Genomic DNA, 106968 nt, shown 5'->3' with positions numbered 1-106968 from the left:
AATTCTTAAATAACTTATATTATATTTTATTAAGGAAAAATCGGCCCGGTTCAAAATCCGGTTTTGAACGGGACCGAACTTAACCGAAAATTGATATTTCTCGACCCGAATACAGACCGATTGTCTTCGATCCGATCCTTTTTTCAGTCCGGACCAATTTTTCCACACCCCTAACTATACAAGCTAATTATTCTACATCAACAACCTGATAAGTCTCTCTATAAGTTTCATACATCATTTTCTTCACATGTTGCTTCCTGAGCTAAAAAAAAAAAAAATATCTTGCTTATTTAAGTTGAATTATATTTTACTGATTTGAGAAACTATAAGATCAGATAATCACTCCCTCCCTCCTCTCTCTCAAACCCTAGCCTCCCTTGTTGATTTATGAAGGAGTTTCCCTCGGTCTTTATCGGTGGAAAGCATCTATCTTTGTTTTTTGTTGCTTTTTCTTCTGTTTTGTTGTTTGTTTTTAGCTTTACAATAACGCTTCCTCCTTTGTGAGAATCTTTTCTCCTTCGAAAGATAGAGTTTTTCATCTCCTCCCTTTGAGGGAGACTTTTTCTTGTTTTTTCAATTGTCCAGGATCGCATATCTAATGGATTACTGTGAAATCGGTTCATTGGCAAAATTTGTCGAATGCAATCAGCTGAATCAGATGAAAACCACCATCACAACTATAACAAATCGTTATATTGTCCCTAGCTTCGAAAAAACTATATATTCAGCGATATGTGCGAGAGATGTCTCACATTGAAAGATCTATTTAACGACTGTAGTTTCAATTTATGCATTTATTAGATTCAAATTTCTTTTGTAATTCTCGTGTGACTTTTATTAATTAATTAGTTTTACTACAAAAAAATAAAGCAAAAATAAACAGAGAATCAGTGTCACAAAATTTAACTTAGCCTGCTAGAAGTTATGATAATAAATCAAGTGAAGTATTTTCAGAATTTGTATTCGTGGCTTAAAACTGAGCCCAATTCTGCAAAGAAGATAAGCCTTGTTTAGTTGTTTCATATGAGGATAATATACGTAGTATGACATTATGACCCAAGCCGAGAGGAATGAAAAACCGAACTGACCCATTCTTAATGGTAGCCTAATAGAGTATGACAAACATTCCAAGTTTCCAGTTATCCTTTTACAAAAGAACCTAGGTTCTTTAAAAAAAAATAAAAAAAAATCTTGCTAGGTTCTAAAGAAGAATAGTATTTTAGACTACTTCATTTACAAAAGTGCCATAATTATCCTTAATTTCCACTTTTCCCCAAAATATGATTTATGTACTCGGGTGCACTGTGTAAAATATTCACTGTGCAATGTTCATTTACTATATGTTCTTTATATTTAAAGAACATATAGTAAATGAACTTATAGTTTAAATCCAAAGAATATATATTAAAATATTTCATTTGTTTGCGTATATTGAAATCAATCTTCATGTTCATTAGGTGCTCAATAGAAAGAGATCGGGAGTCTTCATGTTTCCATCTATTATTCCTTTTATTTCCTAATAGAAAGAGATTGGGAGTGTGGGTGAAGAGGGGGAAAATCGAGAAGGATGAAGAAATTTGAAAGGGCTTGATATTGTACAAACTTTTACATAAAACGGTCTTACAAAAAAGACTACCTGGTTGTCATATAAGTTAAGCACGGGAACTAATTAGTTAAACACTAAAATTATTTAGTTAAACACTAGATTTAGTTAGTTAAGCACTAAAACTAATTAGTTAAACAATGAAATTAATTAGTTAAGCAATCGAAGTGGTCTTTCCGGTAAGGCTGACATTACACAAAAATTGCCGTTGGTATTGTGTTTAAGTTTTCATCCTCAAAATAGAACATTAGTATTGTACTATTGTTTGGGTGTTCATTTAAGTCGCCTCACCTAAAAGCCCACTAGCATATTACGCTATTGCTTACTAATAAAGGGATTAGATCTTTTGCATGGCCCAAGGCCCAACTGCATTCGTCAACAAACATTATAAGTATTTTCTCAAGGTATGTTCATTTATTACTTTTACACACACTAAATCTAGTAAGATCTATATTACTCATTATCACTTAGGCATCAGATGAACTACTTTTGGATCCACCCTGAGACCAGTTAACGTATCTTAGTGTGTAGTTACATTTGAGCCCAATAACAATCAAGCCAGGTCTTCCTCATCCGAGTCTAAAATCAGTTCTTAATTCTTGTTCTCAATATACGTTAGGTTCTCATTGAAACTTGGTCGTATACGTTCTCTACTCTATTTAATGAAACAAATTATAATCACAATTCTAACAACATAAAAATCATAATAATAAATTCATAAAAAGAAAACATAAGGTTACTGTAGAAACTCAAATCAATTTGAGAGAATTTAGAGGAAATCAACTGATTCCTATATTGTATTATGAGCTCACACTGTGCTTAGAGCTGATCATCAGCTTATATACAATACAAATATACAACGCAATTATACAATGTAATTGTGCCACATCAGCTAAAATTGTAACTGAATTGTAACCACTTTCTAACCAACTGATAACTTAAAATAATAATAAAAATAGAATAAGGAAGTATTTCCTATAGTTACTTTAAGAAAAAGGGTTACATGGATCTACTTATCAAATATGCGTAGCTCAAATTAAAATATTGAAATCACATTCAAAGAGTCACACTCCACATCCCATTTCGTTAGGACTTTACTAGTAAAAAAGGGCCCACAAGAGGGAGCCAATCAAAGGTCATAATGATGGGCCATAAGCACAGGTTGAGGTTGGTCATTAAAAACTTCATGAACCAACTGGTAGCTAGGCATCCATTACGATGTTTTTTTCCCCACATATCACGCATTAATTGGTAGTAGTTTTATGTCAAAAACCATCACCACCTTTCATTCGGTTAACGTGGATGTTAAATAGTTTAGTTGATTAAAATCGTGAGATATAATACTTATAATTTAGAGTTGAATCTCATTTATATTACATGATTTTTATGACTGTCTAAAAAAACAATTTTCATGTTAGATGATTGTCTACTATTTAATCACCTTAAATCACCTTGTTGTATACGATGATAATCGTAAATTAAATACAAAAACTAATGTTAATGGATATACCCTCTAAACTTAATAGCAACAAACGAAAAATGCTCTTGGAGCTTTTGGTTTTGATTCGTGTTTGTTTTTCTTTCTTGTCAAAAAAAAGGAAAAAAAAAGAAAAAAGAAAAACGAAAAACGTACCCTCTAAATTCATTCTTTGTAAATTTATGCCATGCATTCTTTCTCTAATCTCCTGTTTTGATGACTACACAAACAATTTAAACAATATCCCCTCACAATTATGTAATATTTCATTTTTTTTGGGACTATAAATTAAGGTATCCACTGTCAATAGTATTAATAACACTCTCACCTTGCGTGCTCCGATTAAGGTAGAAGGCTGATCAATGATTTTTTTCATTCTCAAAAATTGTGGTTCGAACTCCAAAAATGAGCTACCACTATACCAATTAACTTGGTTCATTAAGTAATATTTCATATTTGTCAAGTAATGTGTTATAACGGAAGCAAGAAAGATTATAAATAAAGTAAAATAAAGAACACATATATGTAACGTGATTTACTACCAATGTGTTAGCTACGGCCACAAACGGAGGAAAAGAAAGTTTATTGATCTTGAAGAGTACAAATTATTGAATTCAATTAGGTATATGACCTATAGAGTTTATATAGTACTCTCTATATAAATGCGGAAAACCCCATAAAATAGGCTCAAAACAGACAATCGTAGTGTACAATAACAGATATCGCAAGGGGGTTTGATCGATTCAAGACATATTCTAACATAATAGTTGATCATCAATCAATCTGACAAACTAGTTTATTGTACTTAAAAAAAAACATTTGGCGAACCATTAGTTATCCATATGTGACATTATTCAATTATTTCAGAGTTTTATATTTCGAGTCCATTTTAGACCTGATCAACATGAGCCCGGTCCAAAAAGTTACGGGTTTGAGTAGAATTTTTAGGCCCGATTTCCGACGCCGACCCAAAATTTTAACTTTTTTTTATAGACTTTGGACAATGTAAAACTACACTTTTAGTTAGTATAAATTTGGCCCGACTCGAAAATGGCCCAAAAAGTCCAATATTTTAAGCCTGAAATATTGGATTTGGGCACAAACATTCGGCCAAAATATTGGCCCGGACCGACCTAATAGGCCGATTTTATGTCTCGACCCGACCCAACCCAACCCAACCCAAATCTGGCCCGCATTTTGATCAAGTCTAGTCCATTTATGCAAGAAGGAATAAATGTCGTCCAAAGGGAAAGGAGTTTGCGCAACCCCAAAGTTGTAATAACCCAAAATATACTCATGTCACATTCTTACGTTTCAAGTTTTCAAACCTAAGAAAGAAAGAAAAAGGGTTAGAATGTTAGATGCCATATTGTCCCAATGTCTCTTTCACATTTTTGGTACACCAAAGTTCATTCTTTTCTTCTTTATCTCTTCCTTTTCTTATTGCCAAAGCCTTCCGCCGTCCCAAACAATCCAACATCATTATTTATATCACAATCAAAATTACACACAACTCCTAACCAAAAATTACAACATTATCATTGTTCCTTTTTCATTTTTCCCATTACATTATTCAAATCAAAGGTATTACTATTCCTAAATTACTTTACTATTTTACTAATCATCTGCTGTCACTTTTTTCCTGTTTCTTAGTCCATAAAGTTTCAATCTTTCATTTGTTTTTATTATTATTACTGGCTTTTTTTTGTTCTTTTCTGAAGAATTTTGGAAGTTACTTTCAATTTTTTTCCTAGGAAGATTTTATGAGTTTATTTATTTATTTTGGAATGATATTGGGTTGGAGGTGAATTCCAGAACTGGTAAGAATCTAGCTTGAATTGTTCATTTCAGGAAATTCTTTCCACAATGTGAAAACAACCAACTTCTTTGGGTTTGGGTTCTCATTTTGATTTGTCTTCTTCTTTCATTTCTTGCCTTTGTAGGGTTGATCATCTAAACCCAGCCCGAGTTTGAGCGGGTTTGGGCTAAGCCAACTACCCGGGTGAAAGCCTGCCCCATGAACACCTCTACCCTTTTGTTCATTTTATGTTATTTGATAATTGGAATTCCACATTTATAATTTTATATGGTGACATAATGGAGGATGAAAATACAAGCTAGAAAATTTCATTATTGTTACTGACAGTGTAGGAATTAAGGAATTGTCATACCACATTGATCATCATGTCAGAAAATTGACTTGTGTCAGTTGTTTCAGTGACAATGCAGCATTTTCTGACCTTTATTCCTCCCTTTTTTCTAGGAACAATTTTCAATTCCTATAATCTGGGAATTATCCTGTTTTAATTTCTGTGCAGAATGTCCCAACAATGGATGAAGTTTCTAATATTGATGGGTGTCCTGATGAAAACAGAAGGCTTATATGTTGGAATCACAAAACTCAGAAGTGCTGTTGCTAGAGGTGCTGGTAAGTAACAGTACATGATACAAGTTATTGTTGGCAGAATTAGTGTTGGCTATTATCTGAAAAAACTTATTTTGTCTGAAATAGAAGTATTTGTGTGTAAAAATGTCTGAAATAAACTTATTTGGGGGTAAATGTCTGGAAAAAACTTATTTTTTCTGAACTTAACTAATGTTTGTGTCACATGTAACATTATGCAGTTTGTTTGGATGGTAGTCCTCCTGCATACCATCTACATAGAGGACATGGAACTGGGATTAATAACTGGTTGGTTCATATTGAGGTTAGTCCTATTAACATTATCAGTTGGAATAAATTATTAAAGACTACAAGTAGGAACACCTAATTTGAAGCTTTTAGTTCTTCATACTTAGTTAATCAGTCTTGGTTTTGCTTAATCAGGGAGGAGGTTGGTGCAACAATGTCACAACTTGCCTCGAACGCAAGTACACTCATCTAGGTTCATCCTGGAAAATGGACAAACAGCTTGCCTTTTCAGGGATTTTGGGCAATAATCCAATGTTCAATCCAGGTTTCACCAATTCTCATATGATGGATTATTCTCCATACTTGGAGTTAAGCTTAAACTCACTTCACATTGTTGATTTTAATTACAGATTTCTATAACTGGAATAGAGTGAAAATTCGATACTGTGATGGTGCTTCATTCACAGGAAACATGGAAGCTGTTGATACTGTAAACAATCACCTAATATGATTTATATCCTTAGTTTTTGCTTTCATTTATGTGTATTTGTTAGTAACATTTTACCTTTTTTTTTAATTCCTTTTGATGTTAGATTACTAAGCTTCATTTCCGGGGAGCTAGAATTTGGCATGCTGTGATTGAGGATTTGTTGTTGAAGGGAATGAGGAAAGCTAAAAATGTATGTATGGTTAAGCAGTTAAGCCTAACTAACACCCCCTGTTCCTTGCTTTTTTTACATTACATTATGTGTGTTTTGGCCTGTTTTTGTTGTGATTGCTGAAAAGTTGCTGCAATTAGGCAATTCTTTCTGGGTGTTCAGCTGGTGGATTGACTTCCATTTTACATTGTGATAGCTTTCGAGCTCTTCTCCCTATCGGTACTAAGGTTAAGTGCCTCTCAGATGCTGGCTATTTCATCAATGTGTAAGTGTAATAACTTCTTTTAGCTCCGTTCTATTCGACTTATTTTGACTGAACTTAATTTATCTTAAAAAAACTTATTTTGTCTGAAATAAACTTATTTGTGTGTGAAAATGTTTGAAAAAACTTATTTTGTCTGAAATAAGTCATAATAAGTCGAACAAATTTTATTTTATTTTATTTTATTTTATTTTATTTTTTATGTCCTGCCTTCTGGTTGTTTTCCCTGACATGCACCATGCTTATTATTGTAACAGAAAAGATGTATCTGGAGCATCACATGTCGCTTCATATTTCAATCAAATAGTCAAATTACATGTAATACTACTTTCTTGATTCATTTACTAAGCTTATTCCCATCACATAATGTTTATATTTCTTCCTTTTTTCTTCTGATTCTCTGCATATATGAGCAGGGTTCAGCAAGGAGTTTACCTGCATCATGCACCAGAAATCTAAGACCTGATTTGGTATGTTCAGGTTGTTGGTTTTCTCAACAGTCACCAACTCATGATCTTCTTCAGTCTTTTTAATGCATGAAAATGATGTTTTCAGTGCTTCTTCCCACAATACATGGCAAAAAAAATCAGGACACCACTCTTTATACTGAATGCAGCATATGATTCATGGCAGGTTAGCTAACATCTTTCTCTTATAAGGAACTCAAAACTGCCTACAAAAAATGTCAGACACTGTTGTTATATCAATCTTGTACTTGCTTGTTCTCTTTGAATACTGCGAACCTTAACCTGTAAACACACAGTAATCAACATAATAATTGCCTGGCAGTGTTGCCTATGTACTTAGAAGCCGCGAGATTAAGGTGTCTGGTTTGACTGGCATATAACATCAGTAGATAACTTATCTACTAGGTGGTGTTTTATTCACCTGATTTTCACTTATTTTTCCTAAACTTATATGAACTTACCAAAACTTATTTTAGTTATAAATTGTACTTGGTCAACCCTTATTTTTCCTGAACTTAATTTTTTTTTTGAGGAGAAGACGGGGCTCGGGGAGCTTATTATTAATAGCACAAAAAATTATACATTGTCAAGATCTGCCAAAGTAGATATACCTTGGGGGAAAGAGTCCAAGAAAATTTGCTCAACCCCATTAACAGGAACTAATCTAGCTACTAACAACATTTCCTTATCTGAACTTATCTTATCTGAACTTATCTGAACTTATTTTCCGTGAAATAAGTGGAAATAAGGTAAACAGAACAGAGCCCTAGATATTACATAAAGTATTTGGTTGTAATTTGCATAGGGGTGTCTTTAGTATTGATCTTGGCCCCTTTGTATTCAGATGAAGAACATTCTGGCACCAGCTGCAGCCGATCCTCGTGGCGTCTGGTCTGACTGCAAGATTGACATAAAGAATTGCTCAACCAATCAGCTTACTGTCATGCAAGGTTCACAGAATCCATCATCAATATGCCTCAAACTTCTCTTCTGTTGATTAAATCAAAGATCATACATTTATATACCTGTACAAATGTACAATCTTCTGACATTTCCTTTTTTTCCTTCAGATTTTAGGTCAGAGTTTTTAACTGCATTGAGTAAACTGGGAAAATCACCATCTAGAGGATTGTTCATAAACTCTTGTTATGCACATTGCCAAACTGAAACGCAGGAAACATGGTTTAGTCATGACTCCCCAAGTTTACACAAAACGGTATGAATCCAATACTTTTCTTTCAAACAACACTATATTTATTTACCTGATCATCTATAGCCCAGCCCGATACGAAAAGGCATGGGTTTGGGCAACTTCAAATACAAATTTCAGACCAAAGCCCGAACCCCGCCCGAAAACCCCTTTTCGGGTCTGCACCAAAATTTATGGGCTTGGGCACGAGTTTTTGTATTAAAGCCCGTCCTGACCCGTTATAACCTCACTTATACTTATATCTTATACGGAGTATGTCAATAATGGTATGCAGAGAATAGCAAAGGCAGTTGGAGACTGGTTTTACAAACAGCACCATATTTATTTATTTCTGATCATCTATAGCCCGGCCTTCCAGCCCGACTAAAAAAGTATGGGTTTGGGCAACCTCAACTACACATTTTTCAGACCAAAGCCCTAACCAGGCCCGAAAAAACCCGCACCAAATTTATGGGTTTGGACATGAATTTTTGTGTTAAAGCCCGACCCGACCCTATTTTGATCACCTCACTTATATAGTTATATTTATATATTTATATGTCAATAATGGTATGCAGAGAATAGCAAAGGCAGTTGGAGACTGGTTTTATGACAGGAGACGGCTTCAGATGATAGACTGTGCATACCCTTGTGACACAAGTTGCCATAATCGCATTTTCGAGCCACAAGAACCACATCATCATCACCATCATCATAAAGTATAGTTCTTTTTCCTCAGACTAAAAACACATTTGATGATCAATATTATTTGCTAGATGGTAAAGCATTGGATCAAGATACATAGGAATTCATTTCTTCCATTGATATGGAAAATCATACAGATTTATGGAGTAGTATAGGTACAAAGAAATGGTAACTAAGCATTGGATCAAGATTTGTAGGAACAACCATGTGTTCAATTATTGGAAAACCATAGTATACACACATAGAAAGATTTTTTTTTTTTTGCCAATAAATTTACTGGCACTTGTTTTTAGTTTTTACATATCTCTTGAATGAGATAAAATGTAGTAACTGACCCAAGTATTATACTTGATCATTCATTATATACAAATATACACAAAAGAAATGGTACTTTTAATATATTCCCTACGTCTTGGAAAACGTGATAAACTTTTTCTCGACGTCCTAAAATAGTATAAAGTATATGTTTGACGTACGTGCTAGATCGAGTTGTTACCTTAAGCTTTGAGTTGAAGTTTGACATCGAATATGGACAGGGCGGAGGTGGAAGACGATGGGGAAATATGCTGTTACAGAAACTGCTTATTGTTCTTTGTTTATTTGGCTATGTAACCACTTGTTATTAGATGACATTTTTTTAACTAGGTTCAATTTTTGGAGAAATTGAGTCAAATCCAATTTTGATCGGTACTTTGGCTTGGATTGGACTGGATTGGATTGTTATTTATCACTTTTTTATCCATGGCGCGATGAAATTCAATTAGATTTATACATTTTTCATGTAATCCAAAGGACCAAATGTATACTATAAGTATATGAATGATAGCTTAAATATACTATTACAAGACAGATTCATTTATTATTAACTTAATTAAGTTGCCTAAACCTAACTGAAACCCAAATAATGGGATCAGAATACATTTGGTTGACTTGATACAATGATACATAAAAATGGACATGTTTATTCATACAAGACTTTTGATGAAATATGTCAGTGTTTTGAATAGCTTCTTGATCCATGGAGTTGAATCCAAAAGAAGAGAAAATTGTATTTGTACTTGGTATATTATTCGAACACACGGTTGTGACAAGTTTTGTCACAAGGGTATTGACAATCGATCTTCTGAAATGGTTTCCGGTCATAGAACCAGTCTCCCACTGCCTTTGAAATAGTCTGCAAGAATCCAATGTAACATACAAAAGGCTTGAGATCAATGTTATTGTGAAGTAATGTAATGTAACTAAGACTTAATTTAGTCATGTTGTCTAAAATTAGTTGTCACGTTGTTATAACATCTCGTAAGGATATAACATCACTTTACGCACATACCAATTAATAATAGTTGTTTTATATCTATTTATCTTTCCATCCTTTACTTAAGCTAGGTCATAAACCTCTATTGAAATGCTCAGTTATGAAAGACCCAACAAACCTGAGCTCTGATACCATGTCAAAGGACCAACTCAACCAAAACCTTAAGCTAATAGTCGAAGCCCTAAGATTATTTTTATACTCTATCAGTTAAAAAATTTAATTTTTTTTCCGACCAAGCTATTAGTTTTAGATGAAGAGATTATACGAAATAGAAGAGTCTCATACCGTGTCGTCTAGCAGGGGAGAATCATTCCTTAACCATGTCTCCTGGGTTCCTGATTGACAATGGCTGTAGCAAGAGTTGATGTACCACCCTCTAGAGGCCGAGTTCCCGAGGGATGATAACGCTGCTAGGAAGTCTTGCCTAAAGCCTGAAACATTGTACAAATTCCAATGGATGAATGCATGGTTGTCAACTAATAATCATTAATAGTATCATAGTCATTAGTTAATGATTTTGTTAGATAATAAAGGGTTTATTAGCCTAATCTACTAATTTCTCTTCATCTTTTGAGTTTATTTGAATTACCATGCATTGTTTGGAGCTGAGTTGAAGAACACTTGAGTATATCAGCCTTGCAGTCGCGCCATGTTCCATGACGATCAGCAACACCCGGTGCCAAAGTATTCTTTATCTGCATCAGTAAAAACATCATGAATTCTATGAATTTAGCTTACTTTTTAACCTTCAAAAGTAAAAACTCTGAGTTATCATGAATTGTTGAATCAAATTAAACTTAGCTAGCCCTTATCTGTACTTATTCCTCTTGAAATTTACTCTCTTTTATGCATGTTAGTTTAGCCTTTTTCTTAAGAAATAAAGTGCATAAGATGCTTTCTATTTCTACATTCTAGCACATTTCCTGCAATTAGTTTAGCAGGAAAGTTCACAATTACAGTAAATGTCTTTAAGAGATGATCAATCAAACAGATTTTTTTGCTGAGATTTGATCTTATAATCTGACTTTGCACAATTAGGCTGTTACTAGAAAGGTAAACGAGCGAACCTGCCATGCGTCATAGGCTGCATTCAGTAGAAACAACGGTGTTTGGATTCCCCTTGCAGCATACTCAGGGAAGAAACACTGCAAAATTGTTGCCCTTTTCTCAGTAATACTGAAGCTAATAACTTGACAGGAAAAATAAAAAAGAACAGAAAAATCTATTTGAGACCTTTTCTTAGTAATACTGAAGTTAATAATAACTTGACAGGAAAAATAAAAAGAACAGAAAAATCCATCACACTTACGAGTTTAGGATCGAATTTTGAGGTGCAGGATGGAGGCAAGTTTTTAGCAGATCCCTAACATAGACAAGAAAAATTAAGGATTTTGTCAAAAACAAAAATGTGATAATAAAAAATTTCAGGTTAATCTGTCGTAGTTATAAAATTAGGATGGAATGTTACATGTACAGTGACAACATCAGCAAATTATAGCCAGAAAAATTAAGGGTTTTGTCAATAACAAAAATGAAATACAAAAATTTCAGGTTAATCTGTCTTAGTTATAAAATTTAGGATGAAAAGATTACATGTGTAGTAACAACATCAGCAAATACTTCTTGGGTATGTGATGCTCCAGAAACATCTTTGCTGTAAAAACATGAGTTTATTTTAGTTAACTTCAGAATATATTTCAGAAAACAGAATTGAAATTGTTAAAAGAAATTGAAATTGTTAAAGAAACTTACGCGTTAATGAAGAAACCGGCATCAGAGAAACATTTCACGTTGGCATCAGAAGGTAGCCAAGCTCGGAAGTTATCACATTGCAGTATAGCACCCAGCCCACCAGCTGAACACCCCCCAAAAATTGCCTGCAATTAGTAGTTTTTTTAGTTTAATTTGCTTCTAATCATAATAGAAAAATGTCAAAATCATAGCAGCTAATCATAATAGAAAAATGTCAAAAGTATTAGCAACTAATCATAATAGAAAAATGTCAAAATCTTAGGAAAAATTCATACATTTTTCGCGTTCTTCATTCCTTTAGCTAACAAATCATCCACAATTGCCTTCAAAAGTCTAGCTCCTCTGTAGTATACTTTAGCTTTCTGCTCATTTTAGCATCAAATTATTCACATAAGATTGTTATAAAACACTTTAAAAAGACAATTTTAGAGTTAGTTTTAGAATTTACTTACTGGATCAACAGCTTCAACATCTCCAGTGTAAGATGATCCATCACAGTATCTAACTTTAATTCGATTCCAATTGTAGAAGTCTAGCAACCACATTAAACACATTACAAAATCATTATTATTTAACCACATAGTAATTGAAGTGGTAACAAAGTAATTATACAATCTATATGAGTACTAATAGGAAGTTAAATATAGTTACCAGGACTGTACTTAGCCTGATTGCTGAGTATTCCTGAGAAAGTGTATTGTGTTGTCATTAGCTTAGATGAGCCCAAACGGGTTTTAGTACGCGCAAAGCAAGTTGTTGCATTGTTGCACCATGCTCCTCCCTAGACAAAACCCGAAACCAAAACCACAAGAGAAATCATGACCGAACTCACGTTATCAAGCTAAGTAAAAACCAAACGTCTTGTTAATCACATTGTGCTTTATACGAAGTATCACAATACTTTACACTAAATGAAATATACATATATATATATATATAGGAGTAGTTATGTGTTACACACTGACACGACATAAGGTTGCGTGCATCTGATCTCCTGTATTATAAAAAAAAAGTGTATGTACATACCTCCATATGAATCAACCAGTTATTAACACCAGCACCAGATCCCTTGTCAAAATGGTAAGCTGGTGGACTCCCATCCAAGCAGACTGCATAAATAAATTACAATATTTATCTTTATGTTCAGAATTTCAGAAAATCTTTCCTAATACGATTCTTATACGAACGAGGTATTGACCTAGTAGTAAAGACTGCTGGCTTGTAGGTTGTAGCTGTGTGTACGGTAGGTCTCAGGTTCGAATCCCTCTATTCCTATTTATAATTTAGACTGTCTTTTTGGCTCATTTGCACGAGAGGTGACCAAAATTCGGGCCGAGTTGGGCTTTGACATAAAAATAATGCCCAAACCCATAAATTTGGTGCGGGCTTTACCAGCCAAAATGGGCTTCGGGCCAGACTCGGGTTTTGGTCTGAAAAGGCATATTTTAGGGTGCCCAAACCCGCACTTTTTCGGTCGGGCCAACGGGTCGGGCTATAGTTGGTCTAATTTGCACCAAACAAAACAAAAATTCTTTCCTAATCCATATTATAATAGTACAGTAACACCACATGACAATGTCACCCTAACAGTCTCATACATTCCCCTTATATAGTTATATACTTATATAGTTGATCAACAATCCAAAGGTAACACCACATCAGCAATGTTACTGTAACAGTAAGTCAATAACATAAAAGAGTGAAATACAGTAATTACTTACCACCTCCTTTAGCAACAGCATCTTGAACAAAGGTTATTGGAACTTGAAAACCATTGACTCCCAACAACATTAGAACACAAACTACAAACTGAAACCACATTGAATAACACATCATCCTGTTTCACAACAATAACATAATTAAACACAATTATCAATAATAATTTAACTAAAAATGAAATAAAAATTAAGCTGGTTTTGGGCTTACAATTAAATCAAAATATAGTTTTTTTTTTTTTCTAATATCAGAAAATAAATACTTATATGAAGAGAAAGCTACTGAATTAAGTGGAGTAAGATAAATTGGTCTTAAAGAAGAAAAAGGTACCTGAAATGAGGATTGCTTAATGGAGCTATTTGAGCTTGCTGGAGTTTTTAGTACTCACTATAAAAGGAAGCTGCTTGGAATAAAATAAAATTGAAAAATGAAAAAGAAAAAAGAAAAAAGAAAAAAGAAAAAAGAAAAAAGGAAAAAGGAAAAAAAAAGAGAGAATTCCTTTACATAAAGTTAAAGACTTCAAAGTAGCTATTGGTTTTCAGCTGAGAAAACAGGAACCAAACATGGTGTAAAAATATTGTGTTTTTTGGGAAAAAGTCAACTATTTACTAGTTTTTTAATACAACAACAAAGCCTTAGTCCCAAAATGATTTGGGGTCGGCTAACATGAATCGTCGTAGGAGATCGTCATTGTCACCAATCAAACCAGAAAAGAGCATGAAGTAAAAAAGAAAAAAACAAAGAAGAGAAAGTAAAATTAATGAAAGTAGGATAAGAGAATATATATATATATATATATTGTAAGAGATAATAAAAATAAGTAAAATTTAAAATAAATGAATAAGTAAAATAAGTGCATTTCAAAATAGCATGTTACTAGTTTTTTAATAATTTTTTAAAATTTTTATTTTGTCCAAAGAGTATGTTACAATAAATAACAATGGAAGACATTTGTCCTAAGAGTATTTTTCAGATTAACTTTATACTAAACTCGAATACATTTATTTGCATTTGTTTTTCAATATATTTTTTTTTAAAAAAAATTATGGGAAAATATTTGCAGTGTACTCCGTGACTAGCAACAAATAATTAATTTATTACCCCTAATTCAAGCATGTCATATATGTAATTATGTAAACTAATAGTTGTTCTTGGCATGGAGTGCTTTCTCATCAATAATTTGACAAATTACTGAGTACTAATTACTCATTGCCGTTGGTTGTTTATTATATACGTTTTTTGGTGTAGTGAGAGCTACAAAAGGCAGGCGACAAATAGGGTATACACGAGATTATTCGATTTCATGTCTTGGGTACCACCTTTTAAGATTTTACTAACTAAGGTATTTGACAGTTGACATACACTACTTATTTATGTGAATCTTGATAATATTTAAAACGTTTTACCTAAAAAGTTAGGCATTTCTTGTTAAAAATGAACAAATTAGGCATGTAATAGAACCACCTAAAAAGTTAGGCATTTCTTGTTAAAAATAAATAAATTAGGCATGTATTATAGAAACGTAATGTATAACATTAAAATCTCGTATTCAAACTTGGTGTTTAATATGCATAAATCACCTCGTCAGATTAATACCATGGTGTTGGATCAACAAGTTTGGAAAAATCATTGTACTTAAGAGATTACCACGTATTCAACTGTATCATGAACAAATTGTCTCTCGATTACAATGATTAAATAAATCTTAATTAATTATAGACAATCTAATTACTTGCATTATACGAGGTTAATTGTGATTTTGTTGATAGTGATACTTGTAACCGTAATTACACGTTATGATGTTACGTTGAACCGTAAACTAAGTTGGATGATATTATCATGGATGAAAACAAAAGGATGCCATCCCGCAATTAAGGGTGTGATTCACATCCACTTTAATTCAATTTTGGTATTTCATGCCTCTTTCTCTACGTACTTGGCAATTTTGACAAGGATATGTAGCTAATAATTAAGAAATTAGGTGTATCGTGTATGTGAATAATCGACTTTTAAGTGTTTTGTCAACTTTTAGTAGGGACTTGTTATACCTTTCACTCGTTGTTACTGTTAGAGTTCATACGTGTTCCAATGAAATTTGTATTGTCAAAAGGTCTTGCATGCACAAGGTGTACAATAAATTTATTGTACACCAACATAACTTTTACCCGGTTTTCTCTAACTTTTACCCAATTTTCTCTAACTTTTATATTATTAAAAAATAAGTTGATCGATAAACATTTTAAAGGGTTAAATGATAAATTTTATGCATTATTATTGATTTTGAAGAAATATTTTTTATTAAAATAAAAAAATTTATTAGTAAAAAATAGATAACTTTATATATATAAGGGTAACTCTTAAGCATTTTACGTTAACTTTAACTTCGGTGCACAATATTTATCGTACAACCCATGTAAATAAAAGGTCTTGCGCGCACAAGGTGTACAATAAATTTATTGTACACCAAGATAACTTTTATGTAGTTTTTTTGTAACTTTAACCTACTTTATTGTAACTTTTATATTATAAAAATAAAAAATTGATAGATAAACATTTTAAATGGTTAAATGTTTAATTTATACACTATTAGTGATTTTGAATAAATAATTTTTATTCAAATGAAAAAATTAATCACTAAAAAATAGATAACTTTTACATATATAAATGTAACTTTTAATCATTTTGAGTCGACTTTTACTCTGGTGTATAATATTTATTGTACACCACTTATAAATAAGAATTTGTGCAATTTCTTTGCTCGAATCCATTTCTTACCATAATTTTGATTATATTGTAATTTGTAGTACACAAACCATCTTTATAATTTTCCCGTCACGATTTACAACCGTTAAACTATATGCTTATTAGTTATTACTACTAAACATTTTTAGTTCTCTAAATAAGGAAAACAAGGGCACGAGATGAGCACATGGGATGGGACGAAGTTAGGATAATGTAGAGTTTAGATGTTGTTGCACAAACATGTGATGGTTGTGACATTTACGCGTTTGGTACTACCGACACTTATTATGACAATCAGTGCAAAATCTAGTCGACCACTGACCAGTACTTCATGCTGCCTTAGATCTCTGTTTATTTCCCACCCATTTTATCCGTGTTGCATTTAACTTGTCAACCACTAATACTTTTTTCTTACCAATTGTCGGTTGGTTCAGTGGTGATTGGGGCTGAACTTGGTAGGGAGAACTCGTGTTCGATCCCCCGCAACAACAATTGGGAGGGGACTGGAACCTATCCACCCAGAACTCGCCCCGAATCCGGATTAGCTCTAAGGGTGAACCGGGTGTTAACACCAAAAACTAATACTTCTTTCTTCATAATGAGGCTTTTGCACTGCATAATAGGTCACATGTTCGAATTTTACTTTCAAAAGTTCTTGCATGCACAACATAACTTTTACCCATATTTCTCTAACTTTACCCAATTTTCTCTAAATTATATATTATTAAAAAAAGTTAATAAATAAATGGTCAAATGATAAGTTTTATACATTATTAGTTTTTTTGAAGAAATATTTTTTATTAAAATAAAAAATTTTATCTGTAAAAAATAGATAACTTTACATCGATAAGAGTAACTTTTAATCATTTTGCGTTAACTTTAACTTCGGTGTACAATATTTATCGTACACCCCATGTAAATAAGAATTTGTGTTTTACTTTTTCTTAATGTATAATTTATAATGCCCTTGTTAAAGATGGATGTAGTCCTTATCCTGCTTCGGGATGAACTTAACTCCGTGCTCTTGCCGTCCCGTGTCGTGCTCTTTTTTCTCGTGCTGGACCTAAGTCACCTAACCATGCCTCGAGCTTGCCCATCCCAGTGCCATTTTTAGCCCTCGTGGCTATGATAACATTGATGCAACTATTTACTAGCTATAAAATCACATTCATAGGTGACTTTTGAGAGGGGCGATTTTCTTATGAGATAATTTGTACATATGACAATTAAATCCGGATGGAGGCAGTAAATTACATGTCCATACTTTCCTTTTAAGGAAATTTTATTCAAGGATCCATTTTGTCAAAAAATAAATTATTGTATCATCTGGCAATAATATACCTCAATGAAAAATAGAATCAGGTTGCATACGACTTGAAGGTGAAAACAGGATGTAATCTAAAGTACCTGTAAAACCAGGGGTGCAGTTTGTGAATGCAGGTTCTCCTCTTGGGCAGGGTCAGGCCGGGTCCACGGGTCGTGGCCTGAACAGATCTGGTCCCATGCAAAGCCACCCTGTTTTCCGGGCCGAAAGTTTCAAAATATGGCCCAGGCCCTGCCCGGGCCCACAGACCTCGTGCTTTACCGTGCTTTTTCAAAAAAAAATGCGGCCCAAGCCCGGCCACAACTTCTACCTCGTGTCGGGCCATACTTTTTTCGTGTCGGGTCAGACCTTGGACCGACCCGACCAACATCCATCTTTAAGATAAATCGGATATATGACAACTCAATCCGTATACAGGCAGTAAAGTACATGCCAAATGGGCTGCACACCGGTCCAACACTGGACTGGAACTGGAATCAAGAAATTTTTTGGACTAAAGACTGGACCGAAATAAATTCCGGTCTGGACTGGACCTGTATTTTCCGGTTCGGTCCAGGTTTAGACTGGATTCGACTGAAATAATTGAATATGCCTCTCAAACAATTTTCAAGGTTATTTATTTCCAAAAAAAATATAGTTATAAACTACTATTGTGTAAGGACTTGAAATTCTGCACCAATGGGAAGGTGATCGCTCGGATGCTGGTAATTCGGGAGCCCGCCAGCCACGGAGGGTGAATCTTCACCAGGAAGTTCTAGGAAGCTTACAGGTCGTATGCAATCTGAGGGCGAAAACAGGATGTAATCTAACGTACCTGTGAAACCAGGTGTGCAGTTTGTGAATGCCGGTTCTCCTCTTGTGCAGGCGTAGACACTGCTCAATCGGATAGGCGGCAACTCATCAGGACATTCAACTGTAGATTCTGATGCAGAATTGCCTGAGATAAGGTAATTGTACACCTGAAACAGACACAAAAAGGAGTTAACTTTTAGGTCTTAACCCGAAATGCAGTGGTTTACTCCCTCCGTCCCTAAAAGATTGCCCCGGATTCCTTTTATGGGTGTCCCTTTAAGTTTGCCCCATACATGATAAACTTTTCCACTTGTTTTCTCTATATCTCTCTCCTTATGGGCCCACTTTACCAAACCATGTGCACATTTCACACCCAAATCTTAATAAAGTGAATTTTAGCTATGGGGCAATCTTTTAGGGACGGAGGATTGTATCCCAAACTTTTTGTTACAAATATATACGCTTTAAAGTTTAAATTATAAAAAGAAAATTGGGAAAATGGGAAAACTAGTTTCATCATGATCCTCGAGTCTACACTCTTCAAAATTGTGTAATTGACTATATAGTGCAAAATAAATACTACGACTCTACGAGTCATTTTCTTTTACTCCTAGCCCTTTGAGAGGGTGTTTGGTTCGCAAACTGGTATGGGGTTAGAATCATGAATGATATCAAGTGGTATGAGTTTAGAACTTGATTGTTAATACATATGGAACTTGATTGTTAATACATATGAGTTTTTTTTCTTTCTTTTTGTTTGATACCTGGAGTAAAGGTATGACCATATCCACCTCCCCCCTAGGTTTTCAAACCTCATACCTTGGGGGTTTGAACCTTTGAGGTATGGGTTTAAAACTCTTAAACTTTCCAAGCAAACACATGGGTATGGTCTAAACCCATACCTCATACCTAGAATCCGCAAACCAAACACTCCCTGAATGATTTATGTACATATCACCCATCATGTAATCTTGACTGTTTCATACTGAGAGAACAAATTATATACATGTTGGGTTAAAGTTGGAGTATGAAAAGGGAGATGGTGCAGATTTGCTTAATATGCTGATATTGCTGAATACTTCAGAGATTATAATCCACCAATATTACGGAAATATCACAGCACTAGAGCGGATGCTGAGGAATTTTATTTAAAAAAACAAATAAAAACTCTAATTCAACAATGCAAAAGTAGAAAAGATAATAAATCCTACCTGATCTCCCGGGGTAGAGTTGAAGTCTCCAGTTACAACAACCGAAGGAATAACTTCAAATTTTTCTGAAACTAGAGTTTTGAATTGATCTAAACGAGACAGTAGATATTTAGCTTGAGCCAGCTTAACATCAGCCCATTTTGGATCCCTGAAATAGATGACAGGAATTCAATAACAATCAAAGGTTTTTCTTTTTCTTGAAGAGGCAAAGTAATCAAAATAATTAGTGTGAAAAATGACCCAACATACCAATATATATGTGTATTAGCAATAATAATAAGATGTTGAGACAGACTCTTTAGTCTAAATGCAGCCATAATTCCAACACAATCGCGTTTCAGTCTGACACGAGGATCATTAGGGTCTCCACGGTCATTTTCAGTACTTTTCTCTGCCAAACCTGAAAATCCAAGAAACAAACATTCAGACCTAAGTATATAAACCATGAGTGAAGTATTGATTCACTTATTTGATGTGCACATATATTAGTAATCGACTGAACCTAATGAAAACTAAAGCTAAGAAATAAAAAGAAAATTCCACGTCTTCATTTCTCTCCTTTCACTTATACTACAGAGTAATACAGGTCTCGAAATCATTTGGGTGAGAAATCACATTAACAGCTCTCTTCACGTCTCATTTCTTCGGTACTTCCTTATATCACCTTATTCCTCTAACCTTTCTTGTTTCATTGCCCCTATTTCCATCAGAGATCACTCTTGCTCTTCCGAACCCATACACTAGATTGGAGAGGGATCTAATTGTCAAGCAAAAGGTTGGAACTTGTTCTTGACACTGTAGACAGTGCAGCACTGTGGCGATCACAATGGCAGCGACTACATTAAACTAAAGATGGCTGTGGGCTGGGCCGAGGTCTGACCCGACCCGGCACGAAAAAGTCCGGGCAAGCACGGGTACTGAAAAAGCACGGCCCGGCACAAGCACGAAGTCGTGGGTGGTGGGCCGGGCCTAGGCCGCATTTTTTCGGAAAAAGCTGACAAGGCACGGCATGACTCGACCCGGCACGACAAAGCAGGCTAAATTAAGTAAAATTAGGCTTAGGCACGACAGCCCGTGGACACGGGCCCTGTTTTGAACTTTTCGACCAGACCTAATGCAGCGTGGGTTACGGCCCGTTTAGACCCGAAGCCTGGCCCGGCCGACGACCATCTTTACATTAAACACAATGCTGGGATTTAGTTATATCTGGTTACAAGATGGACAAAGGTGGTACAGCAAGGAACGCAAAAGCTACCAAAGCTTTTGTTTCATTATAAATTTCCATATCAGCAAACCAGCAAAGCAGAATTGAAGTGACAACTAAGTTCCATTTGCTTTCAAACTATCTTACCCGATCTGATTGTACTTTTTACGCAGTCTAATAACCCCGCAATGCAGTTGCAGGGAACTAGGGAAGTAACCAGCAAAAGAGTACGAAACTTGAAAGTTAATATAGTTTAAGTATCCAGTCCCTCTACAAATTTTAAGTAGAAACTGATAAATAATAAGAATACCAAGGGAGGAGATCGTATATAGTGAGGGAACCAAAAAAAAGTACCTTCAGTTTCTTCACCGTCCGCATTTCCTACAGCCACGGAGACAGCACTATCCGTCACAGTACTATTTGTTTCACCGTCAATACTTTTCACGAGGTCATTATATTCAATGTTTTCTTGTAAGACCAACTCTGCACTGGAATATGCCAGAAACTTAGTTAAAATAGACAATGAAAAAAGGGCTACACACAAAACAGGCTACCCAAAAAATGAGATTAGAAGTAGGTATGCCAGAACAGATGCAACACTAAGGAAGATCAACTTATGCAACAATTACAAGCACCATAGTATTTGCCATTAGAAGAAAGAGACCAAAATGAAACGTTGTGTAAATGTGATCCACGCCAAGCTGTAATTATCCCTTTAACCAAGATCAGTATTCAGCTTACAAAAAAATTACCAAGTACGTGCATAAATACTCTTTATGATATCTGGTTTTATGAATTAGTAATGGTCATGAAATGTCTAGCAACCACCCCAACAACACTATATAAACATAGCGCAAAAGTGTTTTCAGCAAATTCCACAACTTTTTTTTGTCAATAGCTAGACAACTATACAAGACAGCAAACTCAAGTGATTTCGATATTGGATTTGCACAAAACGAAGTGATCTCAATAAATCGAAAACATATACCACTCAGTTACTCCATGTGATTGGGTATAACTTAAGAAACATTAACATGCCATGTTGCCAATGCTTCAGAAGGGTGACACTCGACAAGGAACTAACAAACTAAAACTTCAAAAGTATCAGAAATCAGAAGAAAAAAAATAGCGTGATCTAAGGTTAGGGAAAAACAAAGGATATAGAAAACATGTACCTGGCCTGCTTGTAAAAGATTCCACAGCCATCACGTTTTTTACCACTTCTTTGGATATAGATGCTTGAGTATCCAAGTTGTCCCATATTGTCTCTATAAAAGCTATCATATTCATCTAACTCCTGATTTGCCCACACCAAAAAAATGTTAACATAAAGAAGAAAAAAGTTGGAACAGTAAAACAGCATCAAATATAACTATATAAGAGATAAAAATATAGAGAATTTATTGCTGCCACAGAGAAGCTAAAGGACCTGTATGCACAGAAAGTCGGCACCAAAACTCCCTAGAACAGTTGAAACAGCTTGGGAACGAGCCTTCCATCTGCCAAAAAAAAGACAAGATCAACCTTCAACCAGACATTACTACTTGGGCTTGGATGGATGTGAGTGTGAGAAATTAGTACTCTCTGCGTTTCGAAATAATAAGGACACTTTGACTTTTGACACTATTCACAAATTTTAATTTGACTATCATCTGTGATTTATGAGTAAGGAAAAATATAGTCGTGTGGAGTCCTGTTTGATTTGTCTCGATATGTACTTTCAGAATATCAACTTTTTATAACCTTTACGAATACAAAATTAGAGATATATGTCCAAACATTTACATTGGCAAGTGTGAATAGACAAACTGTCCCCATTATTTCGAAACGGAGGGAGTATCTGTTGAAGTTAGCTCTTAATACTATACAAGATTTCTCTATCTTTCTTTTCAATTCTCAGTACCTATTTTTTCATTAAATCCATAGCTTTTACTTCTTTCTATCTTTACAACATGCAGCCCTACAGTTTTAGTTTGGCAATCATTAATTTATTATACCTTTTTTTATTCAGCCCTCAATGTTACATCCATTAACCACGGATAACTCCATGATCAATCAGTCCCAAATTCAGTATTGCCACATCCTTATTTCTTTAACTCGTCACAAAGCTTGTAGATTAAGAATTTCTCATCAAATGCCTAGAGAAAATTATTAAGAATTAGAACTTTAAAAATCAGAAGATCATAAACCAAAATCCTCTTTTGAAAGAAAACACATGAGAATACGATAAGAAACATGTTTAAGAAAACAAATCCAGCTTGCTTGACAGAATAATGTTGAGCATCAATCAACACCTAAGTTTAATGGTGACATTAAGAGACATACTCCAACTTTGCACTGTTTTCTCTGCTCTAGCTTGTTACAAATTAGCCCGATTAATCATGAAAAACAAAAGTTATGCACAAACATAGATAAAAATGGCCATGTGAAACAGCATGGAGACACATGAATACCCTAACAGATGCAGGAACTGACAATAAAATAAACAACCAGAAGAAAAAAAAAAACCTGAGGCAAGGTTTTGGGGAGTGTGGGAAATAGGAACTCTTCACAAATACCTACAAAATGAAATCAAATAAAAGTGGAAATTAAAAATACTGTAACTGCTCACTCTTATGGGAGGGTAATTTTGTAAGTTAATATGTTTTACAATCGACATCACACGGAAGACTTCAAACAACTGACTACCACTACAATTATCTGGATTCAGAAAGGCATTGCTTAATAGCATAACTCAAACCTAAAGACATTCCACGAACAAAGGTAAATTCACTATTCACAGCAACAACAATGATAAACAAGAAAGATCCTCACTGTTGCAGGTTTTGCAGGGCCATGAAACACGGGAGTGAAACTGCTCTCTTAAGTTCCACAGGGGGGTTAAAGGAAAAAAAGATTTTGGTGGGATGAAGCAAAAGTAGTAGGCACAAACATCTAAAAGGGAAAAAATAGTAGTAGTTAAAGTACATCCAAGAATTTAGTATTTAACAAAAAAGTTAACACAAATAAGGAAGGTAATGTCAAGCTGAAAGTCTATCAAGAAGAATAATTACATTATTAATTCAAAACATTTGTGTGGGTGATAAAAAAAAATATACGAAGTATATAAGTTGGATATTTGTTAGCACGGTTTCTCTCCTCAAAATCCCGTGGAAAAAGGTGGGTAGTTCAGTTGCTTACTGATGCCCCAGAAGCTCATTTGGAATGCTGTTTGTTGAATTTAGGTCAGAATGTCAGATTTTCTGTAGTCGGACAGGTTCTCTGTCAACTTTTATAAAATGTTCTGCATCTTAATCAATGTGAAGCAATAAACAGTTATTACTAGATCGAATTTCATGAAAGATCCTCTCCGTTGTTACAGGTGTTTACTATTTCCCCTGCGGCCCTGCCTACTTTATGGGAAAGCTTGTCTAAGATATGAAGATTATGTTAAGGTTGATGTTGAACTTTAAAAACCGTAATTACTAGAGCATAACAAAATAACATATGGAGTACTAGTAGTCATCCTGAATGGAACTTCTTACTCATGACCAAATACAAGCATAAGCAGCAAGCAAAATAGCAAACTTCCAATCAGAAAGGAGTCAAATGACAAGACAAGTAGTTTTCTAGTATTTGTCACTCACTAAACCAAATCACATACCTGTGCCAGTATATTATATGAGATAACACTGAATTTGAATGCTGCAATACAACAACAACCAAAAAAAGGCAAGCTGGTCAGCCACAAATCACATACTTAAAATACTTTGACAAAAAAAGGGGGGGGGGGGGGGGGGGTGATAATTGCAACTTCTTGATAAATGCACGAAAAAATTGCCTTCTCACATGTAAGAAGCTGGGCAATAAAAAATTAGTAATAGAAACGTGCCTCGACATTGTTTACCGAATAAATCAGATTGCTTATGAGTTGTGACCAACAAGATTAGTAGTTAGGAATCTAGGGTCAAAATAGAAAACACAAAGAACGGTGCGTGATAGATAATACTATATATGTAGTAGGGAGTACTTATACAGGACAACTAAATAGAATAGCCAATAATTTCTTCAAAAGATCACAACGGCAGAATTCAAATCTTATTATCAACGAAAGATAAGAACTATGTCGTATACAGTTTCTTTATATCTGAGGAGTGAATTTGTTTCTTTCTTATGTTGAATCTTTTTCACGGCTTGAAACCATTCATGGATTAGTGACTTTCTCGTACAAGCAATCAAGATGAGGGAAGTTAAACTGGTTAACAATGTTTTCAACTCATATCATGTTTCTGTATTTTAGTTACATGCTGGAAACATACACGCCATGTCATTAGTTCAGACCACAACACTTACGAATAACACCCTTATATCTTGGACCCGAGGCAAACCTTATTGCTATGATAAAATGAAAAACGGGCATACCTTCAGAGCTACTGATTGACGTTATTTCACTTTGCTCCACAGGAACAAACTTGGGACACAATGGTACCGCTTCCACGGGCATTGTGGCAAAATTAGGAAATCTGAACGAAAATCAACAATTTGAAGATTTTAGTTTCAGATATACATAATAGGATGTTGAATGAGTACTAACAACAACAATGTCTACCATTGTGGAATCTGAACGAAAATCAACAATTTGAAGACTTTAGTTTCAGATATATAATAGGATGTTGAACGAGTATCAACAACATCAACTGCTAAACTACTGCATCAACGATCTAATTGAGGTGTAAATGTGAAATGATTGAGTTAGACATCTAGAGTTCAAAACAACAACTAACAATCATCATTTAATCTACTCCATATTTTCTTAGGGAAGAAAACCGAGTAAAGCTTACAAAAGAAGCTCCAACCTAATCATCCTATGATTCATATCAAGTGCATTACTCCCTCCAGGGCAATCTTTAATGGACGGACGGTTGATTACAAATTAATAAAAATTCAGCAATTCAACTGTAAGCAACACTAATCAAGCTCATTGTTTCAGTGTTCTAATTTATTCATGTCTCTCTTTATCTTTATCAAAACTATTTGATTCAACCAATTAAAAGTCAGGCCAAATTTACCAAAAATCCCAACTGAAGTATATCCTTTTTCAAAATCCAAACTTTAAAAGTTATTAACCTCAACCCATAAAACCAAAGTCAACCCATAACCATTAAACCAAAGTCTATTGCTTGAACGAAAACAATCACTGCAAAATGTACAATAAATAACAATGAAAGAGCAGGAAGAATTAAAAACAAAAAAAACCCAAAACCCAAACCTATAAAACATCTAAGGGTAAGAATTAATTATAACAATCGAATATGAAGAATGCTAAAAATCTGAAATCAAATAGAAAGAGAGAGGGAAAGTTGAGCTACCTTCGAGAAGGGGGGAAGGGTAAGCGAGGAAACAAAGAAAGTGTCCTCAACATGAGTTGATTGATTTCAGTTGAATTTGTAGCTTTTCTGAATTTTAATGAATTGAATTCAAAGTAGCCAGTTTCGCTCTAAAGAGTAAAACCCTCTATTGGGTTTTTGGTAGACACCACAGAGTCCACAGTACCACATTTGTTGAGGAAGATGGAGGCGACATTTTTTTTTTTTTTTGACATATGCAAATTTGCAATAAATAAAAAGTTTACAAAACTAAAATACATAGGTTCTTCTGTTGCTGGCCCTTAAGTGTTGAAGATGGAGGCGACAAATTATCCGTGGACTATCCGGTTAATTGATAGGCAAGCAAAGCAATCAATAGGCATTGTAGTAAATAAATTTCACAAAATATGTTCTCTGAATGATAAATACGGAGTAAACAATGTTTTTAATACTCCATTATAAATAATAAATATTACATGTATTTTCTTAACTTTTTTTATAAAAAAGTATCAATTAAACTGTATAGATGTAACTTTTAGATTGCATAGAGTACATTATTTCATTATAGTTACGATAATGCCATTTTTTTTTTGGTTCTACTACGAGGAGTTCCCACCGCCTTCGGCGAGGTAATCTCCCGTGGGAGTTTGCATGGGTACCTCGATGGGCAGCATCCCTCCCAGTTACGATAATGCCATTTTATTGGCATGTTTCACTAATCAAAGAGATTGTTTATCAACTCTCATGTTTCTGCACATTTTATTCTCTGAAGATTTTTCACATTAAAAAAAATCCTTGCGTTATGTGACGAGAAAAAATATATTTATACAAAGCTAGGATTAGTGTACGATCAATAATAATTTTGCATGCGAAGTAATTGTTTTATTTTTGTGTGAATGGGCCACAAGTGCAATATAAATTACAAATGAGGCGGAGAAATTCGAACTTGTGACATTGTACACAAGCCTTCAATCTTAACCACTAGGTCAAGACCTCATTAGTGCATGTGAAGTAATTGTGTGTTCATATACATATCAGTACGATTTAAAATATTTCCGGAAATAGGAGCAAGAAGATTAATTAGGGTAGGGGTCATCACTCTCATCAATACCTAATCAAAACAACACAGATAAGGTGATTAAGGTCCATTAAAGAAATGGTAGAATGCAAATACAAAAGAATAAACTCTCTTCGTTAATTTGTTAGATAAGGTGATTAAGGTCCATTAAGAAATGGTAGAAAGAATGCAAATACACAAGAATAGGTAGCTCTCTTCATTGATGCTTATTTCAATACTTCTTTATGGAAAATGTTAGTTTCAATAACTAATTATTACAAATATGAAACAACATGAACATGATTTTTTCCACATTTTGGGATTTTATTAACCTCTTCATCTTCTACTTGTAGAACAATGACCCAATTTATTTGCAATGAAAAAAAGGCCCCTTCCTTCTCTGCTCTTGATTCTATGCAATTTCAGAGCTTTCCCGATCGCAAGATAACAAGCATGAGGGCCTCAAGTTTTCAACGAGCTTTCAGTTCATTGCAGAGCAAAACCAGGACTCATAATTTCCCTTTTCTTTTTATAGAAAACTGGGACTTCAATTTTCAACTGATAGTAATCCCTGCCATCTGAGTACATTGATGACAAAATAAAATCAGAACATATTACATCACCATAAAGATTCAGGAGACATGGCAAGTCAGAGATACCAGATATTTCCTCAGTTCTTATTTACATGACACAATTGATTTTGTCACACATATTTAAGGAAAGGTAAAAGAGAAAGTTAAAGGACAAAAGGTGCCCCTTAACAACAATCAGCAACCATGATCACTTTCACCAAATTACTAGAAAAGTGAGGGTAAATATGACAATTCACCATACAAAGCTTTCCCATAATAGAATGAATTGTGTCAACTAAAAAGGAATTTCCCTAATAGGAAATTGGGTCATGTAAATAAGAACGGAAGAAGTATAAGACAGCTTACTTACAATTAGGAAAGTCTTGAGGCAACAGCACTACACGGATTAGCTGGGGCCAGATCCAACCTTCTCTTCCTGTCTATTTAAGAAACACAACGAGTTTGTTGGTTGTATTTGAATGGGATTGAAACCAGAAAAGTTCTCAATGTGGGAATTTTAACAACAAACCTGAACTACACCCCCGCATAATTATCACGAGGGACCATAAACGTTCCAGATAGCACAGTATGTAGTCTCTATCTACCCATCTGCATCCCGATGTCATTGAAATAAGTTGCTTTTATTTCAAATGTACTCTGAAATATGTAAAGAGTCAAGATATCAATATATGATCATTTCGAGAAACCTGCACTGATTCAAGAACCGAGTAAACATAGGGGAGAGAATCAGTGTTAGGGATAGAGAATGGTTTGGGTCCATTCATTATAAATAGTTTCTTGGTTGTTTAGGCTTTGTTGCCTGCGTAGTTTTTGTTCTTTGCTGCTAGCTTGTGGTCCTTCCTAGAAGGTTTGAAAGCTCAGTTTTGAACTAGGTTGTAACTGTTTCAGTTTTGAATATATTAGCAATACTTACTTACCAAAAAAAAAGAAAAAAAGAACCAGTGAACACAAGAATGGGGAAAGCCGAGTCTAGGACTTCATGTTATGCAGTCTTAATCACTTTCTCTGTTCTTATAATGTTCTAATTGCCTGCAACTAATGCAGATGATTGATATATCAAGGCTGTGGTCCTAAATGTCAATCAAACGGGAAGATAACACCTGTGTAACTGTGTTGATTGGAAGATGCGAGATGATGAATCTAGGATGAGTTAACTCTCTCAATGGTGCATTATATGTGTATAACAGAACCAGACGGGAAAATAGATGGCAGAAAGTCTTGGAAAGAAGACACACTTCCAGCCCCAAATGAAAAGAAAGAAAAGGTCATGACAGGGATAATATATACATTTTTAAAAATAGTTTTGGGTAAATTATATGGTTCAGAACAGTTTCGACATAAGCTTTGAAGAGCATTGCAAGGAGAAAGCCCATGACATCAAGGCCCTGATTCCTTAGCAAACAGCAATTACAGTTGAGAAATGGAGAACAATGGTTTAAACACACACTGGAATGTTACGGAAAGAAGCAACAACGCTCTTGACTTCACCAAACTTGGTAGTGAGCAACTAGGATCACTAGATCTAATTTATTACCACAGAAGCATGACATCATGTCAGCTACAAGCCTACAACCTGCAGAGTTGGGCCATGTGACCCGAGCCAACAGTTGTAGAGGTCTGCAAAACTTAATCTACAGAGAAGCATGGTGTCATCATAAAATACAAAGGTAAAGGATCAGGGGAGAAAGTTCAAATGCATGGTTAAAGGATTAGGGTAGAAGTTCTTCAAGTTCAGGCCACGTTTATCTATCTGTGATACTGACACAATAGGAAAAATATAATTCTCACAACTTAATTTCCCTCTTTCCTACAACTATCAAGCCAGATTGTGTCTCTAAGTGTCCTGGGTAATGGTTATAAACTTGTAACAATAGCGAATTAGTGACTAAATCTTGCTTTTATAAACTTATAATATAGCGAATTAGTGACTAAATCTTGCTGAATGAATTCATACATGAAAGTCACTTACTAGGCAGTTCCTTGCACCAACTAAGCAAAAGTAGATTTGTTGAAGTTTGCATCGGTGCTACATAGATTGAGATGACCTGTCCATCGACAAGAAAATCAGATCAACATATACACAATCCTGGTTGGAAAATAAACCAGGCACTGCTTTCTTTGCATAACAGATTGAGGAAATCAGGATCAATGATGACCATCACTTATTTAGTTGCTTTTCATCTCCATGCAATGAATTCTTTAGAGCATTATTGTGTAGTTACAGCTAAACCAACATTGCATGAAGTTAATACATGAAGTTATTAACATTTTACGCCTTTCAAAACACAACTACACGGAAGAAACTTCGCACTTTAATGCCTAAACATAATCTTTTGAAACTTCCAATATCTATATCCATATTATTAATATTTTAAAACAGGGTGTTTTGCATACCAATGCCATGATGCCACGTGTCATCTCTTTGATTTTTTTTCTTTTTTTGTAAAACCATCATTTATATTAATCCTTTCCATTAATCCTTTCCACTTTTCCTACTTAATTAGATGTTCTTTTTCCCTTAAAGTTAATTTTAATTGTTCCACATTCTAATTTCAATTTCATTATACTCCCAATGCATCATTATTTTATTATTTCAAAATTTCAGTATCCTCCGCTATATTACGTTAAATTTTCAAATTAAGAACCGGTGCAGCACGGGAAAAAAACTAGTTTAAATGTAATTAACCATCCCAAAAAGTACAACAACTCTCTACGGCTGTAACTGGCAACAGAATCCCCATGAGATGCTGCTTCCAAAAGTCCATGACAGTTACAGTTAGTCAGTTACCAGTCGCAGCTGCAACTGCAATTTCATTTTTGCTAGTTTTTGATGGCCAAGCACAAGCTTTCCATAACAACGAAAAATACAATAGGTATCAACCACAAATTCGTAATTCACATATCCCGAGAAAGGCCTCAACTCTCAGCCTCCGCCTCCCCAGGAAACCACATTCTTTAATGATTCCAGGGATTACAGATGACAACAAGTCAACAACTACGCCAAAGCCTTAATCCCTATTGGAATCACAGTTAACAATTTGATAAAATAAAATCAGAACCTTCAGTTAGATTTTATCTTCAAGTGTACTCGTTATCCAAGTCCTGACACTTGAAACTACTTGTTATCCAATAAGGACCTAAATTTCCTAACAATAAACCAGCCTCGTTGGCATTCACCTATCTTTCTTATCGTCTACTTGCTACAGCCCAACATTTCTACTAAACATTTATCAATGGCTAACATTTCATGATCATTTCAACCATGGAAACCATTCAACTTTCTTGGCAAAAGGGTCCTCGTGTGAGGACAAAGATGTACGGGTTACCAATGAATGAAAGAGGATGTCTGTTGTTGGACAAAGTCTCATTGTCGGGATTAGACCAATCTTAATGTTCCACCATCTTCAACCTTGCCCAAAAACAATCGTAACTTTCTGTTGCACCCAACATTTATTCTGCTGTCAAAGCCCAGCAACATTCACATTCACCATTTCACCATCCCTCACAAAGCGATCCATTTTCACAAGCTTCTCTTTATCCTTTAGTTCCTACTTTGGGGAGAAGGGGGGGGGGGGGGGGGGTCATTGCCCTCAATGCTTAAGCCTAAAAAACGGAGACAAGGCAAACCCACAATAGAAATAAATTTGCAAAATTAAACAGATTATATTGAAGGGTGTGATGCCAACACTCAGAGGCTCATTATCTTTTTCTCCTACCAATCTATGATACCAAATGTGATAGCAAGTATTAGCTCCTTATATACAGCCCATAAGGGTGTTGCATTATCCTAAAATTAAGTACGACATATTGACATGGTGGAGATGCAAATCCTTACGGCCTAACAAAGCTCCCAAAACACACCTTAGTTGTAAAGTATCACATTTTACACTAACTCTAAGACAAATTGACACTCATTAGACTGTAGAAAAACGGAAGTACCTAATATTGCCTCTGTCTCAATTTACTAGCTCCAATCCTCCAATTTCCTTTGGTGTGTCTCAAAATACTTGCCTGTACATTTTTGGTGAACTTTTTATTCTACCGTTGGGCCCAAAACACTCCCACCATTTTGTATCTCCTGACTTTTTCACTTCTATGAGAAAAACGTGTTACCTCGCTAGGGGGCAAGAAATTTGAGACTGGAGGAGTAAGTCATAAGATGATAAACTTAAGTGTATATGAACCTGATACTTAGTGCGCTATTTACAAGATTAGGATACTGGGGCTGGTCTCTAAAATGCCTTCACTTAACTGAACTATTTCCAGACCAATTTAACCCAAATGCAAAGTATTTTTAAAGTAAATTACTGATATATGATAGGAAACTGTTCTTTGTAGGAAAGATGTTTTCACGTTCAACCAATTACTGTGGTGTTCTTTTATGAAAAAAACTCCAGTAAAAATGTTACAAGAACCAAGGAATCTGATCTTTACTTTTGAAAATGTGAAAACGCATTTCTTATTCATATAATTGGATACAGAAACATAGTAAGCATAAGCATGTTCCGTGTTTTAAAGCCCATGTGAAGAGATAAAAGGCTAGATGAAACAATTTATATAGAGAAAGCTAATGAGAACATTTACCTTAGCGAAGTTCATAAAGCTTCCAGCCTTCACCATAGCCAAGCTCAAACCAGAGAACCACTTTCAAGGTGATGTGGATGGTTTGCAATTATCCCAGCCTAAAACCAACGTCACGGCAAACTCAACATTCGTTTCAATACCACGGTGAGTCAGTGACACGGCTGAGATTAAAATCCCTGGCTCAAACAGGAACACACTATGGCCAATAAGCAATCTACCTGCATGAAAAACAATAAAAAAGGACTATTAATGAATAACCTTTTCGGGAAAGATGCTTTCCAAAGCAACACAGCAACACGCCCGGCTTGGGATAAAGACACAATGGCAGAGGCAAACCATTTAAAAATATCAGGATTCTTCTTGATCATTCTTGGTCTGTAAGTGCCATTGGTTGCGGCAACCCATGGATCAAGGTTGTAAATGTTACATCATTCAAAGGAATTCCTTGTTGCACCATACTATCAGTAACTCCAAATGCTTCTTCCAACCTCCCTTCCTTGCACAAACCACTAGCAATAGCATTATACGTGACATTATCAGGAATAATTCCATCCTGAACCATTTTCTCCAAAAGCTTAGCTGCCTTTTCAGTATCACCCATTTTAGAAAAGCCATCAATGATGATTGTATACGTGATTTTATTCGGAAGTATGCCATTCGAGCACATCTCTTGCAAGATAGCCTCTGCCTTATCCATCTGACCAAGCTTACAGCAACCACCCATCAAGGCAGTATAACAGACAACTTCAGGAGTCAGACCGTCCTTGCTCATTTCTTCAAGAAGACTCCTAGCTTGCTCAACACTACCAGTGTTGGCCAGTCCATCTATAAGACAGGAATATGTGTTATGAGTTGGTTTAATGCCTTTGCCTTTCATGTCATCAAGAAGTTGAAAAGCCTTCATCACATTGTTTGCTCTACAATATGCTGAAATAAGTGGATTATAAACAACTGAGTTTAGCTCCAATTTCTGAGCAAGCAACTCATTGAAAAGATTAACTGCCTCTTCAATCTTTCCACCCTTGCCATACCCATTGATCATAACTGCATAAGTATAAACATTTGAAACCATTCCACTAATCTTGAACTCCTCCCAGAATTTCATGGCTTCATCCATCTTATTGGCATTACACAGTCCATGCAGTAGAGTGTTGTACGTAAGAACGTCTGGTTGAATACCACGCCTTTCCATCTCATTTCTCATACTAAAAGCTTCCTCCAATTTGTCATTTTTACAGCAGCCTGAGATAAGGGTATTGTATGTGATCCTATCCAATTCAAAACCTCTTTTTAGCATCTCCTTGAGAATCCTAGCAGATTCATGCATGATACCTGCTTCACAAAGTCCGTGAATTAAAGCATTTGAAGTCACTATATTTGGTGTAAACCCTTTTTCCACAAGTCTAAACCAAAATTCAACAGCCTGTGTATGTTTACCCTCTTTACAATTCCTAACCATAATTGTGGTGAGCAAGCCATTATTAGGCCTTAAATTTCTAGATAGCATCATCTCAACAATGGACATGACAGAATCCAAAGTGCCGTTCATACTAATATTGCGAATGACAGAATTAAAGGCCCCTATATTTACAGGTAAACCTCTAGAAAGCATCTCCTCCAATAGAGATTGAGCCTGCTCTGCCATATTACACTGGCAAAAGCCACGGAGAAGTGAATGAAACGTGGATGAATTCGGACTAATTCCCCTTGACAACATAGAACCTTTTATTCGCAATGCCTCCTCAACTTTTCCTACTCTACAATACCCATCAATCAATGAATTATAAACAATCTCATTTGCAACTAAACCCTTCTCTGACATTTCTTGTAGTAAAAGATTTGCTTCATCAAACTTCTCAAACTTAACCAAACCATTAATAAGAGCTCCATAGGTTACAACATTAGGCATTGTATCATTCCTTATCATCCTCTCTTTGAATCGAAATGCCTCATCTAAACCACCACACCTGCAAAGTCCATGAATAACATTGTTATAAGTTGCTACATTAGGTGAAATGCCCAACTTCTCCATCTCCATAAACAACTCAATTCCTTCCTTAACCTTCCCACCTTTGAAACAGGAATTGATTGCTGTGCTAAACAAATAAACATCCGGCACAACTCCTCTTCCCATGATTTCAAACGCCTCATAACTCCTTTGAAGCTCACCTGCTTTAACCAGAGAGCTCAAAAGGAAATTACATGTCCTCAACGATGGAAAAGCTCCCCTTTCCGCCATCACCTTCAACACCTCGAAAGCCAAACCATAACCGGCATTCTTAATCTGGGTGCAATAAACATGAAGCAACAAATCAAATGTTCGATTTCCAACCGACTTCTCCAACCCAACATTCAAATCAACCAATGCATTAGCAATCTCAATGTGTCTATCACTAAACTTCTGCTCAAAAACAGTGTGAATTTTTCCATCAATCAAACGGATCAACAATAACCTAGCAGACTCGCTAAAATTGGACCCAACAAGCAAACGAATCAACTCACAATACGATTTAACACTAAAAGAATACCTAAAGGAATCAATCGCAAAATAAAAGAATTGCAACACAGTTTTCGGATTAACCAACGACGACTTAACTTGAGAAAAAACACGATCAAATTGCGAAGGGGATAAAATGGTTAGAATTTCTTTACATTTAGACGAATCCAGAGATGGGTTTGACAAAACAGAGGAAACCCACTTCACATAACTATCATCGACCTTGTGGGGTTGATCTTGCGGTGGTTCAAACGGCGGAGGTGGCGGAGAAACTGAGCGAAGTGGGCGGCGGAATGATGAGAAGAAGAAAGTGGGTTTGATAGTAGAGATTCTTCTTAAATCCATCAGAGAACGCATTTAGAAGACAAAGAAAGTTGGATGATTCAATTTGAATCAATCACAGCTAATTGTTCGCATTAATGTTCAATACTATGTTAAATTCATATTGAAAAATGAAAATGTTTGAGGTGTTTGAAAGAATGAAGATCAATAATGCCACGACTGTGTGATGTTTGAGAGGAGAAGAAAGGAGACACGAACAATGTGGGAGAGGTTGTTAGGTTTTGGGAAGATTTCTGGAACTGGGTTTTCGTTACAGACAAGTCGAGGATTTGCAGAGGGAGAAAGGAGAGAGATGAAGCCCATTGAAAAGCCCAATGCAAAGCCCAATGAAAAGCCCAATTTGTTCAATTCTCTGGCCCCTCTCCTCCTCTTTGGGTAGGGATGTCAACGAGCTGAGCCGATCCGAGTATTTGCCTGTTCGAGCTAGGCTTGATAAGAAATTTCCGAACTCGAGCTCGAGCCGAGCTTAACCGAGCTTTCATTTTTCCTGTTCGAGCTTAGCTCATTTAAGTTTTTCGTTGTTCGAGCTTAGCTCACGAGTAGCTTGTTTAAGTTCAAGCTCGAGCCGAGCCGAGCTATTAGCAAACGAACCTTAACAAACGAACTTTTAACAAACGAGCCTTAATATGCAAGCAAGATAGAATTTAAACAATCATATTAATAAACGAAATATTATTTTTTAAAAATTATAAAACATAAAAACATAACCAAACCCAAATGAAAAGTTAGCATAGCATACTTACTAATACTATGTTATAAATTATAATCTCCTAAAATAAAAATACTCTAAATATCAAAGTCTAACAAAATAATTGCAACTTATATTTACTATAAGTAAAAATTAGTTATATTCTTTTTAGAATCTAATATAAACGAGCTTGAACGAGCTTATAAACGAACACGAAGGAGCAAGGAAATGAACATGAACGAGTTGTTCGCGAGCCTAAACGAGCCGAACACTAGGTTGTTCGAGCTAGTATCATTTATTAAATGAGCTTAAATTTTTTGTTTAAGCTCGTTTATTTATTAATGAACGAGCTTTGACCGAGATTTGACCGAGCTTGTTCACGAGCGTATCGGTTCATTGACATCCTTATCTTTGGGTGCCTGGATTAACAAAGTTTATGGACCTATATTGGCAAATAATTCATGCGTTTCTTAATAGATGAATCATATTGACTTTTTACACTACTTTGTACTTCCTTCAATTTTTAATACTCGCAATGTTTGGACTTTTTACACTATTCACATATTCTATGTTGGTTATTATTGGTGATTTATAAGTAAGATAAAATGTTGTTAGACTCGTCTCAATGTGTAATTTCAAAATATCAATTTTTTGTAATTTTTGCTTAAAGAGAATTAAAGATATTAATGATCAAAGTTGTGCATTGACATGCGTGAAAGTGACAAACGTTGCAAGTATTAAAAATCGGAGGAAGTATATATTTATTAAATTTGACCATGTTTATTACTATATATATGTAAAAATAAATTTAGTATTTTTAATTGTTATTGGGTTAATCTCAATATATATTGTCATAAGATCTAACTTTTATTAATATGTAATTAAAGATATTGATGGTCAAAAAGAGAACTCCTATATAAATATTGTAGAAGTCAAAATGATCTATCTATTGTAAAACTGAGAAGTAGATTTTAGAGTTTATGTGTCATCGACTCATCGGTTAGAGTTTTTACGTAGTACTTTTTTGTTCACCATATTTTGCACTTTGGATTAAATGTTTATGTAAATGTGTTTGGTAGTATTTGTTTTCTTTTGTTAGCTAAGGATAGTAATTTTGGGTACGATGTCTTTTATAAATTTTGCACTAGTATCATTCGCATTAAAAAAAACATTCCTCTCTTCTAATACTCGTCTTAGCAAACACTTCTTTTGGAGGTTTTGGGTAGTCGAACCTGTAAAAGTGGTTCAACACTTTCTTCACCAAACATTGCATATGTTAATCTCCGATGGTGGATTTTTTTACAAAATAGTTTTTCTTTATTATATTAACAATAATTTGAAAAAGAAAATATTTTTTTGTATGCAAAAGAGGGAAAGAAACCCCGACAAAAGTAATTACAACACTAAACGAGGTGTCGTAACACCTTCAAAGTCCTCACGCAGGAGGTTAACTAATGCCCATTTGTATTATAGCTTTGTTTAGCCCATTGCCTTAGCCATATCAATGCCTATAGACACTATCATTAACCCTGCCTTGAAAAAGAAAATGCGATGACATAGGCACATAGATAAAGAAAAAGTCTCTAACGTTAAATTCTAAAATTACGAGTTCAATTCATATATGAACGACAATCATGTTTCTAAGTTATGAACATGAATGCATGACACTGAGATAGAGAAACGCCACATAACACGTCAACTTTCTTAACAAACCTTTTTAATAATTCTCCATATCTCTTGTAGAACATGATATAAATATTGTCTATCATGTCACCTACCATATAAGTATTCTTATTTTTTGTGGAAAATTGAGAATACATTTTAATTTTATACTCCCTCCGTCCCGGAATACTTGACCTGTTTTCCTTATCGGGCCGTCCCTTAATACTTGACCTGTTTCTAAAAATGGAAATATTCTAACAATATTATATTATTTCTCACTCCACCCCTATTAACCCACCTACCCCCTACTCCATACAAAAAATAATTAAAAATTCAACCCCTACTCTCCCCCAACCCCACCCCTTTACACATTTCCCACTAACTACATTAAAATAAAACCCCACTATCAACTACTACCTATTAAATTAAATAAGTCAATTCAAGTCCCTTAAACTCTGTGCCGATCAAACCGGGTCGAGTATTCCGGGACGGAGGGAGTAAATGTGGAATATCGTTGAATGTGTATTGCAAGTACCTTTGCAAGTCCAAATTCCAAATTCCAAATTGGCAAATTCCCTTTCAACAAAAGGTCCTATTTCTCTTTTGTTTTTTTCTCTCTCCCCACCACCACATATAGATCAAATTCACTTCAATGAAGAACAAAGATGAACCAAAGAAATTGACACATCAATTCCCAATTTGTCAAGATCAAACAATTCGACCCCACCTCTAATTAACACCATCAATCACAAAATATCCCCCATACAAATAATAAATACAATGAGACCTCGCAATTCAAAAGACTCCCCTATATCATCATCATCTTCTCCATACTCCTACACTCCCAAAAACCCACCACCACCACCACCACCGCCATCAAAAAAGCGGCGAAAACAACAACAACAACCCCTTTTCAGTCTCATAAAACTAACACTATCACTATCAATGGCGGGTCAATCTCGAAAATGGGTAATTTTAGTTGCGACGATCTGGTTACAAGCTTTTACAGGGACTAACTTTGATTTCTCGGCGTACTCGTCGGAGATGAAGGCGTTGCTGGGTATATCACAGGTGCAGCTCAACTACTTGGCGGTGGCGTCAGATTTGGGGAAAGCGTTTGGTTGGTCTTCTGGATTGGCTTTGATGTATTTGCCATTATGGAGTGTTATGTTCATTGCTTCTTTTATGGGCTTGTTTGGTTATGGTCTTCAATGGTTTGTTCTTCGTGGCCTCTTTTCTCCCCCTTATTTTGTGGTAACTTTTCTTTCTTTCTCTCTCTTCTTTTCTTTTCTTTAGTATAGTCATTGTCCTCATAAATAAATGATATTGATGTTATGTTTTGTTCTTATATTAGAGGCCCAAAATAATGGCAAGTTTTGGTGCACTCACTTGCAAATCTTGGACACATTTTACGAAGGGACCAGTAGAATAATTAAGGAATACTCCCTCCGTTTTTATTTAAGAGATGCACTTGCTGAATACGTGTATTAAGAAGAAGAACTAAATGAAATAAAATAATAAAGCAAGTGGGGTTAGGTGGATATTTTAATATGTAAACAAGTGGGGACCATGTCATTTTGGGAGGTGGCCGGTGGGGTTGGAGGTGGGATGGGTAAATTAGATGTACTCCCTCCGTCCCAGATTAATTGTTACACTTTCCTTTTTCGGCCGTCCCAGATTAGTTGTTACACTTCTAAATTAGGAATGACCCCACAATTATTATATTGTCTCTCTTCCCACTAAATTTCTTTTGGTCCCCACACCCTCTCATTCAATATAAAAAATTACCCCACTAACTTTTATCACATCTACTTTTTCAATAAAATAACAATTGATAACCAAACAACCACTTATCACCTAAAACTTTGTGCAAAGGTAAGTGTAACAACTAATCTGGGACGGAGGGAGTATTATTTAATTAGATGGTGCGGTTGATAAGTTACTAAAAATGATAAGTGTATCTCTTAAATAATACGGTCGGAAAAGACAAGTGTATCTCTTAAATAAATTCGGAGGGAGTATAGTATAATCCGTATAATTTATACAGTTACACACAAATGTTAGGGGTCGTAACAAAATATGCACTATGAAATTTTCTATGCGAGGGGCGGGCCCGCCCAAGTAAATAAGAGGTCCTGTGCCAAATTTGTCAATATTACAACCCAATAATTCTTTGTGTTTTGTCTATTTCACTTAGAGAGTTGTACACTTCTCGTTGTAGTTAGAGTGCTATAAGGCCCATAACTTTATTATACTGTTATTCATAGAAAATGATTGTTTTATTTAATGTTTTCACTCAATTTGGGCCCTTTTGAACTTGGTGGCATTGTTCTGTGTCCCACTGTGGACATGTACGGGGCGGATAATGATAGAGTAACCCTAAGGGTTGGTAACCCTTTACATATTGAATTATGATTGGTTACAAATGCATTGAAACTCACCTTACAATATTTTCTCTCTCCAATTAATTACACTTATATATTATTTTATGTTCTATGTATCTTAAGGGTTGCCAACCCTTAGGGTCAACCAAACATTTTCCGTACGGGGCCGACCCTGAAGCCATATAGAACATCTGCCAATGGGTGCACTGAATGACACGAACACACATCTATAAATAAGTGGGCTCGTAGTCTCGTACATTGTATAGCACATATGATGCACGTATGACGTAGTAATTCCATCGTTCGCATTAACACATAAATAATTAAATACTCGTAAATAAATAAAATGATACTCTTACCATGGTGCGCAACTACGCATAACTATTGACCAAAAATATAGGTAATACGTCGTTGTTGGTTGTTAACTTGTTGTGCAAAACTGTATTGCTAAATTTAATTAGTTAGTTGGATGTTACCTATTTTATGTACAAATAGAAGTAGCTTATTTCTTTCCCTCAAAAAAAAAAAAAAGTAGTTTATTTCTTTAATTAAGAAGTGGGCTTATGGTAAAGTTATACAGTATGTTGGTGGCAAACTTAAAACAAAAGATCTTGCGCGCACAAGGTATATAAGAAATTTATTGTACACCAAGATAATTTTTACCCATTTTTTTTGTAACTTTAACCTAGTTTTGATTAACTTTTATATTAGTAAAAAAAGTTGATAGATAAACATTTTAAAAGGTTAAATAATTAATTTTATACATTATTAGTGATTTTGAACAAATAAGTTTTACTAAAATGAAAAATTTTATCACTAAAAAATAGATAACTTTTACATATATAAGCTTAACTTTTAATCATTTTGAGTTAACTTTTACTCCGGTTTACAATATTAATTGTATAACCCTTATAAATTTTACTCCAGTTTACAATATTTATTGTACAACCCTTATAAATAAGAATTTGTGAACTTAAAACTAATTGCTACCATCTTTAAGGAGTACTTATTGCTAGCAGTTGCCAATTTCAGGCTGTATATCAGGCTGTTTAGAGATTATTGCATGGTTCAGGAATGGAAAGTTAAGTAGTTAACCTATGCTCAAATCTAAAAGGAAATAAAAATATTAAATTTTGGCGGTGGAAGTTAAACTTATCTTTACTGATTTCTTACTCTTTCCTAGCTTATGAGTTGTGACTGAAGGAAAGAAATCAAAAGTTGGATGGGTTATAATTTCTCTAATCTATCTGAAACAAAAAGCTGAAGTTTGGTGAACTTTTCCTTTCCTTTCTTCCCAAAACAAATCAAAAATCATAAAAGATTATGAAAATTACTTTGCTTCTATTTTACTCCACAAGAAGCTCTTATGATCAGGGTTATATTGATTATTGACTAGACCAAAGACAGCTAGTAGTTCTATTACTTATGAAGCATAATGTTAAATGAGATTACTTTACAAGAAGAATGTGTGAGAAATTTAAGCTATTTTACCATCAAGTACCGTGCTTTCATGTTGGATTCAGGGAAGAAATTCGGAACTTCCAAAACTTTGTAACCATATTTTGTGTTAGAAACTTTTCTTGCAATTAGTAGTGAGGTTACACATTCTTTTGCCTCTCATAAAACCATAGAAAATTTTCTCAAAACTTCTGTTGCCATTTTCTTGTTAAAATCTGAACTGACTAGTGGCTATATATCGAACATGAAAGTTTCTAGGAAAGAAACTATAACATGAAAGTGGTACCTTTTCGGCATAACTTGACAAATTAGGTAGTAAATTGCGAACCCATTCCCAATCTCATACAAGCGCGAATTAGGTAACTAGGAAAGAAACTAAGAGTTGCTTAGGTTACAATTTTTCCAATTTTGAAACAAATAAGCTGAAGTTTGGTGAACTTTTCCTTTCTTTGTTTCCCAAAACAAAACAAAAGATTATGAAAAATTACTCTGCTTCTAATCTATACAAGAAGCAGGGTAACATTGATTAGACAGAAGACAGTAGTTCTATAGCATAATGGTACATGAGATATGAGAATACTTTTACAAGATGAATGTGTGAAAACTTTAAGGTAGTTTACCCTCAACTCAAGTGTGCCATACTTTTTTGTTGGATTCAGGTAAGAAAACTGGAATCTCCACAACTTTATTGACCATAAATCTGTCTTATAAAACTTTTCTATGGAACATGAAAGTTTCTACATCATGTTCCTAAATTATTCTTGGTTTTATTTGACAGGTATTTTTCCTATGCTTATTATCTGGGTGCAGCATCTGCTGGTTCAATACTGTTTGTTTTTCTTTGTTTCCCAAAACAAAACAAAGATTATGAACATTACTCTGCTTCTAATCTACATAAAAAGCAGGATAACAATGATTAGACAGAATACAGTAGTTCTATATCATAATGGTACATGACTACATGAGATATGAGAATACTTTAGAAGATGAATGTGTGAAAACTTTAAGGTACTTTACCCTCAAGTGTACCATGCTTTTGTGTTAAATTCAGGCAAGAAAACTGGAATTTCCACAACTTTATTGACCATAAATCTGTCTTATAAAAACATTTCTATGGAACATGAAAGTTTCTACATCATGTTCCTAAACTATTCTTCTTTTTATTTGACAGGTATTTTTCCTATGCTTATTATCTGGGTGCAGCATCTGCTGGTTCAATACTGTATGTTTTGTCCTCTGCATTAAAAACTTCCCAGCAAACCGAGCTCTTGCACTCTCTCTTACAGTCAGTTTCAATGGTGTAAGTGCTGCATTATACACCTTAGCAGCTAACTCAATAAACCCATCTTCAAATCCCCTTTACCTGCTATTAAATGCCCTAATTCCCCTCTTAACTTCATTTGCTGCCTTAATCCCAATCTTAAGACAACCTGAACTTGATCCTCTCCCTTCTGTAGCTGTTCAAAGGGACTCCCTTATTTTCTTTTTCCTTAACTTCTTAGCAGTTTGTACTGGTTTTTACCTCCTTTTCCTTACCTCATCCACAAATGATATGATATCTTCACGTTTTCTCTTTGGTGGGGCGACTTTCCTACTTTTCCTCCCCTTATGCATTCCCGGGATTGTCTATGCTCGAGATTGGTTCAAAGAGGTTCATTCTAACTTCCAAATTGATGGGCCGGGTTTCATTCTTGTTGATCATGATGATTTGGAGCTCCACAAGGAAATGTCCACTCGAGGGGGCGACTATGCTTTAGATGCCATGTCTTTGCTCGGGAATCGGAATGCAAATGGGGATAGATCTACTAAGAGCATCCTTAATGGTAAGCTAATTGTTAAATTTGCTTGTCATGCCAACTAAGATTTTAAGCTAATTTTTACATTCTAGCTAGTTTATGTCACAGCGGCAAGCTAATTTACCAAACTAGCTTGCTGTTAAATTATGTTCACTTTTCAATTACTCCCTCCGTATTTTATTAGGAGTCACATGTTGACTGGTACCCGTATTAAGGAAGGAGAGTTGAATCTAATAAAAATAATAAAGCAAGTGGGGGAGGGAGTAATAAACAAATAGAAAAAGATAATGGAAAAAGTATTTTAATCAAAGTAGAGAGGCAGTTTATTGTATTGGTTGTCCCTAGAGGAAATTAGATGAATTAAATAATTATAAGGTGGGGTAGAAAAGTTACTAAAAATGGAAGTCCTAATGAAAAAGGCGCCGGAAATGGTAAGTGTGACTCCTAAAAAAAATGCAGAAGGAGTAATCATTTAATTTAAACTTTATTTTCATTAAAACTTGCATTCTAATTGGGCAGATTTTTGCTTGGCCAGCTAATTTAATTCTCCAATGGTTAAGCTTGCTATTAAATTAGGTTCACTCCAAAAGTTAAGCTAGTAGCTTGTGACTTTTGCAAATTGCAAACAAGTCCCTAGCTACAACCATTGAAGATGCTCTAATGGCTTCACTGTACTTAATGCAGGCTTCACTGTACTTAATGCAGGCAAAAATGATGTCTGTTGCGGTACAGTGATCAAGAAGGATCAATTAGTGATGCTTGGGGAAGAACATTCAGCTTCAGAACTTGTTTGCAGGGTGGATTTCTGGCTCTATTATATTGCTTATTTTTGTGGAGGAACAATAGGGTTGGTTTATAGTAATAATCTAGGTCAGATTGCTCAGTCACTTGGGCAGAGTTCAAGCACCTCGAGTCTCATAACTCTCTATTCATCTTTCTCCTTCTTTGGCCGCTTACTTTCAGCCACTCCAGATTATATTCGAGCGTGAGTAATTCATCCTTCTGAATGACATATCTTATACTATATCAGCATTCATTTTGGCATCAACTAATTGGTCCTAATACAAAACATGTGATGGTTTAAAGCAAGTTCATCTTGTTTTCACAGCTGAACTTTTGTTGAGTTTGATGGTTTCATTAACTTTGTTTTTTTTATAAATTTATAATGCTCTGATAGTCTAATCTCACACCCCTCCCGACTTTTTACTTTATTTTATTAAGTAAGAGCTAGGCTCTGTTCTTCTGTTCGACTTATTTTAACTATTTTAGACAAAATAAATCAAGATAAGTTCAGATAAGTTCAGTTAAGTTAAGAAAAAATAAGTTTTTTTCAGACATTTTCTTGCACAAATAATTTTATTTCAGATGAAATAAGTTCAGATAAGTTCAGATAAGCTCAGATAAGTTCAGTTAAGCTCAGTTAAGTTCAAATAAGTTCAGATAATATAAGTTCAGACAAAATAAGTCCAATAGAACGGAGCCTAAGTTTTGAGCAAAAGACGTGAGTCCACTCTTAGATTGTTTTCTTTTCATTTCTTTCTTTCTTTTGTATTTTAATGAATATAGTTTTCTCGAAAATGTTTGAAGTTATCTGATGAAACTTCCAACCCAAATTTTGAACAGGAAGTTCTACTTTGCAAGAACAGGTTGGCTAGCAATTGCCCTTATCCCAACCCCAATAGCCTTCTTCTTGCTCACAGGATCAGGAACTGCCCTAACACTCCAAACAGGAACAGCACTAATCGGACTCAGCTCTGGTTTCATATTTGCTGCAGCCGTTTCCATAACATCCGAACTTTTCGGACCTTCAAGTGTAGGTGTCAACCACAATATCCTCATCACAAACATCCCAATTGGTTCCCTAGTTTATGGTTTACTAGCTGCTGTGGTTTATGATTCCCATGCCGGAAACTCAACTCAGAAAATCTCAATGGTTACTGATACTGTTGTTTGTATGGGAAGACACTGCTATTTTTGGACCTTTTTTTGGTGGGGATGCCTGTCAGTTGTAGGGCTCTTTTCTTGTCTGCTCTTGTTCTTGAGAACTAAGCATGCTTATGATCGGTTTGAACGTGACAGAGTTTCTTCTCAACTGGAATAGCTGGAATTAGAGGAGGTTGAAGGTTTGGATATGCTCATTTCTGTACAGAAATAATATTCATGTAACACTTTTTTTTCTTTTTTCCTCCCACTATGATGTTTATGATATGCATCAAGGAACCATAAACTTATATTGACCTCTTACCAAAAAAAAAATTATATTGAGCTACATTTTTGCATATAGAGATTCTAATCTGTATTACTTAATAGTCTTGAAATTCAGGTTCCTGCTATATGATGAATCTGCAAGTCTGATGCAAGGAAATGTAAACTGTAACACGCCGAGTAATGCAGAAAAGGGTTTAACACTATACAGCATGGGTGACTGAGTTCGATCTAAAATTTTTGTCTGTTTGATTCCTGGTTCATGGTATGAAATCTGCATTAAATTTGTAAGTCTACTTAGGTTTCTCTCTAATTCAGTATATTCAGCTTATATCTTGAATATTCACATCTTTGTGTTTCAAATGATAAACTATACGGAGCACTGGTTTTGTTTCTGCTGATATATGATAAGAACAGGTTTTAGACCTGCAAGTTCCCACACTGCAGTAATAGTTTGACATAGACCTGATCAAATTGCGGGCCATGCTGGGTTTGGGCCGGGCCACGTCTTAAAAATTCTACCCATCATGTCGGGCGGGGCCAGGCCAAACTTCAGGCCGAAAATTTATGCCCAAAACCCGCTATTTCGGGCCAAAATACCGGGTTTTGGGCCATTCGGGTTGGGCCAAATTTATAACTAAAAAAATGCAATTTTTAGTTGTCCGAAACCCAACCAAAAATAAAAAGTTTGGGCCGGGCTCATGATGATCATGTCTGGTTTGGCAGTATGTATGACTTCAGTATGAGTTTGATGGAAAATCTGTGCAGAAAAGTGAATAAATTCTCTATTTTTCGATGTTAATCAGTGTCAAATATCGATACACTCGATCTAAAATGCAATTAAATACTGCTTGATGTGAACTGCAGTAAATTTCTACTCGAGCTTAAAAATTCATCAACTCTGGTAAACCAAATAAGTACTCATATGAATTATGTATAGTACCCTACTCTTGAGAAAACTTGTGTTCAAAAAGAAAGAAGGAAAAAAAGACAACTCTTGATCTTTTTACTTTCAAGGATAAATGCAAAATGTTTCATTTTTTACACAAAGAAACAACCTTTCATAAGCTAAGGCCATTTTTTGTGCAGTAAACTTAGAATGTGCATATTCCTTACAAGCCTTCCCTCTTTGAGCCAACCTTCTAGAACCTTCTTTAGCCACTTCTTCCAACGTCTCGACCAACGAGTCCACATTCGGAGCAAACAAAAACCCGAACTCCTCTTCCACCACAATGGTCCCTTTAATGCTCGGAAACCTCGAAGCCATAACGGGGGTCCCACTCATCATAGCCTCCATAAGTGTAAGATCGAGCCCTTGTGGTCTCAAAGTCGGGTTCAGAAAAACATCAACCGCGTTATAAAAGGCTCCTAACTCAGACGGTTTCATGGACCCTAAGACCAAAACTTGGGGGCCCAATTCTCTGTATCGATTCTCCCATGGGCCCGACCCGGCCACAATCAAGTACACATTTGGGTGACCCTTAACAAACTTAGAAAATGCCCTATGAACTAAGGGATGCCCTTTATCCTTAACCAATCTCCCTGCCACACCAATAACCAAACTAGCATTTTTAGGCATACCAATCTTAGATCTAAACTCTTCTCCTAATCTAACTTCTTCCCTAAAATCACCTTCATTAACACCATTAATAATAACATGTACTCTCTTTAATGGTATTTGGTACACATCTCTTAACATCTCACCACAACTATCACTAATTGCAACGTGATGTTGATAATTACGGAAAAATCTTATTTCGTTTAGTACTTTTGGGACCGTTCCTTGAATACTCTGGTTAAAACCGGGTGACATTGGCTCACCCGGTTGCCTGGCTAAATCTTGGTAGATGCTCGACTGTAAGCTCTCTAAAGCTATGCCGTGCCACGTCACCACAAGGTTGGTTAACTGACGCGCTAGCCAATGAGGGAGTGCCACGCTCTCAGTGTGGACCACGTCAAACGGTTCCTGGTCATTTTCTTCAGTGAATTGCTCCCATGCTTTGTTGTACCGCCATTTTCCCGGTTCGCCCTCGTGGCAGTGTATGATTGGATAGACTAGTGATGACGTGGCGGGGCTTGTGATTGGTTGATCGTAAGGGGAGGTGAAGACGTGGATTTTATGACCGCGTTCGGCTAACGCGCTGTGAAGCGTGTATGCGTGACGCTCCATTCCTCCAGGGGCTGACCCGGTGGGCCATTTTCTTGAGAAGACGGCGACTTTGAGTGGTTTTGGCCGATGCTCCGCCGTGAAGGCGAGGTGGTTCCAGGCAAAGGTGGCGGCGCGTAAGTCCCCCGCCCATGGGTTTTTGACGGTGGTGGTGGAGAAAGGTGGGAAACAAAGGGAAGATGGGTTGTTTTGGAGGAGGAAAAGTGCTGGGATTGTGAAAATGACGGTGAAGAAAAGAGTAATACAGAGTTTGTAATTTGAGGTTGATGAAACATTGGATTTCTTGGGTTTGTTGTACATGTTTGAAGCCATTGTTAGAACTAAGTAAAATGGTAGGGAAAATGAATTGAAATTGGGTGCATTTGAATGAAGAAAACTTGAAGAAGTGCAAAAAGGTTTACAAAAACTTATATATATGGTGGTGTATTTCACTTTTTGAATTGTTTTGTCCGAATTTAATTGAATTTAACTGAATTCATTCGAATGTAACTAAATTATCTGAACTTAACTAAACTTATTGAAATTTATTTTTCTGAACTTATTTGAACTTATTCTGCATGAAATAAGTCAAACAGAACATAGCTTAATTTTTTACCAAATAGTTGTAATTTTCAATTAAATAGTTACGGAGTATATTCTACTCACTCCATTCCTTTTTGTTGTTCCCATTTCCTTTTTTGGCATTTCTTTTTGTTGTTCCCCTACTGAATCTTTACTATTTTTGGCCATAGTTTTTTTACCAATTTACCCTAAGATTCCCCACTATTTACCAAAAAACCCTAAGATTCTACCTTTTTTCCACCCTCTTTTTCCCCACCACCCTTATTTAATTAATTTCTCACCCCCCATAACCCCACCCCACTACCGTCACTTTCACTCTCTCTCACCTCTCTGATTTCACTCTCTCTCACCTCCACTCTCTCTCACCTCCGATTTCACTCTCTCTCACCTCACTGATTTCTCTCTCTCTCTTCAACCTCCTTTCATTGCTGAAATTCGACCTTCCTCAAGAACATCAAAGATTGCTGATACCCTCAAGAACATCAAAGATGTTCTTCATTTTCATATTCCTCCTCTCACTTTTCTCCCTCTCCTCCTTCCTCTCTCACTTTTCTCTCTCCTCGTTCAATATCGCCGCCACCACCACCACAACTCCGCCACCGCCACCACCACCCGAAAAAGCTGTAGAATACGTATTATGGTTTTAGATGGTGAAATTCGACCACGAAAACCCTAGATCTAGAGTTTTCATGGTCGAATTTGACCTCTAAATCCTCAAAATCGTGAAATTGAGATCAATTGGGTATTTATTTATTTTTGTATTCACGTTTCAAATTTTTAGGGTTTTTTTTTTTTGCGAACTTATGACGAATTTCTGGGTTGTTTTTTTGGTTGATTTTGGTCGAGTTTTTGGTTAATTTTTTGTCGAATTTTTGGTTGATTTTGGACGAACTTTTTGCCGAAATTTTTGTCGAATTACGGGTTGAATGTTCTCGAATTTTGGTTTGATTTTGGTCGATTTTTTGGGGTTTATTTCGGGTTGATTTTGGTTTCGAATTTTGGTTTGATTTCGAATTTTGGGTTTATTTTTGGGGTTTATTTCGGGTTTATTTTGGTTTGATTTTGTTCTCGAATTTTGGTTTTTGGGGTTTATTTCGGGTTTATTTTGGTTTGATTTTGTTCTCGAATTTTGGTTTTTGGGGTTTATTTCGGGTTTATTTTGGTTTGATTTTATTTCGGGTTTATTTTGGTTTGATTTTGTTCTCGAATTTTGATTTCGGGTTTATTTTGGTTTGATTTTGTTCTCGAATTTTGTTCTCGAATTTTGTTCTCGAATTTTGGTTTGATTTTGTTCTCGAATTTTGGTTTTTGGGGTTTATTTCGGGTTTATTTTGGTTTGATTTTATTTCGGGTTTATTTTGGTTTGATTTTGTTCTCGAATTTTGATTTCGGGTTGATTTTTGGGGTTTATTTCGGGTTTATTTTGGTTTGATTTTGTTCTCGAATTTTGGTTTGATTTCGAATTTTGGTTTGATTTTTGTCGAATTTTGGGGTTTGATTTTGGTCGAATTTTGGTCGAATTTCGGGTTGAATGTTCACGAATTTGTGAGTTATTGAAGTCTAAATTTCTGGGTTTTTGTTGGATTTTCTTATTTTTTGGTTATATTTTAAATCGAATTTTCTGGTTCGATTTAGTGGTTCGATTTAGAGTTGTTCTAATTTTGTTCTTTTTCTGGTTCGATTTTAATCTGATTATTTTGTTAATGAAATATCTCTCATTTATCTTATTTATTTAATATTTTCTCTCTCCTTACTTTATTTTAAATATATAATCTCTTACACACAATCATTATTCTTACACCCAATCATTACTCTTATCCCAATACAAACAAAGATTCAGTTTTCTTAAAAACCCCCCAACATTCTTTATGGGAACAACATAAAGGAATGGAGGGAGTACTACATATTATTTTTATTATAATCTTCGTTTAAATAACTATAGTTTCTAATACTTCCTTCGTTCATGGAAATATCGCATCATGGTTGACTTTTACTCCTCTACCTATTATTTTGACTCATAATATCTCAAATCGTGTGCAAGTAAAAATTATAAAAAATTAATATTTAGAAAATATATATCGATACGCATCTAATATGACCCAACATGACTAAAAATGGCCGAAATCATAGTGTGAATAGTGTAAAAAAACAAATGATGTAATTTTTCCGGAATGGATGAAGTAAAATAGTTATCTTATTTTAATGCTGACATTAACGATTTTATGTGTATGACAGTTTCATATGAGAGCTGGTAAAAAAGGTTAGGCTAAAATGAATAAAGAAGTTGATGTATTGTGCGTCAAGCACGCACGCACTAAGGCAAGTGCAGGATGCTCTTTGTTGGGGGAGTGTTGGACTTTGAACGTGAAGGGTAGTGTCTTTCTCACGTTTCTTTCTTTGTGGGGAATTGCCCAACTTTTCCAAATTAACAAGCAATGATATATTTTGTTAATTCATTTTCCGAAATTTTGGTCAACCTTTTGCACTTTTTTACTCCTTAATGAAATTAATTAATATGATAGATTAATTAATATGATTATAGCTGCCTTCTTCTTGAAAAAGTATTAAATCTGAAGTGTGTTGTCATTCTTCAACTATGTACAAAGATCACTTATGTGGCATTTTCATGATCTGATCTGGCCTGATCTAGTTTAGTCTGAATGTTTTTTATGAGTGTTTTTTATCTTTTATAATTTGGTTTGATCTGTTTTTTCTGGTCTAATTTAATAGGCAATAGGAATAAGGAGAACAAAACATAACCTTATTATAGAAGTACTACGTACTAAAAATTAGGATGAGTAGAAAATATTGCAACTAAAATAGAACAGAAGAAGTCCGTCTTTAAGGTAGGAATATATATATTTAAGGTCAACATTGTGAAACCTCCATTTTCGTCCAACTTTACCAAAACAATTTGTTACCATACAATGAGTGTCCACTTCCAACTATAGCTTTCCATTTGGTTGACTATACCTTTCTATTTTAAGTTTTGCCCAAAGGTTGAAAGAATATATGCAAATAGGCAATGATCATGTCATGTACTTGTATGTTTGTTATGGCATTTGGTAGGTAAGGATATTATTCATTCTAGTGAGGTAAGTGGAATAACTAACTACACTCTCTAGACTATATTTATTGAAGGTGTATTAGCTAGCTAAGGATTAATTAATGTTTTAATAAGGTCGACTAAATCAACCCAAGTTGGTGGGGAATTTAACTTGTGATTTAAAAATTAGAGGGTCGAGCCCCATCAGTAGCATAATGGTTGGAAATGGCTCAAACGTAAACCTGCATAGCTAGGTTAGCTAACCTGCGATAGATGTTGGTTCAGTAGGGTCCTTCTTACCTAATAACAATTTGTATGACTTCATGATTATATTATTACTCGTGCAAAAGAAAAGTGCCCTATGACGTCTCTATTGAAACGACATACATAGTATAATACGAAGTATATCATATCCTATTCTCCTTATATGAACAACAATTTTCGCATGAACGACTAACATATTATTCATCCACACTAATATTAATATTATCACACCCAAAATATGTACATTACATGGCATCATGACATAACTAACATGCCTTTTGGTACACCCCTTCAAACATAAATATCATCCCACTATAATCTACTACTCATATACTCCATAATTGCATTTTAGCAACTTAATTAGCAAATCATTTTTTCCTCATTGGTGCAACAAGTGAAGGTTTACTACAATACCCCCTACCTTTATTACAAACTCCATTATTATTAGCCCTACTTGATTTACCATTAGGTGGTGGCCATAACCCACAAGAAACCGCCATATCCTTGTAAATTTGCAACCCTTCGAGTGTTTGTACAACCACGGGCATCTTGGGCCTGTCTTTCGGGTTTAGACTCACACATTGTCGGGCCAATTGGGCCATTTCTTTAGCCCCTTTCACTGAGTATTGCCCTCCTAATCTTGGGTCAATAATGTACCTTAGTTTTCTGCTGCTAGACAAGTATGGCATTGTCCAATCCACCAAGTGTTGTTCTCCCTTTGGCCTTGACTTTTCCATTGACCGCCTTCCGGTAAGTAGTTCTAGTAATACCACCCCGAAACTATAGACATCGCTCTTTGTTGTCAAGTGTCCTGCATAAAACATATATAAGGTAAGATGAAACATAATCATGTAAGATCTTATTAGATTTGTCTCAATTTGTATTTTCAAAATATTAGCTTTTTATAATTTTTGCTTAAAGAGAATTAAAGATATTAATGATCAAAGGTTTGCATAGGCATGCGTGAAAGTTACTAACGTTGCAAATATTAAAAGTCGGAGGAAGTAATACTTTGTATGTAATACTTTGTGTATATGTTATGACTAGACCTGGTTATTGGAAAGGTTAGTGGCGGATCTTGAACAAGTTTAGGAGGAAGGCCAGTAGAAAAATTAAGCAATATACTATAGACCATGTACCATTATACTCAAATTTTAGGAGGGCCAAAACTAAAAGGGGTAGCCCAATGAGTATATGGTTAAGGTCAAGTTAATATTGCTTTATTGGGCAGACTCTTATTAAACAAAGTCTTTATTGGAAAGAGTAATATAGGGTCAAGCAGTCAAGCTTATAACACAATAATTTTGGAAACTAAAATAGTTATGAACTAAAAAATTATATGTATAGCTTCATATTCACTTATATTAGCATACGACTCATTTTTTTCATTTTTTCTTATTCATTTATCGATCATTTCTCTATTGGGCCACGATCTGCTTTGAGCCGCTCATCACTAATCCGCTTAAAATGATTCTTTCAGCGATCCTTTTCCGACCCGACCCGTCCCGTTCAATAACAAGGTCTAGTTATGACTTATGGACTTATGGTGTTATAGATTACCTGTTGAAACATACTCTGGAGCGGCATAACCATAGGTGCCCATAACCCGAGTAGTAACATGAGTATCGGATCCTTCAGGGCCCATCTTAGCAAGCCCAAAATCAGACAGTTTAGCAGTGAAATCCTAAACCCAAACAAATGAAAAAAAATTAGAGTTTAAACACCTTTTTAACTTAAAATAATGACTTAATTATTATATTAAATTTGAGCCAATACAAATTAGAAAATGTAAAGAAAGGTTAGAAAGATAGAAGAAATTTACAGAGTCAAGCAAGATATTAGAGGTCTTAAAATCGCGGTAAATGACCGGTATTTCAGCTCCATGCAAGAAAGCAAGGCCTTTGGCTGCACCAATTGATATCTTAAGCCTTGTTCCCCATGGCATTGATAATGAAAGCCCTGTCAATGAATTTGTTCACAAGATTAATAACAACAACATGTCACAACAATAGACCTGTTTAACGGGCCGGGTAACCGATGGGCTGGGTTGAGCCGGATTTTTAATGGGCCACAACCCGTTGAACATGTCTACACTAGATCTGATTAAATAGGCAGGCTGGGCGGATACATAAAAATCAGCCCGTATGTCGGGTCGGGTCCAGATTTAGGCCAATTTTTTGTGCCCAAACCTGTTGTTTTGGGCCTAATATGTCGGGCTTCGGACCGGGTCAAATTTATAACTAACAGTGTAGTTTTACGTTGCCCAGCCCCATTAAAATTTTAAAATTTCGTGTCGGGCCAACGGCAGGGCTCATGTCGATTAGGTCTAGTCTACACAGCTTACAACAACCGCGATTCATAATGGAACCCGTGTAAATTAAGCAGGTTAATTTATTGTGAGATATATCCGGGTGACTTTTATTTGGGATGATCAAAATTCGGGCCGGGTTCGAATTTTGGTCTAAAAGTACATATTTTAGGGTGCCCAAAAACCCACACTTTTTGGGCGAGGACATCGGGCCGGGCTATAGTTGAAACATGAGTAGTAACATTTAAGAAGGCGCATGCATGGGTGCTTACTCTTGAAGATATGGTTTTCAAGGCTGCCTCTAGGCATGAATTCATAGACAAGGAGACGTTCTTCATCTTCACAGCAATATCCAATCAACTTTACAAGGTTTTCATGCCTTAGTTGCCCAAGGAATATCACCTCTGACTGCATGTGTCCCACAATATGATTAACAACTTTGTCAATATTAGTACGTCCTTCTTAATTAAACAAACTCAACCACTAATAATTGTTATTAGTGGATAACTATAGAAAAAAATACCTAATCTAACAGACTACCCTATAATTATCAATCATTGACTATCTTCTTTTCTAAAAGATTACCTCATTGTAATTGTTCGGGTCAAACTTTGACCATGATTTTTTTTTTTTTTTTATGCAAAGCAAGGAAATATTAGATAGAAACTAACAATGACCATGAATTCTCACTGGCCTATAAGAAATAATATTCCATAATAAACTACCAAATAAATTGATAATTTTCCATTCAAAAGGTAAAAAGAATATTCAAAATTCATGAAAAAATTGATTTTCTTAACAACTATCATTAGTAACAATGTAACATGACGACGAATGATCTTTGTAACGATTTAATGAACCCATAACTCAAAGGTCAAATAATGTTGACCAAGATAACACAAAGTCAAACCATTTTTTAGAAGAAAAAATACTTGCACTAAAGATTGTGTTATATTAACATGATTTTCACTCATTTTTCTTAAACTTTTCTTATTTGAATTTAATTACCTCAACTCATCAAAACTTTTTTCAGTTATAAATAATATTCAAATATCCTTTATTTTTCCTTAAAATATCTTATCTGAATTTAACTGAAATTATTTGAACTTAATTTGACATAGAACATGACCTAAATTGAGACAAACGTACTTGTATAAAAAGAATTTTAAAAAACTTACTAGCCATTCTCTATGTCCTTGCAACCCTTCAATATCCAAATGTTTAACAGCAACAGCTTGAGATTTTAACCCACACTTAAAATTATCATCAACATAACCTTTATGCACTTTCCCAAACCCACCTGCCCCAAGCAAAAAACTCCTACAAAAATTCTGTGTTATAGCCCTCAACTCACTCAACTCAAAATCAACCAAGCCCGGCCCGAACGACTGGGCCAAGTCCTCATTGATCCGCTGCGACGAGCAGCTACTTAGGTTACTAAGGTGGCCCGAATACGCCAACCGCCGGAACGACGGCAACGGAGCAATGTTCTTCGACATGAGCTCCGACGAAGTTCTTGATTTTCCGGCGAAGTTTATCCCTAGGATTACCGAATCCTCGACCGAGCAACAATTTGTTGTTATAGGTCTCCATTTTTTGGTGGTTGCACCTTTTGCTTCCTTTGTCATTGAAGAAAACCTAAACTCTTAAAAGAGAGAAAGAAAGAAATTATGAGAGAATTTATTGAATGTTGATCAAGTAAGAAAGTTTTGTACTTCATATATTGGTTAGGTTTAAATGGAGCATATATGAGGGTTTGTTATATTATATGAACAAATTTGTTTAATTTTTATTGTTATTAATAAAAAAATTAAAAATATATAAAAAAGGGAGGTGATTTCATATACTTTCTACAACTACTCCAACAACTCTACTAATTTTGCTATTTTTTTTTTATGCAAAATAATGTCAAGAAATATTTGATACTTTAAGTTCATGCAAATGATGCCAAAAGTTGTTTTTGAAAGGATTATGGTTTTATATGGTAAGGTCCAAGATAAAGTTACCTAATCAACTGGAGTGGTTTTGATCACCAACCAATGGGAGTGTTAGAATAATAGGATTATCTTTTGGATGATGTAACTTATGTTGGTTATATTTTGAACAATGATGATCTATATTTATATATAACTACGAGTATATATGTGAACAGAATAAAGTGAAATGATTTTGACACCTGCATTGTGAGATCACGGTTTTCAATGTGAAAAATATTTTTCTAGAAGGGAGCAAGAATTTAATTAGCTTGCATGCATGTGATGATTTGTAACATAGGGGAGAATATAATGATGTATAAATTTAGGTCAAATTATTATTATATGAATTGGTTACGTGAATGGTCATGATTTTCAAACCTTGGTGATGAATAGGGGCTTTGTACTTGTCCGTATAAAATTAATTAAAGGTCAATAATTGGATCTAAACTATAGATATATTATTGCCTTGACAAAGAGGTAAAAAAACAATTAAATAAATGGCATATAATAAACGAAAATGATGGAACACGTAAGTCACTTGTTTGATGGAATGTGAGTTTAATTAGTTTAATTTTCGATTTGTAAATTCAACAGATCTAATTAGACTTCATAATGTGAGTTTAATTAGTTTAATTTTCGATTTGTAAATTCAACAGATCTAATAAAAGAGACGAGGGTTGATCATAGGATCGGTTGATTAACCAGTAAAAGCTTCTAATTATAAAATCTCACCATTTGAAATATTACATAATCATTAGAGAGAACGCCACAATTAATATGAACCATCGAGGAAAAACCTTTATACTCCCTCAGTTCCATATTAATATTCTAATTTGTACTTTTCACGTTTGTCAACGCAACGCACATTTTGTATCATTAATATCTCTGATTATATATTAGCAAAAATTAAAAAAATTTGATAATGTTAAAGTATTCATTTGAGGCGAATCAAACAAGACCCCGCAATGAATATATTTTTTCTTATGTATTGGAACTTGGAAGTAATTTGGAAGATTCTCTTCAATTATGAATAGTGTCAAAATTCTAAATTGAAACATCATTATGAAACAGAGGAAGTACTCCGTACTAAACAACACTTCTCCATATGACTAGCCTGTCATATATCCATAATTCCATATGTACATTTTACGTAAAAAATTTACAAGATAGGAGTAAAGCCTTGAACTTATTACCAACTTAATTATGACAAGATTAGCCATCCAATTACCTAAATAAGGCATAGAAATTAAAATAAGGGAAGAAAGGAATAAGAAAGAAAGAGACAAAGGTTTACGTCATTTTTGTTGAAGATATTTCTCAAGGATAAGATCATTGGTCATGCTTAATCATAGTACAAAATTGTGCTTCCTACTCCACTAATCCACTATATAGGCTCTAATATTACCCTTAATAGGCACCCAAAATTATCTATAATGTCCTAGGTCAACGTTGGCTGGTGGTGTAGAATATAATTGTTGTAATTTTCCCTAATTTGATATGTACTTCTCATTAATTAATCAATATATATATATATATATTGATTAATTATATATATATATATATATATATATATATATATATATATATATATATATATATATATATATATATATATATATATATATATATATATATATATATATATATATATATATATATATATATATATATATATATATATATATATATATAGGAGTATAACTCTGCTTATGAGAATCAATAACATACATATATATATTTACAAAAATATTATCTTTAGGAATATACACTTTATTATATCCCGATATGAAGGAGGGCATACATTCGAATTGGATATAAAGTCAAGGAAATAACGATGGTCGTGGAAGACCTTTAGTGAAAATGTACGTCAACTGATAAGCATAATGAACATATGCATGCATTACTCGAACTTGCCCAAAAGAAACTTTCTCACTTGCAAAATGAATATCCAACTTAATGTACGTGCATTTTTTATTCGTTAATTTTTAAACAAATTGGCTGATAGATACCAGTATTATATTTTACATAATAATACTTGATTATTATATATTGGTAAAAAATTAAGTCGAACTTAGTATATGAATAGTTTCCAAATCAAAATGATGCAAATAAAGAAAAGAACAGAGAGAGTATAACGTTGATTCAAGCAAAACTCAAACAATTAATGGACATTGGTTAAGACTTTTAAGAAGTCATCCCTCGATATTAAAGGAACTAGTATTGAACCCATGATCATGATCATGCACAACCTTTGTTATGTTTTAAAGATTACTTTAAATTTTCTATTCTTCATATGACGATATTTGTATCACGTTTTGTGTTTTGTTAAGAAAACAGTAAAGATAATAATGTAAGTTGGTATTGTAGTTGAAATTAATAAAAAGCATGTAATTCATACCAAAATAATAACTTGTAAGCTAGTTAGCTAGAATTGCAAAATGAAATTCAAGATATGGCTATATAGTATATAGTGTGAAATTAGGAGATTGAAGGGGCATGGCATTTTGTTGTTATAAATAGAAGTGTAGATGGTAATAAAAACAATTGTATAAAAAAAAAATGCGTCTGCCGGGAGTCGAACCCGGGTCTATTGCTTGGAAGGCAATTATCCTAACCGTTGGACTACAGACGCTTTGATGCTTAAAGAAAGAAAAGTGTATTACTTAACTTTTTAAAATACTCAAATTATTATTTTAGGCATGGGCAGGTAATACAAATTAAAGGAACTACGGAGTACTATTGAAAATTTGAAACCATAGCCATACACGACCTTTGTTATGTTTTAAAGGTGGCTAATTTTTCTATTCTTCACATAACAAATGGAATATATATTTGTGTTTCATTTCGTGTTTTAATAAGAAAACAATGAAGATAATAATATAAGTTGGTATTGTAGTTGAAATAAATAAAAAAAAATGTAATTCATACAAAAATAAGGAACAATAATTTATTACTACGCACCTAATTAGAATTGCAAATGAGCAAAAATGATTTCTATTAAGGAGAGAGTGCGAGAGAAAATCATTGAATGGAAAAATGAAATTAAAGATATGACTATATGTAGTGTGAAATTAGAAGATGAAATGGTATGGCATTTTCTTGTTACGAGGTACTAAAAAAATGTCACGGGGTTTTAAATAGAACTGTAGATGGTACTCTGTAATAAAAAAAAATGTCACGGCGTATTAAATAGAGGTGTAGATGGTATTCTCTCTATGTCCCAAAATTATAGTCATGTTTTCTATATTGGGCGTCCCAAATTTATAGTCATGTTTCCTTATCTGGACATTATTTTTTCGCATTTCTAACCACTTTCTCATACACTATATTCCACTTTTTACACTTTCCCATACATTATACTTCGTACTTCGTATTCCACTTTCCTACTTTCCCATACACTTCCCATACATTATATTTCATTTTTCTTTAAACTCATGTTTTTAGTCAAACAAGACTATAATTTTGGGACAGGGGGATTAACAAAAAAACGCCACAGGATATTAAATAGTAATACCTCCGTTTTAAAATGATCTTTACACTTTCCGTTTTAGTCTGTTACATAATGCTCTTTACACTTTGCTTTATTCTATTTTTGGACATAAAAATTTACTATTTTACCCATCTTATCCCACATCATTTACAGCTTTCCACTCACTTTCTATTACTTTATTCATTTTTTTTCTTACATCCACCCACATTTTTACCCATATATCATACTTTTTTCCATATTTTATTATATAAATCCATCTTTTTACACACTTTTACTATTTTTTCTTAATACTTGCAAATAGTAACTGTACAGAACATTTAAAAAAGGAATTAGTAGTGTAGATGGAAATAAAGAAAATGTCACGGGTATTTTTAAAAAGGAGTGTGTAGATGGAAATAAAGAAATGTCACGGGCTATTAAATAGAAGTGTAGATGGTAACAAAAAAAATGCGTCTGCCGGGAGTCGAACCCGGGTCTATTGCTTGGAAGGCAATTATCCTAACCGTTGGACTACAGACGCTTTGATGTTCAAAGAAGCAAGATGTATCTTCCTTCTATATTAAAAAGCCGAGTGATAGTAAAAAAAATTGCGTAATTTCTTTGTTCCAATTTTACCCCTCCATCCTGTTATTTATTACAAACTCTTTGCTAATGCAATTTATTTTTATTTTTATTTTTATTTTGCGTTGATCATGAATCAGGTTAAATGTTTCCCTTATCAATTCCTTAAATATTGTATCATGGTTGACTTTACGTTTTTCAACACATGATTTTGACTCTTAATATCTCGAATTATGTGGAAAATTATAAAATTGGATATTTAGAAAATATATATTGATACTAATCTAATAAAACCGCACATAACTACAATTTTCTTTACGTATTAATAGCAAAAGATGATCAAGTTAATGTCTATTGTGAATGGTGTAACAATCCAAATTGTGCTATATTTAGGAAAAGGGGGAAGTATGATAGTTTATTCGGTGTTAGATAAGAGTTCATACAGGAAAGCTCGTGATGTGGTAATTAATTAAGTATCAGTGTAATAATGTAGGAAGTTCTTATGATAGTTTTGAGGTATTGTTTCTAGCTTGTTGCCTAACTAGAGAAATTAAATGAACTTACAGTCTTGATTATTTAGAAATATCCGACTATGCATGCAATGACAAATCCATAAACTTCATATATGTTATTTACATTTGCTCAAAATAAAATTCAAATAATTATAATACCCACACATGTTATTGAAGCGTGCACTCATAAATTTAGCTTATTATTAGCTATAACTATGTAACTGTAGATTTTAATGTCCTCCTATAAATACTACTCCATCTCTTTCTTTTTAAATGTATCACTTTGACCGTCACACTTGTCATTGCATCATTATGACCATTAATCATCTTTTATTATATTTCCTGTTTCTAAAAATTATAAAAAGTTGTTATGATGAAAATATGCATTGTATTTGTGACTAATCAAACAACATTTTACATAATAACATTTTATTTTTATACATTAGTAAAATATCCAAATCAAAGTTAGTACATAAATACTGTGAATGTTATAGTGATACATTTAAAAAGAAACAGAGAGAATACATATATAATAATTATTTTTGTAAATGTAAATATCTTTATGTAGCTTTTTACAAATATAGGGATATACATTTCTTAACTTGTAAATAAGAATAATAAACTACTTTTAATATAAACAATTAAGAAGCTGTGTCTTTAATGTTATATAACGTACCTTAATTAGTACTCCCTCCGTCCCAAAATACTCGAAACGGTTTGATTTTTTGCAATATTCACATAATTCACTTTGACCCTGTTTTATTTCAAGTATATGAAAACAAATGTTAGTATATAATATATTGTTGGCTTCATCTTAATATATATTTTTAAAATATTAATATTTATAAGTTTTTATAATGTGTGGTTAAAGATATTAGTGGTCAAAGTTGTACATTAGCAAACATGTCCAGTCAAAACGTTGCGAGTATTCCAAGACAGAAAGAGTAAATATGAGTAGTAAAATTATAATTGTACGTCGAGTCAACACGTGCATAGCACGTGCTATGGCCTAGTAGTTATATATGGCACTTAATAACTAAAATTGTACCCCTTAACTTTTGCAAAATACTCAAATTATTATCTTAGGCATGAGTAGGTAATACAAGTTGGTTGCTAATGCTAATGAATGTGATTACACAAAAACTAAAAGTACATACTAATACTAAGGAAGATAACAAAAAGGAGGGTGTGTAGGGAAAAAGCGAGCCAAATGTGAAGTAATAAACGAGGTTAATTAAGTTGTACTAAAAATGAAAGTGTTGCCATTTTTAATGTTCCAACGATAAATGTACTTATCATTCCTCTATTATGCTTGTAGAAAATAAAAAACACTTGTTTATTTCAGAGTACGAAATACATAGTTATGTCAAATGTTAATGTCTAAAGTCTCAATATCATTTCTTATCTGTACTTCGCTTAATTTATAACGAGAAACACAAAACAATCCTTAAACTATATGCCCATCCCTTCATGCCAATATATAGATTACCAAGAAAATGCCATTGGGCAAGTTAATATATGGAGTAATACTCCAAAATAAGCAAACCTCTATAATGTTCCGAATTTCTTAATTATCGTAAAAAAGCATCAACAACAAAAAAATGGAACATACTCCATAGTACTTTAAAAAAATGACTTTCTATTTTTGTTTAATGGTTTTTCCGCATTTTTAAAATTTATATAAGCAAATACCCGTACTTAGAATTACTCCCTTCGTACTTTTTTTAGGAGTCACACTTATTATTTCCGGTCGTATTTTTTTAGTGATCACACTTCTATTTTTTAGTAACTTCTCTACCCCAATTTCTAATTATTTAACATATCTAAATGAGGGAGGGAGTAACTTCCGAGATCTGCCGACGATATGTTGCACAAGTCTCGAACCCATGACCTTTTATAAATCATATAATTTACCACTAATCCAAATCAAATTATAGGCTATCTTTTCATTACAAATAATAACAAATAATAATAATAAAAAAATCTTGAATTTATTTGAAATGGTTATTCTATTTACTATTACCACGGGCCCAAATACTAGTTGAGTGTTTAAACTCTGTCGAGTGTCAAATAATGTACAGCATGTCAATATGTCATCATCAATTTCATCATCCATTAATCGAGTCTCTCTTATGTTGCATTTCCACCTTAATTTCAGAAGATTCGTAAAATAATCCCTCCAAAACGCAGGTAATTTCATCCGTACAGTTCCTCCATCAATTCATTGACTACACCCTTCTCACTCTCATACTCTCAGTTTGATGCATTGAGATCCTGACGTTTTGACCGAGGTACTTTTCATATGCCTTCTTAAATTCAATTCAATTCAGATCATTTCAATTCAATGTCAATTAGTTATAACGATTTTTAGCTATTTTTCGATCTGAATTTTCTGGGTTTTGATTGATTTAATCAAGTAATTCGCAGTCAGTTTTGGGTGTTTTTGATGCAATCATTTTGTGGGTAATTGATAATTTAACTGGAAATGTTTGTTTCCTAATTTAACTTTTGCTTGATCACTTCTATTAGTTCTACATGAATTGTTTATCTATGATTTTACTTGTGGAGATGAATCAAGGTAGAGTTTGCGTGCATTGTACTTTTTTTGGGAGAAATTGATGGTCAAAATTAGCAAACATTGACCCACTTCCAGCCTATATCCAGGTCATAGTGCTATCTCCCACTCTTTGCCCATCTCATATCAGGCAAAGTTCAAAAAAGTTGGAGCAAATTTGAAGCTTAACTCTAGTTTGAACAAATTTAGTTCTAGGTATGAATTCCGGGGTTTGTCCATTAAGTTGCATCTTTTCGATTTTATGTAGAGATTCTCGAAAATTCGGGGTGTTACATGTGCATCTTGCTGTCTCTTTTAACCATCAATGCACTCCAATTGGCAATTGCATCTGAACTAGTCAATGTGTACAATAAATTTGGTGCGTTTGTAGCTTTGTGTTGGTTTTATCAACGTTGCAAGAATCAGGAAGTATTTTTTTTAGAAATTGATGATTGAAATGAACTCTTGGTCAGGCAAAATTTGAAATAGGAATTTCCTTTTGTGGGGAAATGAGGTGATGTTTAACTTGAGGTTTCAGTTCTCCAATAATTTACCAAATATTTGATGCTGGGGACTTGGGGAGTGATGCGAGATGTGGGTATATGATGTGTATTTTTGCAACTAAGTAATTGACTTCTATTTGAAATGTGTCCGCATTAGTTTAGCTCATAAAACATTTGATGAAGTATTAGTTATTAATCTATTATACATTTGAATAGGAAAGATAGTTGCTAATTCTTTCTTTGCCTTCGGGCTATAGTGCTATACTTAGCACTTAGTAAGAGTCAATGCTTAATAGACATTTCTGATATCCTTGAATTCATTTCTGATGTACTGATTGAAGAAAGTGGGCATTTTGTAGTAGGAATGTGGAAGTTGAAGATAGCAGAAGGGGGTAGCCCTTGGCTAAGGACTACAAACAATCATGTCGGTAGACAAATTTGGGAGTTCGACCCAAATCTTGGAACTCCTGAACAAATTAGAGAGGTTGAGGAGGCTCGCGAGAACTTTTGGAAGAACCGTTTTGAACAAAAGCACAGTTCAGATTTACTCATGCGAATGCAGGTACTTGTTCAATTCCGGAGCAAAATTGTAATTTTCTTTTTCTTCTTTATGCTTCTTTGGTGCCTGTTTTCCTTCACCATATACCAATTCTAGTTGTAATTAACTGTTATGTACAATTTCACTGTGCCCTTAAATCGTCAAGCCTCTTTGCGAATAATAAAAATCCAACTCTGGATGTGAGGATAACCTTTGTTTTCCTTCTTTCACCATATTTTATAGCTCTGTGGTCTGTGTTTCTCATTTTACCATCTCTTTCTGTTTCTGTTATGATTTATAGTTTGCCCAGGAAAATTCAAGTAATGTTGTCTTACCTCAAGTGAAAGTAAAAGACGAAGATGAAATAACAGAGGAAACTGTTGCCACCACTCTAAGAAGGGCTCTCAGCTATCAATCCACTATCCAGGCGCATGATGGGCACTGGCCTGGTGATTATGGTGGTCCTATGTTCTTGATGCCTGGTTTGGTAAGAATATTGGTTTTCCTGTTTTATCTATCATGATTGATTGGTGTGCTGTCTATTAAAGTTTTCAGTACCATGTGGTACAGTTTGATGGTTGTTAATTTGAACTTCTAGTGCAGAACTTTTGCAATCTGGCGCTAATAAAATGCTCATTTTGATTTAATGCATCAGGTAATTGCATTGTCAGTAACTGGAGCTCTAAATGCAGTCTTATCAAAAGAGCATCAAAAGGAAATGTGTCGTTACCTCTACAACCATCAGGTGAGGGGACTGCTAGAATTGTTGTTTTTATTTCTTTTTCTTTTTTGTCTTCCTCATTTCCTAGTAATCCTTTTACTGATGAAGTGATGATAATATAGGAATTCGCAAAATAAATCACCTTAAGAGTTACCCAGAATTCCAGAAACAAAATCAATTGCAAATTTGCACTGCATATTTTTCTGTAAAATATTTGATTTTGGTTTTACATTGAAGCTTAGGCTAAGCCCATTTTCCATCATGTTTACTCATCAATTACAAGTGATTTATTTTCATTAATGGAGGTCCATGTGTTCATCTTCTTGTAGAGACATGTGGTATTTTAAATCGTTCATAAATTAATTAGTAAGCTTGAGCGAAAAAGGCTTGGCTCATTGGCTGTCAATTTGAAAACAACATCATAGTCAGGGTCTAGGGGTGGATATTTCTTTACTATTTTCTATTCCCGTTACAGATATCAATATGAATAGGACCCAACTACCCAAGTGCTTTTCCGTTACAAGTGGTAAACCAAATGTTCCTGTAAAAACTACCAGTTTTCTCAAAACCTAGGATAATGAAGCCTTTGTCTGTACAGGTGTACTAATAAATTTTGTAGTGTAATGGCTTCTTTTTGTTGGTTTTTTGGCTGCAGAACAAAGATGGTGGGTGGGGTTTGCACATTGAAGGCCATAGTACCATGTTTGGTACTGTTTTGACATATGTTACCTTAAGGTTGCTTGGTGAAGGAGTGGATGACGGTGATGGAGCAATGGAGAGGGGACGCAAATGGACTTTGGAACATGGAAGTGCTACTGCAATCACATCATGGGGGAAAATGTGGCTTTCAGTTCAGTTCTTAAATCTTCTCTTGTTTCGTCAACAGTAGTTCGAATCTTTATGTGTTCTGTAGATTAACTTTTCTTTACAAACTACAGGTACTTGGGGTGTTCGAATGGGCTGGAAACAATCCAATGCCTCCAGAGACATGGCTTTTACCATATATTCTTCCTGTTCATCCAGGTTCTTACTGTTTCTTAAGATATGGACTCCTCTTCCATATTCTTTTTGAACTTTTTTGGATTGCTGTTTTGTAAGTTGGTGCAAATTATTACTTATTGCTTACTTTTAGATTGATTGGTTTCAGCATTAACATTTACACGAAGTCAACAATATACATTCTCATATTTTGAGATGTCCTTTCTGGTTCTTCTTTGTTTTATCCAATTGATTATTGGTGTTATCTCTTGATTCTCAGGAAGAATGTGGTGTCACTGTCGAATGGTTTATTTGCCTATGTCATACTTATATGGAAAGAGATTTGTGGGTCCTATAACACCAACAGTTTTGTCACTGCGAAGGGAGCTATTTGATGTCCCATATCATGAAATAGATTGGGATCGAGCCCGTAATGAATGTGCAAAGGTAATGAATTGCTGATTATCTTTTTGTGTTATTAGAGCCCAAATATTGACCTATGGGACATGAAGCCTTATGGCGGGTTAACAGGTTGTTCTTCCTGAAGGCTAATGGAAAGTTGTATGCATAAATCAGCACTTGTATTTCATCTCTCTACTGTAGTCTGTACCTGCACTTCTTGTTTTTGGGTAATTGTACGATATCTGTTCGACTTAATATCCGTTGCTTTCATCTGCAGGAAGATTTGTACTATCCCCACCCCTTGGTGCAGGATATACTTTGGGCATCCCTTCACAAAGCTGTTGAACCTATTTTGATGCGATGGCCGGGGAAAAAATTGAGAGAGAAGGCCCTCTCCACTGTCATGGAGCACATACACTATGAAGATGAGAACACTCGATATATATGCATTGGGCCTGTAAACAAGGTTTGAATGGGAACTCTACTTTCCTTTTCTACTACTATTTAATCTAGAGGCCTATAAGGATTATGATTTTATGAATGTGATGATCTGCCGCATTTACAAACAGAAGTAACAAGAATTACAGAAATTACCTTTCTTCCTGTGCTGGTTAGCTGAGTAGGCTAGATAGCAGCCTGTGTGAGATGATCTATGTTATGTATGTTGTTGATTATCTAAACATCAGACCTGGAGTTAGCTGGATGCATCAGCATAGCATGTCTTAGAAAAAGTGGAAACTACTACAACAGCGGTTGAGAATCCCACTTAATTGAGGATTAGGGAAGGCAAGATACCTGCAGCCTTGTTTATTTTATTTTATTGTGGAGACAAATAGAATAGTGACTAAACCTACTATATTTTAATAATGTGAAAGCTGTTGAGATATTATATTGCTCCCGATTATTAATATTCTGTTTACGTTACATTGAAGATGTTGGATGGTTATTTTCATTTGGAGTCTTTCTGGGCATTTGTAGCGAAAATGACTATAGCTTCTGTCATGTCCTTTTGGAGGAGTTGGATTCTGTCACATCCACAGGGACATTATGTGTTGCTTGGATGGGATTTGAGTGTGACTACTGATTAGATTTGCTACTTAAAGATGCATTGGTGGAAGGCTAACATGTGTCATGGCTGTTTTTTCCTCCATTTTTACTTGCTGTGGCCTGTGACCTCATTGATTTTCCTCTGGAGGAAGCCCATTTCACATGGTCAGGTCATAAAGAGGTATTGATAGGTTCTTCTACTATGATGAGTGGGAAGAGCATTTTATGGGACTCTATGAAGTCACTCTCCCTTCACCATTTGTGACCTCTTACCATCCACTTACCCATCCTCTTTCACGGAAGCTGTTAAGAGGCCTTTCAAGTTTATACTCTCGTGGATATAGATAGATAGATGAACTCTCGTGGCTATATATCTCTAGTTTCATGTTGGCAAAGAAGTTTTCCTCTTTAGCAGAAGGTCAAAGAGTAGAATAGAATTGCTCCTTGGAGTCTTGATGGGAAGACGCAAACTCTGTTGGAGGAGGTCAACTTTTGACATGGGGCAAAAATAATTATGTCATTAGTTGGAGTTTGAAGAAGGAGCTGTCATCAGTGTAAGAGACAAGTAAAACTTGATAGAAAAAGGAAGGGGTTTGTTACATTGTTATATTAGGAAAGTATTCAAGGGTCATTTTGGGGAAGTTCTTGTCCTAAGTTCCATTTTTGGAGTCTAGTGCTTGAGTAATAGCCTGATCAGTTGTGTATTCCAATTTTTTTTTTTTTTTTAAATTTCTTATATTCATGTCCTAGAAAAAGAAAAGCCATCACAAAAACGGAGTGTACCCAATACCCACTGCTAGGGTTTTGGGAGTTCCCTTCAGTTGTTTGCCCTGTGCTACTGGGATTTTAAAGATAGGTGAATAGGTGATACATATGATTATGATATTATATATTCTTGCAATTCATTTGGCCTATTGACCGAACTCAGTTTATCACTCTTTGTGTTCAATTTCTAATGTTCCTTATAAGTTACTTGATATTGTTCTCTTTTAATGTATTCATCTCAAATGAGGCAACAAATCCAATTTATATTATATGTTTAATACATCATTATGGCAACAACCTGTTGAAAAGCTGGCTATTTTCCTTTTACATGTATCATAACGCATATTAGAATGTACATTTAAACAATCCCACCATCCATAAATCATTTTCCTAAATAGGTAGAAATTGTCGCAGGTGTTAAATATGCTTTGTTGTTGGGTGGAAGATCCAAATTCAGAGGCTTTCAAGCTACATCTTCCCCGAATTCCAGATTTTCTTTGGATTGCCGAGGATGGCATGAAAATGCAGGTCATTCATTTGTTTTTACCACCATTGTTTTCATCATTTATCTTTCAACTTAACCTAGGTTATTGTTATTGCAACCTAGATGTCTTTTCATGGGATTTCATGTTTGTATGATACAGGGTTACAATGGTAGCCAATTATGGGATACTACTTTTATGGTTCAAGCAATTTTAGCGACGAACCTTGGAGAAGAATATGGTGGAACTCTTAGAAAAGCACATAACTTCATAAAAGATTCACAGGTACTCTTTCAAGATGCTATCTATTTTCTTATAATAAATTCACCATACACCACATTTCTCATATTAACCTTGGTAATCCTCATATTTCTCTTCAATCAACTTTTTTTTCTCATTTGAAGGTTAGAGAAGATTGTCCTGGGGATCTTAGTTATTGGTATCGCCATATCTCTAAAGGGGCCTGGCCTTTCTCAACTGCTGATCACGGATGGCCCATTTCAGATTGTACAGCCGAAGGATTGAAAGTAATGATTGATCCAGAATTGAAGTTCATTTTAAACGTGTCTTTCAAAGTCTAATCTTCTCCACTTTCAGGCTGCTCTTTTATTATCAAAAGTTCCTTCAGATATAGTTGGTGAGCCTTTGGAAGTGAAGCGTCTATATGATTCTGTAAACGTACTTCTTTCTTTACAGGTATTAATCTCCAGCTGCTCCTTGTCTGTAACGCTAATGGACCTTGCTTTACCGTTTCTAGTTAAAATAAAATGTTTAACATCATTTTGGAGAACGGTGCTTTGGTCTGCTGGCGGAGTTTCAATTTAGAGTGAACTTTTAACTTACCACTTGACTCTTCTTATCCGTTAACTACATTTGTTCCGTAGTTTCATATTGTTGTGCTATTTTCACCTTTTTATGTTAGGAAATATTTCTTAAATATCAGGGTATAGGAAATAGCTTAGAGACACTCCCTTGAACTCTTATCTTCAATAGTTCTTTGGACTTACTTTTAGAATTTTGTTAGGAATTGAAACTATGTGCTGGGATTGAATTTTTTTCCAGTTTTCTGTATTTCCTTGGACAAAAATTTCCAAAACTATGGTCAGATTAATTGGTTGACACATTCATTTGTATCAGTATACGAGTGTACATACGATGGATATTAAAGCTATTGTCTGTACATGGTCTGCGCAACTTAGCTGCTGGTTTACACCATAGATTTTGCCTACTTATATGCTGTGAAATTAATGGCAATCAGAAGCTATGACTTGGGAATGAGGCCTTGGTCTCTGTTTACGTGCTATGGACTGTTTTTCTGTACATGGTCTACGCCAACTCTTGTTTTTTGGTGCCTTGATTATTGGACTCCTGGCTTTCTCTTTTGTTCTTTTCTTTTACTGTTGATAAGTAAGCTCAAACTAATAATCCATATAAATAACCAACTTTCTTGAATCTTGAAGCAGTTGGTGGTGGGAGAATAATTGATATTACCCCTTTGATTTTATATATCCCCGGAACTTGTTTAACTAACAAACACTAATCACTTTTAAGGAATGATGGCCCTTGGGCAGGCTTAGGTCGTGTTTAAGTATTTTAACTTCTTTTCTGAATATTTTGCGGCTCTTAAAATTTATTCCTGTGGTGATCACTGTCAATTCCTTGTTTGGTTTCTATCAATTTAATACTCCCTAATTTCTTCTGTGGAAATCAGTTTTTGCTTATGATGATAAGATTCTGTTTTCTTGATGTCACAGAATGGAGATGGAGGGTTCGCGACATATGAACTTACACGATCCTACCCTTGGCTAGAGGTACTGTCTACTTTTTGTTTCTGCTTTAGATTTTTTCTTCGTGATTAGTTTTATAATGCAAGGCATGTGGTCTAGTTCCTGCTGAGTTCACAGTTATGACTAATAGAAGCCAGAATCTAATGGAGAAAAATGTCTTTTAATAGTTTTGAAAGATCTAGTGGTTACGCATTCACTTTCCTTTTCAAATGCTTATGCCCCTTATTTCAGGTACTTGGTTATTTCGTTTAATTTTGGTATTATAATGCAACCTCCATGCTGGATCCTGTGTTAGATCCGTAACAATGGACACTTACATTAATTACTTATGGCTTTCATTGAGATAGTACTAGTTATTGCATATGTTACTCGGACTTGGGTACTAGTCCGACTCGGCTATTTTGTGAAATCTTTACACGATTCTGGCCCAAAATGAAGTGTCCGAGTGTCTACCCATATTCAATTGTCGAGGACTTTAGGTGAAAAGAGGAGTCCGAGTAACTTAGGTTATTGCAACCTCTATTTTGGTGTCTTATCTATGTCCATTTTTGCTACTGCATATGCAAGCTTGAATTTGTCAAAAAGTTTTCTATTCTTCTGTATCTCTCTCTTCTCTTTTAATATCTCCTTTGCAGCTTTCCATAATCCATAGGGACTAGACTGCACATTCTTCTTTTTCATGTTTCTAAAGTCGACTTTTGCCGTGTTCTCAGTTGCTGTGTTTGTAGGTGCTGTTTGCTTTATTTATGCGCATTCTATATGTTTTAAGTTGTGAATTGAATTTTTGTCCAAGAATCTTATATGCTATGCATGTCCTCTGTTTCAGTTAATAAATCCAGCTGAAACTTTTGGTGACATCGTTATTGACTATCCGTAAGTGATGAGATTTTCTTTTTAAATCTGTACAGATACTTTCATTTACTCTGTAGGCTGTAATTATATATTTCTATCATAATTATTTGAGTCTGACAGTGTTTTCTTTGTAGTTACGTTGAGTGTACTTCAGCTGCTATTCAAGCGTTAGTATCATTCAAAAGATTGTATCCTGGTCATAGGAGAGAAGAGATAGAGAATTGCATTAAAAAGGCTGCAAAGTTCATCGAAGATATTCAAGCAGCAGACGGTTCATGGTTTGTTTCTGTTCCTTTTTTTATTCTCTTGTTTATCAGTGTATACTGATTCTGTCTAAGTGTCTAACCCTCTCTTGACTGAGCTCATACACCTTGAATATACTATCACCCACTGCTAAAGGCTTTATGCTGTTTCACTGTAAACCTATAAGACTTATATTTAGAGGTTTTTGTAGGTATGGCTCATGGGCAGTTTGCTTTACGTATGCCACATGGTTTGGAATTAAGGGATTGGTCGCAGCTGGAAAGAACTATGACAATTGCCCCGCCATTCGTAAAGCCTGTGACTTTCTGTTATCAAAACAGCTTTCTAATGGTGGCTGGGGAGAGAGCTATCTATCTTGTCAGAACAAGGTTAGGTTCCAAAATAGCGTAGAAAACACAAATGGCATCTAGAAATTTAATTCACATGCTGTTTGGAAATATCTAGTCTGACATTTCATGCAGTTTGCCGTTCTTCATTTCTCTGATTAATTTCAAAGAGATAAAGACCCAGATTTGACAGCATTTAATATTGTTTTTCTTCACAAAAACTCGTCAGCACATTGTGACATTGCATGGAAGTGCTTTGGATTATTTCTTATGGATGTTGATCTTGATGATGCATGTTGGTCACTTTTTGTAAAAAGAAAATGAATCAATTTGTTGCCGTTTAATCCACATTGCTTTCCCTGCTATTTCACTTTGCAGCATGTTCACTGCAATTTCTTCTGTTCATTTTTTTTCCAGGTATATTCAAATATCGAGGGCAACAAAGCTCATGTAGTAAATACAGGGTGGGCAATGCTGGCTCTAATTGGCGCTGGGCAGGTATATTTTGCCATAGTGACATTTATATAAACAGATGAATACTTCATCCTATTGCCCAACGGATGTTGCCGGTTGTTTATCTTTTTTTCAGGCTTCCTTCTTTTCACCTGAATATCGCTTATTTGATTTTCTCTGAACATTTTGGAACTCATCTGAACTTACCACTTACCAGGGCATTTAATCGTGACTCGAACTTGGATATACCTTCTAGTTATTTTTACATGGTGAAAACAGCAAAGTCTTAGCAAAACCTCGAGTTCCATTGTCTTTCATGTGTGTAGTCTTAATAACTACTTAGCAACTTATTATCTAAATGGCACTGACACTGGCATCTACACATCTCATCCCTCAACCAATCATCCATCTATGATCCTTTGATTTAAGCCCGTGGTCCGTGGAGCTAACCGTTCCTGGAAGCAACTTTCTTCATTCAAAGTTTCAAACATCTACACGCTTGGCAGGACCCTAGTCCAGTGGCATTCATGGAAAATATTTATGTTAATCTCCTCTTGTCTATGCTTGGCCGCACCAAAGACCTACCCACTAGGATTTCCCTTAGAACCAAATGTGTTACAAGTTGGGAAATACTCCAGAAATGCCTTCAAAAGTGAAGATGCAGACTTTTGGGGAAGTGCATGATTCCTAATCTATTTACCCATATTTTTATCCAGTGACTTTTATGGAAAACATTCATGTTTTCCATACTTGGCCATACCAAAGCCCTATCCACTAGGATAGTCCATTGAGCCAAATGTTCTTCAGTTGGTATTTACTCCAGGAATATCTTCAAGTGAAGGGGCATACTTTTGGGAAAATGCACGATTTCCAAACTTTTATCCACTATTTTTATTCCACCTTAAGCAAATGTGCTCAGTTATTATACACAGCAGTTATAATATCTGAACTGGCACTCACACATCTCATCCCACTGCCACTTTTGACTCAAGCAGTAAAGCCTGTGGAGCCAAGTAGCTAACTTCAGCGTGAGTTATTCATATGAAAACTCATATTATCCCTAAGTTATGGTAAAAGCAACTACCATTATCACATTGATCATATCCCTGGTTCACTCATCTTTTAGCTCCATTGAACTTTTTAAGGCACTTTTTAGAGTTAATACTCCTCACTAGTCACTACCTTTCCTCACTTGACCATTTTTTTTGGTATTTGTTCTCTTTCTAACCATCTTTCAATATTCAAGTTGCTGACAGTCTGACACGCCTTACAATTTCTTTTGGTAGCCTTCTTCTGAATCTTTTCTATACATATCTCATTACAGTTCCACCAAATGCAAAGTCTTTTCTCTACATATCTCATTAAGCCTCTACAGGGTGGTGCTTTCATGAAACTCACGTGATTGTCAAATATTTATGTTCATTACCTTAACACTCTTGTTGATAACCTTTGTTATGATCTCATGTGCAGCTCATTTGCACAATACTTCTAAAGTTAGCACAGTTTTAGGTCTCACTTATTAACATGGGTTTCAAATAACCTTCCACCACAACAGAGTCATCTTCATCTTTAATACCACTCTGAAAGTTTCTTTGACGTAGTTTCTTGATGCCTTTGTTTTATTCTTAGCTTTACCTTTAAGTCTAATAAATCAATGTGCCAGTACGTTAAATATTTGTCTGTTCCCTCAAGATTCTGGAGTTAATTAGAGCGGCATCAGGTTTCTCACTTTTATCAGGATTACTAATAACTTGATGGGTCTTTTGATGGCTTTTTAAGTGACAAATACTGGTGTAAACACATACTTTGTATATCCTTGTTTACAGTCTACTTGAATTAGGTTGCTGGTTTTGTTTCTTAGGCTCAAAATTCTTGATATCGCCCTTTTCATCTCTCCCACAGACTTGCCTGTTTAAAAAAAAATTGTAGCCTCTGTTCAGTTCAAAATACCAAGGATATACATCAAAGACTCGCACTAGTATCAAAATTTTACTTGTTATATGAAGTAGAGGTATGCAATAAGCTTATAAGCGTACTAGTGACTTCTTTTGTGAAGTTTTATGATGTTAATCTGATTTGACCCATTCAAAAGATTCTTCACTGATCAAAACTGCTATGTTGTTGATCAGGACCTCCACCTGTTCCATGTACATGTATGTTTTTATTTTTATTTTTAATGTAAGGTTTTCACTGTATGTTGTTACTTGGTGTAGGCCAAAAGAGATCCGATGCCACTGCACCGAGCAGCTAAAGTGTTGATCAATTCCCAAATGCCAAATGGAGATTTTCCACAGCAGGTTAATCTTTTGCATTTGTCATTCATGTACCAAATATCATTATATGGTGAATCCAAGGGGAATTTTCTGTAGCATTTGAATTTGCCTTTTTTCTTTTGAAAACAGCCTCTCCTATAGTTTTCAACTATATAGTGGTAAGCTTGTAAATAGATAACCTCCCCGAGTCTCTGGAACCTTCTATATAGGATATATGTTGGGATGTTGTATATGAGTCTGCCTCTGTACACTTTTTCGGTTTTTCCTTCAGAGAGTTATTGAAATATATAGTATGAAAGGGAAAGGGAAAGGGAAAGAACTTGTATGATTCCTTTTGTTGTTGTTTGTTTGACATTTTTTGTCTGTCATTCCGTTTACCCTCTTTTCTTTTTCACTTACCCCAAATGCCTCTACAGTCTACTCTACATTGATACCCTTCCCCCCAAGATTTTCCATTCCCTTTCCCCTCACACCCCCTCACACCTTGACCACCATTATATCCAACCTTATAACACCAGACCTCCACCACCCAAGCCACTTGAACCACCGCCCAAGCCACTGACCCACCGACCCCACCACTCCACTTGAACCACCACCTCGAAGAGATCCAAATCTTGATTTCACTCCAACAGCCATTGAAGCAACACCAAACCCCTCGTTTTCTCTCTCCCCCATTCTCAGGTTAGAAGGCATAACTTTAGAACCTTTGAAATTGGAAAGTGAGCCATATCTTAGACTACTTGATGGTGTTGTTGTAGTTGTGCCTGCTAAGAAAGAATTTGATGAAGATGCCATTTTTTCAGTTTACACAGAAAACCCCAGAAAGATTAAACACAGAAACAGTTGGGAAATTGTTCAAAACAGAAAGAGAGAAAGGGACGGTGGTGGAAATGGGAGGGGCCGCGGTGGAAATGTGGAGGGGTCGGCGGTGGAAATGTGTGTGTGAGGGAGAACGAGTAGTAGTGAGAGATTAATGAGGGTTTGAGTGACCAAATATGACCCCAAACAACCCTTTACATCAAAGGGTATCACTTTCCATCCCGTATCTTTCCTTATGTTGAGTTCATTCCCTTTACCCCGTGCGAACCAAACGGCCCCTTAATGTTATACTGCATTATTCCTACCTCTGACATTATGGTTCATTTCTGAATGATACAGGAGATCATGGGTGTTTTCAACCGGAACTGCATGATAACTTATGCTGCATACAGAAACATCTTCCCGACTTGGGCTCTTGGTGAATATCGAACTCAAGTGCTTCAGAAATAGTGACAACTGACAAGTATGCCCCCCTTTCATCAGACAATGTACTTCAGAATGCTCTATATTTGCTCAAAACTTGAAAAATCTAAGTGAATGTTCCATTGCACTCCAGTAAGAAGCTGTCAATACTTCCTAATATAATTATGATGTACAAATAACATTTTTCCAACTTCAGTTATGAATGGAAATTGTTACATTATTTCCAGTAAACGAATGCCTCATTTCATTTTATTTATGAGGATTGCAAAGTAAAACAGGGAAAGGTGCTTCAGGTTGTTATCGAGTGAATGGAAACGAAGACTCCATTAGATTTGCCTTGTGACTTCAATTTTTTTTCCGTGTAAGATCGCCTTACCGAAAAAACACCGCTTTTGGTTCCAATGCTTAACTAATTAGTTCCGGTGGTTAACTAATTTGTTTCATTACTTAACTAATTGGTTCCATTGCTTAACTTATATGACACCGAAACAGTCTTTTGTGTAAGGTCGCTTATATAAAAGTTTGTATTTCGAAAATTATACAAGATAGGCATCAACTAACTGCTAATTGTCATATTGCAAGTCATTTTCCATATAAAAGTAACAGTACTGTTTATACACCATTCATAGGACTGCTTTATGTGTAACCAACTAACCATTAACAAATACAGGAACAAAGTGAAGTATTACTACTATTACTCCTTACTAGATATATATACTACACATGATTTGGCGGAACTTGATTTGATTTAATAATATTCAAGCTCGGATTTCAACTGTAAAAACAAAAGATAAACTCGCAGCATTCAGTGCAGCCCAAAATGATGGTCATTGTCATCATCAGTAAGATCATCATCATCATCATCATCATCATCATCATCATGGTTGACTGAGAAATCCAACCTTGCAGAAGTTTGTTTAGCCCACTTAACAATCTTTTCTGCTTCTTTATTAATCATCTTTTCTTCCTTTTTTGCAATCTTCATCAATTTGTCCTGTTTCTTTGTCGAGAATGATCTCAAATCACTCAATATTTCATCATGCTTTCCCCAATCATCACCCAAGTCAAACGCACCGTTTCTAGAACCGCCGCCGCCACCACCACCACCACTCTTTTTCCTTGAAACCCGTTTCGGCGAACACCAAAAGCAACCAGTTTTTACCCGTTTTGGGGAAGAATCCAGCGATTTCGACCCGATTGAGAACGACCCGGATGAGAGGTTTTCATCATTACCCTTTTTGCCGCTTTTTTTTACCTTCAAATTGGGAGAATTCGAATACCCAGATGAAGAATTCGACGACCCAGAAGGAGAGGAGTGATACCCAGAACCAGTTTCCCCCTTAAATTTCCTTTCCTTTTCTGGGGTTTTTGCAGAATCATCAGAAACGGGTTTCTCATCCTTCAACTCGGTTGCTGCTAAGTTCTTCAACTCGTTTGCCGAGTCAGGGGCGAGTTGGGGTTTAGGCGCAGGTTTCAAGGAAGAAGATGATGATGATGATGAAGGAAAGGTTTTAAGCCTTTGGAAACGAGCTTCGAGGTTGGAAGGAAGAACAGAGTGAGAGAAAGAAGAGCAATTAATGGCGGCAACTTGCTGAAGAACACAGTGATCCATGGCTTCTGCTAAGATTTGATCAACTGCAGATTTGAAATCCGCCATTTTTGGAGAGAGAAAATGAGAGCTGAGTGCACACCGACTTGTGTGTTGTGAGAGAAAAATGTGGGGAGTGTGAGAAAAGGAGGTTACTTAGCTTCCTCTACACAACTCAACGGCTACTTTGTTCATCACACTAGTTTTGTGATTTATTTTTATTTTTTGTTTTTTTTTTTTGCAAAGTTTTGTGATTTTGTGGGTGTTGAGAAAGTGTCAATATGTGGAGGAAGTATTTTCGGATATCAGATATGTGTTTGCAAATACATATCATAGCTAAAGACAAAATAGAAAAAATGACAAAAAAGAAATTAAATGGTACTTTTTTTAAACAAAAATGGTACTTTTTTTTACAGAATGGTACTATTTTTTACAAAATGGTACTTTTTTTTTTGCAAAATGGTACTTCCTATTTTGTCTTTTAGCTGATATGTGTGTTGCCACACATATCTGATATGCGAAAAAACAACCTTCAATATGTGTGGCCTTTTAGGGGGATCCAAAGAGAATTTAATCAAGGGCTTAAATGTCTAATCATGCTTTTGAAACAACATTATTTGTTTTATTAGGTGGGGACTGGGGAACTAACAAGTTGGTTAAAAAACTTGATATATGACATGTATAAAACTTGAATTCGTAACCTAATTTTTAAACGGTAAAGTGTTTATCATTGACACATTGAGCTATAACATGTTAAATATGTTTCGATAATTTTATAGCTTCCAGTGACAATTTGTCAATCAAAAGATACAATAGTCATCGTAAACCTTACTGGTTACTCTACTCGAGTATGAGTTGGTAGTCTTGGTACGGTTTAATTTGATGTTAAGTTGTGAGGACCTCCATAGTGTATATGACCTTAATTTTCAATTTTTGTATTAAGTTGTCATTTACAATTAGATTGAAATACTCCTAATGATGTCCTCTGACCACTCCTTTAAAAATTAAACTTGGCAATCAAGACGTAAAAAGTTATCTCTATTGTACTCTGTATTAGTGAACTCTTTAAGGATTTGATGTCCCTATTTTGAAATCTTATTTTCGTCTTATTGATATGTCAAATTTATTTTAGATGAAAAAGTCATCTGTTTTTAGGAAACAAATCATTCCAAACCCAAAAAAAAAAAATATTTCCACTATCCAATCAATTTTAATCTTTTTAATATAAAATATTAAAATGGCATTCACGTACCGTGAGACTAGTAGTAAGTCATTAGAGGGCTGTTAAAAATGGCCCGATCTGACCGACATCAGAAGAAAAAAATGAAGTGACTCGAAAAAATGCACACTTTTGATCCGCATGAGTACAATGATCCTCATAAAATCTTATCCAATTACACCCAGAATGATTATACCCAACCCGTAACCGACCGATAATCCGATTTGACACCTCGAGTGACTCATTTGTACAACAATGGTCAAGTTGCTAGTTGTCGCATACAATTGGCAATTGGCCTAAGATAGTAAGATGCTTCTTAACTTCTCCGAAGAATAATCCTTTACAGTCTAGTTTAATGGTTGGACACCTGATCCAATAATTTGCAATATTCGAGAAATTTAATCCTTTTTTATAAATTTTCTTTTATTTATTTCTTCATTTTATTTTCAATAATGAAGTCTAAATACCACTCCACCCGCAATAATAATTGCTCACTTTTTTCAACCTTTTTGCCACCCTAATCCCAACTTATAAAAAAATTGAAAAAAGTCTTTGTCAAAATCAAACCCTTTTCTAATTTTCAAGGAGAGAAATTTCACACTATTAAATTTATTAATTTCAATCTTCAGGGTTTTATACTTCAACAAAAGGGTGATTTTTTATTTTCATTTTTAATTTTGCTTAAATGGAAGCCATTAAAACATTTAAAAGGCAAGCTAGCAAGATCAGAGAGCAAGTATCCAAGCAACAACAGGTAATCTTTCTCAAAGATTTGATCTTTCTTATCTTTCTCGGTAATTTTGTCCTTAGTTAGTAAAGAAAGTTACATTTATCCTTTAATTTCTATAATTTTGTTGTATATGATTGCTGTTTTCTTGTAATTATGTTCATTAAGTAATATTATGATCTGGGAGGGTTTTGATTGAGTAGTGTCAGGTTGGGCTAGTTAAATTCCCTCGAGTTTTGGGAATTTAAATCAGATTGGTGTTTTTTATTTTCTATTTCTTATGGAAATCCAGGTTAATTTAAGTGAATGCAACAAAATTTGCATGCTTTGAATTGGGTTGAGGTTGCAAATTACTGACTTAAAGTACTTAGTATACATACTGTTGAAGAAAAAAGTTAATAATCTTCATAACAAAATCAATAGGACTATAGGAGAGTTTTATGAAACTTATGATTTCCAGGAGGAAAAAAGGTTTTCAAGGACAATGCTACTCGAAACCGGTAACATATTGTCACTAATTGCAAAGAAACATGGTGTTTTCATCGCCTCTTGGATGACATTAGTTGAAAGAGGTGATGATGATTTTGGGGAGGAAAAGAGGTTTTCAAGGACAATGCAACATGTAGCCGGTAATATAATGGAAAACATGGTGTTTTCATCGTCTTTTGGATGACATTAGTGTGATGCTGATCGATCTTGAGGTTAAGAAAAAATTGTTAGTAACATGTTAATGCTCCTTACAATTCAAAATAGTAGACTACATTCGAGTTTTTTTGACAAACTTAAACCATGAAGCCATATTATTAAGGCTTGTTTTGTTCAACTTATTTTCACTTATTTCAAGAAAAATAAGTTCGGATAAGTTCAGATAAGTTCAGTTAAGTTCAGGTAAGTGCAGATAAGATAAATTCAGGAAAAATAAAGGTTGAACGAGTACAATTTATAACTAAAATAAGTTTTGATAAGTTCTTATAAGTTTAGATAAGTTCATTTAAGTTCAGATGAAATAAGTTCAGGAAAAATAAGTGAAAATCAGGTTAATAGAACGCATCCTAAGTATGAAAAACTAATAAAAATGGTTATTCAGGTCAAGTTCTTACAATTAGTAATGATGATTAATGTCATCTTCTACAGGCTCTTCTTAGACAGTTCGGGCATTCTGGTGCTGAAGCTTTTGCAGTAGATGAAGCAGAGATTGCATGCCGTGACCAGCTACACAAGCTGTATGCATCAACAAGAGCAGCAAAGGTATAATATATTTGCCTCTTAGTGTAGTGATCGGCCTTAACAAAACTATCCTACAATATGCAATTCCGTCAACAAAACTATTTTATACATTTTTGGTGATGTTGCCTATGATTTTGTTTCGTGTTTAGCATTTTGAAAAGGACTTAGTACATGGCATAGAAGGAATTATGTCAATTACTTCAAAGCAAATTGAAATAGGTGAGCCTAATTGTACTTCCGCAATGTTGATTGTCTATGTGCAAGGTTTAAGATTGATTTATTTCTTATATGCAGAGAGGAAATTTGCTCAAGATTGTTGTAGGTATGAGGCAGAAAGTCAATGTAGTACTTCCCATTTGGCAGAAGCTGCCGTCCGAGTTGGTACCTCTCGTAATTCAATGGTAGAAGAGAAGGAGACTGTACTTGGAACTTTTAATGAAAAGGTTTATTATGACTTTATTCATTAGTGAAAGTTCCAATGATTCTGGTTTAAAAAGTTTGAAGCTAAACATGGAAATCTATGATTAGACTGTGATGATTGATCATGATTTAGCAGGAATTTCTGGTGGTTGATCTACAATTTTGTCGCGTACAAACATAGCCGCATAGATCCCATTGTAGAGAAACATGTTATGTCATCCTTTAGTTCTTATGTGCTTGCTAGTGTGGTGTCTAGAAAGTTCATATATGAGTTGGTTTTCTGATGTCATTAGCTACTCATTTTAGTCAACAGTTCTCACTAATTAGGCTCTGTTCTATTCGACTCATTTTGTCTGAACTTATATTATCTGAACTTATCTTAACTTGTCTGAAATAAACTTATTTGTGTGTGAAAATGTATGAAAAAACTTATTTCTTTTGAACTTATGTTAACTGAACTTATATGAACTTATTTTGTCTGAAATAAGTCAAAATAAGTCGAACAGAAAAAGCCTTAGTCTGTAGTAAATTGGTAATTAAGTACTAAGGTTTTATTTCTATGAATGATCTAATTTTGACTTGAAATATCAAAGATTTCTTACTGCTGTTTCATTTTGATTATCTAGGTCTGTAAGCCATTACGAGCGCTGGTAAGAAGCGCTGAGCTTGAGGATGGTCGGCATCTGGTTCGTCGATATGATAAATTATGGCAGGAAGTGGAAGCTCAGGTTATAATTTCATAATCAATCAACTCACATAAGTTAATTCTGTAAAGAACTACTCCCTCCATCCCATTTTTTTTAGTCCTATTTGGCTAAAAACACGGGTTCTAAGAAAATTGGAATATAGTGTATGGGAAACTGAAATATATTACATTAATGATTGATTTGTATGAGAAAGTAGAATATAGTACATTAGTACATGTAAAAGGGAATATAATACATGGGGAGGTTTTCAATGCATTTTTAATTAATATAGTACATGGGAGAGTGGGAAAAGTAATGGCCAAAAATAGAAACAAGACTATAATTTTGGGACGCCCAAAATAGAAACAGGACTATAAAAAGGGGACAGAGGGAATAGTAGTCGTTTTCCCCCCTTCTGTAATGATATAAGTTATTCTTAGCAGTCGACGTTCTTTCTGAATCTTATAGTTGTCTTCTCAGTAGGCAGCTGATGTACTAAAACTGAGGACAAAGGCCACTGAGGGGGCAAAATCTGAGGAAATTTTCATCAAACTTCAATATGCAGAGGAAAAATTGGATGATCTTAAATCTAGATTGATGGCACTTGGAAAAGAAGCAACATCTGCAATGCTGTCAATTGAGGCTCATCAGCAAAAGATGACTTTCCAGCAGCTTGTTGTTATGGTATACTCCTTTCTTACTCATCATTTGTGCATTCGAACTCCAGTTGTCTATCCCTTTATCAGTTAAATTCATGCACTGTTAATAATTCTTGAATATCATAATGTACTTACATTGTTATCAGCTGCATCTTGGAACTCCGTAGAATGTTTTACCCATTAGAGTTCGGGGATTGGAGATTAAGAATAGAAAGGGAAAGAAGTAAGAGAATATTGGGATGGAGAGACCAGATTTGACTTTACTCGAAATAGAAGTATGAATTTTTTTGGACAAACTTTGAAGTATTAAAAACTTTGAAGTATTGAAGGTGCTGTAGTAAACGTAGTCATTTGACCTATAAATCATGTTATAAGAGAATGCCTCAGAAAGAAGCCACACCTGCACGTGTTGGGACTTTCTTGCTTGCTCGGAACATGACAACACATAATGCCCTGCATTATGCATTACACTACACTGAAAGAAAAACCTTATCATTAGAATGATTGTGATAGTAAGGCTTATGATTTTGATAATCTATGACAGATGTCACCCTGTAATTATGACTGTGCACCTATCATCAGCTTGAAATTCCTGATGCACTTAGGCTCCGTTTGGTAGAGCGTAAAACGTTTTCGTGGAAAAAAAAAATCCCCTTTTCAATCATTTTACGTTGTTTGGTTAGGCAAAGGATGGAAAACAATTTTCCATAACTCCCTCAAAGGTGGAAAAACTTTTTCCATTTGAGAGGGAGGGGAACCACTTTTCCTTCTTACCTCCCTCTCCTTTCTTCCCCTCAATCTTCACCATCTTCTTCCATTTTCTTTTAAGGAACCAAACAAAGGAAAACTAGTTTGGAATTGTATATTCCTTGGAAAATGTTTTCCGTTGAAAATCATTTTACAATGAAATGTTTTACGAAAACGTTATACACCAAACTAAGCGGAGCCTTAAGGACAAATAAAATGACTCTTTGTGCTGTCCAGCAAGAGTTATGTGGCTTGCCGTTCAGGTATCTGCACTATTATAACAAAGTAATAAGGCAGGGGATAGATAGATACTTGTCCTTTCTCTTTTCCTTTCTTGTTCATCTTGGTCTGTTTCCATTGAAGAAGGCGTGTGATAATATAATAAGTTGAACTTAATAATTTGGTGAAGAGATCGGTGTTTGTAGTAAGTTGATCTGCATTCTACTATATCTTCTCTGCAATCACCCAAAATAACGCATTGTAGCTCTAACTTCTTTACAGATGTACTATGAACTGCCAAATCTAGTTTTAGTCAAGTTTTTTCAAGTTTATTGTATTACGGAGTAGATATTCCAAGAAATATTTAGCTTCTTGGGATGGATTAAAATGATTTTTACGTATTGGCCCCAGCAATATCACGGGGTTGATTCAATAAACAAATTTTGTGTTCCGTTTCTCATTTTGTATCTTTAGATTTTTAAGGTTCTTGATGAATCATTGTAGTAATATATTCGGGTGTTGGAACTTGCAGCTGAATGCCGAAAGATCTTATCATCGCAACGTTCTTGCTATATTGGAGAAGTTACATCCTGAGGTATGTAACACATCATGCTTTTCTTTTGCATCTAGCTAGTTTTAAGTGTTGATTTTTTTGTCATTTAACACCTTAAAAAACCCAACTTTTGTAATCTAACACCATACTTAATTTCTACCATCAAATCATTTCTTGGGAACTTTAGCATAGTTAAAAACCTTCGTTTCGTTAAGTGGTGTCGATTTCTAACCTTTTTTTGTTTTTAAAGTTGTTTAATTATAACAAAAATTAAGTAAGGTGTTAAATTACAAAAACTGGTTTTAACGGTGTTAAATGACAAAAATCCTTTACGTGTTGAGGGTAAAATGATCCTTCAAATCTTTCTTGTTTACTGCAACACCGAGCTTGCTTGTTACCTTGCATATTTTCTTCTGATTTGCATTCCAGTACAACCTATCTCATAAAATAACAAACCACATAATTTAACAGTTTTTATTTTTATTTTTAATCTTTGTTGTATTTGATTCTTGAATTTTAGATGATTCAACTGGAACAATTGAGCGAATCTTTATTTCAAGACGATGTTACACAGAGCAATTCTCATATAAAAACAGAAGAACATATTGATTCAAATGGAATCAAGGAGCATTACATAGAACATGAAGACGGAGCATGCTATGTTGCGAAAGTAAGACTACTGCTAAAATTGTCAGGATAAATCTCCAGTATAGTATAGTATAGTGTTCCCTCTGTCTCAAATTAATATAAATTCTTAACGTTCTGTTTCAAAGGTTGTACACCCATTTGATGCTCAAACTGAAGGGGAGTTGAATCTATCAGCCGGTGATGTTGTCGTGGTGCAGCAGGTGTGTTCTCTAGTTTCTGCAGGTTTCAGTAACTTTGCACATCCATATTTCTGTTAAAGATGGCCGTGGGACAGGTCGTTGTTCGGGTTGTGGACCCAAACGGGCCCGGACCATGCTAAGCGCACTCTGTATCGTGCCGGGCCGGGTAGAGAAGTTCAAAAATCAAAATTGGGCCCAGACCCGCGTGTTGTCATGCCGGGCCAGGCTGTCGTGTCTACGCCTAATTTTACTAAATTTAGCGTGCTTTGTCGGGTCCGGCCGAGCCTTGTCGTGCTTTTCCGAAATATGCGGTTCAGGTCCGGCCCACGACTTCGTGCTCGTGCCCTCGTGCCCGGCCGTGCTTTTTTCGTGCCCGTGTTGGGCTTCGGGTGTAAGCGGGGCCCGACCCATGCTAAGCCCACTATGTATCATATCGGGCCGGGTCGAGAAGTTCAAAACGGGGCCCAGGCCCACGGGCTGTCATGCCTAAGCATGATTATCCTAAGTTTAGAGTGTTTTGTCGTGCCGAGTCTTGTCGTGCTTTTTCCAAAAAATGCAGCCCAGGACCGGCCCACGGTTTCGTGCTCGTGCTGGGCCGTGCTTTTTTCGTGGCCGTGCCGGGTCGGCGAGCCGGCCCACAGCCATCTTTATATTTCTGTAAAAAAATTGGCTTAACTGTGGTGCTTATTTTGCCTGTATTCGTTCAGGTGGTTCCTGGTGGCTGGTCTAAAGGCGAATGCAACGGTAAGACGGGATGGTTTCCTTCCCCTTATGTACTAAGGTTGGATGAAGTTTCAGAAGGCAATGTAAGCTGGGCAAACCTTTAGCAGCAATAGTTTTCTTGTTACCATATTTTTTGCTGTAAAATAAGTTGTATAGTTTCTTCTTTTTTTGTATTATTCAATGTCTTTTGTAGAAGGGATCACAATATTGAAAGGAGGTATATTGTACAAAATCATGAGTTCAAAGTTCTGGTGTTGTTTGAACATTGTGTAGCACAGAGTTTATGTTATGTACCAAGAAACAACCATTGATGTATAATTATACAAACAAGGAGACTCATCTCTAGTTATACACACTAGATGGATTAAATTTTGCAAAACTTAGGGTGTTTAATGTTCAACTTATGGGACCTGAAATTATCTGATGAACTACCTTATTTAACTTGTAGGACCTTATTGAAACTTATCTGAATCCATTAGACTTAACACTTATTTATTATGGTCATGTTGAAGAGAACACACTCTTACACGTTACATTCAATCTGTTTGGGTAAATTGGCCCCACACAAAACATTATCCAACTATATCAAAACCGATTGAACTTGATCCGTTGCCGACTAAAGATGGATGTGGCCCGATCCGACCCGGTACGAAAAAAGCCTGACCCTGAAGCCCGATCCGGCCCGACACGAAAAAGACCGGCCCGACCCAAACATGAAAAAAGCTCGGCCAGGCACGAACACGAAGTGGTGGGCCATGGGACGGTCTTGGGCCTTAATTTTTTTTTGAGGGAAGGGCCTTAATTTTTTGGAAAAAGCACGACAACTAGGCACGTTAAATTTAGTAAAATTAGACGTCGGCACTACGGCCACGCCTGGGACTTGTTTTGAACTTTTCGACCCGGCCTGACACGATACAATATGGACCTACCACGAACCCGCCAGGTTAGGCTCATGGGCTCTGCCCAAACCCCGGCCTGATCCACGGCCATCTTTATTGCCGACCATAGACACGATTTGACAGTCCTAAATTATAAATTTTCAAGTATTTTAGCCTGGTGAGTTTGAGTTTTATGGGCTAGTCTTTCACAAAGATCCACAAATCTACTTTCGGGATGGAGGGAGTATTTTGGCCCATTGGCGAGTTGTATGGTTCATCTTCGTCACTTTCTCCTCCCCTTCGCTCAGTGAGTCAGAAACTCAGAACCAGACTGCCAGTGGTTTTCTTGCTTAGCTTCTCGAGTTCTCTCTCTCTTCTCTATTCTAAATTCTAATCAAATTCTATGCAAATCCTCAAATAAATTGATCAACTCCTCTTGCCTTTTAAATTTCAATCCAAATTGAAGGATTGAAGTTTGTTTATTAGTGGAACCTCAATTGTTAACTCGCCCATTTTAGCAGAGTTGAAGGTAATGCGTTTATACGTTTCCCCCCCTCCCTTTTCTTGTAGTGTGAGTTTATGGCTATAAAGTTGGAATTTCATTTCTTTGCTGAAAATTGTGAAATTAGATGAAATTTCAATTCTTTTACTATGTAATTTGTGCATTCATATTAGTAGTCGATAAGAATGTGGAAGTAAGGGAATGAAGTGCAGAAAATAATTTTCCACAATTGGGATACTTATCCAGAAAAAGTAATCATATTGTGGGTTTGATAAAAAGGAATTGGGATTTCTGGGTTTTTTTTATTAACCAGAATTGTGAAGAAGAAAAAAGGTGAACTTTAACTTGTAAATTAACTGATAATCAATTAATCAATTAATCATGTCTCTAATTGCATAGGTTATTGAAATCTTGTGTTTAGAATTTGTGTAGTTGATGATTATGTAATCCATGCTTCATATTAGTAGTTTATAAGAATGTGGAAGCAAGAGAATGAAATACAGAAAGTAAATTATGTTTGGTTGAATTAAAAAGAGGCCAAGAGGGAGTATTGTGGGTTTGAAGATAAAAAAAGAAAAATAAGAAGTGAATTTTCTGGGTATTTAATTGATAATCATGTCTCTATTATTGCAGAGGGTTTATTAAAATCTCGTGTTTGGAATATTTGATCAAGTGTGTATTGCAATTGCAATTCCTGGATGAATTGTGGAATTTTTTATGGCGTTATTGCCAAATGGATTTGATAAGTTATTACCTATTAGTTCAAGAATGAACTTAATAGAGCCACCGCTCAATTGTGTATTTCCTGTATCCACTTGCCTTCGGCCTGTTATTGCGTTTCGTCATAGTAGTGTGAGCTTTTCTAGGGTGAAAGCTTCATCAAGTCGGCGGCGATTGGATGTTCATTCATCAGTGTCACCCGCCTCTGAAAACCGCCCGTGGATCGAGTTTCCTCGAGCATTTATTAAGGCTTCTGCCTCTTCCTTGATATTGGTCGCGCTTGGCATATTTACCTTTTCATTTTCTAATAAGGTAAATACCAGATATGCCCTTGCTGCTGTTGATCCTGCTGGACGTCCAACAGTTCAGGAGGAAAGCATTGATGAAGGTGAATTTCATTATTTTTTGATGATTCCTTGTTATATACTCAATATAGTTTCACACATCACCCACTAATTAAGTCCTTTTTCGTATCTGAATTGCATAGTGATCATTGATTTAATATATTAATTTTCTTTGACTTGGAGGTTTTACTGCTTTAGCACATTTTAACTGTGAAGCCCTGGACATTTCTATAAACTAAATTCAAGTGCAATAGTTTCCATTTCCTAATGGATTACTGGTTGCTTTTGATCCAGGTCAAAAGTTAGATGCCTTTCGTATGTTAAATATGTCAAAGCAATGATGAATGCAAATACGTAAATCAGTATAAACAGTTTTAACGGAAAGGAATGCTTGACTTCCTGTGCTGGAAACATTTGTAATTTTTTATACGAGCTAATTTATATGACTAAGAATTCCAGTCAAATCATGGGATGTACCAAGTAGATTAATTATGTTGAAAGATTTTTTGGAACTTTGAGGAGTTAGAGAAACTAGAGCTACACCGAAGTTGCAGGCTACGAGATGTTTGCTAAGTGTTAGTTACTTGATTGCATGAAAATGTGATGTGGATTCGTATCTTATGCATTCAGATAATGTTTCAGGAAGAGATGTTCAAAACGTGGACGATAAACAGTGGGTTGAAGAGTTTGAAAATTGGAAATCCAAAACATATGCTTTGACCGTCCCTCTAAGAGTTGTTGCTCTACAAGGCTCTGTACCGCCTGCCTGGATCAAGGTTAGTAATAATCTGGATTCACTTTGTGTAGTGTGTACTACTTGGATCAGTAGATCACTCACCGTACATTTCAAACGTGTAGGATTTTATTCTATCTCAAGGAAAGAGATTAAAGCTAAGTGTGCAATTCCGTGGAACACTTGAAGATGTTTTTTCTGAACTTTCGAGGTCCTTAAGAAAAGTCGACACTTCTCCAAAATCTGCTGTCACAGCTGATCTCATTAGTGTTGGTGACTCCTGGCTTGATTTGATGATCAGCAAGTCTATAATTGAGCCAGTGCAAATGGCAGAGGACCATGATTGGTTTAAGGGTCTAGCTGTAAAATGGAAGGTAGAGGCATACTTTAGCTGAAATCCTTCTGTTATGCTGCCTTCATATTTTTCTTATACTTGTTGATTGTTTGAGTTATGCAATTTTCAGATACTTTTGGCTTCTTGAGTAGCAAGACATATACCATATACATTTTTCTTTCATGCTTGTTGGGTTTCCTCTTACTAATTACAAAGTATAATGTTAGTCAAAGAGAGAGGAAATGATTGATCAAATAATATAGAGAGATGAACACACTTCGGCAAACAATCTTTTTAGATTTTTTTGTTTAATTGTTGGTTTACCTCTACTTTTTTAGATACTCGTGCCACTGTACGGCTACTTTTGAAGAAACTGGGGTATATCCTGTTGTAAGATAAATCACCACTAGCCGACAAAGTGTGCAGAGTAGGACTTCTATTTTAAGGGGGATTTGGGCATGGATTTTATAATTAATCAAGTTCTTGCTTTGGGGAAAGTGTTCATAGAAACTAACTCTAAACTACCCCGAGTAGGCGAGTATCCCAACCTGCCACTAGATGGGCTAAAATATTCCTACCCCCTTTCACAAGTCACAACACTAACATTAAAAGACATTGATAATTTACACGTGTGGTAATTTTAAGCAGACTTGATGATTTTTAGCGGGATGTTTGTTGTACATGAACATGACTCTTAATCTTTTTGCTTTAACCCCGTAATAGGTAATAATGTGTAGTTAAGTGAGCAAATGTTATTGTAAAAATCTTGCCCAAATACTTACATCCTTCATACTGGTCAGTACTCAATAGAGTGACTGATTGCAGGCTTAGTATTGCTTAGGAAAGCTCCAGTGTATCATGTCAAAAGTTGCAATCTGGAGATAACTTTTGTGCACAGACATAAGAGGGATATGGCCTGCTGTTGTTATCATTGCTTACATTCTCTTACATAGTCTCAGGTTTTTTTACGTAGGAATAACGAAGGGAAGATCGATCCTGAGGGTAGAATATGGGCTGTTCCGTATAGATGGGGAAGCATGGTAATAGCATACAAGAAAAGCAAATTTGACACGCTTGGACTTGCTCCAATAGAGGTTAGTTTTTAAGGGTTTGATTATCCAGTTTTTAATCATGCAAAAGAAGTATACACTATTCACATCCCTATAAAAGGAATAAAGTTTTTTAAATTTGTATGTTCATAGAAAGGAATTCTGGCTTTCTATTGTATTCGTAGTTTGTAACCTTTAGCATTGTTATATGTTGGTTAAGCCAGGAACTAAAATTTAGGAAAAGATTTCTACTTGACATGTCTATGGGGAATATTGCATGCTTGTATAGTAACAATGTAAATTAAGTTGTTGTATGTACTAATGTACATGCTGGTACATAGATTTTCTAGATTTGACAGTTGACACTACTTATTCCAATTATATAACTTTCTCTAGGTGTTGACAGGACTATGATTGGTTCACATGCTGCTTTTATCATTTCAGTACCCTTTTGTTCACACCCACTTATATATTACAATGAGTACTGTTGCTATATTACAGTGAGTACTGTTGCAGGACTGGAAAGATTTATGGCGTCCCGAGCTTGCAGGAAGGATATCAATGGTGGATTCACCGAGAGAGGTTATTGGGGCTGTGTTGAAGTATATGGGAGCATCATACAATACCAGTGACATCAGCAAAGAGATTCCGGGTGGAATAACTGCTGTACAACAGAATCTCGCATTACTTGCAAAACAGGTACTAAAAAGAAGTGTATGGTTTGTAGTAAAGCTATTCTTTCTTGTTGTTTAAAACGTTGAGTTATTTTCTGTAGACTAGGAAGTTTTTGCTTAAACTATTTAGAGTTCATATTGGACGGAATTGGAAATCTTTGTGAGTTAGGGCTGTTGCAAAAAAAGAAAAAAAAAGTGAAAAATCTTTTTGCAATATCATTGGTACGTATGATTACTTTGTCCTTAACTTCTTAACAAAGAGACTTTACTGGTAATTATAATCAACTTTGGATTACTGCGGACTAGAATTAAACTTGTGATTACTTTGTTCTTAACTTCTTATTTGCTGTCAAGTACTTGGCCAGCTATTAGATTTCATATCATTGCTCGAACCAAACGCCACTTTGCAATTCTGGTTGTAGCTGAAAGCTTGAAAGCGCATCCTTGGAGTTGTAGGATAAGGCTACATACATCTGCCCCCAACTCAATCCTAGATGGGAGCCTCATAATAAACATTTGGATATTTTTTTTTAGTACGGTAAAGGTGGTGGCTTGACTGCTTGACGCTGATGTTTTATAGGCTTAACCTTTAAAATTCCGTGTGACCTATTTTGTCACATGGAAGTTAATAGTCACATTTCCCCGACCCCAAATAAGTATATGACTCAGTTTTACTCCATTCTCACTCCTACAATTACTCAATTTTGGTCAGGGTAAAATGGTACTCCCTCCGTTCCTAAATAAGTGTCCATAATTCTAAAACGGGCGTTCCCTAATAAGTGTCCACTTTCTATTTTTGGACATACATTTTTCCCACTTTTCCGTAAATCATGATTGCATTTTCTTACACATTCTACTCTTTTTCCACTTTTCCATCACCATATCTACTTTTGTTTGTACTTTATCAATAAACAATTATCTACTTTATCCTTTCCCCAAAAAAACACTCCCAATCATTGTTTTTCTTACTCACTTTTCATTTTTCTTAATTACCGTGAATTCCCTCAATATGGACATTTATTTAGGAATGGAGGAAGTAGAAACCATTACTGTGTTGGGAAAAGTGTCAGCTCCTTTATGGACACCCAAAAACTATATGCATGAGTGCATGACTATTATATCCGGTAGAAGGGGGGTAACCTTTTTTGAACGTCTATTGTGTTATTAGAAATGGGGCTCCTTGTTTGATGATTCCACTTATTTGGTAACACCCTCCTTCATGCTGCATTGCTTCATTTTTTTTGTAGGTGCTGTTATTTGACAGTGGGAACTATCTGAAGGCATTCAGTATAGGTGATGCTTGGGTGGCTGTTGGATGGAGTAGTGACATCATTCCTGCTGCCAGGCGAATGTCAAACGTTGCAGTTATTGCTCCAGAGTCGGGAGCCAGTTTATGGGCAGATCTCTGGGTATGTTTCTTCAATGTATGTTAGACTGAAACCTAATTTCCAACATATAAATAATATGACAATATCCATTTGAAATGTGATGGTATGTTGATCACGAACCAGACTTCCTATTTGATATTTGTGGTGTTTAAACTAAATCCAGGATACTGAAGCCTGTATGATTTGGCTCAAGTTTACTGAATGTTTAACAGGAAAATCTTTTTAAGATATCCCAAATGGTTAACCAATAGATTTTTTAGGTTGGATGGAGTACATTTGTCTAAGCTTACTAGGGCACAAAGTAATTTATGCTATGTTACCCGGACTCGTATACCCCTGTCGGATACGGGAATGTGTCCAAGGGAACACGACTATTTTGTGAAAAGTTGCATGATTTTGGTCCAAAATGAAGTGTCCAACTGTCAATACTCATGTCCTAGTGTTTCGGAGGTATTTAAGGTAAAATGTAGAGTCCAGATAACAGAGGATTTATGTTTCCTCCTACAGCTCTTTCGACTGCAATGCTGACTTTGAGAAAGTCATCTTGAATTACAATGTATTACAACAATATTCAATCTGATAAATTTTACGATGTTCAGTCTGATAAATTTTACAATATTCAGTCTGATAAACTGTAATGTAATGCTTGAGAAATTCATCTTAAGAAAGTCATCTTGTATTACAACGTTCAGTCTGATAAATTTTAGATTTTTGGGTGTTTCGTGATAGTTTTATTGCCTCTTCGTCACAGAATAAATAGTCTATGTAGGTCCTGTTGTTTGACAATGTTAAATATGTTAGAATATGCCTTTTCCGCATTTGTCTAGAGAGTATTATATAAACTCTCTAGGTCATAACCTAATTGTATTCTGTAATATGTACTCTCTCATATCAATAAAACTTTCCTCTCGTTAGTGAACCACGTTAAATCTCTGTGTTCTGTATTTACGTTATTTATAATCTTTCTTGCTTCCGTTATAACAAACCCGTTAAACGCTATTTGTATAGGCTGTCCCAGCTACAACCAGATGCCCACCAATGGAAAAATCCGGCGGGCGAATCAGAGGGCCATCTCCGCTAATTCATCAGTGGTTAGACTTCTGCCTACAACCTGCTCGAGAGCTTCCCTTCAAACAAGGGGTATTTCCTGGTGCATTGCCATCTGCCTTAGTAAATGTCCCTTCTGAAGTCATTCCAAAAGGTGCCCCGAAACTGGTAACAAACCTGATTTCTGGAATTCCACCACCAGAAATCTTAAGTAAATGTGAGTTCTTGGAGCCACTGTCTGAGGTTGCATTATCAGACTATGAAAGGTTGATTTCTAGTATGAAGAAGACTGATCATGGTTTATTACAACAAATTTTCGGTAGTGTATTTCATGCTACTAGGATGAAGTTACTGTCATTTGAGAAAAGAAATACTTGATAAGTAAGAAGTAAGAACAGAAGAGAAAACCATAATACTGTATTATGTTTTATGAAAGTTCACTAAAAAAGAACATTTTTTGTGCAGCAACTTTTGTATAAAACCGTCTTACCGGAAAGATCACTTTGATTGTTTAAATAAATGGTTTTATTGCTTAACTAATTAGTTTCCGTGCTTAACTAATTAGTTGCATTGTTTAACTAATTAGTTCTAGTGCTTAATTAATTAGTTACATTGTTTAACTAATTGGTTCTAGTGCTGAACTAATTAGTTGCAGTGCTTAACTAATTAATTTCATTGCTTAACTTATATGACATCAATGCGGTCTTTTGTGTAAGACCGCCTTATATAAAAGTTTGTATTTTTTGTGGATGAAAAATTATAACCCTTGGACTTTATTTTTATTTTATTACGGTACCCTAAGTTTGACATCCACCAAGCCATTAAGCCCTAAACTTGCTTTTGTTTTTGTTGTGAGTGAGCCTAGAATCTCTCTATTCTGAAGTAGCTTATGCGAAGCTTAAGGTAATTTACACGCTAAAATTACCTTTTCACAGAAATTAAAATCAGCAGCCTAAGGTTTCAATATGATTGACATGTTAAAGAAGGTATAAGGACCACCAAGTCAAATCGCAGTCCTATCCTCCCGTGACTTAAACTGAATCAGAAAATAACCCTCGTCTTGGCTTTAGCTATTACATTTCATGCGATCAAAGTCAAATTCATATGGATAGGTTAGCACTTTGTCATGTGTTGACATTTTTCCGATATTAAGATTCAGTGTGTCCCATATGAGGCAACTCCCGTGAGCCTATGTGCGTTTACTGATGCGTGTATCTTGGTACAGGTTAGTATCATTACGTGTTATTTCCTCTACTATTTTTGTGTTCAATGTTTGTTGCGCATATGGGGTAAGCCTGGATCAAGCATCGGGGACTCAGGCGTCGCGCTGGCGGTCAAAACGCCCGTTCGTTACAGCTAGTAAAGTGTTAAGGACACGAAGTTACTGAGATAAAACACGAAGTTGACACGACACGTATAGATTAATTTGTCATATTATGCAATTATTTTACTTTTAGATTGTTTTAATAAATTTTGTCGAAATCGGCGTGAGATCAAACAAGAACCCGACACGACACGTTTGCACTGCCCGTGTAAAGGGTAAAGAAACCAACATTATCAATAATTCTAGAAAAGACGATCTACAAAAAAAATTGTGACAGTAAGACAGCCTCAGCTCGGCATATAAGCTTCAAAAATATAGCATAAACAGTTCGGAGAATGAAGAAACGTCAGTCAAACACAAATTAAAAGGTGCACCCAGTTGTATATAGCTCGACATGCAACCGGGTTAAAAGCACATTTTTATGTAAAACGCGAACATGGGAGTAAGAATTACATCAATAATCAATAACTGAGTCCCAAAAACAAAGAAATGCTGATGAACTAGTAATTATTCAAGTGATTTTCTACTTTACAAACAACAGGCGCGCTCATTTATGGCCAACAGAGTCTCAATTTGTACAATAAGTATATACACTTCAACAAATGTTGCAAGGAAAAAATAGCAAAAGACCCAAAACTATGGTAGATAAAAATGGAATAATAAACCGTACTCACACAATTCGTAGATTACTCAATTTTAGCCCCCCGAACCCTAATCCATGAATGGAAAAATTCCACCAGAAACCCTAATCCATGAATGGCAAAATTCCACCAGAAAAGAATGAACAAATAGCAAATTCCGCTGCTGAAAGTTCTTTTGCCAATGTGAATTCCGTTCTATTAGAAGTCGCAAGAGAAGAGAAAGATCCCAAATTCCCAATACATTTGCTTAATCAGAGCTTGAATCGTAAAAATCACTTGGACACGGCGTCATCACCTCAGATTCGAGTACTTGAACTACTCTGTGCATGGTAGGTCGGTCTTCAGGAGATGAAGAGACGCATTGCATAGCCATTGACAACAGAGCGTCAAGGCTTTCCTGCTGTACCCCTTCACAATGTTGATCAACTATATCTCGTTGTCTATTCTCCGTCACTAGAAAGTTCAACTGCACCAGAAACTATGTATAAGTGTGCTTCCATACATAACCGGGAATCATAGGATTCAAATTATATGTATGTCTGTAGGTGGAAACCTTTTTGGATGTTTTAAAAGAAAGGATGCATATAGCAGCAAAAACTACGACACAGTTGTTTTGCATGTTCAATTATCATGATTTGGACCAGAAAGATAATTATGTAAATAGTGTAATAACTTAGAAAGGCTGGCAATTCCTGACCCAGCCCGATAACCGGACCTGAAGCTACTGAGAGAAACCCGAACTCGACCTGAACCGAACCCGAATGACCTGAAATCGACCCGATTTGACCCATTTATCATATTTTGTAGTAATATTAAGTTTTACAATATTTTTGATATTTTTGACACAACCCGAAATCAAACCCGAACCTGACCCATTGACCCGAATTGCCACCCAAAAAGGTTAAAAGATCTGGATTTGAGATAGCCGATCCAAAGTGTTTTTCATCACACACACACACACACACACACACACACACACACATACACACACACACTGTATATACCCAGCAGACCAAGCACAGAACATATCAGGAAATTTTAGAGCATGAACAGATGAAAATTTTGCATACCCAACCAACAATATTCAGACCCTTCTCAATGAAAGCGGCATCTGTTGGACGTTTTCCACTCAAGACCTCCAGAACCAGAACCCCGAAGCTATAAACATCAGTCTTCTCAGTAGCTCTTCCACTTTGCATATACTCTGTAGGACAAAGTAGAATTTTCAGTTGATTAAAACTCCAATGAGAATATAGTTTGCTGCTACTAGAATTGAAAAAACACAATTTCTACTGCTAGAAAGAAGCTGAGACATATAATCACTACTTCCTACAGCGCCAAACGAGTCAAACTACTTTCCATAGCATACATTAATTTTGGTTCCCCACAAGACCATTAGACTAAACTTTAAAGAAAAATCAGGCTCCTTATATCAAGCAAGAAAATGCAATAGCTAAGAGGTTGTTTGGTCAACAAATCCAAGAAAGATAACCTACAAAATTTGTAGTCAATTGGCATATCGTTCCATCAAAGTGAGGAAGAACACACGATCCTGTTAAATTTTCATCACCATCAAGAGATTGTAGAATTGTTTTCTAAAAAGCATTTAGAATAACATGACCAGCTTTGGAAAACCTCCATATCATTTTAGGTAGGATTGTGATATAATCATATATACAGCTTTAGTATGGATCACAGTGTAGGTGGTTAAGGACTTAAGGGACTTCATAGCCCTACTCAGTATAACTAATTAACTAGTACAGAGTATATTTGAAAGACTCACACAAAAAGCATCTTAAGAAACAGAGTTCCCAAGTATTGTGCAACAAGAATGATTAAGGCAGTCATATTAGAGGGTAATTAATAATCTCAATGATCTTGAGCAAAATATGTGATCAATTACAACTTGTGAGTGATGCAAGTCTAACTAGATGTGATACCAAAAACAAGCCTTCACGTAAACATTTTCAGCATCAGCAAATTCTTGTTAAAGGTGGTGGTGAGTGGCAATATAATAATAAAATCTTGTAAAAGCGGTCTAAATTGGATTAAAGTTTCAGATTTACCCACCAGGAGCAAGATAACCAAATGTTCCAGCAACAATTGTTGTAATGTGCGACTCCTCATCCTCCAACAACTTAGCAAGTCCAAAATCAGAAACACGGGCCTCAAAATTCGCATCAAGCAATATGTTGCTTGACTTAATGTCACGATGAATTATGCGAGGGGAGCAATCATGGTGGAGGTAGGCAAGCCCTTTTGCAGCCCCTAATATTACATTCAAGCGGGTATCCCAGTCTAGCAGCTCAGATTTCTCTGTGCATCCATCATCATTCATCACCATAACAGAAAGTTCAATTAGACTACTTTGATACTGAAAAACCTTTCAAAATGATTCATATGAGAACATCGAAAAAATTACACATCATATATACTCAGAGACCTAGTATTTAGCACAATTTTATCTTCAAAAGACAGCAGGTGTAGAGCATAAACTAAAGAAACAAAAGTTTGAAACTTGATTTCCGATTTGCTATTACAGATCCCAAGGACAACAACCGGGTCATTGTAACTGTAACGGAAGGAAAAGTGTCTTCTAGTTATCACTTTGTATCCTCCAACATTACATCTTTCTTTTTACTGTAACTAAAAATTGATGTCATCTCACCCACCTCAGATGGGAAGAGGATATACTTTTTCAACTGCTATGCGCACTTTTAATATTCTGTTAGTGCACATCAACACTGCTACTTCCCCAATGTTCCCATGGAAGCACAACTCACCTCCTAGGGAAATGAGCAAAACAGAATTATAGTTTATAAAAGCTTCCCGTGGAAAGACCTTGTACTTCCATCAGTACAGCTTTTGAATTTTTCCTCAATAACTAGGGACGAAATATAAGGCCTGGAGTGGGTCAATTAGGCTAGCAATCAATCTCTCTGGAGGTTAGAATAATCTAGCAAAGGCGGAATCTAGCTCTGTTAGTAGGAATGTATAGCATCAATTTATAAATAGGCATGGATATCAAAGACTGGGGTAGGTCTAAGGTCTAACAGTATGCAATAACTGAGAAACTGTTTCCAACGGACCCTTAATTTGAAAAGCAACAATCGTCTAATACTACAATATAAATGAGAAGTACACACAATCCGAAGAGCCATTTTATAAGAGTCCATTATAATTCAAAGGCCGAAGAATAGTGAATATTTAACTCCAATTACAGCACTACTTGTAAGTTTGATGCATTGCAAGACATCAATATTTTTGCATGAATCTTTACTAAACTAAGATGACCTGAGCCTATGCTAAAACAAGAGTGTTGATTACTACGTCAGTTAATGTGACATGGTGGACTACAAATTAAAATCATCAGCTTTATCACTAGAAATAACGGTCCATAAACTCAGGCAGTGTACATCTGATTAACCAAGTTCCAAATAGATAAAATGTATAGATATCTCACCATGAAGTGCTTCATCCAAACTACCTCCAGGTAAATAATCATAGATCAACAATTTTGACAAGGGCGAATTGCAATATCCTCTTAGATTTACAAGAAATCGATGTTTGATGCTCCCAAGGATTTCTAGTTCCCTTTCAAAGAATCGGTCAAAACCATCATTCAACTTTACGATTCTCTTCAATGCAAAGACATTACCATCGTCCATAGCCAATTTGTACACAGTCCCGAAGCCACCAGAGCCAATTATGTGTTCCTCATTTAAGTTCTCCAACTTCTTAATAATGTCTTTTGAAGAATAAGGAAGGTCTCCATGAAACATCACAATTGACGCGCCTAAACAACAAAAGCATCAACTTTACACATTCAAATAAACGCAAGTGTAAAATAAAAGATGATAAATTTCTGAAGAATATAGAAATTTACTATAGACCACAAGAAAACAGCACCTCCACAGACATCCATTGCAAGACCTTTGGCGTCATTTTTACCAAGTTTCTTATACAGAAAGCATCCCCAGAAACACATTAAAGCCACCAAAAGTAAGGCACCGACAGTTGCCGATGCACTAATAAATAGTTTGGCTCCCGAAAACGGCTTCTTTCCATCGCCTTGACCTACATGGTATAATTTGAGTAATTAAATACTGTGTAAACTCACGAAGTCACGAAGGATCAAGAAGTAAAGGACGTAAAAGCTACTCCACGTAATTGTACCAAATAATGTAGACTCACAAATCTATAATCAAACAAATGTGACCTACTAATTACAGTTGTAGTTCACATTAAACAGAATATGAACCTACATATGCCGTTAAAACCCTCCAACACTACAAATTAAAATGAAAGAAAATTTTCAGTTTCACTTTGGGTGCCGGAGATTTGGCATAGTTCCAGTTTGGGTAATTTCATTTCGGCGCCTCAAGTTTGCAAATAAATAATATGCATGTCACGTCATCATTTGGATAGAAAGTTAACAGTGTTATGAGTGGGGCACCTGAAATGAAACAATTTGAAACCTGATGCAACCAAAGTGGAGTTCTCCAAACTTGGGTATCCAAACTGGAACTATGTCAATCACCAGGCAACCAAAGTGGAGATTTTCCTAATGTGGTGTTTGTTGGGTGGGAGTTGGAGCATGGCAATGGGAAATGAGGATTAAAATTCTCATGTTTGTTATGTGGGAATGGGAAATGAATGTAGGATAGGGAATGGGAAATGATTGTGGGATTGGGAATGGGAAATGAAGGGGTCTATTCCCATGGTTTCATGGGGAGGGAAGAGAATTGAGATGGGAATTAAGATGGGAAATGAATGTCATTAATGAAACCAAAAGGAAAGAAAATTTCCAAGGGTGTTTTAGTGATTTTATATTTTATTCCCATCACTAAACAAACAACGGAAATGTAATACTTTCATGAATTCCAAATCAACAATTTACAATCTATATCCTACCATTTCCCAAATTCCCATTCCCACCTACCAAACGCCCACAAATGAATGCTCTGTACATTCAAAATTACCTGACCTAAAAGTACCTGGAATTCCACCCGTCCCTCCATTCTTGCAAGCCACATTAATTTGCTTACCGCAGAGGCCACGATTTCCTACAAAACTGCATATGCAAAAAAAAAAAAAAAAAAAAAAAAATTACTTACAAAAATGAGGTATGGAAGCATCACTAGTAGATAAAAGGTGCAATAAAACTGCAGTCCTGACATTAAGACTTCCACTTGCAGGATACTTGCACGTCTAAAACATGGATTAGATTGTTTAAACAGGAGGAAAGGAGGGGCAAGGAGAGCATTAGTGTCTTAGGCAAGATTTAAGGGTAGATTTAACAACGACCACAAATGCACAGCTCAGATAAGCAATGCATGCTGATGTAAGCACCTAAGAGAATAAAAATAAACATAGGACATCGAGCCATCTAAAAGGAAATTCAGGACCATTACTATTACTAATACAAAAAATCTCAAATAGAAATAAAGCAACAGCATACTTACGAGTCTTGAGCAAACTTGACAAGCACCCCATCTGATGGTATGGGTCCAACCAGGAAGTTCGTTGACAAATTGCTATGAGACGAAAGATAAGGACATCAGATCATGATTTTCTAAAAATAACTACAAGATCATCTGTCTTTGAGTTTATTCGGATACTTACAATGCAATGAGCTTGCTTAATTGTCCAAGTGAAGAAGGTACTGATCCACTGAGTGAGTTGCTTGATACATCACTGTCAACGCCCAAAAAAAAACACTTAGTAATAGTTCAAGAAGGTGCACTGGGACTTTCACGGACAGAATGCTATGGTTCTATGAAATCAATATCAAAAACTAGACAAAAGGAGAAATATCAACATGGATAAATTGATTGTAAGCATATAAAAATTTGGTACAACCTACTCAAAGCTCGAGTCATTATGGCAGATGAACAACCTATCTAAAAGTTCAATTTCCTTTGTCATATTCACATACAATCACCACTTCACCAGTCCAATTAGTTAAGAGCCCATAACGCATGAATATTTATATACGATAAAAACCAAGTGTGAGTTCCCACTAGGGTGTATATAAACAAGCAATTCACCACGCGAGTACATGACTTTCATGAGAGCCCAAAATACGAAAATACATGAAAGACCTAAGCTTCTTCACTGATGGTGCACAACTTCAAGAAAGAACAATAATTGCATGACATGAGCAAAAAATCCAAGTAACAAACATTAGATTATAAGAGAAAATAACTTACAGAAATTGAAGTCCCGTAAGATTCCCCAGCTCACTGGGAATCTGTTCACTTAAATAGTTGCCTTGCATGTATCTGTGAACTTGAAGAGAAAAGTATTAGCTAACAGCAGTATCCCACATATACAGATCAAAACAATTAACCATCGACACTAACTAGATAAATCTGCAAGGTAAAAAAAACAATCAACGGCCAAATCCTCAACATAAAAGCTCCCCCGTCAAAAAGTTTCCATATGGACTCCATACACTCAGAAGATAACCAATGTGGAGCTATACATACATTACCCTCTTCGGACTACTGTTACCCATGTCCATGACAATTCTATGAAGAAGCATATGTTTCAGACCCTTCTACTAAAAGAACTTGACGGATCATTTGATGGTGAACGGCCTAGAGATCAGAAATTTGACCAGGAACATTACCGAAAGCAAACCAGAAACAGTTTTTTATGCAATATAACCTTTAGTCTCTGCATCTTGGCTCCTTTGAAGTTTGAATGTGATCTTAAACATTAGGCATTTGATTTTCTTTTTTTGAAAATTCTGCAGTCCGAGCTAGATAATTGTAACAAACTATGGACCAAAGAGATACTCAAAACCAACTGGACCAACATCAAAAATCTACAGCATCTGCCAGTGCAGCTCTAATTTCCCAATGTTCCCAACCAAGACAGGTAACAAGGAAATCCAATATCCTAAATTTTTCTTTAGCAGGAAAGCCACAGATCATAACAAAGATAGAAGGGAAAGCGAGAGACAGTGCACAGCCTTCATGCGTGCTTAGACACTTCACCATATTTAAATCCGCCACAATTCACCAAAGATTTCACTTCCATGTTGCATTGTCGAAGTTGTCTACTGACATACTCCACACCTGATAGAGGGTGTCACAAATTGTTCCTATTTAGTTGCATCCTTCTCTTCATTATAGTAATTCTACTCCGTTATGTAATTGGAATTCGTCAACAGATGAACTGGTCCACGAAAAAGCCAAAGGCTCCTCCTTGTCCACTTATTTCTGAATACTATAGGATCGACTAACTCAAGATTTGGCCCCGTTGTATACGTATCATGCATCCTTCATTCTATCGGCATATAGCCATATAGGATCACTAGTAAGTACTCCCCAGTGCCCATCATTTTCTAGTTTGATCCAGAATATTTTTCTTTATACCACACAGGAGGTAAAATGACAGCCAACCAAGCACAACAAATACAAAGAAACAAAATGAATAGCGCTAAGACTTACAGTTTTTGCAGCTCTGTACAATTTCCCAGTTCTGAGGGAATTCTCCCATAAAAATTATTGTTGTTGAGTTCTCTGCAAAACATGCGAGTGAAGCAAATTAAGTTTTTTCGTAATTTTATAAACTTCCAAGACAGGTGTATACAATGAGACAGCTCAAATGAACAGAGAAAGACATCTTAGTCTTACCATGAACCTGTCTATTTAATACTACTGACTAAAGTACATGCTTCCTCTCCATCTGAAAATATTTTTCCCTTTCAAACTTCAACTCACAACACTGTAACTAAATATTCCAAAAAGGACAAACATTTCGTGACACTGGCAATTTATAATAACTGACTTCTCGAGTAAGTTTGACCAATAGTCTGTATGTAATATACATTGATATACAATCCTTCTAGTTTTACCAACTCATATTCAAAGTTTGTCAAAAGGTATCAAGTCGTCTAATATTTTGACAGGACTGTGTATCCGTTTATTTGTACAGAAATGAGAAGATAGAGAGAGCGTTGCTTACAGGATCTCCAATTGGTCAAGCTTCCCAATGTCAGCAGGTATTTGTCCACTCAATTTGTGGTAGGAAAGATTCCTAGATGTCAAAGGCGTGATAATAATCATCAGTCATAGCCAAAAAAAAAAACACAATTAAAAAAAGACACCGCATGAAGTGGAATAAAAAAATCTTTTACAAGCAGAAGTGGAATAACAATCTAACCCTTACTTAAGTATTAATGCATATGATTCCAAAAATGACGTAAATTTCCAGTTTAAAAAGTCTAATCCTTACTGCAATGGGTAGGAAAAATATATCTTCATAGTTTCAACAAAGCCCAAAGTGAAGCCACTTTATTCCAAGCCAAAATGAAAATAATTTTCAAAACCAAAACAGGTAATCCATCCGTTTTGTTTTTTTTTTTATCCCATTTATTGTAGACTCTTGTTTCTAGGAATTGTGAGTGGGTGGACAAAGTGAATGACGCTAAAAAATGGGAGGGTGTAATGAAAAGGTGAATAAAGTAACAGAAAATGAGAGGAAATGTGTAACTATTGTGGAGGAAAGAGGTAAGATGGTAAAAGGTGTTGCCAAAATAGAATAAAGTATAAGTGGATAGAACAAAAAACACGGAAATTGGGTATAATAAAAATAAAACAGAGGAAGCATGTTTTCCCTTTAACTGCAAAAGTAAAACAGATATAAAACAGGAAAAGGGAGGCCAAGGTGATTAATCTAGTCACACACGATTGGTTTTCCGTCCAAACTTAACTCAAACAACAAGAGTCCTAACATCTACAAACATATTAACACTCCACTTATAGCCGCGGTTTAAGGTCTTAAGTTCATTGTTCTAGCATTTCATAACGATAAGCCAAAGTATCACAACCATAAAACAACACAGTGGATGTAACAAAACTTACAAGTGTATAACCCTTCTGGATTTAGCATTGCATGTCACTCCTTTCCACCTGCATGGATCAGGATCCTCGGGTCTCCACCTTTGAAGAATGCCATCTGAGTTAGGAACTGATGTTCTAAAACTCATAAGGGCCTCGCCTGCATGTATACAAACAGGTTAACCTGATCTTAGAAAAAATGAGCAAGGAAACCCTTGGATGGCGTGGACAGAAGTCACAGAACTAAATTTTTCAGTTAGAGATACATCATGCAATTCCAAGATAAAGGTTCTAGTGGGAGGCAGTACATGAACAATTATGGAAGTTACGACATAAATTGAAAATTTGAAAATAACGGTGTTGGTATATTACCATGTCAAGCTACTCTACACATTTACACCTGAAAATAGCACTGTTTTTTACTTCTACAAAAGCAAAAAAACCATGAGCATAGATCCTTTCTAAATGTTAAACAGCTGACTTTCAGCAAGTACTAATCGCTGTATTACATGTGGCAGCCTAATGAGGGGCTCCATATTATAACCAACTAAAGCACAAATTGGATGATCCTAGCATAATCATAAAAATTTATTTTTCATAAAAGTCGATCATTGATTGGCAACTTATAATTCCTTTGACATAGAAAATTTCTCTTTGACGAAATGGCAAGAAACATACTATATAGGAAATAACACAATAAATAATGGGAACGTAACAGATGTATTAACAAGTCCATTAACGGAGCAAAATATGTGCACGCATCGATCTATAAGTTCCTATTTCATTCTTCATTTTTTTTGGTTGTGAGGGGGTGGGAGTGGGGGTGGGGTGAGGATGAGGGTGGACTTGACCCCTCTTGTTATGGAAGTTTTCTGCCCTTTTATGGGTTTACTTTAATTCCTTTGGATTTCCTCGTTAACTATTTCCAACAAGCATATACATAGATTAATAGGACCTAGAATGCAAACTTTAGATTAGCTTGTACCTATTTCATATCATCAATGAAAACTTATTCAGTAAAAACCTTAACCTAATAATACAAGAGCCCATGGAAATCAAATTAATTACATCCAGCTAAATATTGTGAATATCTAATGTCCATGTCACATAGGAAACGGGGTGGTCGAGTTCATAATCTGTATAAGGGTTATGTCCTAACAGAAGGCATATAAGGGTAATAACATTTGAGACACGCAAATGAACATGATGAACAATGTATCTCATAGGAAAAGAGGTTCATACATGCTCTGCGTAAAGCTTATTTCCTAAAATCCTAAATCCTTAGTCCTTACAGTAGGCATATACACTTTTGCAGAACACGGTCCGTGGTGAGGGAACAAGGTATTGACAATAGTCACAATACAGAAACAAAACCTACCATCAGGACTGAGAGCTCTGCTACCGGCGACCAGAATATATATCACTACAGCAAATACGTTGTACAAGTGACCAAGTCTCAACTGAACAATTTCCATGGCAGCAAAGCATGATAAGACCACAGTACATCATCCGATATACACAGGTCTAGCATCTTTCCCTGCTCCGCATATCGTCATTACAGGCTCTCCTATCCAATTGCTGCAAATAAAAGTAGTGGCGATCAGCATGACAACAATGAGTACATGGTATCAATCAACCATGATTGATTGATGATTGATAGCAAAAACATAAGTTTTCAGGTTAACATATTAAAAAATAGTACTTATAAATACTCTTTGAGGGATCTAAAACACCAGGTAACACAGGATTATAGTAGATACTGGATTGTGCAAAAGAAAATTCGTAAGCCACCACTCAGAATTACATACTTGAACATGTTAGATAAAGAAGCTTTGCTTACATAATGAGAACTTAGAGAAGCAAAACTAAGCAAAAGCAATGGTATTGGACAGAGGGGCAGGCGGCAGCACTGAACTTCCATGGAACTAAACTACCATAGTCTCAAAAACAGGCAATATAGACCCACTCGAAGCAGCAAGCCCCTTTTCCAAAATCACGACATTGTCAAAATCTTTCTCAGTATAACCTCAACCTTGGGAGCCAAAGACCATATTCACTCAGCAAAACAAGTCAAATTACAGAGGACAATCCTATTCATCTGTGACGTGAAAACACCAAATAATAGAATCTTCCATATTTTAACTCCAGAAAAAAAACTTCAACACTAAATTTTAAAAAATCCCACTACTAATATTGTAGCAAGTCTAGCAAACACTTAAACTCTGAAAGTAAACTAAGTAGAAAAGTTAGGAAGCTCGCAATTGATCAATTAAATGACTCACAAAGTTCGGATTTTTAACCCGATAAACGCCCAAAATTCCCATCCAATAGCCCCAATTCCACTTCAACATAGCAATGCAACTTAAATATTAAGATAAGACTCGCAAAATAATATATCTCCATAACACTCAACCATTCACAATACGCAAAATTCATTAACTGCTAACTGATTTCACTAAATTAGGACTACAAATTCGACGCAAACCCTAAAATCCCCAAAGAAATCTTTAGATGACTCAAATTCAAAATTCTCAGTAAACTCTACGCTACCAACTAAAAAATAAAACACAACCACATCAAAAAAAAAAAGTGAACCCTAGAACTAAGAAAATTAACCAATTGAACAACAAACCGAAGTTTATTAACAAATTAAACTCAAAATTAAGCATTTGATGAACATAAAACGAGTAATTACCTCAAAAAATTTCGAAATCTGAGATGCAATTTTCTTCACTGAAAATGCACCTCAGATACGAACAAAGTCAGTGTATCAAAAATGCGGTTTTGGGAAGTTCCGCCGAAAATCGATATTAACGAACGACAGCTGATTAACAGCGATATCGAGGAGAGAGAAAGCTGATGATGATGATAATGGCGAGGAGAGAGAAAGAGCTGAGGAGTGTGTAAAGTGGGAAGAGAGAGAAAGAGGAGAGTGAGGAAGATGCTCTATGAGTAAAGGCGAGCCAATGAGAGGAGCGAGAGTTGGCACGTGCAAGGTGGACATTCCGCACGTGCAACCGACGACATTTATGTAATTAATCTGTAAGTACTAAGTAGAGTAGATTAGTGTGTACGGAATACTGTATTACTCGTACTAATACGGCGGAGTTGATTACCAGAATGATTGGATTATCATGGAATTGTCTGGTTTGTC

General features: G+C 35.3%; 12 protein-coding genes and 2 non-coding genes across 29 annotated transcripts; 5 read left to right on the top strand and 9 right to left on the bottom strand.

The window, feature by feature from the left end:
- Window positions 1–4393: 4393 nt before the first annotated feature.
- Window positions 4394–9836, top strand: LOC110795211 (pectin acetylesterase 8). 5 transcript variants are annotated; one of them, XM_056831141.1, is made up of 14 exons: window positions 4394–4664; window positions 5399–5508; window positions 5706–5788; window positions 5908–6037; window positions 6123–6202; window positions 6306–6409; window positions 6568–6636; window positions 6891–6951; window positions 7050–7103; window positions 7189–7266; window positions 7945–8050; window positions 8171–8316; window positions 8868–9008; window positions 9531–9836. In XM_056831141.1, the coding sequence occupies exons 1-14, from the start codon at window positions 4435–4437 to the stop codon at window positions 9618–9620; spliced, it is 1482 nt and encodes a 493-aa protein (XP_056687119.1). In that variant the 5' UTR covers window positions 4394–4434; the 3' UTR covers window positions 9621–9836. The 5 variants fall into 5 exon arrangements, with proteins under 5 accessions (XP_056687119.1, XP_021855902.2, XP_021855899.2 ...); XM_022000207.2 differs by having other exon boundaries at window positions 4401–4664; window positions 6306–6392; window positions 6512–6636; XM_056831142.1 differs by having other exon boundaries at window positions 4549–4664; window positions 5344–5508; window positions 6306–6392; window positions 6512–6636.
- Window positions 9768–14261, bottom strand: LOC110795212 (pectin acetylesterase 8). 2 transcript variants are annotated; one of them, XM_022000211.2, is made up of 13 exons: window positions 14108–14261; window positions 13783–13898; window positions 13088–13170; window positions 12713–12842; window positions 12514–12593; window positions 12337–12423; window positions 12062–12186; window positions 11903–11963; window positions 11619–11672; window positions 11377–11454; window positions 10899–11004; window positions 10595–10740; window positions 9768–10168 (listed from the first exon to the last, which is right to left on the bottom strand). In XM_022000211.2, exons 2-13 carry the CDS (start codon window positions 13895–13897, stop codon window positions 10061–10063), a joined length of 1173 nt encoding a protein of 390 aa, XP_021855903.2. In that variant the 5' UTR covers window position 13898; window positions 14108–14261; the 3' UTR covers window positions 9768–10060. The 2 variants fall into 2 exon arrangements, with proteins under 2 accessions (XP_021855903.2, XP_056687121.1); XM_056831143.1 differs by having other exon boundaries at window positions 13988–14109.
- Window positions 14262–18218: 3957 nt separating this feature from the next.
- LOC110795210 (carbon catabolite repressor protein 4 homolog 4) lies at window positions 18219–26651 on the bottom strand. The gene is made up of 10 exons (XM_056833457.1): window positions 26399–26651; window positions 25452–25552; window positions 24694–24734; window positions 23559–23608; window positions 22480–22549; window positions 22226–22347; window positions 21405–21538; window positions 20096–20246; window positions 19847–19994; window positions 18219–18802 (listed from the first exon to the last, which is right to left on the bottom strand). Exons 1-10 carry the CDS (start codon window positions 26449–26451, stop codon window positions 18491–18493), a joined length of 1182 nt encoding a protein of 393 aa, XP_056689435.1. The 5' UTR covers window positions 26452–26651; the 3' UTR covers window positions 18219–18490.
- Window positions 26652–27583: 932 nt separating this feature from the next.
- LOC110795208 (pentatricopeptide repeat-containing protein At4g19440, chloroplastic) lies at window positions 27584–35725 on the bottom strand. 4 transcript variants are annotated; one of them, XM_056831052.1, is made up of 6 exons: window positions 32966–35725; window positions 32630–32847; window positions 30015–30090; window positions 28554–28731; window positions 28395–28464; window positions 27584–28030 (listed from the first exon to the last, which is right to left on the bottom strand). In XM_056831052.1, the coding sequence occupies exon 1, from the start codon at window positions 35481–35483 to the stop codon at window positions 32994–32996; it is 2490 nt and encodes an 829-aa protein (XP_056687030.1). In that variant the 5' UTR covers window positions 35484–35725; the 3' UTR covers window positions 27584–28030; window positions 28395–28464; window positions 28554–28731; window positions 30015–30090; window positions 32630–32847; window positions 32966–32993. The 4 variants fall into 4 exon arrangements, with proteins under 4 accessions (XP_056687030.1, XP_056687028.1, XP_056687029.1 ...); XM_056831050.1 differs by having other exon boundaries at window positions 28554–28633; XM_056831051.1 differs by having other exon boundaries at window positions 28554–28681; window positions 32630–32843.
- A 2685-nt stretch (window positions 35726–38410) lies between these two features.
- LOC110795207 (protein NUCLEAR FUSION DEFECTIVE 4) lies at window positions 38411–45867 on the top strand. 4 transcript variants are annotated; one of them, XM_056830543.1, is made up of 5 exons: window positions 38411–39072; window positions 42832–43483; window positions 44141–44441; window positions 45080–45579; window positions 45780–45867. In XM_056830543.1, the coding sequence occupies exons 1-4, from the start codon at window positions 38599–38601 to the stop codon at window positions 45555–45557; spliced, it is 1905 nt and encodes a 634-aa protein (XP_056686521.1). In that variant the 5' UTR covers window positions 38411–38598; the 3' UTR covers window positions 45558–45579; window positions 45780–45867. The 4 variants fall into 4 exon arrangements, with proteins under 4 accessions (XP_056686521.1, XP_056686520.1, XP_021855888.2 ...); XM_056830542.1 differs by having other exon boundaries at window positions 45767–45867; XM_022000196.2 differs by lacking the exon at window positions 45780–45867 and having other exon boundaries at window positions 44162–44441; window positions 45080–45735.
- A 699-nt stretch (window positions 45868–46566) lies between these two features.
- On the bottom strand, window positions 46567–48194 carry LOC110795249 (uncharacterized). Its single transcript, XM_022000254.2, has one exon. It carries the CDS (start codon window positions 48138–48140, stop codon window positions 46674–46676), a length of 1467 nt encoding a protein of 488 aa, XP_021855946.1. The 5' UTR covers window positions 48141–48194; the 3' UTR covers window positions 46567–46673.
- A 3695-nt stretch (window positions 48195–51889) lies between these two features.
- On the bottom strand, window positions 51890–55765 carry LOC110795248 (probable serine/threonine-protein kinase PBL15). The gene is made up of 5 exons (XM_022000253.2): window positions 55186–55765; window positions 54280–54415; window positions 53522–53658; window positions 53260–53383; window positions 51890–52510 (listed from the first exon to the last, which is right to left on the bottom strand). The coding sequence occupies exons 1-5, from the start codon at window positions 55633–55635 to the stop codon at window positions 52068–52070; spliced, it is 1290 nt and encodes a 429-aa protein (XP_021855945.2). The 5' UTR covers window positions 55636–55765; the 3' UTR covers window positions 51890–52067.
- A 2778-nt stretch (window positions 55766–58543) lies between these two features.
- TRNAG-UCC (transfer RNA glycine (anticodon UCC)) lies at window positions 58544–58615 on the bottom strand. Its single transcript has one exon. It is a non-coding gene; the product is annotated as a tRNA-Gly (tRNA).
- Window positions 58616–59921: 1306 nt separating this feature from the next.
- Window positions 59922–59993, bottom strand: TRNAG-UCC (transfer RNA glycine (anticodon UCC)). Its single transcript has one exon. It is a non-coding gene; the product is annotated as a tRNA-Gly (tRNA).
- A 2632-nt stretch (window positions 59994–62625) lies between these two features.
- LOC110795205 (cycloartenol synthase 2) lies at window positions 62626–75964 on the top strand. 2 transcript variants are annotated; one of them, XM_022000194.2, is made up of 19 exons: window positions 62626–62837; window positions 63966–64165; window positions 64443–64628; window positions 64797–64886; window positions 65518–65712; window positions 65801–65885; window positions 66121–66287; window positions 66520–66708; window positions 68469–68582; window positions 68699–68821; window positions 68941–69063; window positions 69134–69232; window positions 70291–70347; window positions 71150–71196; window positions 71310–71453; window positions 71630–71807; window positions 72183–72263; window positions 74432–74515; window positions 75650–75964. In XM_022000194.2, the coding sequence occupies exons 2-19, from the start codon at window positions 63968–63970 to the stop codon at window positions 75758–75760; spliced, it is 2271 nt and encodes a 756-aa protein (XP_021855886.1). In that variant the 5' UTR covers window positions 62626–62837; window positions 63966–63967; the 3' UTR covers window positions 75761–75964. The 2 variants fall into 2 exon arrangements, with proteins under 2 accessions (XP_021855886.1, XP_021855885.1); XM_022000193.2 differs by having other exon boundaries at window positions 62627–62837; window positions 63963–64165.
- A 342-nt stretch (window positions 75965–76306) lies between these two features.
- Window positions 76307–77472, bottom strand: LOC110795206 (uncharacterized). Its single transcript, XM_056833193.1, has one exon. The coding sequence runs from the start codon at window positions 77388–77390 to the stop codon at window positions 76539–76541; it is 852 nt and encodes a 283-aa protein (XP_056689171.1). The 5' UTR covers window positions 77391–77472; the 3' UTR covers window positions 76307–76538.
- A 1382-nt stretch (window positions 77473–78854) lies between these two features.
- On the top strand, window positions 78855–85658 carry LOC110795204 (SH3 domain-containing protein 2). The gene is made up of 10 exons (XM_022000192.2): window positions 78855–79294; window positions 80402–80515; window positions 80644–80713; window positions 80789–80937; window positions 81541–81642; window positions 82084–82284; window positions 83758–83820; window positions 84299–84448; window positions 84552–84626; window positions 85313–85658. The coding sequence occupies exons 1-10, from the start codon at window positions 79226–79228 to the stop codon at window positions 85430–85432; spliced, it is 1113 nt and encodes a 370-aa protein (XP_021855884.1). The 5' UTR covers window positions 78855–79225; the 3' UTR covers window positions 85433–85658.
- A 769-nt stretch (window positions 85659–86427) lies between these two features.
- On the top strand, window positions 86428–93533 carry LOC110795203 (uncharacterized). 3 transcript variants are annotated; one of them, XM_022000188.2, is made up of 8 exons: window positions 86431–86735; window positions 87342–87816; window positions 88415–88548; window positions 88631–88879; window positions 89799–89933; window positions 90405–90587; window positions 91810–91986; window positions 92959–93533. In XM_022000188.2, exons 2-8 carry the CDS (start codon window positions 87426–87428, stop codon window positions 93373–93375), a joined length of 1686 nt encoding a protein of 561 aa, XP_021855880.2. In that variant the 5' UTR covers window positions 86431–86735; window positions 87342–87425; the 3' UTR covers window positions 93376–93533. The 3 variants fall into 3 exon arrangements, with proteins under 3 accessions (XP_021855883.2, XP_021855880.2, XP_021855882.2); XM_022000190.2 differs by having other exon boundaries at window positions 86436–86735; window positions 91810–91971; XM_022000191.2 differs by lacking the exon at window positions 89799–89933 and having other exon boundaries at window positions 86428–86735.
- Window positions 93534–94803: 1270 nt separating this feature from the next.
- Window positions 94804–106743, bottom strand: LOC110795202 (LRR receptor-like serine/threonine-protein kinase FEI 2). Of its 2 annotated transcripts, none has more exons than XM_022000185.2 (14): window positions 106510–106743; window positions 105193–105392; window positions 103839–103974; window positions 102940–103011; window positions 102423–102494; window positions 101175–101246; window positions 100588–100659; window positions 100428–100499; window positions 99945–100036; window positions 98872–99039; window positions 98426–98758; window positions 97033–97278; window positions 96033–96166; window positions 94804–95428 (listed from the first exon to the last, which is right to left on the bottom strand). In XM_022000185.2, exons 2-14 carry the CDS (start codon window positions 105287–105289, stop codon window positions 95210–95212), a joined length of 1785 nt encoding a protein of 594 aa, XP_021855877.1. In that variant the 5' UTR covers window positions 105290–105392; window positions 106510–106743; the 3' UTR covers window positions 94804–95209. The 2 variants fall into 2 exon arrangements, with proteins under 2 accessions (XP_021855877.1, XP_021855878.1); XM_022000186.2 differs by having other exon boundaries at window positions 99960–100036.
- Between the last annotated feature and the right edge of the window lie 225 nt (window positions 106744–106968).

This window comes from Spinacia oleracea, chromosome 6 (assembly GCF_020520425.1).
Source record: "Spinacia oleracea cultivar Varoflay chromosome 6, BTI_SOV_V1, whole genome shotgun sequence".
Lineage (NCBI taxonomy): Eukaryota > Viridiplantae > Streptophyta > Magnoliopsida > Caryophyllales > Amaranthaceae > Spinacia > Spinacia oleracea.
This window is presented reverse-complemented; position numbering and strand designations above follow the sequence as displayed.

Excerpts from the sequence above, each read along its gene's own strand:
- LOC110795204 (XM_022000192.2), top strand. The coding sequence starts at position 79,226 with ATGGAAGCCATTAAAACATTTAAAAGGCAAGCTAGCAAGATCAGAGAG. Across the intron at positions 84,449-84,551 it reads GAGCATGCTATGTTGCGAAA|GTTGTACACCCATTTGATGC; the intron begins GTAAGACTACTG and ends TCTGTTTCAAAG. Across the intron at positions 84,627-85,312 it reads ATGTTGTCGTGGTGCAGCAG|GTGGTTCCTGGTGGCTGGTC; the intron begins GTGTGTTCTCTA and ends GTATTCGTTCAG.
- LOC110795206 (XM_056833193.1), bottom strand. The coding sequence starts at position 77,390 with ATGGCGGATTTCAAATCTGCAGTTGATCAAATCTTAGCAGAAGCCATG.
- LOC110795205 (XM_022000194.2), top strand. The coding sequence starts at position 63,968 with ATGTGGAAGTTGAAGATAGCAGAAGGGGGTAGCCCTTGGCTAAGGACT. Across the intron at positions 69,233-70,290 it reads ACGTACTTCTTTCTTTACAG|AATGGAGATGGAGGGTTCGC; the intron begins GTATTAATCTCC and ends TTGATGTCACAG. Across the intron at positions 74,516-75,649 it reads ATGGAGATTTTCCACAGCAG|GAGATCATGGGTGTTTTCAA; the intron begins GTTAATCTTTTG and ends TGAATGATACAG.
- LOC110795248 (XM_022000253.2), bottom strand. The coding sequence starts at position 55,635 with ATGACAAAGGAAGCAAAAGGTGCAACCACCAAAAAATGGAGACCTATA. Across the intron at positions 53,659-54,279 it reads TGAAAACCATATCTTCAAGA|GGCTTTCATTATCAATGCCA; the intron begins GTAAGCACCCAT and ends ATTCATTGACAG. Across the intron at positions 53,384-53,521 it reads CTAATATCTTGCTTGACTCT|GATTTCACTGCTAAACTGTC; the intron begins GTAAATTTCTTC and ends GTTTGGGTTTAG.
- LOC110795212 (XM_022000211.2), bottom strand. The coding sequence starts at position 13,897 with ATGATGTGTTATTCAATGTGGTTTCAGTTTGTAGTTTGTGTTCTAATG. Across the intron at positions 11,964-12,061 it reads GCCGGTTTCTTCATTAACGC|CAAAGATGTTTCTGGAGCAT; the intron begins GTAAGTTTCTTT and ends ATGTTTTTACAG. Across the intron at positions 11,673-11,902 it reads CTGATGTTGTTACTACACAT|GGATCTGCTAAAAACTTGCC; the intron begins GTAATCTTTTCA and ends TGTCTATGTTAG.
- LOC110795211 (XM_022000207.2), top strand. The coding sequence starts at position 4,435 with ATGTTAGATGCCATATTGTCCCAATGTCTCTTTCACATTTTTGGTACA. Across the intron at positions 6,637-6,890 it reads GCTGGCTATTTCATCAATGT|AAAAGATGTATCTGGAGCAT; the intron begins GTAAGTGTAATA and ends TTATTGTAACAG. Across the intron at positions 7,267-7,944 it reads CAGCATATGATTCATGGCAG|ATGAAGAACATTCTGGCACC; the intron begins GTTAGCTAACAT and ends CTTTGTATTCAG.
- LOC110795208 (XM_056831052.1), bottom strand. The coding sequence starts at position 35,483 with ATGCGTTCTCTGATGGATTTAAGAAGAATCTCTACTATCAAACCCACT.
- LOC110795210 (XM_056833457.1), bottom strand. The coding sequence starts at position 26,451 with ATGTTGAGGACACTTTCTTTGTTTCCTCGCTTACCCTTCCCCCCTTCT. Across the intron at positions 20,247-21,404 it reads GGACGGTGAAGAAACTGAAG|GTTTGGCAGAGAAAAGTACT; the intron begins GTACTTTTTTTT and ends TTGGATTTTCAG. Across the intron at positions 18,803-19,846 it reads ACTCTACCCCGGGAGATCAG|GTGTACAATTACCTTATCTC; the intron begins GTAGGATTTATT and ends TGTCTGTTTCAG.
- LOC110795207 (XM_056830543.1), top strand. The coding sequence starts at position 38,599 with ATGAGACCTCGCAATTCAAAAGACTCCCCTATATCATCATCATCTTCT. Across the intron at positions 43,484-44,140 it reads TACTAAGAGCATCCTTAATG|GCTTCACTGTACTTAATGCA; the intron begins GTAAGCTAATTG and ends TACTTAATGCAG. Across the intron at positions 44,442-45,079 it reads ACTCCAGATTATATTCGAGC|GAAGTTCTACTTTGCAAGAA; the intron begins GTGAGTAATTCA and ends AATTTTGAACAG.
- LOC110795202 (XM_022000185.2), bottom strand. The coding sequence starts at position 105,289 with ATGGAAATTGTTCAGTTGAGACTTGGTCACTTGTACAACGTATTTGCT. Across the intron at positions 101,247-102,422 it reads TGTACAGAGCTGCAAAAACT|ATACATGCAAGGCAACTATT; the intron begins GTAAGTCTTAGC and ends TCAAGTTCACAG. Across the intron at positions 100,037-100,427 it reads GTCAAGTTTGCTCAAGACTC|TTTTGTAGGAAATCGTGGCC; the intron begins GTAAGTATGCTG and ends TTGCATATGCAG.
- LOC110795249 (XM_022000254.2), bottom strand. The coding sequence starts at position 48,140 with ATGGCTTCAAACATGTACAACAAACCCAAGAAATCCAATGTTTCATCA.
- LOC110795203 (XM_022000188.2), top strand. The coding sequence starts at position 87,426 with ATGGCGTTATTGCCAAATGGATTTGATAAGTTATTACCTATTAGTTCA. Across the intron at positions 90,588-91,809 it reads TCGCATTACTTGCAAAACAG|GTGCTGTTATTTGACAGTGG; the intron begins GTACTAAAAAGA and ends TTTTTTTTGTAG. Across the intron at positions 91,987-92,958 it reads TCTGGGTATGTTTCTTCAAT|GCTGTCCCAGCTACAACCAG; the intron begins GTATGTTAGACT and ends CTATTTGTATAG.